At 37.2% G+C, this 144179-nt stretch overlaps 6 protein-coding genes, 1 long non-coding RNA gene and 2 pseudogenes across 7 annotated transcripts; 2 read left to right on the top strand and 7 right to left on the bottom strand.

The window, feature by feature from the left end:
* Nucleotides 1-72991: 72991 nt before the first annotated feature.
* LOC122140989 lies at nucleotides 72992-80130 on the bottom strand (annotated as a pseudogene).
* An 853-nt stretch (nucleotides 80131-80983) lies between these two features.
* On the top strand, nucleotides 80984-81968 carry LOC122141087. Its single transcript, XR_006157537.1, has 2 exons — nucleotides 80984-81181; nucleotides 81568-81968. It is a non-coding gene; the product is annotated as an uncharacterized LOC122141087 (long non-coding RNA).
* Nucleotides 81969-82860: 892 nt separating this feature from the next.
* tmem251 (transmembrane protein 251) lies at nucleotides 82861-84542 on the bottom strand. Its single transcript, XM_042747007.1, has 2 exons — nucleotides 84391-84542; nucleotides 82861-83938 (listed from the first exon to the last, which is right to left on the bottom strand). Exon 2 carries the CDS (start codon nucleotides 83921-83923, stop codon nucleotides 83495-83497), a length of 429 nt encoding a protein of 142 aa, XP_042602941.1. The 5' UTR covers nucleotides 83924-83938; nucleotides 84391-84542; the 3' UTR covers nucleotides 82861-83494.
* Nucleotides 84543-88226: 3684 nt separating this feature from the next.
* Nucleotides 88227-105688, top strand: itpk1a (inositol-tetrakisphosphate 1-kinase a). Its single transcript, XM_019121972.2, has 11 exons — nucleotides 88227-88555; nucleotides 88713-88809; nucleotides 91209-91233; nucleotides 95068-95193; nucleotides 95507-95624; nucleotides 99203-99301; nucleotides 99445-99485; nucleotides 100444-100609; nucleotides 102431-102498; nucleotides 102818-102980; nucleotides 104312-105688. The coding sequence occupies exons 2-11, from the start codon at nucleotides 88715-88717 to the stop codon at nucleotides 104611-104613; spliced, it is 1203 nt and encodes a 400-aa protein (XP_018977517.2). The 5' UTR covers nucleotides 88227-88555; nucleotides 88713-88714; the 3' UTR covers nucleotides 104614-105688.
* An 83-nt stretch (nucleotides 105689-105771) lies between these two features.
* On the bottom strand, nucleotides 105772-115394 carry LOC109108865 (chromogranin-A-like). The gene is made up of 8 exons (XM_042746350.1): nucleotides 115142-115394; nucleotides 114405-114454; nucleotides 113185-113278; nucleotides 111459-111527; nucleotides 111121-111207; nucleotides 109109-109405; nucleotides 106854-107218; nucleotides 105772-106346 (listed from the first exon to the last, which is right to left on the bottom strand). The coding sequence occupies exons 1-8, from the start codon at nucleotides 115185-115187 to the stop codon at nucleotides 106263-106265; spliced, it is 1092 nt and encodes a 363-aa protein (XP_042602284.1). The 5' UTR covers nucleotides 115188-115394; the 3' UTR covers nucleotides 105772-106262.
* A 1803-nt stretch (nucleotides 115395-117197) lies between these two features.
* On the bottom strand, nucleotides 117198-120941 carry LOC109108866 (phospholipase B1, membrane-associated-like). Its single transcript, XM_019121976.2, has 7 exons — nucleotides 120816-120941; nucleotides 120241-120332; nucleotides 119908-119989; nucleotides 119717-119818; nucleotides 119492-119587; nucleotides 119123-119194; nucleotides 117198-118990 (listed from the first exon to the last, which is right to left on the bottom strand). The coding sequence occupies exons 1-7, from the start codon at nucleotides 120846-120848 to the stop codon at nucleotides 118838-118840; spliced, it is 630 nt and encodes a 209-aa protein (XP_018977521.2). The 5' UTR covers nucleotides 120849-120941; the 3' UTR covers nucleotides 117198-118837.
* Nucleotides 120942-121091: 150 nt separating this feature from the next.
* On the bottom strand, nucleotides 121092-123945 carry LOC122140906 (phospholipase B1, membrane-associated-like). The gene is made up of 8 exons (XM_042746147.1): nucleotides 123840-123945; nucleotides 123535-123625; nucleotides 123173-123231; nucleotides 121998-122065; nucleotides 121840-121883; nucleotides 121601-121721; nucleotides 121419-121470; nucleotides 121092-121311 (listed from the first exon to the last, which is right to left on the bottom strand). Exons 1-8 carry the CDS (start codon nucleotides 123924-123926, stop codon nucleotides 121108-121110), a joined length of 726 nt encoding a protein of 241 aa, XP_042602081.1. The 5' UTR covers nucleotides 123927-123945; the 3' UTR covers nucleotides 121092-121107.
* Nucleotides 123946-127788: 3843 nt separating this feature from the next.
* On the bottom strand, nucleotides 127789-135618 carry LOC109101828 (protein sel-1 homolog 1-like). The gene is made up of 18 exons (XM_042746146.1): nucleotides 135575-135618; nucleotides 135395-135438; nucleotides 134864-135032; nucleotides 134358-134525; nucleotides 134078-134183; nucleotides 133035-133197; nucleotides 132755-132808; nucleotides 132604-132663; nucleotides 132191-132272; nucleotides 131696-131850; nucleotides 131487-131543; nucleotides 131323-131391; nucleotides 131132-131209; nucleotides 130982-131044; nucleotides 130816-130903; nucleotides 130040-130188; nucleotides 129791-129956; nucleotides 127789-127929 (listed from the first exon to the last, which is right to left on the bottom strand). The coding sequence occupies exons 3-18, from the start codon at nucleotides 135000-135002 to the stop codon at nucleotides 127850-127852; spliced, it is 1677 nt and encodes a 558-aa protein (XP_042602080.1). The 5' UTR covers nucleotides 135003-135032; nucleotides 135395-135438; nucleotides 135575-135618; the 3' UTR covers nucleotides 127789-127849.
* Nucleotides 135619-136466: 848 nt separating this feature from the next.
* LOC122140905 lies at nucleotides 136467-140503 on the bottom strand (annotated as a pseudogene).
* Between the last annotated feature and the right edge of the window lie 3676 nt (nucleotides 140504-144179).

Genomic DNA, 144179 nt, shown 5'->3' with positions numbered 1-144179 from the left:
TGTGCATTTTTTGACAAATATTTGTAGACAAATTGTATTGTAGCTAGATTTTGCTTGTCACTCAATCAATAATCCAATCATTTTATCAGAGTTTAGAAAAGCCCAAATTGACTTTCACAATGAAAAGTGATAATAGTTAAAGCCTTTGCTGCTGTCAGCGAGAAAAATGTTCATGTTTAATTCTAAGAAATAATGGGGTTCCATCCGTCTTCTGAAAAGTAATTAAAATGAGGACCATCTTGCAAAGCTACAGTCATTCATAAGTACATTTGCAATTATCTTCATTTTTAAATAGAATTGGTCACTCATGCCAAAAATACTATACTATGAAAAATTAAGCAATTCAAAAGTGTGCTTAAAAACATTATTGATGATAAGCCACATGATGATGTTCTTTCATTATTCTAACATTCAGAATGCTACAAAAATTCAGCATGTTATAATTTAGTCATTGACTTGCCATGAACCGCTAAAATCAGCCGCTTTATTCCCATTATACCACCCTTTGTGGTAATGCTAAGAATACAAACATATACTTGAGCTCTGAGAATGTTTTGGCCTATACTCGATTATTCTGTAAAACGTTAATTTATTTGTATCCATTATACATTGTCATTTTTCAGTGCCAGGCTTTAGGAACACTAAGGCGTTTTCACACCTGGCTCATTTGGAGAGTTTGTTTTACAACCTGGCATGTTTTCTCCCATAGTTCAGTTTGTCTGGCATACATGAATGCATACTTGCACTCGAATCCGCACTAAAATGCTCAGTGCGAGATTGCCTGAAGGAGGTGATCTCAACTCAGCCCGACTGAAAACAAACATCAAATGCTTGTGATGATGAGTAAGCAGACCGACCCAAAAGATCAACAAACCAACCTGTATCATAATTCATAATGGCAAATCCTTTTCGTCCAAAAAGCAGCATTGTCTGATTACTTACTGCTTCACAAAAAAAACAAATGATCTACAGGTCAGAATGATGTGACTTGGATCAAAGCACTGCACACTTCAATCATTTGTTTCATCACAATGTTTGATGTAAAAATCCATGTATATAGATAAATAAATTGTGTATAAAAGATTGTGGCCTTTAGATGAATCAAACAATAACAGCCTACCTCTTACTCTTGTCTTTGAGATAAGACTTCCACACCACTGCATTACTCCATGTCAGCTCTAATAACATGTTGCAGAGCATTTCTTTGTGCTTGCATGGTCTCTCCATGATGTAATGCTCTATCGAAGCCTGCAGAGAGCACTTGGATATAATGCAGCTGAAGCACAGTGCCAACCTTGCACGAGTCCTGGGGAGGTTGCATAGGTAGACTGTGTCCTGAGAAGGAGGGAGCAGTGGTGATAGATGATGTTGTGACAGCCGTTTGTTTCTTGCTGAGTTTTTTCCACCCTAAGTCAAGGAGTGAACTGGAGTGGAGTCAGCACAGCTATGGTGCTGTGATTTAAGGCCTGTGCTTCAACAGTAAATCGATCTGAGTGGAAGAGCCTGAGTGGCCAGCAGCAGAGGATCAAATCCAGCAAGGTATCCCTCAGTTCCCAGGGAGCACACTGCACTTTCTGACAGGATAGACGGTGCTACCAAAAGCCTCTGCAAGCTCATGCAATCCCGAAAGTAAATCGCTACAGAGCATGTCTACAGAAAAGTCTGTGCTGTGATATAATGGATAACAATTATTTGCTTTCCTGTGCAACACGTAACTGCCATTTTTTGGCAGTCATTTTTTTACTCAAGCATTTAAAATGGACAGCTGTTCCACCTAAGCCTTTTTAAAGCCTTTTTTTAAAGTATTTTTAAAATAAACTATGAATATTATATAACATTTTAAACAATATAAACTGCCTAAAGTAAATGTAAAGCAATCTATGTCTATTTTTTTATTTATTATTTTAATCATTGTTAGCAGCATAATTATGCAGTGCCTGTTCATGCAAGCAGTGCAAAGTAAATGTAAAGCAATCTATGTCTATTTTTTTATTTCAATGCAATACAAACCTATTGTGCTTTTTGTCGTATGGAATTCTTATTGTGCTTTGTGGATGATCGAGAGAGCTTCTAAGAGAGTAGTAACCTATATTTTCATTATGCTTATAACCACCGAATATTTAATGGTCTTTTACCTTTTTCATGAGCCAGTTCATCTCTCTTCTCACTGTCAATGTAACTTTTAAATCTTAAGCTGAGAAAAGCTTCAAGTGCCATTGCTGAAGGATGCTTCACTCTCTACTGGGATAGATAGCTAATGGCACTTTACAGATAGCAGGACACAAGTGATCTGCAAAAGCTTTTAGCATTAGCATTAGCATTAAGAGGTATTGCATCATATACGTCTTTGCATTCACCTCCGTTTATCTCTGTGTCTTGTCTGACAACAGAGTTGAAGTATTTTCCAAACATGGTGAAGTCCTGGTCTTGTAATTGCTATAAGTACTGTAGATGCCCATGAATTAGATCTTACGGGCAGCACGAGCAGAAATAAACCTGCAGGCATTCTGAGTTGAACTGACATGCAAATTACAGAGTCATTACTTTTACACAGTAATGAAATGCTTGACTGGACCATTAACACCTCATGACTTAAACTAAAGTCATGCCTTAATGTATGTACATTTCTATAGTGTTTTTCTATGTCTGGTACAACATGTATCATAATATCTTGAAATGTATCTATATATGTTCTGCTTGCAAGCAAATTATTGTGTCAGCAAACATGGTTCATTTTGAATGGTCGTCGACTTGGATCTAGGTGATGTAGTCATGGCATCTGCCAGCCTACTGAGCCATACTAAGCAAATAAACCTTGACCCCTTGGTCACAAAACTATTTTCTCATCTAATTACACAGCTGTAAAAAAGATATGTAGGTTTTATATACTTTGTACTGGCACATTAGTCCCTTTTGTACAGGAACATTACACTATGACATTTTTGTTTGCCTGAAAGATGGCTAATAATAACTGATTAATACTTTTATTAAACAAGGATGCATTAAATGTGTCCAAAGTGACAGTAAAACATTGTTTAAGCCATTTATTTAAAAATGATTGACTTTATTCTAATTAAACAGGTATCAAATGAATAAAACTAAGACATGATCTGGGAATATTGTTTTCGTTTTGTTAATAATTTAACTATTTTGGAGTAGCACGCCAGGGATGATGGAGTCTGGTGTGATGAATTGCTGACCTGACCTTTGTCCTTGCCATTCTGATGTATCATCATTGCCTGGCTCAACAGCACAGGTCAGTCCAGAGAACAAATGGAAAGATTATAGGGGAGTGAGGGAGGTGAGTTGTCAGTAAAATACAATGAGCTGATATGTCAGAATGTACAAAAATAACCCACTATAACGGACACACATACCAGGGGCCTCATTTCCATTTCTTTATGTTTCTTTTTTCTTTATTTTCATCTGGCTCTCCCAAAATAATGTGATTTCTATATAAAGAGATTGTTCACCCAAAAATAAAAATTCTGTTATCATTTGCTCACCCTACTGTCGTTTCAAACCTGTATGACTTTCCTGAAGATATTTTGAAAAGCATCTCTGTGCTTTTTGCATCAATACAATTAAAGTTAATGATGTCCAACATGAACAAATCCATTGAACAATTTCTTCAAAATGTGTTCTTTGGTAACACTTTAGTATAAGGACCAGTATCACTATTAACTAGTTGTTTATTAGCATGCATATTACTAGCATATTGGCTATTTAGTACTTCTAAAGCATATATATTCTACAGATCCGCTATTCCTACCCTATACCTACACTTAATAATACCCTTACTAAGTCATAGTTAATAGTTAATTCATAGTGAGAATTGGACCTTAAAATTAAGTGTTTCCTATACTTTTGTCTTTTGCAAGAGAAGGAAAATGCATATTGGTTTAAATGACATGAGGGTATGTGAATAATGACAGAACTTTCATTTTTGAGTGAATTATCCCTTTAAAGAGGTCTCAGTTTGGTTCTTTTAAAGAGGGCTCAAGTGTGACAATAGCCTTGGTCAAATCTATTTTTTCTTTGAAAAATGTCACAGTATCAAATGTCAGACCATGGCAAAAGATCAAACAGGGCTTTAGTCCAAAGACCTTCCAGAGATGGAAACGCTGTGTATGGTATCGCAAGTCTGCAGAGGGGAGATGTTTATTTTCCTGAAAACTAGCCGGCCAACATCAATAGTGTCGTCATGCAGTATGTTTCTGATACATCAATTAGGGCCAGAGATATCAGTCTGTGTCCTTGTGTTCCTTTGAATGGATTAATGACTTCTTTTCATTTATTATCTACAGGTAAGGCCCTTTGATGGATGCCATTGTTAGCTCAGCCATTATAAACGCCCAGGCTCCAGCTTGGCCTGCATGATGAAAGAGAGCAAAATGAATGTGAGGGTAATAGACATAGATCCACAGCTGTGGGACTGAGGGCCCCCTCTTTGTAACTGAGCTTCTATTTCAGTTTGAATAATTGAACTTCGATAGCCAAGAGCACCTCGTTTCACCTTTTGTCTGTCAGACATTAGCTAGGTATCGTTTAGACTGAAGTGATGATGGCACAGAATTGTGTTTCAAATGAAATTCCAGCACCAAGAAGTTTTAATGATTCAGAAGCAGTTCTTAAATGATATTCTCATTTCACATTTTCTTGGTTACCACCCTAAATACTAGAAAGTTTTCATTTAGGATGCTTTTTTTTCCCCTTCTTTTTGTGGAACACAAAAGAAGATATTTTGAAACATTTTTGTTTATACAATGAAAGTCAATGGGGTATAATGTTGTCCAACCATTGATTTTAATTGATTGGGCAAAAACAGCTGAAACATTCTTCAAAATATCTTCTACATAACAAAGATGCAAGTTGGGAACAGCATGAGGGTGATGATATGATGACAGACTGCAGATATATTATTAATATTGTGTTGTGTATGGTTATTTATAGAATGAGCCATACAATTATTTTTGACAGCATAGTGTGTATCACAGATCAACCCTTCTATTTTAAAGCCTTTATTATTTCCCTTGTGACTGGCAGGATGGATGTTACCAGCCCAAAGTCCTTGTATAAGGATCAGATGAGCATCTCAAGTGGATCATGGATTGTGACATGGATTGTGACCAGCTTTGATCATATATAGCAACATTTAATGTGAGGGATCAGTGGCAATAAAAGTGATTGAAAGTGATTGTATTTGGTAAAAAAATTAGACCATAGTTGATGGTAGCCATTGACATCCATAGTATTTTTTTTCATACTATGGAAGTCAATGGCTACCGTCAACTGTTTGTTTACCAACATTCTTCAAAATATCTACTTTTGTGCTCAACAGGAGAAAGACATTCATAAAGGTTTGGAACAACTTGAGGGTGAGTAAATAATAACAGATTTTTCATTTTTATCCCTTCAAAACTTTATAGTTACACTTATCATTCTAGTTAACATCTTTGATGTGAACAGGCCTTTAGCATGATCAAAGAAATTGTGGAGTTTTTCCCCAGCCATCTTCACATCGTACATTCTACAAATGCAACTATGTTTTAGTCTTGCATCATTCAGTCTAAGACTTGCTTTCACTGCACAATTATCAGTTAGTATCATTGATCTTTTTACTAGATGAGAGAAATTATTTTAAATGTCAACAAAACACCTTTTCCAAGAGTCATAATGTAATGGTTTCTGAGAAAACTCAGACCCAGCTGTGAGAGGAGTCGGGAAGCCTGGGGAGGACAGAGAGAACTCGTGATTGTGGTGCAAACAGCGGACAATGAGTGGGGGTTTCTACTGCCAGGTGCATCTGGCAGGGTAAATTATGTGACTGATTTACCTCATCACAGCGGCACAGTTGGTTGTGGATAACGGGGCATGAATCATGCAGTGTCCTCCAGAGGGGGTCACCACTTTCAACAATAATTCCTGTCCACTGTGCATCTTTCCAAGTTTGGGGTTTGTAAGATTTTTAAATGTTTTTGAAAGAAGTCTCTTATGTTCACCCTGACTGCATTTATTTGATTTGTGTGGGGGGAAATTACATACAATATTTTCTTATTTCCTGTGATCACAAAGCCATTCTTCAGTGCCACATAATTTTTTTTTATTATTATCAATGTTGAATAAAAAGGAAAAAAAAATAAAATAAAATAAAAAACTTCTTCTAAATCCTTTTCTAATTTTATAAATACATTTGCTTACATTTTTTTTACTGTCACATTTGAACAATTGAATGTGTTCTTGATCAATTAAAGAAATTAAACATATCCAAAATAATACAGTAATTGTGCAGCATCTCTAAAAAAAAAATATCCTACAGGTCAACAATGACTCACAGAGTCAGTGAACCAGAGCAGTGCTGATGTCTGGCAGATGCCACGGCAGATCTTTTGCATCCATCACATGGTGGTCTAGAATGGTGCTTGCCAACTCAGAGGTTTACATACTTGCTGTTAGCTTTGATTCATAGTATAAGATTAAGTAAATGTTCTAGCAGCACTTTCAGGTTTATTGTACACATTGTTCCCATACAAAATGAGGCACTAGACACAAGAACATGCTTTCCTTAAGTATGTGTATTGTTAGCTGCATTTTAAATAAATCCTTTGTGTAAGAAAATAAAAATTATATAAAATGTTTGAACAGCATGGACACATTAAATGTTGGACAGTGAGGCTTAATGTTTTTGCACTAAATTTGGCACTCAGTTACAAAGGAATACACAACACTAGATGTTTCAAATCTGAGCTTGAGTTAATGAGAAGCAGCTAAGCCTAGAATCCTTCAAAAAATAGTTTGAGTTACGCAGCTAATTGATTTGTACAAATAAGCAAACATGTTGGTAAACCACACATGAATGCTGACAGGCTAATTAAATATTCCAGTAATATGTAATCTGACCACAGATTTTATCCAGTCTAACTGAATCATTATAATGTTGTGTCTAATGGTAGGAGTCAGTTCCCCTTCATGAAGGGCACTTTGTCCTAGTCATGTTTTTTTTCTGGGTTCACTCACCATCAAGTCATCGCATTAAATCACTGATCATCTCAAGTGCTGTCACCAGCAGATGCTGCACATAAATGAGGTTGATCAATACTATACATTTAAATATATAAATATATGGGGGTTTCAAATGTCTTGAAATTGATGAAATAATGAAATATACACCTATAGAATGTCTATGATTTAACAACCAAAAGCTACAACTGAGATAAGTATATGACTGAAATATCAGATGTTTCCAACACGATAAGTGGATTCTGTCAGGCTTTTCTTCTAATTCAACAATGCAGCCACAACCCAGTTTTCACCTATTCAGCCTTTTCATAGTTACTTATGCATGCAGAAATCTGACATTTCCAAAAAGTAAAAATTGTGAATGCATAAAATCCCTAGCTGTCTTTGATCTAATTAAGCTGAGTTTTCATTCCTCATTTGTCATTTTGATTCAGTCTATAGCATCCCAGTCAGGCAGAGCCATTGACTGAACTTAGCCTTGGAATGTAATGTACCAAACGTGATTGCACACATGATGTGAATGCTTTTTGAACGTATGCCCATCAACAACACAGCATTATACAACTGTTACTTCCAGTCTTCAAATCTGATTCGTTAAGTAGCGCTCCACAGCACTTTTACTGTTTGTACCACTGTGTTTATTTGTGTGTTTGCGCATTCAAGGCATTAATGGTGGTCATATTTCAGTGACTCTTTATGTGGGATGCATTGTTACAGTAAAGGGTCTTTATCACTCAGTCATTCATTCATTCATTCATTCATTCATTCAAATGATTCATTCAGAAACACAGTTTTATGAGTCTTTCCAATTGGAGTCGTTGAATAAAACTGATTCAAAACGCATTCATCCAGGAATAAGATGTTGCATTTACATTTGTTAAATTAGCAAAGTAGCAAACAAAATTTGCACAACACAACAGAAACAAGCCACAACAAAACAAAATTAGCACAAGACAACAAAATTAGTCCTGTGCGTTGTGTTGTGGTGATTCCGTTTGTTGTGTTGTGCACTTCTCATAATAATGGGACTGAATGAGTGCACTTGAAAATGTCTACTATAATTTTGGACACCACTACAAATGGCCACCTCCTGAAATAGTGCACTTGATAATTTATGAACGAGACTCATTGTGAGTGAGTCATTGAATTATTCCCTCAACTGATTCTTTCTTGAATAATTAATTTTTTGACTTTAAAAATCATTCAAGTGAACCCTTGAATAATTAATTGATTCTTTCAAAAATTGATTCATTCAGGGATGAAACACCACTATTTCACAACTATAATGTTGCTCTTTTTGTAAACCTTGTTTTGGACTTTGCTTTCATTTGTGTAGCAAAATTACATTATAATGTTGTGTCTAAATGACTCAATTATTAACTTTTACTGTATTCAACTGTTGTAGAAAAGCAGTGTCACACTCACAGCGGTCCGTTCGTCTGAATATTAGTGAATATTAAATGCAAATGTTGCCATTTGCTTTTTTTAAGAATCACAATCTAAGCATTAACATTATCTTAAATCATAAATCTTTTTCTTAATTCATTCTCAGAAATAGGACAATAGTTTTGTTTCTGCAAGTCACAGGGTCACTGCATAAATGCAGCTCTGGCAAAATAGGTGCTCTTTAACAGATGTTCTGATTAAGCAGAAAGTAATTGCCAAACAAAAGCTGTTGATCCAAAAATAACATACCATCTTGTAGTGACATTGTGGTTAAGCCTTGAACAAGTTGGAGAAATGGCACTGCTGTCTTTTACACAAAGGCTCCATCTGCTGGGGGCATTGAAACTTCAAGTCATCTCTTAAATGCTAAAGATGATCTGTATACCCTTAAAATATCATACTTTGCCCCTTTATGCTGATTTATGTTGACCACCGAGGCTGTTTAACATTTCCAACATGAAGAACAGATAACTCTGTAATATTGAAGCCTCTTTGAACAGATTTGATTTGTCAGCTTTTTCATATCACAAAGCTACGTACAGCAAACCAAGGAATGAGTTCAGTTTTGATAATAGCATTTATCTCTCTTGTGAAGCTGGCAGTGATAATGGCAGTGCAGGTTCAGCAAGGTTTTTTTCTCCTTTTTTCATCTTCATGTTGACACTAAATTATAGAAACAAAAGTATGTAATGCACAGAAGAAGACAAAGATGGGAATAACACAAAAGGAGGAGATTGTGTTAAAAAAATACCCTGGGCTCACTTATTTTCGGTACTGGGTCATATCTTAGAATTGTGTCTATATTTATGAAAACTTTTAGATGACTATTTTTAGGTTTTATTTTGAAAGTAGAAGCCTACAGTAAAAACGATTTGATGCATTATTCATCTGGCTAAATTTAGAGGTGCTGTATTAAGACGGGGCACTCAGACTATGGTCTGATGGCGCTGTGTTTCTGGGTTGGACAGGGTTACATCTTATTTATTCTTTGCCCTCTGTGCTATTAATAATCTGCCACTCGGATGTGATAGTGACTTGTTTGGGGAAGACCCTAAATGCAGAATGCAGTTCATTTAGGGCTATGCCTGTCTCACTATGTGTGCATGATGGTTTTTTTTTTTTTTTTTTTTTTTTTAAAGGTGGTGCTTTTCAAGGCATGTAAAGGGAACAAAAGGAACCTATATTCTGTAAAACATTCTTCAAATGATCTTTTTAAAGGTGCTGTATGTAAGATTTTGACTCTACTAAAGCATAAAAACACCATGTTTGCAGATATTTAAGAAACATGAGTTAGCATACTTGTTTATCTGAAAAACAATGTTACAGTCTGTAACAAAGGAGGCGTTGTCGGATTGGGAATCCACTTGCAGGCTTTTTATTGTAGAGCGTAGTTAAACAGGTAGGGTCAAACACCAGCGAAACAGTACATACAAGGCAATCCAAAAGAGTAATTCACTAAACAGGCGAAGGTCAGGGCAGAGATAGGTGATTGCAATTGGTAAGTCCGGGCAAAGGATTATTGGAAATGGAGTCCGGGGTGAAGCTGCAAGAGTCTGGAATGGAGTGCCCTCTAGCGAAGCTCATGGGCACTCCAGCTAGAGATCATGACAGAGCCCCCCACCAAGGAGCAGCTTCCAGATGCTCCAAACAGACTAAAGTCCAGGAGGGAGGTGGAGCGGAGGCGGAACGGGGGAGGGATGGAGGGTCAGGTCGATGTGGAAGTGGAAGAAAAAAGAACTGAGGCAGAGCTGATGGAGCAGGGAGCCTGGGCAGAGCAGGCGGAGCTGAAGACCACCAGAGTGGAGCAGAAGACCACCAGAGCAGGGCTAAGGACCACCACGTTGGAGCAGGCGGAGTTGAAGACCAACAGAGCGAAGCAGAGAACCACCACGGCAGAGCAGGTGGAGCAGAAGACCACCAGGGTGGAGCTGGAGCCCACCAGGGCGGAGCAGAAAACCACCAGGGTGTAGCAGACGTGTCTGAAGATACCCATGGTGGAGAAGGTGACCACCACGGCAGAGCAGACCGATCAAGAACCCTTGGCAGAGATTGGGACCTAGGAAGAACTCAGACAAGAGACAGACAGTGCATTTACGGTCTCAAGCACCGAGGCAGGAAATGCAAAGAGTTCCTTAACAGTCTCCTTGGCCTTGACGGACTGGGCTGACAGTTCATAATTAGACTCACTGACTGGGATTGGCAAGACAGAACAGGCAGACAGTTCATGAATGGTTTCTATGGCAGTGACAGAGTTAACTGGACAAATGGGGCAGATAACAGGTTCCTTTGATTGGAACTGGGCAGACAGGGAAATCAAACTGACTCTGGGATACTGGACCAGATGACAGTTCATATACAGGCTTACAGACTAGGACTGACCAGGCAGACAGTTCATTGACAGATTCAACAGCTACATTTAGACCAGCAGACTGTTCAGGTTTAGAATCCTTGACTGAAACCGGTAAGACAGTTGCTTCTGAGCTAGACACACCTTGGAACACTGAAAAAACACAGACAATTTCCTCACAAGGATCACTAACTGACATTGGAAAAATAGATGATTCAAGCTAGGGTGCATAGACAGAGAGTGAACTAACAGGTAACTCAAAATCACCTGTATTGGCTGAAACTGTACAAATTGAATGTTCCGAGTCATTGGGGAAAATTGGACCAGGAGACAATTCAGAACTGGACTCATTAACTGGGACTGGTGGAGCAAATTCATTGACTGAACAGGACTGACAGTTCATTTATGGCTTTAGTAGCCGCGACAGGTTGGATTGAGAGTTCCAGAATGGGCCTTGCAGCCACACAACAGAACAGTTAGGAAATTCACAGGCAGCATCCCTGGCTTTGACAGGCAGGGCTGAGAGTTCATAAGCAGCCTCCTCGGCTGGATCGGGACAGGACAAAAGTCTATAATTGGCCTCCATAGCCCTATTAGGGGAAGCAAGGGGATTCACTAACTAGATGTGATGTGACGTGTCCTCTGGGTGATCAGCTGTGATGTGCCGTGACTCTGGATAATCAGCTGCAAAGCGATGTGACTCTGGACGGATATCTGAGACATGACATGACTCTGGAAGATCAGCTGAGACGTGACGAGACTCTGGAAGAACAGCTGAGACGTGATGAGGCTCTGGCACATCAGCTGAGACGTGACGAGGCTCTGGCAGATCAGCTGAGATGTGACGAGGCTCTGGCAGATCAGCTGAGACTTGACTTGACTCATGACGATCAACCGTGACTTGACTTGACTCATGAAAATCAGCTGTGTCTTGACTTGACCCATGAAGATCAATTGTGACTTGACTTGACTCAGGCTTGACGTGAGCAGGCTTTGGAACTGTGGCCATGATGGGATGAGACTCAGGAATGGCAGCCATCTTGCAAAAAGTCTCTGGTCTGGTGGCCATTTTATGATAAGTCTCTGTGGTTTTTTAAAGTCCTCTGCCTCTCCCACAGTGAACGGAGAACCACATAACAAAGAGAGCATAGTCCATAATGTCCCTTAAACTACAGTCAAATTTCCTTTCAGGTAACCATGATTTTGTTTGGTTCATTAAGACCTTAACAGAAAAAGGTCCTTTAACATGATCTCATCAAAAGGTACTTGATAGGACAACTCAAAAAAAAAAAATGATGAATGTAATCCTCAATAGACAAATCTCTTTGCCAAAGGTGTAGTAGCTGGTCCACTGTTTCCATGATTGGCCTTTAATGCTCTAAAAGCCGCTGGATCCGGGTGTGGCTGGTGATTCTGTAACAAAGGAGGTGTTGTCAGAGTGGGAATCCACTTGCAGGCTTTTATTGTAGAGCGTAGTCAAACAGGCAAGGTCAAACACCAGCGAAACAGTATATACAAGGCAATCCAAAAGAGTAATTCACTAAACAGGCGAAGGTCAGGGCAGGCAGCAAACAATCATAAACAGATAAATAGTCCAAGATCAAAATACTTGAAGACAAGGCAGGGCAAGAAAACACGGGAATAAACCTCAGGGAAAACAGGAGAACGTTACAGGCTAAGCATTCAATCACCAGCGATGTGAGACTGTGTGTGTGCTGTTCTTATAGTGTGAGGCTGATGAGGTGATGAGAGACGGGTGATTGCAATTGATAAGTCCGGGCAAAGGATTATGGCAAATGGAGTCCGGGGTGAAGCTGCAAGGGTCTGGAATGGAGTGCCCTCTAGCGAAGCTCATGGGCACTCTAGCTAGAGATCATGACACAGTCACTTATTCTCCTTTGAAAATGTGCTCAGGCCCAGAATGTCGATCTTTGTTTTGGTTTGTGAAATCCGCCCACTGTCAGTTTACCCAATTGTATTTCGGCATCCCGGGTTGCCAGTTGGTGGAAAACACAGCATATTTCATTTCATTCATCGTCAAGTGCGCTCGTTCCTGTTTGTGTCGTTAATCTGGCAACCTACATCTGCGTCAAGTCTGAGGTGGAAGGGCTGGGTGAAAAAAAAAAAAACCCCTCTCCAATATTTTTGAATTTGGACTGCAATACCTAGTTCCAACCACTCGGTGTCAATTCTACATAGGGCTACAGAACCTTATTTTATGAAATTTTGAAACTTTTTTTTTTTTAGAAAGATTCATTTTATCAAATTCTAGCTTAGACTTCCTATTTTTAGCCTGAGTAAGAAATTAAGAAAAAATACTAGTTTAGTACCCTTTTTTGAATGTTTGTATATTTATTTATTTACTTATTAATTTGCTGTCATCTTAAAATATTCTTATAAAACAGTCATTGTATTTTACTGAATTTATGTTTCATAAAATATATAAACATTGATTTATATATTTTAATATTTATATAAACATGTTTTTATATTTTTATATTGTTCACTATTAAAATAGCTGCAGATTTACTATAAAATCTTAGTTTAAAGTTGTGTGTGTTCACTACCAGTGTTACACCACAAGAGAGCACTGAATCAGTGCACTCAGTGTAATTGACTTCTGTGTGCCAGTTTTCAGTATACTTAAACTTATGTTGTGTTCCAGTCATTTTGACCCAGGAGAGATTTTCATTTTCTCTCGTTATGTTATAGCATTGGACTTAAACATGCTGACCTTGATCTCACAGGTTATAACCACTTCTCTGTTAAGAGAGAGAGAGAGAAAGAGAGAGAGAGAGAGAGAGAGAGATTTTTTTTTTTCTTCTTTTGGGATTTTTTCCCGCCTTGTTACAATTGTGGTGTTCGCATTCAAAAATAACAAGCCTACACGAACAAATTTGTTTATGAATTTCTCATTATGCTATTATTACCAAAAACTGAATTCAAACATTTTTGTTCCTTTTGGAACTGTTTGATCGTAGACCATATTGATCTGTTAATTATGCAACCCAGTTTTTGAGGAACACTGCCAAATTTATTAAATAATACTTTTGCATTAATGCGTTAATTAATTTTTTTTCTTTTCTGCTCATAAATACTACTTCAGCTTGTTAGGTGTTTATGTCATTTCAATTTCATTTTAAAATGTTGTTGTTTTCACTGATAAGTACAATATATAAACAAAAACAGGGTGAAAAGGGTCTCGCCAAGGCATAATAAATAAATAAATAAATAAATAGGAAAATTAAATTAAATCAAAATTTCCCACAGTGTGGGAAAGCGTGAGCCTTATGATACCTTAACTGTGTGTACATCCTCACAGCAAACAGATGCAAACACACACACACACCCCCAGAGACCAATTCACCCAGAGCTCACTTATTTATCATGCACACATACTGCACACACACACACACACAACTGTGGTCACATATCTTTTATCTTGCTTGTGCTCGCCTTAAGCACTGTGTGTGTTGTTAAGCTCTGTGGTAACATTTAAACCTAATCACTGTCCATTTACATGCTTGAGAACTCATTTCATGTTTTGTAATGCATGAATGCACAGAAATCAAATAAATCCAGTCCTTTTCACTCACAATTCTTCTTTTATTAAACCGATATGCTGAAGCAGAGCAGGAACCGGCACAGCGTCTTATTTTAGCTGTGAGCAGGAGGGAAAGAACATTTCTGTCCCAGTTGATGGACTATCAGGAAACAATGTTTGCTCTAGAGACAGTATTGCTGCTATTTTACATGTTAATCTTTGAGAGATCAGCTGCAGCATACCATACAGGGGAAGGAGCATAAATCTGTTTTATTTTCAGTATACAGATCAGGTGCACATTATTACATCTTTCTAAAATTAATTATATATAGCATCAGTTGTCAAATTTTGATTATTTGTACACTATCTGAAAAGCAACAGGAAACAGTGGGTTAACGATGGATAATCTGCTTTTGATAATGATAATAAAACTCTGCTTGACTTTCCATAATCACAGAGCCTAATAAAATAACCATTTAGGTTTCTCTGGAACAATTAGCTGCAGGTCTCACAGTACTTGGGGGGTCTGCTTGTTCCATTTCACTGTGGGTCGCTCATTTTTGAGTTTCACTATACTGGATTAACTGGAGACACTGATGGATGAGTGACGCACTATTGAATTTGACCCAGGGGAACAAGCTAATCATAATTGAAGTCAAGCTGCGGCTCTTGAAGAAGTAGTTAGTTGCATTACAAGTACTGACAAAAAGTAGCAAATGTACATCGAAGGGGTAATATTGTTCATAATTACTAAAACAATACAAGCTAAAAATTTATGCCTGTAAGTTTAATCAGAAGTATATTTTTGCTCATTTGACAACAATTAGTGTTTACAGTATTAAATTTGACAGGTCTATGCTTACCACAACAAAAAACATCTGGGACTTGAATTGGTGAATCATTTTGTCAGTCCATTCATTTAAATGAAATCATTGAATGGAACCAGACTTTTCAAAGCAATGTGAGTGAACTGGCTATTTAGGATGAACCGGATTCAATAGAATGAATTATACTTTCTATGGCTACATGTGGGAGAGAGGACCTTTTATCAGGAACCGATTCACTAGAGTAAATCAGACTTTCCAGGGCTGCACACTCATGAGATGAAAGGGCTGTTTAAGATGAACCAACTCAGTAGAATCAATCAGACATTGTAGACATATGAGAGGACCATTTAACTGCAGGCATTTGATTACTTCTTAAACTTAAACAGTAAAACCAACCATAAAGTGTTTCGCTGAATAAATACTCAGTTGATAAATTAGAGGAAAAGATACATTGTAACAACAACTTTCTGCTGTCATGCTGATATTAAATGTAAAAGCATCACTATAGTTTAGTTTATTCATTTCCAGTTCACGGCACAGAGTTATGATTTTTAAATGAGGGTGAAGAATGATAATATAACAGCAAAATGACCAGATGTTCAGGTTATTTTGGTTATACATTTCTTAAGACTAGGAATGCATCTTGTTTTCCTTTAGAAGATTTATTTAAACAATGTTAGAAACAGAAATAAATTCATGTTACCACAATGAGGCTGAATCTCAACATTCCTGCTGTTCTGGAAAAATAAACAAACAATGGGGATTCTAAAGTGCTTGAGACAGGGTCACTCTCTGCAGTCTTTGGAAAATGAATGTATCTGAATGTCCCTACACTTACAAGTTATTTTAGGGACTAATTGAGTCTCATGTCTAGATCTCCAAGCTTGTATATGCTACTATTCTGAAAAGAAGATACAGGGCATTTTATTTATATCCATTATATCCAAAAAATTTTTTTATTTTTTTTGCTCACCTATATATATGAAATGCAGATTAATATTCCCCTTAGCAGGCATGAGTAAACGAAATAAATTAAACACATATTTGGATAAGGTCCCATTAGTTAACTTTAGTTAATATATTAACAAACACTAGTATTTATTATTTTTTGTTAATGTTAATGTCATGTTGTTAATAAAAATTCAACTGTTCATGTTAGCTCAGGTCCATTAAATACTATTAACAAAGACACATTTTGATTTTAATAATGTATTAGTAAATGCTGAAATTAACATCAACCAATACTGAATTCACTGAATTGAATCTCTTTTCCTGGCATTTCAAATGGTTCAGCATTAAATTTTTGGAAAAAAATTACAAAGTGTACATGTGAACAGCATCATTATTACAGTGATACATTTTTGACCGCAATGACCTTAGCCGTTTCCTTTGCTCCAAGGAGGATTGAAACACTCATGGACAAACATTGACCATATCATGTTTTGTGTTTTTTGGATGTTATCAAGCACATCTGTGTTCTGTGTTTCCTCAAGTATACAGACCTTCCGAGATACTCCGTGTGGGTGGTAGCTTGCCATTTAGCCGGCAGCTATCACCTTGTAACTCTCCTAAAGCTAAGCAGAGCTGAATCGATACCTGGAAGAGAGACTCCTGGATAAAATAAGGGTAGCTGCTGTTGTTGTTTAGCCCAGCAGGGGGTGCCCCAAGAGGTGTCACTGCATGGGATGGGATACTATACTCTAAAAAGGCACTGTGCTTCAGATTAAATGTTCAACCAAAGTTCTGACTCTTTGTGGTCATGAAAAATCCCAGGGTAATGGTTTAATCTTGGTGTCATGGCAAACTTTGCCCACTGGCCTTCTAATAACCTTCACCTATGAATTGGCTGCATCAATCTGCTTCCTTATTTAGTATCTGCTCCAAATTATGAGACATTATTGAAGTGATTTTTCTTAAGAAATCTCATTTCTATGTATATTTCTAAGCAGTGCCCCCAAGGCCAGAACAATTAGCACAGTGAAAACACAAAGTTATCAACCAAAACTTTATTACAGGAGAAAGCATACAGTCATTTTGCATGTAATAAGGGCCACAGTCCTAAGGCATTAAACACCAAGGAATTAAATTTCTTGTCAGATTCAAATGGGGCCGATTTCTCCCTCCCAATTGGACAATTGTTATATTGGATAATTTTAATTTTTATTACAAACTTTATAATTGTTATTATTATTATTTTGTTACTTGTGATGTTGCTCATGTTTTAAAGATCTCCATTTTCACTGGAGGTGAATAATGCTTTAGAGGCAGCCAGGTCTGATCAGTGGTACACGACACCCTGTTAAGTTTGACCGTGACGGAGGTGTTCTTCAAGATGGTGGGGGGTTTGGCTCTCTGACGATATTCTGGGATGTGGTGCAGAATCCAACCGGCGTGGGCCAGGAGGGCAACGGCAAACACAGACATGATGAAGAAACTTTGCTGCGGGAATACATGTGAAATTTAAAACTTACAAAAATTTGCACTGCTATTTAATTTAAAAAACAGTAATATGTAAAATATTATTACATTTAAAATACTTACTATGTATATATAAACTTCAAATAGTACTTTATATATATATATAGATATATATATATATATATATATATAAACTTATAAAATATATACAAACTTATAAATATAAAATAAAATAAATATAAACATAAATATATGCATTATTCCAGTCTTTAGTGTCACATGATCCTTCAGAAATCATTATAATATGCTAATATGCTCAAGTAACATTTTTATTGTCAATGTTATTATAAGTGTTGAAAATGGTTGTGCTGCTTAACCATAATCCTTTTTTTAGTTTTTTTTTTTTTTTTTTTTTACGGAAATATTTTGTAAAATTATAAATCTCTTTACTGTCGCTTTTGATGAATTTAATACATCCTTGCTGAATTAAAGAATAAATTTCAGTCAAGAAATAAAAATCATACTGACCTGAAACCTTTAGAAAGTTATAAACTGTATATTAAAATGACTATATTTATACTACTAACTATATGAACTAATATGATGTTTGGATGGTTTTGCTTGATTTGTTATTCTGTTCTTGTCTAACCACAAGGATTATATTCTTCAATACAAGGAGTCATCCAAGTTAATCCCATTATCTCCACTGACCCCAGTTAAACTAATGTTGGCTGATCCAATGAATATTTGGAACCTTTTAAGATTTTGTAATTTTTTCAGCTCACCCCAGGTCCGATCTTGCTTTTGGGTGGTTTGCTGTAAATGCTGGAGTTGCGTTTCTGGACAATATCCCTCGCCCTGCTGACAGTCACCGGCTGCACAGCTCCCCTCAGAAAGGGCAGCATCCCCCAGCTGTATGGGTCAGCACCAGTAACTCTGGATTGTGTCTGAGAAAGAGAGAGGCTAAGGGAAAAGGAAAGGGGGGATGTTCACTGTGTGTAGCCCCTGGGTTTCCTGCCTCAGAACTGCTGAAGAGAAAATAGATGTATCCTGTCATATTATAGACTTTATCTCCCAAAACCAGCCCACTCTTTGGGAGGGGCCTAGACAGCTCGACCACCCACCCAGTCTATTAACTTTCCTTCAATGCCCCTTTTGACAAGATGATCATGAAACAGCAGAAAATAACATCATATTGTCCTAGATTGAGTGTAATTTAGATTTAAAGTTACATCGGTCTCAAGTTGGACCGCTAAACTTTCCTTAACTTTAGAGGTGATGGACAAAGCTCATTTTGGCTCATACTGTAACAGTCTTATAGATCGTAACTGTATTATCTTCTGTTATTAATGTCTTGTTTGATGTACAACCTGCTTTGCAGATGCTGTTTGACAGCACATGAGTTTCACAGGAACACAGGTACCAAAAACACCTGGCTCTCTGCTTAGTGTGCATTCAGGGCTGTGTCCAGTACAAAGAGGTACAAATTACAAGAGATCTGATTAGAGGAGCAGATTGAAGGGAGATAAAAGTGCAGAAAGTGGTGCAGCTGGCTGTGTGTTTCTGTCAGCTGTCAGTATGGCTTGCTTGTGGTACTGCACTTCATTCATGTTTGGTGATCACATTACAGAGGCTGGTCTTCATGTTAGAACACTGCTTGCCATTCAACACTTTCACAGTGTGTCCACTGTGGATACACCCCTACTCATTGTTTGGTTTATGTACTGGGTATGTAAGCAATTTTGTGTGTGTGTGTCCTGTTATTGTGCTATTTTGATATCTTTGGTGGCAAGAAGATATATTACCTGAGAAGTTTTTCTTAACACCACTAAATATGAAAGTAGGGCAAAAGCATCCTGAAACCAAGATACTGTAGTTTTTTTGTGCTTTATTTGAAATCATAAACCCCTTCCAGCCTTTGTTAGTGATAGTGAGGGATGTGTGAAGTTATTGAAATAAAAATTAAGTAATTTTCCTTATTTTTTTTTAGCAACTTCATCCAGATTTGCATAGATTATTAATGTGACGTCATAAAGATTTCTGAGAAATTGTAGGCCATCCATCTGAAGCTACCTAGTGGACAACAGTTCAATAATGTGGTGTTGTCGCCCTCCCTATGGAAAAATGGCCCCTCCTGATGACAAAAGAATTATATTATATTAATTCTATATATTATATTATATTAATATTATTATTATATTAATTATTTATGACGTTAATTAATATATTGACATATATGAATTCTCTAAAATTAGATATATATATATATAATATATAGATATATATATATATATACACACACACACACACACACACACACCCACACACGACACACACGAAATGTTAAAGCGAACAAGAGTAGTTGATGTTTACGCATTTCGTTACTTTGGTAACCAATATATTGGAGTCCATAGGGTCCCTTCGTACACAGAAGACTGATTGACCTTTTTGCTCTATATTGCCTCATCCGAGCTCGAGCAGATAGAATGGCGTAGCGACATTGCTAGCTACCAAATCCTGACGCTTAGCCCTCCCCTCATTGTGTTTTTGCTGAATAAGAGAGGAGATACAACACTACATGTAATATTGGCTCACGGCAAACTGAAAGCGAAGAGACCTCTATTGAACAGACTCTATTTGAACTGTTTTTGTTTGTTGAACAAGGTATTAAAAGCGACTAATGTTGACGGATTGTAAGCGTACAAGTACTAGCATCCCTGCTAGCGCTCATATATGTGTTTTTATGTGTGTATGTGATTGTGAACCCCGGACGTCGCAGAGGGCTTTTTTTTTTTTTTTTAACTCAGTAACAACTCTATACGAAAGAAAAAGTGAGAAAGATTTTTGCTCGGCTAATGCACATAATCAGGGGAGTCGCATGGCTTGGATTGTTGCCACGTTTTATTATGATCAGAAGAGACGATATACACTGTTAAGCTTGAACTCAGTAAGGTTTGAAGGCATTTTTTCTCCTTTTTTTGCTTTGCTTTCTAATCCTTCCACGGGGGGGGGGGGGGGGGGGGGGGGTGTGCGAGCTGCTGAAGTAGCTTAACATGTACGGTTGTGCCGTGTGTATTGAAAACCACAACAGCCTTTGAATATTTTATCCAAGATGTTGGTTGGTATCACAGAATAAACTTTAAATATAAACTCTATGGCACTCGAACATCCCCGCATACAACTAGTACGCAAAGCTTAGTTCTCCTGGTTAGCTTGCATGCTAGACCAAAAGAAACATTCACATCACGTAAGTTCGTAGGTTTTCTTGTCACAAGGAGGATTGAAACAACTAGATATGCCGCCTTTTGGTAACTTTTTTACCTCAAAGGAGCTGTTTAAGAGCCACCTGAAATGCCTGAGAATTCACATAACTAGGCTTAGCTGATTATTCGTAGTGTGGCGTTATTACAGAAACATGCCTTCATGGTATGTCGGCCACGGTCTTTAATAAAGAGGAAGTAGTCATCCTAGGAATAAGCATTGCATGTTTAAGATTGGAGCTGGTCAGTAGGCCACCACATGTTTATTAACAGGTTTTCAAATATGTGACTGACTTTGAGTTAAGAGATACGCTTCGAGTTGCCCAGCATAACACTTATAGGTAACGGTACTAACAAGTTCCAAAAGCATACAATTTGCATGTTCGCGAGGTTTGTGCGTGTAAAAAGCTATATAGTCCCACGAGAGAGCTAGTTTCCGTTCATCCGAACAGGTCCCCCTCCCGCACTGACCTACCTTTATATGTGTAATTTAAAACGAGACGTGTTGCTTAGGTTTCGGAACCTCTGTAATATACACAGGGTATTGTGTAGGGAAAATTATTGGACAGAACATATTCCCCGGTCTGTGTCTGACTGGTTATTTCCTTTGGTATTTCTTGGAAGTCGTCAGGGTCGAATTAAAGGCAAAGTTTTAACTGACGAACCAAATTGGTTTACATCAAGTCTCATCCGGTTTGGCCCCCTTGAGTTCAGTCAGCTCTAACAGTATCTTTCAGTTTTCCCACTGGAGCCTTTTGACCTTCAAATGTGTTGTGAGACTGTGCTAATGAATTGTTGTCGGCAAACAAATTGTTTTTCTTTTGTGATAATGTAGATGGGGTCACAGTGAGAATTATTTGGGTTGTAGGAAAATTTCAGGGATTTCAGGTGCATTGTTATCAGATGGTCCCCAAGCAAGACAAGATCCGGAATTACTGATAGCCTATCACCTACCTCATGAGGTAAAAGTTTTTGCTAACCAACCAATTCGTCCTGCTTTATCTGCTGCTGGTCTGTTGAGAAATGTCGCCCTTAATATAGCTCATCAGAACCATTGATGTTCATCAGCGTGGGTGAATCAAGAAACATCGAGTGAAGAGAGCAGTGTGCGGTTTGGGTCCTGCAGTATTTCCAACGTGTTGTGACGTGTTGATGTGTAGGGGTTTTCCCCCTCTTTTTTTCATCTTTCCTGTGATGTAGGCCATCCTTTCCCTTTGCTACTTGTGCTGCAATATGTGCCTGTCCACCACAGGGTAGTTCAGATTTATGTGTGGTGTGTGGCTCGCAGTGTTCTGTGTGTTAAAGGGCTAGGTTGAACCTGAAAATGTGAGGCTCTTGCAATCTTTTCCTCACTCTCATATCACTCCAAAACACTGTAAAGAATTTGGTAACCTGTTATAATTTGAAGAATAGATATTCATGCAAATCAGTGACACGTCGGCTGAAAAAAAATGTCCCGAAAAGTATTCCATATACTTGCTCTTTATCACAAGTCATAGTATAGTACTAGTGAGCGGAACTCGATTGAAATATTGAAGATATTAGTCACACTCTGAATGAGCTTGCCACTCTTCGATTAACTCCTATTTTTTGAACTGATTAACTGGCTTATCGGTTTCATCAATCTTTTATTCACTGATTCATTTCGTTAAATTCAACTAACTAACTGCAGGTCCTTGCTGCATGTTTGAGTCCTGCACCTCAATACATACATGACTCGCTTTTTGATTCGGGGGGGGGGGGGGGTAAGGGGGGGGAGGGGGGGGGTGGGGGGGGGGGGGGGGGGGGGGAGGGGGGGGGGGGCTTCCTCATAACTTTCCACATTGTGACTGGCATTTAGTGCAAGACTTTGCATTATGTCTGGGCAATATCGAATTCGATATGACGATTAACAAGCTGGAATTTTGCAATTTGTCACACTTATGAGAAATGTTTAAGTTGGGCAAGAAAACATTACAACACATGTCCATAATCAGCTGATACAAATTTAGTGACAGTGCAGCACTGGACCCGATAGGGACAATGGGACAGATCTTGGGCCAACTGTCCCAAAACTCACTCACACTGCGTACCATCAGGCCATCCTCAATATGTTGAGTCCTGTGTGTGATAAACTGCTTCACAGCTGACAGTATCAAGTCAGTCCATCAAGAAGTCGTATAGAAATCTTCTGCTGTTCCTGAATAAGTTCAACTGTCTCTCCGTTAGCGATGTGTCGGTTTTGCAGGACTGGAACTGTGTGCTACTTCGGTAGAATGTAACATGTAGTATCTTGGACAATTGTTTAACCGTGAAAACAATCAAAACAACTGCAAATCGTGGTTGTATCGTAATAACGAGCCCCAGGTATGCTATTAGAAAATAAGGGTTTATTGGGCCTTTTGTTGACTGTGCACATCATAATTCTTATAGTAATCTTATCGCAACAAAAGTATGATGAATTTTAGGAAACATTGCTTCCCTGCCTCATGTTCAGTGTACAATGAGGTTTTCATGCTCATTTGGCTTAATGTATTTCAGTCGAACAAGGAAAGGTTGCTGCATGATAAGGACTGCAGCCTTACTACATTTGGACGTTTGCTGCCGTAATTGCTATAATGGTTGATGCTATTTATTGGGGCAACATTAATCCAAAAAATTGTAGTCTTGCTGATGCACATGGATATAGAAATATGAATAACAATAATTTTTTTCAGTGTGCCAGTTTTTGAAGGTCCCTGTAAGTTCCACAATACAACTGGCTTGACCTCTGCTTGCCTGTCACTGGAGAGAGAAATTGGATGGGCGAAGGAAAGGGGACCTGTTTTGCTTTTCACACTCCCCCTTGTTGTTCCTTGGCAACCACGTTTTTTTTTTTTTCCCTGCTCCCTAAAGTGACAGGCTGACCTCTAGGTCCCAAGATTTCACCTTGTCCAATAGGATGGTTGAGTGTTCTTTCTTTTGCACACTCGCCCTCTCTTGCACACACACGTGGAATTAGGGCTCACTGGACTTCCTTTGTCTATGCCCTCAATCATCCATGCACTAATGACACCCATTGCTGTTAGACCCAGGACTGCAACATGTGGATTTATTTCCAGTGCTAAAAGAAGTGAGATTTAATGCTGTTTTTGCCAACTCATTTCTCATAGAACATGTCTTCCTCAAGGAGCTGCCATATTTTACAAGATAAATGTTGTAAAAGATCAGCCTAAAATTGTAATGGTAAATTGCAGTGCATAGGGGGTTTTACTATGAGACCACTTCCTGTGCCTGTTTACGTGGGCAGTTTTGACCATCACAGTTAGCTATAGGCATTGAGAATTGAAAAATTTTGACATTTCCGGTCAGAAACTTGAACTTCTGTGCTTCCACATTGGACTCAAACACAGAAGAGAGGATATTTTTACCCCACCCCGTCCTTGTTTATTTGAGACGATAATCTGAGTATCCCTCCCAGGCCCAAGTGTTTTTATGCAAATCATTCAGGACTATTGCATTGCAATCTAAATTCGCTCGAAGTTAACTCTCATTCCAGCATTCGTTCTGTGGCTTGACATTCACTCTTGAATGAGACCTCAGATTTCTGCAGGCTCTTATACTTCATTTTAAAGGCATGAAATAGGCAAAAGGGGTTTTTTGGAGTGTGGTGTTGCACAAACCACAACGGCAGCCTGTGCGCTGAAGGTGCCCTGTGCGTGGAGAGTGTGTGGTCAGGATCATTTGTTTTTTTTGTCCTCCTTTTGCCCATACAGAGGGTTATTTTGCAATTTACTCTGCTTTTGTTACTGCTGTGAATGGAGGTTGTAATATTAAGATTAAAAGTACTGTTGCAATAATTGAATCTCAACATTTTTTTTAATTTACATTCTGCTTTGTTGTAGCTGTTTGGGGTATCGGAGGTACAACCCTTCTCCATAAAGATAATGCACTGTAAAAAGCATCAACTGGGCTATAGAATGTTACCACCCTTAAAAAATAGAATGACATCTTTGACCAATTGGCATTGTATCTCACTTCATTTTTTTTTTTTTTTTTTTTGCATCTTTATATAACTGCTCCCATAAGAAACCCATCCATATTAGTTAAGCCCAAACCAGCCTAATATACAGGCTGATTAATGTGCCTATTCCATTCAGAGCCAATTTTGCAGACTCAAGTTGATTTTGAAAATGTTGATTTGCAAATCGCTAATGCCAATTGGTTTTTAAATAGCCTTTTTGCCTTGTTTGTTAGCTTGAGATGGGTTGCACACACATTCAATAGCTTTTCCAAGTGTTATAAGTAGACAACGCTCTATCCACATGACCATCTAAAAATGCCATTGCTAATTCTAGGCTATAGTCTCAGCAGGGATTTCAAGGCGCTTTTCCAAAAAAGCTTTAATTTTTGACTGACTGACTGCTTCTGATGGATTGACAGGAAGCTTTCAGTGACCCATTTAAGGTTTTTGATAATGCATTAGCAGTCCTGCCCTGCATCAGGCGTTTACTGAGACTACCCACGTGCTGCTGAGATGATAGTGAAGCCTTCACTCCGTCAGGGCATACTTTAGGCTCTGAGACACGCTGGGGCTCCCGGTCCCATCCTTCTCACCACAGGCCAGGCTTTGTTCTTTCCTGACGTCCAAACTTGTGATTATGATGAGTACATTATGAGGAACAGATCTTGTTCTTGTTTACAATTTTGGCATAATCACATTTATTACTATGCACAGCCGGTGACTAGACAATAGGAAAGAAGGCATAATGAATATCCTTCACACTTAGATTCACTTTGATTAAACACTAGATTTATAGATGATGGCTTCTATTACCCCCGAGTTGTTTTAGATGTTGTATTCCTGCATGTATCTGGCACCACAGACAGGTAGAGGCGAGAAGCAAAGCTCAGAGGTAGCTGGAGGTTGTAAACATGGGTTAAAGTGCTTCGTTCAAAGGTGCAAAGGGAGCAGTCCAAAAGTCCCCACCCCCCATACAGAGATCAAGTCCATAATGATTAGCCCATTTTCATGTCTCTAGAAGTCAGAAAGCCCCCCGGCATTCATCACATGCAGTATAATGAGGTATCATGGTCACAATGACTCATCTTAATGAGAAGAAAATCATACATGAACAAACCTTCGACTTGCCCAGTAAAGGCCTCCCTCGCTTCCGGGTCCTCTGTTCATCTAGGTCTAGGCGTTTGTCCTCAGAAAGTGAACGCCTACCTGTATCTGTGGACTGGCATATCAGTAGGTCACGCTCGGCACAGAAAAGTACTTACAAAAGTCACTCCACAGGGAGGAAGAAGATCCCAGAATTTCAACCTCATATTTTGGACACACTTTAGTTGTCCATTGTGGTTGGAGCCTTTTTTTTCCATAAAGTGCTTTGCTTCTGTAGCACAGAGACCAAAAAAAGCTGCCATCCCAATTTTCCCTCTCTTTGGATTCAAGCTCATAAACTGTGGACTTAGTGGACACAGATGTCAAATACATTATCACGCTTGTCAGTCCTGTGTTGTTCTAATTTTCTTTGTAGATGTTTAAGAATAGCCAAGGTCCTGCTCTATTTATACAGTCTTATGTACAACGGAACGGTCTTCAGAGCAGCATGCTGCACGGTCTAAGGTGCGTATTCGGATTTTTATTTATTTGTTTCTCTTGAGTCTTGTACAAAAGAATCGTTTTGCCAAGACTGATAGTCCAGTAATTACTTATTCATTTTGATAAGTGGTACTTTACAAGCTTTTTCAGCTGTCAGCGTCGGTTCACAACAACGGAGGACTAGGAGTGAAGTTTTAAAAATAAAATGAAAATAGGGATAAATTATCTAATAATTAATAGAACAGTTATTAAAGAAACAAATTAACAAGCATATTTAAAGCTCTTAAATGTCTATTTATGTATATGATATGTATACATATAAAAAGTTATTTCTTTATATTTTTATGTTTAAATTATTAAATCAATCAAATTTTTAAGCATCACTCCTAGTCTTCTATACACAACGGTCTGGAGTAATTTTATCAGAATCAATGGAGCTTCCAAAGAAATGTATGGAGGCCAAATCACTAAATTTTCATCCAGCTGATTGTGGAAACTGCAGCTGAAAGAGTATTTATCAAGGTAATTACATAGAAAGGACACCATTCATTTTAAGTAATTTGTCTCTATTGCTTGCGTTTCTCTCTGTCTTGGTTTTTTCTGGTGCAGAATGTGAGTTTGAAGGAGAAAAAGGGGGATTTCGATAGTTCAAATTGTGCATTTCACATTCTCGGGTTTAGATTTTAGCTAGTGCAGCAAAAGAATCCCACACAGGGTTCATTCAGCCCTGGTTTTGTTTTAACATTAAGTTTGTTTACATGCACTTCAGAAGTTTGATTTCAGACTAAAGCAATATTTTTTGTCTATTTAAAATGTCATGCGCACACTTTAAATCTGACTGAAATCACACCAGCCGGGTTTATGTGAAGCGGAACTATCTAGATAATGCAATTGTAGCTTGACTTCATCCAGTCATTTTAATCCTTTAAATATTAGATTTATGCATTGTGTCCATGTGTATTTCACAACAGTCCAAAAATGAAGACTGTATCTTAAACTATACAAAAACCAGCAGTAGCTTGATTTATAACTACACATGTAAATGTTGTGTTAATGAATAGTGAGTGTCATGTTTCATTAATCAAATATTTAAATTTAGGTAGAATACAAGTATATTCCTGAGTCTGTACCAGACAATACTGTAAACTGTTTGTATCATGTTGAAGGAAGCATGTCTGTCACACACAAGGCCTGACTGACGCATAGGACTAACAATGTTCTAACCGCAGACAAGCTATCCTCCACCACCGTCATATCATGTGGTTCATTCAAAACTGTGTGATCTGGGAATTCCACACTATTCTCCCCCTCCTTTTTTTTTTTCCTCCATCCTACATTCATTCATGCATCACTGAAAGGGTCATAGGCTGGGTCTACTGGGAGTGCGAGCTGATGAAGTCCTTTTAAAAATTTACAGTGATGGACTCTTGCCAAAGAAGGGACAGAAATCGTACAGTTTTTTCGGATTCCTGCTTTTACTTTAGAATTCATTCTATTCCAGTGGTTTAATCTTTGGAAATATTTAAACACAATGGAAACTGAATTATGTGACCCAGTGTGGTTTGCACACTGTTTACACACACAACAAATATTTAGACACTAATTAATATTGACGGTGATATTGCAGCAGACTCATTCATGTTGTTAGCTGAAATGGCAGGGGGTGGTTCTAAAAAAATAACTATGATGCTTGAGTCGGTGAGGTGGTAGATTGTGGTAATTGATCAGTTGGCCTCTCTTTCAGTCTCCGCGTCTCATCTGTCCAAAAGCGTGGCACTACCGTTTACCTCAATCACCATGATAAGATAATCCAACACCCTTCAGCTGGGGACCAGCACTCTTTCCTTGATGGCTCTGTAAAACAAATCGAAAAGAGTGAAAAGATGGAGAAAAACACCTAGGCTAAAACATACTAGAAGTTTTTATTTTTATCATTGAAAATCTCATACTGCATCATAGTGAAGTTTTTTGTTTTTGTAAGTATATAATTATTTTGGAAACTCAAATTTTGTATGTGGGAAATTCAGAAGCAATCTAGTTTTGAATTTGCTTAGGAGACATAAATGAGACTGACCATATTTCTGGCCTAAGTGCTTTATTCTGTTTTTATTTATAGTAAAGACATTTGTTTTGAGTGTCATACTGTCATGAGTTTGGAGAAATGAATGAAGATCATTGTGGCATTTCCCTTTTGCGGAGGAGAGAGGCCGATAAAGATGCTTAGATGAATAGAAAAATAAGCACAAACAGGAAGGAGGCCTATTTGCCAATGAAAGCACAAAACATGCATAATTGTCCTTCTGCCATGTGTGTGATACCAAGAGGTTGTTAGAGTACCTAGTGAACTGTTCTCATGTCATTGGCACTGCTCTTATGATGATACCATTGAGAAAAGTCTTTCTTTCTTTCTTTGTCATGCAGGCTGTAAAATTGTTTCAAGACAAAGGATTTTTAAATATTTTTTATGCCCATAAACCTGAAACTGTGCATGATCGGCCACTGAAACCTACCAAGTAATACCCAGATCAAGATTGAACCCAACACCGAAAAAACTTTTTTTTTTTTTTTTTTTTTTTTTTTTTTTTGCTGTAATACTCTTAAATGAAGTTTTTTCGGTTTAAAATAAAAAATATTTAAAAATTAGTATCACCAATTGCCTATTTATTAGTTTTTTCATTTGAGCAAAGGACTTTATAATTACAATAATAAGATGGAGGTAAAATAATTTTAATTATCCTGAAATCCTTAAGGGTTCTAATATTAGGTTTTTATTTAGGGCTGCACAATTAATCAAATGCAACTGTCATGCACATTTTGTTAGTAAAGCCAGTTCTGTAATCAAGCAGTAAATCATCATCACGTGCTTTCAGATGGAGCAGGATTTACTTCACAGAGCCGTAGTTCACTGACAAGTTACGCAAAAATATTGCAGATGATTTTATTGCGTGATTTTGAAATTGAAGAAATCGTTTGCAATAATGACAGCTGTTTTCATAGCTTCTCAGGTGAACTACATCTCTGTGTAGTAAATGCTGCTCCATCTGAAAGCTTGTGAAAATACCACATTTAATAACATATTTTTTTACTACAAACTCACTTCATGACGTCAATCGAGTGTTTGAAATAAATCCTTCTGTGAGATGATGTGGCTTCTTCTTACACAAAATAAGGCATGCAACATATTTCATAGTTTTCTAAACAGTGATAAAGGCATTGCATTATAAATACACTTTATTTTAATGAAAATTATAATAATAATAATAACTCAGATAAACCATATATTGTCATAATCGTGTGTTTATTAGTCATGTTGAATCAATGAAAGCAGTTAAATCTTATATTTATCCAGCTACCGCTATAGGCCATTTCCTGGCTTTCTTCTTCGGGGCGTATTTGGATTTTCAGCACGAGAGCGCCGTCTGGCCTTTGGATGGGAGATTTACTGCTGATCACAGAACCGTGCTTCAACTGAAAGATTTGCATGACAATCGCAGCTTCTGTCGAATCATGATTTTGAATTCTATTTCGTTTATCGTGCAGCCCTATTTTTTTAATACAGTATATAAATTTTTTTAATCTCTTATTTTATTTATTCTTTACTTTTTTGATTTGATTTTGGAATACAATGTGACATGCACACCCTCTTGTGAGATTTACCCAGTTAACGTCATCACATTTCCATCAAGGACTGACCAATAAACCCTTAACCTTCGTCTGCGAAACAGCGGGCTGCATTTATTTAGGACATGAATGAATGAATGCAAAAGTGATGACAGGGAAAAGGTTGGCCTTAGGTGTTTTTTTCATTCCTTTCTCTCCCGGACCCGCTGTGACCCAAGCATAATGAACATCATCATCAGTCAAGAGCAATTCCATATTGAATTACTTTGAAATTCATGCCTAGACAGTTCTCAGATACCCTGTTTTATTAACTTTTTTTGTTTTAAAGGGAAAAAAAAAAAACAATGTTCAAGATCATGTGTGCTTTTGCGTTTTAACTACATAGTGTCTGTTACTCTTTTATTATAAAGAGGAACGTCACCCCTCCCCCCTCCTTAGGCAACAAATCAGCCTCCTTAGAAAAATCTCTATTGTCTTGTGCCGGTCTGAACCTTTTAGGACCTACTTAGATGTTTTAACGAAATTGTATTTGCTGCATCGTACATTTTGAGGGCCGGGTTATGGGGGTCAATTGTTGTTTGAAGCAATTCCTCAAGCTCCCTCCGGAAAAGGGCGCGCCTTGTCTGTCCAAGGCAGCGTGTCCTCCTGATTGAAATGTCATAGCCTCCCTCATCATCACAAAGAAGCATTTTAGGGTTCTTGCTGTCCTTCAAGGGTACTGCTCTCCTTATGTTTCACTCAATGAATAGGTGTTGGAACGTGGACGGATTGAAAATTTATCGCCTTGCGTTTTTTCCTCCTTTAATTTTTTATTTTTTTTTTTTTCCCGTCTCTGATGCTCAAATCTCTGTGAATTCCCAGTAGAAAAAGCTGACATGGGTGGACCACAGAACGACCTGCAGCGGGCTGGTGTGGCTTGGCTCTGTCCACTCATTAGTTTCACACGAGTCAGACCGCCACTGCTCACAGGAAACTGCCACGGTGTTGCCCATATGACCCCTTCCCGCCCCCCCATCTCTGTCTCCCCACCTCAGAGAGAACTACAGACACCCTGGAACAGAGAGACCTTTATACCAGTGATTTTCAGATGGACATTGCTTAAGCTCAGTGGTCTGGTAACGTGTTGCACCCTAAACACATATAACTTTATCTCTCAAGCAGTCTTCTTACTTTTTATGCTACCGTGCAAACTGATGTCATTGGCGTTTCCGCATGGCAGCGAATTTGAGTGTATATTTATGTTGAAATCAGATGGGTTTAACTGGTCATGTCCAAATGCAAAAAGAATGAAAATGGCATGAAGGAAACTGTGAATACGCCCTACAATGTCTGTTTGTTGTTATTGGGTCGTGGATATGCAGCCATGTGATTTGAAGAATAATGTGACGTAAGCTCTTGTGCCAGCTTCGCTAAAGGAATATTCTGATTCAATAAAAATTTAAGTTAATCAACAGCATTTGTTTGTCAGCTTTTTGTAAATTTTTTAGGGGTATACACGATTCATACTGAAAATTTTCGCACAGGTCTTTTCGGTTCGGTAAGCACATGTACAGAACAAATTATTGAATTTTTTCCAGGAAATTCAGACAATAAATGCTGTTTTGCCACTCTTTAAGGCATGATGGCTCGCTGTGGAAACACTTCAGTTCAGCAAGTGTGCACGATACTTCTAGTTTTAACCTCGAAATAAACAAAAATTAACATCTCATGCCTTTGTGTAATTGCACAATCAGTGTTTTACTCGTGGAAATATGTGATTAAAATGGTTTGTAAACTAAATGTAACATACTGTAGCATTTCATTTAGCCTACCTCAGTCAAGCTTCACATCAGTGTCCACAGCTCGCCAGTTCACCAGTAGAGAAATGAAGTCTAGAGAAGAGCATTTCAGCGTAGTGCCATTTTGGCTGATCTGAGCAGGCAGGCAGCGTGACGCCTCTTCTATGTCAGCCGTAAAGCACAGGATGCGCTGTTTTTCTTTCAAATCAAAGTGTAAGTATACCGTAGAAATATATCATCATTGTGGTGCGGTCTGACACAGAAGAGTATAATGTTGCCTGCATACAGCTCAGTTTCGCCAAAATGGCACAACCCTTGATGTGGATTGAACACAGAGGAGACAATTTGTTGAATAAAGCCGGTTTTCGCTTATTCGCATAAAAAGTATTCCCTGATGCTTTTCTATACTTTTCTGGATCTTGACATCGTTATTTACTTTGCAGTCTATGGACAATCACAAGCCTCCTGCTTATCCAGCATATATCTTAAATTGTGTTCAAGACGAATGAAGCTTTTTAATGGGGTTAGGACGACATGTGGGTAATTGAGTAATGACAAAATTCTTCATTTTGGTGTGGAGTACCCTTTAAAGAGAGCACACGAGGCTTAATTGGGCGCACTTATTTTTATAGGTTTTATGACAGCTGTACCTTTTATAGATAGCAAACAGATTATAACAGTACAAGTAAACATTGCTCACCTTACAATAATATGAAATCTTTAAAAATTACAGCAGGGTAAAACCACAGACCAGCCATAAACTGTAAATTTATAATATTATGGATTTAAAAGTACAAGCCAGTAATGCCTGTGAAGTAATACATTAGCGTAGCACACAATCTTACACAGCTAGTCAGCTAACTGTTTTCTGTAGCATCTGCGCTGTGTTGCTAAAACTATCTTTTGGATCTAATTGTAATTATTTCCCACATCCAGGTTCCAGGTTATAATGAACATTAATCTCTTAATTTTACAGTAAGTAGTGAAACTTGCTCAAAATAAAGGCTTAAACCTCTTTAAAAATGCACATTTAAAGGTCTCCTCTTTTGGTGAAAGTTTTCAGACAGCTTTCAAAATGGCCCCCAGACAGTGTGAACACATGGAGACTAGGGATGTGCATCTCTTACTGAGGCCGATGCGATACGCATCTCGATGCATAGCCAACGATACGATACAATGAAGATACATATGACGCAGCTAGTGATGCAATGCGGTATGATTCACCCCATTAGAATGGAGTACGATCTGATTTCGATTTGATTCAACACAATAAAAATATGATCACTTTTATTTACTACTTTTGATCAGACAGACAGCAAATCATAAATTAACTCCTGTGTCTTCAGACTTCTAATGCGTCCAGGCCCGTTTCATAAAACAAGTTTACCAAATAGGCCAGGCTTATTTCAGCTAGTCTGACTCATTGTCAATTAATTTTTTTCCATAAAGCAAATTTAACATAAATCAACCTCAGCCACTGTGGCAATTTATGCTAGGAAACTAACCTGATCCAGGGCAGGCTAACCATCAGGCTAAGCTGAGCTCCTCTAACACTGAACAATAGGAATGCAACAATATTACCACTGACTCTCTCACATACTATAGCCATGCAGCCTTTCTCTCTGGTTTTATGACAGCTGTACCTTTTATAGATAGCAGAACAGATTAGAACATTACAATGTAACATTGCTCATTAAAGCATTAAAATCACTAAACTAAGTTAAATATTTTAACCCACCGTCCTGACAGCAAAATGGCTATATTTGCCATTACAGTAGTCCCTTCACGGTTACTGCTATCATAAAAATACACTTATATGTAGAATTAAAAATTCTACATAGGCAATAATAATTAATGTCCAACATCAAAATATTTTTAGCAAAATGGCTATTTGATAATTAATGCTTATGTCTGTTTAGTGGTATGCATGCAACAAAGCTTGTTTTCTCGCTGCATGCCTAGCTTCCACCCTGACAGCAAAAATGGATATATTTGCATGACTTTCTAGCATTTTTACAGATTAAAAAATATACCTGTAACATGTCAGTTATGCACACTGTGAGAACGCATAACATCTTCAAATGCATTAAACAGCACTGAAATATATTCTCGCTGTTTGCCATGGAGTGGATCGATTTGATCCATCATCGATTATAAGGCCTGTTTAGAGAAAAAGCGTCCACAGATTGTGTGAACTTAATTAGTCGATTTTATGGAACCGCTTTAGCCCTCGATTGATTTGATAGGTTATTTCAGGTCAGGTTTGGACTTTAATCCCGCTTTTCCTCAGGTCTCTCTGTAGTGTTGTTGTGATTCGCTCATATTCATGCCAGTGGTGATGAGAGAACTTGCTTGAGAAACAGTTTAGAGAGAGGGAGAAATCCACCCTACATATAAATTATTGGTCACAGATTATTGGTCACTTTCTAAACAATAAAAGTATAGCGCATCCACTAGTAAATATATATAAATCAATTTTTACTGATGCAAATATGTTAGAAACAATGCATAGCGATGCAAATGCTAACTTGTATCCGATGCAGACTTTTTTAAATCAATGCATCGCATCATTAACTTTTTGTGCAGATGAAGCGAGCAAATCAGTGAATCTTCGTTATCCTATCAATGGAGACATATCTCAGTGTGCAATGGTCTGGATTGACTTGAAATGACAGGAGGCATGTCTTAACCAACTGATGTTTGTTACTACATCAATAGGGATGCACGATAAATTTCGGCACAATATTAATGTGCATCTCGTCACAGTAAAGAAGCCGGTTCTGTAATCAGCGGTGAAATCTCTACACGTGCATGCTTTTTCACGTGGGCAGCATTGCTATACAGAGCCGTTGTTGACTGACAAGCTGTCTGAAACATGCGCAAAAAATATGATTGTGGTTTTGCGCAGCTTGTCAGTGAACAGTGGCTCTGTCTAGTAAATGCTGCTCCATGTGAAAGCATGCACGTGTAGAGATTTACCGCTGATTACCGAACCGGCTTTACTGATGAGATGCGCATTAATACCGTGCCGATATTTATCGTGAATCCCTAGACATCAAGTATGATAATACATAGGGCTGCGCTATAATTCGATAACGATAATTATCGCGATATAATTTTCCTCGATAAAACCATATAAAGAGTTTGATAAATATTCGATATAATGTTTATGCTCCAAAAGTGGAACGAAACCAAGCAATATGTTTAGTAACCTATAAATCTTAGTTTAGGCTATATAGATTTTTATAATTCATTATCTTTTTGTCGATCCAGCACTTCACATTTACAACTGCATGACATTGTTGTACCATTTAAGACTTTGTATGCCCTTAAATCTGAAACTGACCTCATGGAGGATCCCTTTAATGATCCCTTTAGAAGCCCTTTTTATGTTGTGCTAAGTTGTTTTGTGTAATGTTTTAGTGTGTATGAACGTCTTTTTATAAGCATTGCAGTGCTGCTGCGTTTCTAACCACAGGGCCCGATTTAGTCTGAGTCCACAAACACCCACCATATGAGGCACACCCAGCCGAAGTGATGATGGCAGGCTTTTCGGGAGGATCACATGGAAAGCCGCGTAAATACCGGTGTAAAGCTGAAAGAAAGAACAGCACAGATCCTCTTTTTCTCTGGTAGCATTTGAGGCATAGGCCAAGACGAAGCAAAATCACAGTGTTTTCAAAAAGGCGAAAGCGGCTGTTTCAGACATTGAGAGCCTGTTCAGACAGCCACATCTGGGGAAACAGGTGCTCACCATTAGCAGCTGACCTTTTCTTTATCAAAGCTGATTCTGATCCTTTCTAAACCAGAGAGGAAAAACATTGATCCGTCCAATTTCCCGATTTATTCCACTGAAGTCGTTGTAAGAATAGGAGCGAAGCTTGGTCAGAGAGGCGGCTTCAAAAGGAAGAAGCCACCTCTTGCAATTGATGAACGAGAGTATACAGGCGCTTTATGTGACCCAGTTTGAGGTTTGCAGACACACAGGGCACACATTTCTCCATGTTTCACTCTGCGGTCTCTTTTCTTTTGATTTGTAGTCCAAATAAAAGAAACGTTGGCTTTCTGAAGCTTTAAATGTCGTTTTGGGTGGAAGCAAACCTAGATGGTTTGAAAACCTTGAGGTGCATTATTGAAACTTTCCCCTGCAGCAACGGTGCAGAGGCTCCCTATTGATTTGCCTAATGTGGCAAAACTGCTCCACTCTCCTGCTTGCTTACATAACTGCTGTCTATGTCAGCGCCTGCTCTGGAGCTCTGCAGCATTAAAGAACTGTTCATTTATTCCCTCTCCATTCCTGTCACTCACATTGAGAGACAGTTGTTGCATCGGACACCATGATTATAATTTTTCACCGCCGAGTGTTTTTAATGAGCCGGCTGTCCCTCAATGTAGGCCTTATCTTTGACTAACGTTTTTTAAAAGTCACTTAAAGCAACCTTTATTAAACCACTGCACAATGCACCGCTACTTTCACTGATTGAGGATTCGGCTCACCAAGCTGGAGTGAATACAACTTCAACAATGCGTGTCAAGTTCGTGGTGGCAGTGAATTCACAAGTAATTGTAATGTAACTTTGATGTGTTTCCTCCAGTGCAGCGGCCATGCCTTTTACGCTTTGCTGGAATGATGAAATAATGTGAGAAACCATTGCTAAGCTTTGCACCATCATCTCTTAAAAGATTTTCTTTTGACTAGAACTTGTATTTCCTTTTTTTTTTTTTTTTAAGTTAAGGAGGTGACATTTAGAGTTCTGTTTTTTTGGGTTCTCCACTTACAGTACCAGTGAAATAAGCTGTTGGACAGATCAACACATCAAAAACATTTTTTCAAGAGCTTGTAAGTCTTCATTATTTAAGGCCCTTGGGATGTCAGAAACCACCCACATATAGGGTAAAATATGTGTTAAGTATAGCCTATATAAAATTTCCTTTTTTAATATTCCAGTTCATATTGAACCTCTGGTGTACTTTAGTTAGACTAATTACCTTATTTTTTGACGCTGTTTTTGTTTTTTGTTTGTTTGTTGTTCATAATTATACAATTGTTTTCTAGTTAATAATATTAGCTATTACTGATTATTATTAATAACAGTAATTATATTGAGTAATTATTAATCATGTAAATTTTTTTTGTTTATTTGAATTAACAACTGGTAGCATTTAATGATGATGATGATGAATGATGATTATTTATTATTCTTATTATTATGTATTATACCCAACTATTTATAACAGATTTTTTAATAATAAGCAACTAATAATAAAGCATTGCTGTTGTTGTTATTAGTACTATAATTATATGTTAAACCTAACACAATTGCACTGGGGCAATTATTAAAACACTGATTGTTGTAATATTGATTATAATAGTCTTCTGTCATTGCATGTCATTATTGTGAAAAAAGACAAATTTTTGAAACTAGGCATTTGAAATTGTAAAAATAAAGTGAACTTGCAGAGCTCTTTTTCCTCATGTTATAAATAATCCGCACTGTGGACATTAGGCTGAAACCTCTACAACGGCATTTCTTGTCCGTGTCAATTCAAGATGTTGTTCAAGTCTCCTGCCACAGTGGCTGGTAGATAAGCAATATTACCTGCCACTTTGCAAAACATACCTCATTGGATGGTGGCAGGTTTTAATTTCATACCCTGCACATCTGCAAAATTGGAATTGAGATGGAGAATTTGCTCATTTGATCAACATCATTTGATGTTGCGAACATTGCTCAATGCTGCAAACACGTGTTATAGCCTAAATAGAAACTCTGCATACGCATGCACCTGTTAATCGTTTATATTTTATATTCGTTCATGTTGCTTTTGTGCAATAGATGAATAACAATTTATTGTTTTAGATATTTTATGTTTAGATATTTCTATTTTTAGGGAGTCCTGTGAATCATTTTATTCTCCCATATCCCTCACACACACAAGTCTCTGCACTCACCCATCAAATCTTGTCCCGCGCTGCTTTCTGTTGCGTTGGGTCTCTCGGGAGCAGGTCTAATCCACTGCTACTTGACTCGACAGTGTATGTGCTACATCCTTTTTACAATCTCTAGATTATAAAACACTGAATTCTGTCAGCAATGTAATGCGGCAGTAACGTATAGATAGTGCTGGGCGGTATACCGGTTTACACCGAAAACCGGTGTATATTTTCGTTACGATGTTAATTTTTAATATACCGCCATACCGATGTATTTAATTACTCAACGTTCGGAACGTTATGCTGCGCCGCGGCCGCGGGACACTGTTTCAGACGGACCCTTTACAATGTTGCACTTCTAAGCAGCCACAGCGGTAAACACAGTAGTGCTCTGGTGTTACGTTATAACGCCTGTTTCATGGAACAGCATAATATCGCGTCCACAGAGCATATGCATGACTGCCAGCCTTGAGTAGCAGTCTTACTAACCAATAAAGTGGGCGCACCTCCGTTCTCCCCCAGTCAGCCCAGCTCTAGCCAACTGCATAAATGCCCAACATTTAAAAAAACAAACCAAAAAAAACCAAAAACAGAAAGCAGGAGAGAGACAGAGTGGGATTATGGTGTCTACAGGGTCAGATCAATAGTTAGGCAAATTAAAACTAAAGAAGAACGTTATGTAACTTAAGCTTCGAAAAGACAGACAACGAACAAAAAAGATAATTCTGTAAAGAGCTGTCACAATGCATATCAAGTGCATCCCTTTTATTGCATATTCGCTATTCTCACTTAGGAAGACCACACACACAGCCTATGTCTCTGAATGCTTCTCGCACTAGCTCCTTCCTTTCCCTCACGCGGTCGCGAATCCGCATCCACGGATGAGCCGTCCGCACTTTACTTACGATCACTCCAGCCTGTTTTGTAACGGAGGCGAACAGCAATCAAGATCATGCAACAGAAGTGCTCTCTCTCTCTCTCTCTGTCTCTGTATCTCTCTCTCCCTTCTACCGTCAAATAACTTTTTAGTAGCTTTTGCACCGTTTTGCTTGGTTTGGCTTGACACATCTGACCCGAACTAGAAACTTTCCAGGATGTCTATGCTGAGATATTCATTTGACAAGCTTCCTTGATCCATTCCTCATCGCTTCTGCTTATCAGCTTGCACACATCCGCTATACAGGCATTATCGATGAATGTTTAACATTATATTAATTACTTACATATACTTCTGTAGACGTCTTAATCTCTAATAACATGTATTTTACACTTGGTTGTGATGTCAGTGTGCCTTTTTCTGGTTACAGCTTTGTTCACATGCTGTGTCAGTATCGACACGATTGATATCGAACATATTGTGAATTTAATACCGTATACCAGCATCAGTGCATCCCTAGTATTTTAGCTAGTTTGCTTTTAGGTAATGTGGATTTCCATCAGCTGAATGCATATTGCAACTCATTTCCACTGTAGACTGCTTCGTTCACACCGTCAGAGGAGAACAGTCTTGATCACTCTGACCTCTGGGGATTTCACAAATAACTCCGGCTAGTGTTGAAGGAGCTGATGAGGGATCTGTGCTTTAGCGCACATACAGTGGACGTCTAATCGAAGTTTAGCAGTGTATGTAAAGCTAAACATGGCTTTGTCCGGTGTCCTTAGACTTAGGCTCAGCCTGGAAAATTCTTATTTTTTCAGTCACAAATGGGGGATGTAAAGCATTTATATTGAGGAGTTCCCAGCAGCGCAAGGTTGGAATGTAATGTGAAACATAAATATATGGATGGAGCAATAGCTCTTTATCTGGATACAGCAAAACCCAGTCTTCCACCTCCCCAAGAAAATACATATTTGGCAAAGAACTAAAAGCATTCAGTTTGTTGCCAGATCAGTTCAAAGGAAGATGTCTGGTTTTCTAGAAATTATACATTGCACTGATGGCGTGAACTTGCAGCCTTGAGCGCTGAAGGCCAAAGTAAGGTCACAGGCCAAAGTTAGGAGATTACAGAGAACTAAAAAGAGATGTGAAGTACTGTAGACATTGTTTAGCTTGAGTAAACAAGCCAGTTGTGTCTCTGTGTCAGATTGCATTAGCATGACATCAGTGGGAGGGTTTGAATAAGTCAGAATCCTCCAGCAGTATTGTAATGATCTTCAAGAGCAGAAGTAAACATCAAAGCTCTGCTTATGTAGTCTGTTTGGTTTGCTCATATTGTTCATTTCGTTTGCCTTCCTTTCAGATTAGAACCAGAACAATTCGGTGCCATTTTACACACTTGATTGCCTTTCCTATGTTAAGTAAAAGAAAAGAAAAAAGATTTTAAAAAAAAATATTAACTGCTGCTGAGATATAAAAAACTTTCTACTACTTTATCCTACTCATCTCAATTATCCTTTATGCATTTCCCTACTAAAAAATTGACCTACTTCAAAATAAAAAAAACGCTACATTCATACTAAAACCCTGCTCTACTCCCTACTAGCTCTGCTCTACACCAACCAATTCTAACTAAGCATCATCTCCTTCCAATTCAATCCCTTTCCCCCTTAAGCAAAAAAACTCATAAAGCCAAAAGCTGCTTGCCAACTCCCCCTACTTCCTTCACTTGCTCTTTCCCCCTACTCTATAAACATCCTAAACTGCCCTATTATACTGCTAAGTATAATGTAATTATGTATATGCTTTCACCCTTAATTCAGCCTCCCTAACAGCTTCTACTATGAAAAACAATATCCTCCCTTAAAAAACTTTCGCATTACATCTAAGCTTTAGCCAGTAATACATAATGCTTGTTTCCCCTCACTTTCACTTTGCTTTACTACTAAATATATTTATAGTATAACTCTGTGCTTTATCTGGTAGAAACACAATAAACCTAACAACCCTCGCCACCTCGCCATTAGGCTCTCCACTTTAATGTATTATACTCTTCTCTCAAAAGCCCTATGTGAAAATAGCCACACTGTATAATATATAACAATTATTTCCTCCTATTATTATTTTATTTGTCCGTCCTTGGCTTGCTCTGCAGCCAACATTTGCAAGCCTGTCCTCTCCCCACCTCTCTCTCTCTTTTCAGAGCAGCCAGACATCACTGCAAATGTGCCATTCACTACAGCAAGTCCTGTTGGCTTGCCAGCCATCCCATAGGCTTCCTGGGCCGTGCTCAGGCAGGGGAGGCAATCCCAGCAAGGAAAGAAAGAGAAAGAGATAAGTATGTTTCACCTCCCTTCTACTCTCACTCATGCTCCCCCCTCATTCAGGTATACAGACCCAGCTCAGACCACTTTATGGAGGTAGCTACATTTTTCAGTGCTTATGTAAAGAGACATTTTGTTATTCCTAGATTTGCTTAACTTTATTGTGATAAAATAACAACAAAAGTTAAAAAAAGAAAAAAAAGCAACATATATCAGACTATTTTTTCTGGCAATACAAAGAAAAGGAAATCTCTCTCAAAGACAGAAGTTTATCTTTGACTAGAATATAATACAATTCTATATTACATTGTTTATTGTTTAAAAAAACACAAACAAAGAACAATCTTCATGTTCAAAGGCAGTTCAACAGCACAGAGAAATAGAATCTCATTAAGTATTATTTACCAGCTTCAGGATTGATCTTCATGTTGGTCCCTGTAACATCTTGTCTGTATTCATTTTATTTAAAGGCTTGCAGTATACCAACTGTCAGCAGTGCTTCGTAATTTTTTTTTTTTTTTCTTCCGAGAGGTATCTTGAAAATCTGCTTGCCTGTGGCTACAGTAGAATGCTAACCTTTGCTGTGAGATCTGCAGTGAAAAGTAATGATGCTTTCAAGATATTTTCATATACTTGACAGTAGACCTACAATGATAAATGGAACATTGGGTTTGACATAAGGTGGTGACCAGGAGACAATGGCTGTGCTGGGGGAGGACATTGGAATGACTTTATGCTTCCCTTTTTTTTTTGGAAGGTGAAAAATTGAAATTTAGAGCTAGCAGAGGAAGTTAAAAAATTACATTAGGTAGTTTTAGGAATACCTTTTTCTTTTTTTGAGGGGTAGGTGTTTGCACAATGCCATCATTAATGTGCATTTATGTCACTCAATCATTTAAAAGCGTCTCATTCATAATATCACTTAAATTTCCTTGAGAAGCGTAATTCTTTATTCTCATAGAATGTTATCTTTATACTTACAATTTATGTAGAAGAAAAATTAATTTTAGTAACTCAAGTTTTAGAGTTCGAAAGTTTAATTTATAAATAAAACAGTTTTAAGAGGATGCATGTACTTCTGGTTTGATATTTGAATGTTTATTTGCAGTACTCCTTCAAAGAATGATCCAAGTATGAATATAAAAATGAGGAATTACATGTTACGATGTCATATTTTTAATTTATGAGCCAAAGTAGTCTGCATGCATCCGCTGAAAGGGTTGGATTCGCAAAATGGTATTCATGGCCGTCACTCTGCCAGTGTGGTTGACCATAAGACCTTTATGCGTGCAGGCAGTGGATGTTGCTTGGAAATCCAGGCTTTTTGACCCTGCATGGGCAGAAACCACTAGCTAATCATTTCCAATTTGAAAGAACATAACAAGGACATTGGTAAAATTTTTCCATCAGTGATTTGGCAAATGATTTTTCTGCAGGCTACAAGAATATTTGTGCACAAAGAAAGAAAAAACTATATTCAACAGCATTCTTCTCCTCAAATTTACAGCTAACTCTACTACCCCATTATCAGAGTGCCACTGATAATTACAAACGGCCTAATTTTAATGTGCTGTGTGCTGCAGGGTCAGAAAGGCATCTCGGATTTCTGCATCAAAATATCTGTGTTCGAAAAGACACCATGGAAAGAAAGATCTTTAAGGTTTGGAACAACATGGGGATGAGTAAACTTAATTTTCATTTTAAGGTAGACTGTCAAACTTAATTTGTCCATTCAATGAAGTGATTATTTTTTTGCCTGTATATTATAGAGACACATAATTATAGAAAAACAAAAATTTAAAATAGTGTAATATTTTGTACTCACGTTGCATTCAATTTACTCATCAGATCAATGTCCATTAAAAGTAAAGTGTATTTTCAGAGAATTGTTCTGAAGCTTGCTGCAAAAGAACACAGCCCTATATGGTGTTGCCAGCTGTTTGGAATAAACTTTAATTATAACGTCAGTAGATCTCACAATGCATATTTTCCTGCTGACAGCTTTTGAGAGGTCTCCAGATTCTTGCACGGTGCTGTTTCTCTTCTGTCTGTCAGGCACCCTCCTATGCCACACGGGGTTATGGCGTCCAGTCCAAGCTCTACAGCCTGGAAGCATGAAATGCCTGAAAAAACCTCAGGACAAGAAGAAAAAGAGCTCTGGTTTGGCCAACGCTCAGGGAAGATGTCATTAAGTGCGCGCTGAGTCTAGTCGATCTGCCGTCATGCACCACGACAGATTGCCAGCTCTTCTAAGGTTGGGGCGTGCTGCTGACGTCAATGCCCTGTTGATGGAGAATGAGCAGCACGGCAAGCACTCAAAGAGCTCAGTCACCGAGACCTGCCAACCCGACCTGAGGCTTCGCACCCTGCAGCGTGATTTAGCCACCCTTTTATCAGCACAAGTAACTGCACTGATGTGGACCTGATCTTCCAGGATTCCTGCTTCCCAGCACACCGTGCCATCTGGCCGCCGCCGCTGCTCCGTTCTTCAAGACCCTGGCTTTTCGTCATCACCCATTTTATGGGCCGAGGTGTTGTTTAGACTTTGGGAACGGCAGGCATGGATACTCCCATGTTCTCCTATTGCTGCTTACCTCTATACGGGTGAGCTGTGGCTCGATGACGCGAGGTTGCAAAATTTGGATGTGCTTGTCAGATTGAGCGAGAGTTCGGTACGCTCCAACTCCGTTAGAAGGCGACATGAGCGAAACCTCAGTGAGCACAATGCCGTATGTTGACTCGCTGCTGACTTTTCTTCCCACTCTGATCTGGTGGAGGCTTTTGAGCAGGTGGACCTACTCCTAGTGGCGCGGAGTTGAAATCAGGAGTGACCATAAGTTCACCTGATGAGAGCTAAGGGCCCACAGGCTGTCTCTCGGCGGCTTCACCCTTCTTCCGCACCTGCTGCAACGACGCATTCCGCGTCGGGTGATGAGATCACAGAGCGACTCTGCAGCCCCCTACCCGTATTAGCCTCGACGAAAAAATCCATCATTCCCCAAGAAATACGCCCGTGGGTCTTGCACTGCATGTAACAACCGTGCGGTGGACCTTTTCGCTGGTGCTGCGGCGGTAGCCCTTCTGAAGGCAGTTTGGGTGAAGTTCAGGCCACTGGTGGCTGGAAGAGGGTGCATGACTCGGCGCCGAAGAGGCCATGGAGCTCTACCACACATCGCCCTCTTCTTGGAGTTCAGCATGCTGCTCAGGGTAAGTCTTGGCATCTCTTTTATCCCTTTTTTTTCTAGTTGTTGTCTTAAACGCTCCCCTTCCATTGCTCCCCCCAGCTTTGTTTACTGCCTGATTAATTTACAGGCTGTCAAGGGGAAGACCAGAGGAACGGGTGGGGTTGCTGTAGTTTTAATCGCATCATGTTTGGAGTGCTGTTTGTGAAAGATTCCCATAAGGTGCCCAACAACCAAGCACACTGCAACCTCTGCAAATTCTCTTAATACCCTCATCCACTTTCCTGCCTGTATTCATTATATTTAGGAAGTTTCTAAGGGTTGCAGAAATTGGCCCTGTTGTTGTGTACTTAAGTGTGTACTTAATGACCAAAGTGACATGAATTCTGCTTCAGGGTCGACTTTCTCAGAAAGCAGCTCTACATTAAACAACTGGTAACTTTCCTTTGTGTATTTATGGCAGGAGGTAGAAGAATGAGGTCACCTCTCATCAAGTGGTAGTTTGTGTTCTTGGATTCAAATGTCTTTTTTTCTTTTTTCTACTGTTGATGTATGCTGCAGGGTAACAGCTATTGATTTGGTTTGTATGTAATGTCCTGAGTCTGTAGGTTTCTAAAAATGGCTGTTGATTGAGCCATTTCTTTTTCTTTTCTTTCTTTTAAGAAGGTATTATTACTTGTTGGTTTGGTTGTGTTGATACAGCTAAAGCATATCTTGATATTTTTATGCCTTTTAATGATAATTTGATATAGGGTTTTCTCTATTACATCATTTAAAAGGTTTATACAGCCATTTACCTGTACATTCAATGCCTTCATTGCCAGATTTTTACTACTTACGATACAATAATTTTTTCAGTAGATGAACAACAATATTTTGAAAGAATAATCACAAACAATTGTTTTTTTATCAATGCTCAAACATAACACAGGAATGTACTAGTGATAAACTTATCAATAAAGTTAGAGGCTAAAATATCATAAGGTTTACCTGCTAGGTACAGATATATGTATGGGGGTAAATAAATTGTAAATGTATGAATGTTACATTATTTAAAAGCATTTGTAAGTTGCTTTTGGATAACCAGCTTTCTGCTTAATTAATCAATTTAAATGTAAAATATCTACACTCCTGTTCAGACCTTTGAGATCAGCAATGTTATTCACTTTTTTTATCAATATTTGGTTTCCCTTTAAAATAACATGTTGTCGTTAAATTTCTATCATTGCAGAGCCCTGTTAAGATGTATCAGTTTATTTTTTTGTGGTTATTTATTACCACGAATATTTTTTTGATCGAATAAATGTAGCCTTACCAACTCGAAAACTTCGAATGGTAGTATGCACCAATATGATACTAATATGCATAAATATGACAATGCATTTTATTCTTAATAAACGAAAGTCCCACTCCAGAACAGTTTTTTGAACATTATGAGTGAATTGAAGTAAAGGAAAATGAGGAGAGATTAGGAATCTACTCAAATTACATGGGTCTTTGGAAAGCTTAATGATCAAATAAGAAGGCATTAAAATCATTGCGATATTCAGTGTTACTTGAATTTTATTTCGTCATCAAATTCTACTGCCGATATAAAATTAGCCCTACTCACTGGAGGAAGAAATAACATATTTGAGTGGTATCTAAAGTAGTTCCTCACAGTAATTTTACATCTAATTTATCTCTGCAGCCTTGCCAAAACCTGCCGGTAGAATCAGTTCTCAAAAAGGTTTTTTGTTTGCAGCCTTGGAATTTTTTTTTTTTTTTTTTTTTCGCATTACACATTTACTAGCTTGTACACCCCTTGCCTATGTGCTTTGTATCACCAGCCCCTATTGTGAATTGGCCGTTTTTATCTCTATTTACTGCACAAAGTGATGGGCTTCAGCTGTGCTGTGCCCAAGAGATGTTTTTCAGAGTGCCACCCCGCCCTTCTGATTACTTCATCTCAGATTTTTTCCTGGCTCAAAATGAGGCGGAGGTGGTACCATCCTGATCATGTGCACATGATGTAACCCATTCTTTAACTGGCTGAAACACTTTTTTTACACGCAACATCATTTATGTGCTATAATAATTAAATGATTGACAAAAAAATGACAATTCTAAAGTTACAATTTACAACAACAAACCTGGTTGACAATGAAATTAAATAAACATACCTGCTAAAAGGGGCCTTTTGTATAGGTGAACATGTAACATTAGGTTGTTAAACATTTCATGAAACCTTTATCCACTTCTCCTTAGTCTCCTGGTCCACATTTCATTTATCCAATATACATTTATCCATTTAAATTGTCTTTCTAGAAAACAAAATATTTTCTTTCAACCTTAGTTGAATTCTTCTGATACATCATGAAATGCAATCGCAGCAGGGTAACAGGTGCATTAGAGCTAACATTAGCATGAAATTAAGACTTTTTATAAAATGAATAGTAAATTTTTACATAAATCCTACTTCAATTCAGCATCGAGTGTTTGTAATAACTTATTTATAGGTTTTATACTAACCTACCAGCTTGGTATTTCTCATGAAATCTTTCTTTATGTTAAGAAAACAACCCAATCTCATTAAAATAACATACAAACCATATACTGTTGTAATTGTGTGTTAAATATAGGGCCCTATGAAATCTGTTTTATTTTTTCCCAAATTCTGTTCTAAATTTTTTTTTAATCCTTTTTAATGGTTAAATTACATTTTATTATCGAAAGCATGTCTAATTAATTAAAATCATGGAACTTATACAATATCACATCAGTTTATTAAAAGTTTGACAAAAATGACATTTTTAGGGCACAATGAAATATTTTCTTTTCTTTCACCATATGTTTTATTGATACAAAATTCTGTGTTGTAGCATGTCTAATTATTTTAATGCACGACAACAGCTTAATTTATAACACAATTATTCTTAAAAATTGTCTTATTAAATTTTGTATTTTTTCCTCAGAAATTCAGTGTTGTGTATCTGGTTATCAAATGAATTTATCTTTAAATTATTGAACATTTAAACTTTTTTGGGGCAAACAAATTGGATTCACTATTAAAATTAAAACATGGAAGCAAATGTTGTGTGATCATTCCTTAAAAATTTTTTTTAATAATTTTAGTATTAGTAGTATGTACATTCTGCTGAACAAAAGTCATATATTTCTGCTGCAATCTATTCAAGGTAAACCAGACTTTTATTTTGACGGGTTGCCGTGAATACCTTCTGTGTGTAAATCATATTACGCTAGTTTTACTCAACTAATATGAGTAATATGAGTTAATGCTCATCAGATCGCGTAAATCAGTGGAAAATTAATACAAATGATGATTCTGTGCAAAGAAATATAAAGTAAACTTGTATAAAATATCTGTATTTTTCCAAATATGAACTAAAAGCACTAATGGAATTAATTCAGTGATGCTTGCACGTGACTGCCTGCCTGAGTTTTGTCGACAACCAGAGGCAGCACAAAATTTGTCGGAGGCGGCCGCCTCATAATTCTCTATGCAGGAAAAACCCTGCATCTGAATGAAAGTATCAAACCCTGCGCTATACAGCACAGGTCTGCAGCGTCAATGTCAGCTGATCCTTATGATCCATTGGCCAGCTGTGGTTTGTAACAGATAGGGATCTCTGATTCAGTCCTGTCAGCATAGCCCGAGGATGAGCTCAGGAGGACTTGTTTTTCTTCCAGAACATGACTGTGCCACTTGCTACGTCACCCTTGTTTTTTCTCACCGATATGAAACATTTGGCAATTAATTACAACTTTGATTTGCTTTGACTTTATTTTTGACAAACTTAACTTACTGTTGTCAGAAACCTTGTCAGTTGCTCCTCCTGGTAGTTTTTTAACAGCTGTTTTTGTATGGTACAATGTAGTTACAATGTGTTGCATGAGATTTTCAAAACACAAGTCCACATTATTGACATCATTGTATTTGCTTGTTTGTTTTGTTAGGGCTAGTCAGGCACTCTGTCAGTCAAAAGAAAGCCCTAGATGGAGTACTCAGCACTTAAACCCAGGCAATCATTGAGGTCACTTCAGTACAATGTGCATGTGATAGACTCCAGTGGGAGACAAACATGTCAATGACCTTTAGGAAATGGAGGCACAGCAGTCATTTAACACCCAGTCAGCAGCCGGCCATTGGTTGGTACATGGCAAAGATAATTAATGTGCTGACCAGGCGGACTCACATTGATAAAAAGCCACCATTGGTCTGGAACCGACTCTGTTCCATAGAGGAAAATTACTCTTGTTCACACTAACTGCAGGGAAATCAGCTCCTGCAGCTGTGGATCTTGTTAACCTCTTTGTTAAACCTAAGCTGTGAACTTAAAGATGATGTATAGTTGGGATACACAGACACCAATAACTGTTGTGTATGAAGGAAACTAGAATGTACGAGTTTCCATGAATGTCCTTTCTTCACAAGTTTTGGTTTAATTGCGGTAAATTTTATTTGCCTGTTTGAAAGTTGGAAAAAAAATAGACACTTTCTGAGAGAAACGACAGACAGACTTTCCTTTGAGAATGAGGATGCATAAGGAGAGAGCTTGCCGTATGCTTGCTTGAATTAGCTTCTGAGTGTGCACGACTGCCGTATGTTTGCCCAGACTGTGTATGTGCCAGTCAAATAAAAGGAAGCACAATCCTTTTCATTACAACAAAATTACAGATTTATCCCAGCAATGACAAAACCAAATCATAATAACCTAATAACTTAGTGTCGTAGTAGCAAATTTTTTTTTAAGTAATTCGTGAGAAAATTTCTTATTGTTGTTTTTTTTTTGTGTTGTGGGAGGTTGTTGTCGTGAGGAGCTGTCAACAGATAACAGCAGTGAAAATAACAAGGTCTTCCCAGTGCATTGTTGACTTGGTTATCTGTATTTGTTAAACTAATTAGGCCAACTCATATGATTATCTGTTGCATCTCTTAGCCAATTCATTTGTAGAAAAAAGTAAATAATGTATTTTGTTTTATGATACCATAGTGATCATCAGCTATAGTTTAATATACCTGTGATTGATGTTATTAACAGTGGAATTGACAGTTCCTGAAAATATTACCTTAAATTAATAAAAATACAGGTATTGCTATTGGCGAGTACTAAAATGAAAGTGTTGCAAAGAAATTTTTCTAATATGCTGATTTTGGTTGGTGCTCAATAAACATTTTTTGCTGAGTAAAAGTATTAATTTCCTAAATAAAAAACAATCATTACTGACCATAAACTTTTGAATTGTCATCTCAACTACTTTTATTGTGATTTTATGGCAGTTGTTTGTAGGGATGCACCGATATGAAAATTTTGGCAGATACCGATAATTCTTTAAATATGAAAGCCGATAACCGATATGTTGGCCGATAAATCTAAATCCACATTTTTACATAATTTTTGAGAGCCTGATTAGCAAAAAAGTCTCATCATTAAAAGGCATTAAACACTTTAACATAAATCAAACATAAAGCACCCTTACAAATAAAATAAAATAAATGCTTAAAATAATGAAAACAAGTTACTGGACAAAATTTTTTTTTACTTCGTGTTAAAAAAAAATATTAAGACGATGGAGTGTGTTGAAAGAGGTCCAGCATGTAAGGAGCCAGAGATATTGTCAAAATCATTAAATATTGTCATTATTAAGAGTATTTGGCATTTCCAATAAATGTAGACCTGTTATTTTCTGGCTTTTATTATTAGGTTACTTTTATTATTAAATTAATATTACAATTAATTTGCTTCGCAACAATTTCATAGCGCATCACCGCGTAACCCACACGCTGTGACTCACAGCCCTGTGAAGAAAATAAAACATTGGGCAATGAAAATGTTTTCAATGAAAAAGGTTTTAAAAATGTCTTTTAAAAAACAGATTATTATAGCCTACAATGAATTATAGGCCTATAGCCTGAAATTAAGCTTGTTACACTTCAGTAACACTTTATCAATTTTATGCACCAACTTTCAAAATCAACCTGTTCAAACATGGAATAATGTTTCTTCTCATTGTTTTCACTATGTTTGGGGCCACAAGAGAAACATTAAAGAAATAAATTTAAAACGGTTAGATATACCACATATTAGGAGATTCGGCTCTCGTCGTCTCTGAATACGTGCTGTTAATGCGTCGTCAGATGCCGAAAGCGCAGTCAGTTTTTACTTTCACTATCATGTGAAAGACGTTCACCCGGCATAATTTTTGACTTTGCACAAAGTTTGCACGTTGCTTGTATGATATCCACTGGCTCGCCTTCACGGTTTTAAAACAGAAGTAGCCTATTTCCAATATTGCAATGCACCCGCGCTACAAACCGAATAGTCAGATGTGTTGTGGACATGCTCTGAATGCGCTGAAACACGGCAAACAAACTCAAATAATTCACAACTTTTTTTTATTACGGTAATATTCTCTTTATAAGATTATGTTTATGACATTCCCAATTATAGTTATTAATGTTGTGCATTGCTGTTGTGCACAAGCTGCATGTGCTGAAGCTGAAGAGCTGAATGAACACCGATAAACTGAAGTGCTGCCATCTTATTAACACAGGAAAACGCATCATATATTCAGATATTTAAACAACATAAATATAATTTTACAACTTATATACATACAAAAAGACACGTGAACTCGAATTAAGTTACGTGCTAATCAGAATGTTTTAACTTCTGTTGTGGATGCGCGGCTCTTCCCACAACAACGCGCTGAAACACACTGAAAACAAACCAAACAAATTCACCGTTTATTATAATAGTTGTTCTCATTATAATGTTATATATTATGACAATCTCAATCATAATTATTAATGTTGTAAGCTGCTGTTTGAGCTGCATGCGCTGAGCTAAAAGATGATCACCAGCAAACTGAAGCGCTATATTAACCCTCTATAGGCTATGGATTAACCAAACACATTCTATATGAGAAAAATCTGATTTATATGCATAAAATAAACACAATATTACAACGTACAATTGCACAAAAAACTGTAAATGCACTGTGCTAGTCGTGTGGATCCGTTGTGGATGCGCTCTTCCCTTAACAATGTGCTAAAACACTGGCGAACAAAGATTCTGTTACATTATTTTTACAGTAGCTAATAATCTCATTATAATATGGCAGTCTTGCCCTGCACATTTTGCAGTTCTTTGTATTTTCATTTTCGAAGTGTTCCAATGAGATTTCAAGCAATTAAAACCCATCATGGTGAAACAGTGGTGCACCTGAAGGTCTCTGCAGAAATAATGCATTTTTATCGGCTCTAAGCTATCGCGCTCCCGGGCCAAAATTCTCTTATTGGTTCGATAACGATAACAGAAAAATTAACATATATCGGCCAATATCAATATGGTGTGGCTGATATATCGTCGGCATCCCTAGTTGTTTTGTGTTTATATGATGCTCGTGCATTTAAACACTTCAGGGTGAATAAATTATGTCAGGAATTGTTTAAGTAAAACGATTCCTTTTAATGCAATATTCACAACACAAAGCTTCCTTCCTAGTTCAGCCAGACCGTTAAGGACAGTGAGTTGCAAAAAGAGCTCAGTTGCTCAGATTCAGCATGGTTATGTTGTCAGAAGCATGTGCAAATGAACATATTAGGTCACATTAACCTTAAGATTTTATTCAGATTATTAACTTGGCACTTGGCCCAACTTAATGAATGGCATTGGCTAACCTGTCATGAATCATTACTGTGATAAGTTACATATAGAATCTCTAAAGTGCATTAGCAAATTAAATAGCCTCCCTTTTAAGGTTCTAACGGGTCAGAGAGAGGATAGGTAATTGCTCCTGTAAAACTAAATGATGGCTTTTGGTGCAGGAAATCATGGCTAACTTTAACAGTGGGGCCTCAGGGGAAAAACTTTAACATCTAATCAGTAGATGAGAGGGTAGATGAGATGATGCTAAAAGTGGTGGTCCAGATTATCCGGCTTAGGCACGTGAGGAGACCGTTTTCAAACAGTGTGATGAAAATAGACTGACTTGGATTGAAGGAGACAGTTCTGGTGAGGATTCGTGCTGTGAATGAACTGACACAGGGCTGAGCGTGACACTGCACCGTGACGATAACATTACAACTGACAGCGTGGTGTAGCCTAGTGCTGTTCTGTAGTGCAAATAAATGCTGCATCGATGGGGCCTGGAGGCTGGAAGCTACAGAGAGCTGTGCACATTTTCTTTCAGTTCTCAGCACCTTTACAAAAAATTTCATTGATTCTCATTTGAGAAAGAGACATCTGGGGATATAGAGAGAAATTATTCACAAACTGAAAACCTTTGTGTGTTCCAGTATGTGTTAATTTGTATTTTTCCATTCTTTGTTCCACTTGCAGTTTTGTGTCACTGTTCATTAAGTCGAATGGTTTAAGTCTGTCTGTCTGTCTATCTATCGGTCGAATCTATCTACTATCTATCTATCTATCTAAATATCTATCTATCTATCTATCTATTATCTATCTATCTATCTATCTATCTATCTGTTTTTATTTATTTATTGTTACCTTTGTAAATACTTCATTTCTTGGGATGCACTGATATTAAACTTGATATTCTACATACCTATAAGCTCATTTTTTATAGCAATTAACTGGTATGTGGGCGATTATAAAAAAATAAAAATTCTATACTTTTGTCTAAATACATAAAAAAACACTGAACATAAAAATCAATAATGTTGTTAATTTAGGTAGTACAACATTATAATGTATAATATCAAAATTGTTTTGAGATTTGCTAAAAATTACATCTAACAGTATTATAAGATTATTGATATTTTTCAAGATTTATTTAATTTAAATGTTAAAAATACGTCGGCAAATGAGCATGTGAAGTTAAAAACATAATATCAGCTGGCACAAATAAAATTAAATCACTAATATCAAAATGCTACTGATATTTTGTGTATCCCTAACATTCTTCTTTTATCTTTATTCCTGATTTCATTAAGATTTAAAAGACTTCACCATTCAACTAATGCTTTGTAGCTGAATTTAAAGGCAGGCAAGTAACAACAGTCTTGTGGGTAACCAACACTGTCACCGATCATCACACGTGTTTCTAGAGAGAAAAGGTCTAATATTGATATCTTTGGAGAGAGAGTCCCTTTTGAAACAACGATCGCTTTGATGCTTGTGCAAGAGGTTGAGTCAGACGTCCCCTTTTAGAGTGTGTTTGCAAACTCGATACGGAACCCGCATTCCTGGCCCCCAAGGTGCCATTCTGAGTAGTATTAACAACAGATTGCTGGGTGGTGTTTCCATTAAGGCCTATGAGAGACTGTCCAGCTCTGTAATGATTTCTGTCTGTTTACAGCTTGTCTGAAAGGTCATGGAGAATTTAACTCAACACCTCTCTGGGCTCCTTCAACTATCCGCTCTCTTTTCAGCTCTGTGTTTCTTTCAGCAATTTCCATCTTCACACTTCAGTCATAAGTACCAGGCTAAGTTTCCACTATCTCTGTCCTTTTTGACATACCCTCCTAATCCTGTACTCCTTCTCCAATTTTCTTTTCTCGCAGAATGTCACCGTTTTATCTCTCTGACTGGCTCGCTCTATCTCTTTTCCTCTTCCTCGCGGTCTATTAGTCTGTCTACCCTTACATCAAGCTCCGGGGCCTGTGGCTTGATGATGGGGTTACTGCACTTGTTCAAGGCCAATAGATACCCTAATGATTTAGTCCCTTCACTGGTATCCGCTCAGCTTTCTGTATTGCTGTGTTCCTCCAAATATCAGGTGTACTCGAGCTGTGAAAATGAGCTCAAGTGACTACCGTTAGGTATTTGTCACATCACATGGCTTGTTGTTAGCTTTGAAGTCCCTTGACAAATGCGTTTCTTCAGAGGAAGCATAAATGGGGATGCTGAATCTGTTATAGAAAACGAGTGCCTTGCTTGCTTGTGGTTGTAGTTTTTAAATTAGTTTTTTATGAGTTTTCGAGTGAGATATGAGTTTTTTCAAATGACTCATTCGTTTAGCATTTCCACATGCTGGCCCACCATGGCCATTCCTTCCTCATGCATCCCTCATCCTCCTCCGTTTCTCACCATGCAGGGCTGTGACTTCTTTTTTTCACTCGTAAAAAGTTTCCTGTTACGTTTTTCACTCAACAGATCTTCATGGGTTTTACTCATTGATACATTGACTTAAGAGGGACTCCTCACCTCCTTAAGGAACTGTGATGTGGAGCTATTTTGTTTGTGAGATTAGGCCGATACATACAGCTGGATTCTAACAATAATTAATGTTTTATTATACCCTTTTATTGATTGCTTTAGGTATTAAAAAGTATAGCATAAATTAATACTTTGCGTCAGGAGTATGACTGGGATGTCTCAAAATGCTGCCCTCAATAGGGAAGCCCTCTAGGTTTTTGGAACACAGCAAATGTGGGGAATAAAAATCAATCGAACTAATAAGGAGGCCACACTAACTGCTGAGGAGTACATCTGGGCTTTCGGACAAGTGATCATCAGCAACAAGTAGTGACCAATCAGAGCACACAAATGCAGATGTCCACTTCCCACCAACATTTTTCTTGTTTTTTTTTTTTTTTTTTTTTTTGTGTAGAGCAGAGCCCACCCTGTAGGAGTTCTCACATTTCCTAAGATAACCCCCTTATAAAGTCCATTTAAAATTTTAGCAGCCTACTGTAAATGCAGAATTTTGTCTTGTTAATTTGAATAAGTGTTTTTATTCCCCATTTGAAAGTACCAAACATTAAATGTTTTTAAAAACTGATTTGAATTTTTTTGCGCCTTTCCCCATGTTATAGAATATGGTAACGGACGATCAGAAGTCCAACAAAACGAACATTTTGAGAAGTACTGAGATGAAATCTGATCTTGGTCGTTTGCTCGTGCTACTCAGCTAGCATGCCGGTACATCAATGTTTCACTGTTACGAGAATTGCAAATACACATCCAAAAAAGGCTTTTATCATGGTAACGCGTAGCATGACCATATGGAAATTAGGGCTGCACATAATTGAAGATGTGGCTTGTCATCGCACATCGGTGTCGAGTAAAGCAAGTTCGATCTGTGATTGAGAAGGTAAACTCAGCCCCTGCTTGTCAGTATGGAGCATCATTTATTTACAAATGGCAAACCGTAATTTCTCGCTGACAAGACTAGGCAAAAAAATTGCCGAGTAGTGCTAATTGGGTACAGATTATGCTACATCGCAAGAATAATCACTTTTGCGATAAGGAACAGCTGTTTGTTACCTTATCGCTCAGTGAACGTCCGTTCTCTGTGTAGTAAATGCCTGCCTCCATCCATGAAGCAAATTAAGAATGCCAGCATTAATAACATATATTTAACTTCGTCAAACTCACGTCATAACGGTCGAGCCGGGTGTTTTGCAAAATAAAAATCCCTTCTGTGAGATAATGATGTGCCTTCTTTACACAGCCAGTAGATAAGGAAGCATATTTTCTGTATTATTCGATGACAGTTGATCAAGGCTGTCAAAAAATTAGTCATTGCATAATAGATATGTATTTTATTTATAATGAAAATTTACTATATACCAAATCCCAGGACAATCCCCGGTTTCTCGGTACCTATGTTCAGGTACTCAAAGCAACCACACAAAACATGCTAATAAAAACATGTTAATATACTTTCAGGTTATTTCCAAACTGTGTACATATTTAATTTTAAAGTGGGATTGTTGGTTGGAATTTTAAAGCCAACGAATAACAACTAACGTTAGCTCAAAAAAAAATAAAAAATAAAACAAAAAAGCCCGTAACTGCTGTTCCCGACCTTGATGATGTTCACAACAATGTTATATTGGTACATTCTCTCTTCTCTTACATCAATCGACAAATTATAGGAGCATTAAATAGTAAAACCCGAAAAATTGATTTTAACGGCTCATTATAATAGTTGTTACCCCACGCGTTATGCTAAACGATTACTACTCTAATAACATTGTTCGTAATTGCAATCACTACACTTACAAATGTAAAGACTGTCACAGGTAATATCATAATAGAATCGATGATTTCATCACACAGCGGCATATGGCAAATTGCATTCGTCTGCACCGCAGTAAGGGTAGCTTGTAGCCACTGCTTGCTAGAGAGACGTTTTCCCCGGTGATAACGGCTGTAATCAACTAAGCGCTAGTACTGTTTGTGGGCTCACCTAGAACACCTTGCTCAGGCAGTACAGGCCAGGATTGAATGAAAATGCACATCCATAATTTTCTTGAAGACAGTTCGGATTTGTTCTTCAGAATACAGGGATATAGAAACACCCGCACCGGTTTTAGACTTGGAGAAGACAACCGTATGCGTGCTCGATGTTTATGCAACAGCCTTGTTGTCTTTGCGCCGGCAGGTGGGGATATGTCCCAATGTATGGTGAAAACTGTAAAACGTACCGGCGCTGAACGCTTGTAATGTAAGCTGGTGGTCCTGTCCCTTAAAAATTGGTGTGTTTAGTGTTGGGTGGATTTGGCCGCCTGTTGGAGGTCGCCTTCATCTCAGTGCTTTTGTATAAGAGAGCGCTCTCTGCGCAACTTGCGGGAGCGCCCACCAAGAACCTGGGGGACCGGGGGACTACTGTGCCCACCAGTACTTGACATAAAAAACTGGGTACGCGTAACATTTGTCGTTTTTTTTGGTATCCGACTGTGTACCGGGGGGGGGGGAAGTCCCTGGTCTTTTGTACATACACTACACAACAATTCATAGACAATAACACAGTCATACAGTTAAAGATTTTACAAAACAGATTACATGTGCAAATTGATTATAAACAACCAATAGGCTATCACTTTAAAACCAAGCCAGTTCATTAGTTAGCCTTAGTCTTTGGGCTGGTACTAGGTTGTTTCCACCGTTCAGGAACGCAGGTTCTAAATAAAGTTTCCGGGTAAGAAAACTGCCCCCTCAGAAAGATCCCTAGCTTGTGAGTTCAGTACGTTCTTGTACAAATGGTCCAGACAACTTTTCAGGGGGGTCGACTTGGGCGCTAAAGAAACCTCGATTCGGGGTTGATTTCACAGCAGCATCGTGATTTCAACCACCGAGTTTCTTTATTCCGATCATTTTGTCAAAATATTCACTGTTACTGTATTGGCATGACAAGGTATTGTAAAAAACACTCTAGTTCAAGGCGAGGAATGTAATTGTTTCAAACCTCAAAGCTGCGGTTTATTGTATAAAAGCACCAGCTCCCATGTATTAAAATGCTGTGTCGCCGATTACGAGAGACATGATAGTCCATGTGCACACTGCGTTATTTTTGCACTGTTGATGAACACCATAGCGAATACACCAAATCGGTATGGGGCTGTTTAAAAAATTAGTTGTCCGAAACAAGATGTAGTGCAGTCAGCTTTGTTTACGGGGTGTTTGCCGGGTAACTGCTGCATTTTCTGCAGTTGTAGCGCCTCTTGCTTGTCAAAGTGAGTCGGAGATGTTTTCATTCAGAGCCGTCCTTCTCCTCCCCACCAAGCCTTCTCATCCATGCTTAGGTTTCCATCATATCTGCACACAGACTACAGTGTGTTGTGCATTGTTACCAGTCTAATGGTGATAATATCCTTAATGCCTTCAAAATTCGGAATATTTTTGTGTAATATTATTCGGTGGTATTTTGAATTGCCCTATGATACCAATACTGTGAAATATGCAATTAGCATGATATTTCGCATTAAACCAACGTACCTTCACATGTCTAACAATTCCTGGACAGTCATTCCCCTATCAAATCTTCATCTATCTGCGCTTGGCGTTCCAAGTGGCGTTGTTAGTGGAAAACCTGCCAAGTTGTTTATGTTGCAAATGTCTTCGCTTCCATGTGTTGCCTTTTGTTACTTTGACCGGGCGTTTGTTGTGTGCTGGTCTCTTGGTACGTGTTGCACGTCGTCTCCTTTTTGAAGTATTATATTAACTGCCTTTGTGTAAGTTCTGCTGTCAATCATCCCTTAGTGGTTTTAAGATTCACATCATCGTCCCTAATCATTAGAGTTTAATTATACTTCACATTGATTTGTAGCTCGGCAGTGTTCATGTCCCCGAGCGTGAACAATCTACACATTTATTACAAAGTCAATAAAAAGAATGATGAGATTTTTGGATCCTGAGGTGACAAACTCCCTATGGGCTAAAATGATACTGTTTTTTTTTTTTTTTTTGTTTGTTTTGTTTTTGTGAAACATGTAGAGTTTATGGCTCTGCGGATCTGAAGATTGTAATTAACTAAGGGAATACTGCTCTGCTTTGCTCTCTGCATGCTAAATGGCTGCTCATCATTCAGTGAAATGGATGCAGTGCTACAGCTTAATCGTCGGTGTGCTCCATGCTTGAGACAATGTGAGCAGTCATCCTCAGAGCTGTCACGGTGCCCAGCAGAAAAGGCAAGAAGACTATTGTCATTTAAGATCGAGATCGACTTACGAAGGACACCCATAGCACTTTGCATGCAACGTATAGAGAAGCTATTTAAGGCAATATATCACATCTTGTGATGAATATCAGTATGGTGTATGATTTGGCTGCAGTGTTAGTCGCGAAAGCATTATTCATTAAAACATTCACAATTGTTGACCGACTTTTAGAAAATGCTTTTTAGAAAAAACACCTCCTCCGTTACTCTGAACCTTATATTTGCGAGACAGAATGTCCACAGTTCGGCGGTGTTTGGACTGGGCCGGGTGGTTGTTGGCATGAGAAACTACACAATGCTTGTTATTGTCTTGTTGGCGTTCACCTCAACTCCTTAACATCTTCAAAGTCCCACCCTTATGAGTCATGAAGAGCAGATTTATTTTACTTAGAAACTGTGTCGAACTCGACAACGTAATGTCTTTCTCCGGTGAGAGTTTCCAGGATGAGCACTAGCCTCTGTGGCGCAGGCTGCGTTCTAGTTGAATATTTTATGGTACTGATCCAAGACAGTGTGCCTGAACGCTTAAGGATAGTTCCCAAACACTCCCAAAATCTAAATCCTTTATCTTGAATATTTTTTCTCACGCCTCAAGTTGTTTCAAACCTTGTATGAGTTTTCTTGAATTTCTTTCTTCAAAAATAGGGTTGTGGCGGTGAGAAATTTTCCCCCCTACGGTTAATCGGATTTAGCGACCTTTGGGTGAGTACTGGTATCCACCTGTGATGGTGTAACTCCCATCTTTTCCCTTGTCCTCTCGCTTTTCCTCGTTTTTCCCCTTCGCTTTTAAATAGCTTTATGGCAATAGCATGCACATTTTACTTTCACTTTCAAATAGCGCAATTCGGCCGTGAAGCAATCGGTTTCGTTTTTTAAGTTGTTTGAAATTTCGCCTCTTTTTCCTTCCTCGCTTTCGCGTTGCTTTTACATAAGCTTAAAAAAAGCGATTCAATTAGCGTCAGATTCATGCGTCAATTTGCTTGAATTCAACAACAATGAATACAACTCAACGTACTTTAGCTATATAGCGACCACATGAACTTTTAGTAACAAAACAAATAATAAGCACCATGCTATAATTGGCAGGCTTATGTCTAATATAAATAACAAATAACTTACATAAAGTATTAAATATGTATCTAACTTGATCTGGGTTTTGTTTCGCTTTAATAGGGTTTTGTTAGTTTGGGGGCTCCCCTTAATCTCTTTTGAGGTCTCTCATATCAGTGCTTTTATGAAGCGAGAGCATATGCGCAACTTTCGGATAGCACCCAAAGAACCGGGTTGACGGGATCCTCGGTTACCCCAGTTACTTAAATAAAAAACTGGTACGAACATTTTCGGTTTTTCAGTACCGACACTGGTACGAATACGGGGGATTTTGGACACACTTGTCATAAAGTAAATCGACCAAAAAAGTTACAGTTAAAAATTTTACAATCCGATTTCCAGTGCAATAATTATTAAGGCCACTAGGTATCACTTTAAAATACGGCTCATTAGTTAGCCTTAAGCTTTGGGTGGTATAGGTGGTTTCCACCCGGAACCAGGTCTAAATAAAGTTAACCGGGTAATGAAAAATGCCCTCAGAGAAAGGCCTCTGGAGAGAGGTTAGTACTTTTTCAAAGGTCTTGGAACTTCAGGGGAGGGACTTGGGCGCGAAATTCATGCGATTGGTTGAGTTACGCGATTGTGATTTCAACCCAGCCTTTATCGGAGTTTTCAAATATTACTGTTATTGTTGCCAGCAAGTCGTTTCTCATAGTATGTCAGGGTTCGAATGTAATTGTTTTAAAGATCAAATCTGTCTGGCGGCTTATTATAAAAGACAGCGCCATTTAAAAATCGTTCGCGATGCCGGAGACGATAAGCTCCAGGGACAGCCCGGTAGTTGGCACTGTGTAGAACACCATAGCGAATACACAAATCTGTTTGGCGTTGTGATAAATAATCGTGTTTCAGAGAACAACGTAGGGGCCGCAGCTTTGTTTCTGGGGTTTCGGGGGGGTTAACGGCCATGCATTTCGGCGGCTTAGCGCCATCTGCTGTCAGAGAGTGGATGTGTTTTTACTCAGAGCCGTCTCTCCACCTCTCACCATGGCGGCTTCATCATCCAAGCTTGTTTACCTCAGAGCGCACACAGCATACAGTGGGTGTGTGCATTTGTGACCACGTTTCTGGGAATACCGTAATACTTTAAATGCATTCAAAATTCGGAATAAATTGGTAATAATTATTCTCGGGTATTTTGAAGTGCCACGATCACAATATTGTGCAATTCATTATCATGATATATTCGCATTACCGACTACCGGTCACGTCGACCACAGACTCATTATCATCGAAGATCTTCTGCCACGTTTGCATTCATAGTGACGTTTAGAGTGGAAAACACGGCCACGTTGTTGTTGCAAAAGTCTTCCTGCCATGTGTTGCTTTGTGTTTTGCAGACTTTTGTTTCTGGTCTCATGTTAGGGACACTGCGTCTCCTTTTTGCAGTAATTATTAATTCCTTGGTGTAAGTTCTGCAATCATTCTTATGGTCTGACTTCAAATCGCGAACCTAATCATTAAGTTTCATTAACTCACATTGATTGTGCTCTGCATTCTTCATTCCCCAACGTGAACAATTCTACCACATTGATTACAAAAGTCAATAAAGAATGATGAGATTTTTGGATGCTGGGTGACAAACTCCCTAGAGGCTAAAATGATACGGTTTATTATTATTTTTTTTTGGGAAAATGACAAGTTTATGGCTCTGCGACTAGAGATTATAATTAACTAGGGAATACCTGCTCTGCTTGAGCGTCTGCAGTGCTAAATGGCTTCTACTCATGCAGTGAAACAGATGCAGTGCTACTCCTTAATCTTCCGTGTGCTCCGCTCCAGGCTGGAGACATGTGAGCAGTCATAATTCAGGACTGGTACCGGTGCCATCATATAAAGCAAAAAAGACATGTCATAGATCTCAGACTGCCTTAAACAGTACCATCATAGCACTTTGCAGGCGGCAGTATAGAAAGGCTATTTTAAGCAATAGCCCACATTCCCCCCCCCCCATGCACTTCCTCCTCTCAGTATGTGAACTGGTTATGTATTTATGGCTGCAGGTAATATCAGTATTGGACTTATATTCATTAACTACAGCACAATTGTTGTACAAAAGTTTTGAAACTGCTTTTTTAACCAACACTCCAGTTACTCTGACCTTATAATTGCAGACAGAGATGTCCCAAGTTGTGGTTTTGGACTGGACGGGGTTGTGTGCATAGTGAGAGAAATAACGAATGCTGTTGTCTTTATTTGACTTCCTCCGATCCTTTTAACATCTCATCAAGGTCACCTTAGGATCATGAGAGAACAGATTATCTTTACTTAGAAAATAGTGTCATTCGACAACGTAATGTCTGTCTCCAGAGTTTTGAGGAAGCATCTGCTACGATAGCAGGCTGCGTCGTCTAGTTGAAATTTAAATCCCGGTACTGCATCCGCACAGTGTGCACTGAAACACTTAGGGATAGTTCATACCAAAAATTTAAATCCTTTTTATCTTCATTTTCTCACCCTCCGGGGTGTTTCAAACCAATGGTATGAGTTTCGTGATATTTCTTTCTTTCAAAATAGGGTTGTGCACGGTGAGGACAATTTTTCCCACCGGGTAATCGATTTGTGACACCAACACCGGTAATACTTTGTGTCACCGTGCGGTTCCCTCATTTTCACGCCCTCTCTTTTCCTTCGCTTTCCTTCACTTTTCAAAATAACTGTAAGCAGCGGCATACACATTTTACCTTTTCACTTTCAACTAGCGGCCCAATTCGGTGGTGAAGCAAATCGTTCGTTTTTAGTTTCTTTGAAATTTCCCTCTTTTCCTCGCTTTCCGCTTGCTTTTAATATAGCTTAAAAGCGAATTCAAAAATTAGCGGCAGTTCAGCGTCAATTGCTTTAATTGCAACAACAAGATACAACTCAAAAAATTACTTTAGCCTATATATAAAAAACACTGGAACTTTTTTCCACCACCACAACTTACCATAAGAAACAAAAGACAATAAGACACCATGTTTTTTTTATAGGAAGAGGCTTATGTCTAGATATAAAATAACAAATAACTACATAAAGTTTAAATATGTATTACAAAACTGGAAATCGGGCTAGGAAAAACATGTATAATATATAACCAATAAATAAGAAATGTAGACACGTTTTTGTTAGCAAAATGAGTAACAAAGCCCAGATAAAAGGCCACAAACAGGCGCTTTTGCGTTTTTGTTTGCGAAGTACTAAATTATCCGCCATCATCTTGTCATGTCTCGCCGTACTCTTGTCTGTCAGCTCGACTCACTCTCCTCACTGGTAATAAATGAAATCTGATTTGTGATGCGGACTGTCCGTCCGGCACGCTGCATTGAGGGGCCGCATTCAGTTTTTTTTAATTGTAGTTCAACAACTCTCGCATCCTCTGATCATTTACTGAACTAAATTATTCTTGCTTATTACTATAAAAAAATCAAAACGACGTTGGGGGTTCGGTGCCACGGTGGGCAAGTGACGTAACCGTATGTTTGCCGTCAGTCACAGTCTATCGCGGCAAGCCTACTTCAAAAGAAGATATTTTGGAGAAGTTGAAGTAGGCTGTAGTTGCTGGTCCCCATTCACTTCCATAGTGTAGAAAAAATTTTATGGAAGTCAAGTTTAAGGAGTAGATTTCACCCATTTATGGGAAATGTGTTCATTTATTCACCCTCATTCCATCAACATGTTTATTTTCTTTCTTTCTGGTTAGCTTGAAATTAATTATTAGACAGAATATCTGAGCTGCTTTTTTTTCCTAACCTTTAAGCTGAATAATGATTATAAAGCGTCCAAGGTATGATGAGTAGTGAGGAACACGTTATTATAATGTAAACTATTCACTGTGAGATATTTTTTAATATGCCCATCACCAAAGCTAACATTTATTTGATCAATTATTAAGTAACAAACTGTGATAGAGTGGAATAGTATTAGAATTAGAAAGCTGTTTTTCTGGTATTGAAAAAGTTATTCCTGTAGTGGCAAGCAATTTCAAAACGTTTTCAGTGTCACTGAGAATCCGTCTGTAAGCTTTCTAGCTACTTTTCCGTAGAAATAGTCTTTATGGTTTTGTATCAATTTAATGCATTTTGTTAGGTGTGATACAATACACTTTTACAGTTATGGATGCAAACTATTGTTGAAAAACTGAATTTCTATTAATGCATGTTAGAAAGGGAAAAAACCAATCGTTGCTCTCTAGAGATACTGCCTTGGATTGCTTTGAGGATGAAATTATCCACTGCTCCAGGGGTCGTTTGTATCAAAGCACAGGAAAGAAAAAACGGTGGCATTTCCTGATTAAAATGCACATCAATGGCTCTCTTTGGACATTGGGTCTTTGATGACTGGAACTAGGCGACCAAAAGATTACTGAAATAGAAAGAGAACACAACAGATCAAAATCAGTAATTTTCAAAGGCACAAGATTTGAAGCCAGGCATATAATTAAAGCAGTGTTTTCGTTGTGTGAATCATTGGTTAAATTATTCATCTTTCTTTTCCACAGTGACTTTAAATGCATTACATTTTCGATTAATATTTTAAGACATATCTGCATATTTGTGGTAGAATATTATTTCTGGTGTGTTGTTGAGGATTCTTTTATAACTTTTAAAGTGTTATATTAACAGTCACAGTGCAGAGAGGACATGATTTTCGAAATATATACTAGCAGCATAGCGGGCAGATGGAAGATGGAGGTTAGCCATTTCTACGAGCATCTGGACCACCCACGGTTTTCGTTTTAACAATCTTTGAGTGTAAACGACATTGGACACAGATGTTTGTATGTTTAAGAAGCAGCTGAAACCCTGATTATGCCTAAATAAAACTGTGATGTCATTGTTTTTTGGTCTTAGGCTGTGAAGACATTGTGGCAGACAGCATCTCTCTCTGACTCTGTGGTGGCCAGCCTGAAGTGGAGCTCACAGCCATACGGCTCCAAAGTGGGTTCATCGACCAGGCCATTCACTTCCTGTGTGAGGAGTTTCAGCCAGGTCTGACCTCGACTGTCCTCTACGAGCTTAGCACTGAGAGCACCTGCTGTGGCTATTCAGTCTGATTACCTGCAGGTGATGACCTACACCAATTCACCTTGAGTACTTTTTGGATTTCCCAGTGCAAGATTAGCTAGTTTTACTAGATATGCCAAAAATGAAAATTTTGTTAACTAAATGTGAACAATAAGGGGTTGTTCACATACGGCCCGTTATTGGATCCTCAGACAAAATATTGTTTATGTATGCAAAAAATCTGATTGAAAAACTTAATTTTCTAGCTCAGTAGTTCTAACAACCTACTTGTAAGGTCTTTTACACATGAGTTTTTTGGTGCTGTTACTTTCAAGGTCAAGCTTATTTTCTCTCTGGAAACATACAGGGGTACCTGAATCACATTGCCACTATTGGGAAATTTGTTTATTTCAGTCCCACAAATCATTGCAGGGGCTTCAGGCCTTCCATTTCAGACGCAGCGTGTCAGTATCAGTATCTATCGATCTCTGTTGATCAGGGCTCCCTTCTCTTAAAGGTCACCTGTTTGTGTTTTTAGACAAATGGTCAGCAGCTGTATCAGATGACCCCTTAAGTCTCCTCTTGAGCTTATATAGAGGCTAGAGCTGTAACCCCATCTGGATTTGGCCTGGCAAACAGAAGTCTGTTAGCACCTTCACACTCCTGTGTGCTAGCTGTTCAACATTTACAAGTCTCGGTAACTCTAGTCTGGGTCAAACCTGTTGAAATGATCTAATCCCTGTAGTGACTAAGAATTTTTAAACAAATATTAACAAAGACTAGCATTGTTTTTGACAATAAAAAATGTTGTTTTTATACTCTGCCTCAAAAAGGGGGCATTAACTGATTGATTCATTGGCATGGTCATTGAAAACCTGTAAATATCAGTGAATTTTGAGCTTGTTCATGTCTGAAAATGACTTGGAGTAGAGGTAAAGTTTGTTTATCGACATTGATTTTCTGTAATTAAAAACAATAGGTCAGATTTATTGATTTGAATACATTTTAAAGTGCTGTGGACTTGATCAAGACATACAAGAGCGTTGGTCATGACTAAAATCCTGTTCACTTTCTCTCGCCCGTTATTTCTGTTCTGCACTCTACTGCTGTAGTCTAAAAGGCAAAAAGCCCAAAAAATATTTAAGAAAGTGTGGCCACCTAGATATTAAAAATGTAATTTTGTTTGAGGGTTAAATCTATGTCCAGTTTAACCTGGATCAGTTTCTGACGATGAATGAAATGAGATTTTGGCTGTGCAATATTCTCATTAAGAGATAAGATTGGTAGGAAAATTCATTTTTCTCAGGATTTTTACCTTGTACCTGGTACCCGCAGGACCTGCTGCTATGAAAATACATTGGTTTTATATATCCTGTTTTTCCTTCAATATCGTCTCTGTTGTATACAGCAGTCTTCTTCAGCCTTGCAGCACTGACTAAATTCAGTAACATAAACTGGTACTGTTCTTCTCCCCTCTTCACAGGCCAGTGAACAGGACATCCTCAAGTATGTTGTAAAGTGGGGCGAACACCAGCTCATCAAGAGGATGGCCGATAGAGTATCACATGCAGACACTGATATATTACTAGATACACATTAAAGGAATAGTTCATCCAAAAAAGGAAGTCTGTCATTTATTTACACACCCTCATGTCGTTCCAAACTTATGTTGTTGTTGTTTTTCAAGAAACCAAGTATTTATAAACACTACATTTGAAAAATTTGGTTTCGATAATATAATTTGAATGTTTTTTAAAAGAAGACTTGTGCTTAACACAGCTTCATTTTATTTGATCAAAAATACAGTAAAAACAGTAATATTGTGAAATATTATTACAATTAAAAATAATGTTATTATATATATATATATAGATATATATATATAATATATATATATATATATATATATATATATATATATATATATATATAAAAAACATTATCCATTACTCCAGTCTTTGCCTTCAAAAATCATTCTAAAATATTGATTTGCTGCTCAAGAAAATCAATTTTGAAAACAGTTGTGCTGCTTATTTATGAATAAATGATACAATTTCTTCTAGAAAGTTCAAATGAACAACATTTATTTGAAATAGAAATCTTTGTATCGCTACAATGTTACTGTCACTTTTGATCAATTGAATACGTCATTGCTGAATTAAAGTATTCATTAAAAAAAAAATAATAATTTCAACGGTACTGTGTATTTCATTCCAAGAATCTTTACATGACTTATTTCATACAGTGACAGTGCATAATGGCCATGTCTGTCAGACTCCAAAAATTGGTGGAATATTTATGATAAAATATCATAACATCTTAACATGAATATCTTAAAATGTGGTCCGTTTGTCTTGTGCTGTATTTAACTTGAATTGTAGTGCACAAGTCATATTGACTACTTTATGATGCTTTTGGGAGCTTGATAGCCTGTGTCCCCATCCCACCTTCATTGTATGGAAAAGAAGCAGTTATCACATTCTGCTAAACTACTTCTTTTGTGTGTTCCACGGAATGAAAAGTTTTAGAATGACATGAAGGTGACAAAGTAATGTTAGGATTTTTTTTTTTTTCTTTTTTTGCCTGAACTATTCCTCCATCTCCTCCACACACACATTTCTATGGGCCGAACTTTTTTTTCTGTGCCTACTGAATTTGTTCCCTGTTTCCACCTCTTGCTATAGATGGTGGGTCTGAACTATGCCAGTCTAATGATTTATTCCCCAATCCTCCTAATGTCTAGTAATGAGTCTGACTGGCTCAGCTCTGAGAAAATCAGGCAAGTGCTCTGCAAATACAGAAGCGTAGCATATGGCTGGCGGCTGGCTCCAGAACCTGGGTCTGCAATTGCTCTGTGTAGCCCACAGAATCAAATACCCAGACCTAACACTATTCTGAACGTTTATAGCTGGTGCCAAACCGTACACCAAACACAAATCTCTGATTGCTTTCTCCCCGAACACATTCTAAAGGGAAACAGCAATGCAAACAGATTCACCTTCATTTTGTCGTTACGTAGTTTTATACATTATACTGCTTTGCTGTCCTGAGGTGTAGCTAGACATTTAAGGGTTCCAATGCAAGTGCAGCATCCTCAGTGCAGAGGAGCTTAAATTCCTCGCTCAAGGGGCACGTCTGCCAGTCCTTGGAGCTGCATGGCGATACCGCTAATCCTCTGGAAGCCACACACACCCTCCCACCCACACCATCTTTGTCTAATCTATATTGTGGGCTCGAAAAGGTTGGGCCACCGTTTCTCTCCAACTCAAATTCTTGTGTTGTTGTGTGTAATGTTTGAAACTGTGTGTTTCTGTGTGTTCCCCAGAGCCTAACCTGTTAAGTGGTACTGCACATAGTGTGAATAAACGTGGCGTGACAACGAAGGGATCTGGACCTGGAAGAGCTTAAAGAGATTCTCTCTCCACTGCTGGGCTGCTGCTTTCGTCAGAACTGAGCACATGTATTACCAACCACACAGTGGGGTTTTTTTCTTCTTTGACACTGTGAAAGTGTGATGTTTTGGGGGTGTCTTCTGTTAATGTGTATGATCTTTTTTGGTTTATACAGTTTAAACAGGAGCATTAAGGGGGCACGGTCACACTGAGGATTTTAAGCACACAGAATTGATTGTTTTTACCTCCATGCAAGCTTCGCTTTAAATTGCAGTTTACAAGTTCTTTTAAAATATTTCTGGGTCCAATAAGACTTTTTTTTTTTTAAATCTATAAATATTTTATCTTTAAAATATTTTATCAGCAAGGATATTTTAAATGGACAAGTGACAGTTAAACATGTATAATGTAACCCACGTTTTTAAATAAATGCTGTTCTTTTGACATTCAATGCATCAAAGAATTCGAAAATGGTCATGCTTTCAACACAAACAATGAGCAGCATCTTTTAAACTTTTTATAAAAAATATGCAAGTCAGGATCATGTGTAAACCACCAAAATCCGTTCTTTTCCCTACATGTCTTTTTTCAAAGAGATATAAGAAAAGAAGCATTTTAAAACCTATTATTGCCTCAAATTTTTTTTTTCCCACCAAACTTGAACTCAACATCCTTAAACTAAACTGTGAAGCATCATTCTGGGAAATATGCTTACATACCAAAAAACTATGAATGTAAGTGATGATCATAAAACATCAACTTTTGAGTGTACTTAGCCCAGTGTTGTACATCGTCGCAGTAATTTAATTTAATTACAAAATAAATGTAAAATGATAATCTGCTTACAGTTTACCGAGAAAAAAATTATGTAATTAAATTACGTAAACTTATGAAAATGTTATTATTACAAAGGGGGTTACATCTGAATTTTTAACACAGACACACACAGCTTTATTAATTTCTTTCCCCAAATTGCATTGACTCTCTAAGAATTCTAATAAGACACCAATGTTTTCAGGAGTATAGGACACATGCCTATTCAATAAAATGATTTATTTTCTATTTGGGTTTATGTTTATGCTTTATTTTTCAAATCAGTGTTTTAACCTTAGAACGATCTCAAAGTAAAAAGAGGTGCTAATATAAAGAATCAGTTGCATTACTTTAAGTAATTTAAGTCATTGAAAATAGTACACTACTCAGTACATTTTAAATAGGGTAACTTGTAATCTGTAACCTATTACATTTTCAGAGTTACCTTCCCAACACTCCTCTTAGTCTGTAAAATGCACAGAAATTTGTCATGGCTGCCACAAGCCAACTGGGTAGGCGTAACTTTTTGTTTTTCTGTACAGCTCACACTGATAAGAATGACAAAAAATTGTGATATTGATTGATGTATGAATGGGTACATACTCTGATTCTCAGTACTCGGCTCAGGATGTAATATTTGCTAGAGGAGTAAGAAAACAGATATCCCAATGTGCTAATGCTCCAGCCAAATTACATCAGCTTTCAATCCTTCTTCGGGGACCTGCTCTCCGCGCTCTCTCAAGTATTGGTAAAGGCTTTTTCTCTGCTTTTTAACAGATGAAGAGGGGTCCTGATCAGCACCCCTCCCTCTGACATGCTGCCCACAGCGGAGGGAGGCAAAGCCAACGCCTGGCTCCGGCGAAGAGTGCTGGCATTTATGTCCGCCCACGGTTATTCTCTCCTTAAGTGGAGGAGGCCAAGGTAAGGATACAGTCCTCACCTCACATACAGCAGGGTGGTTAACTGTAACATTACAATTGAACAGTGGAGTCAGAAGAGATGATTAAAAGATAAATTGCAATGAAATGATACCACCTATAAGTAAAGTAGCATTTCTTCAAAAATACAAACTTTAAATCATACCGATAAAACTTTTTTTTTTTTGAAGTACTTTAAAATTTTTTATAGAATGTAATTTTTTTATTGACATCAATTGGAGAACTGTGAAGTCAATCTTTTCAAAAAGGCAGTTAGTTTATAAGAAAACCTTATGCCTGTCCTCCTCCAAGGCGTTTTTGGAGGAGATGAATGGTTTGAGCAGACTGACCTGGTTAGGCTGCCGCATGGTTCGTATGTGCCAATGTAAACCCGACACACACTCTACAGTGGTAAACAATGCCGTCCCCCATGTGTTGTCACATGATCAACCACCAGCAAATGGCTGGCAGCCAGAACAGCTCCACCGTCCTGTGGTTGCTATAAATACCAGGTGGGTTAAACACTCATTCATGGCCTTGTAATGATGCACATTCTTCTTCAGCCGGTCTTCAAAACTAGCCTATTATATATCTGTATGAAATGCTCAGTTAGATACAATGATGGGCGGTGACATCCGTTTATCAAGTCATTTTTAGAGAGATTTGCGATTTAGTACAAAGGCCAAGTAGATCATGTCCCTAATCTAGATGTAGTCTCGAATCCCTAAATCAAACCATGAGAAGTTTGTTTTCTCAAGTTAATTTTGCTATTCTTTTGGCAAGAAGCTATTCAGTGTTTTTTTTAGGTATATATAATGTGAGTGGGGAACATTGGCTTTGTTATGTTGGCCAAGCTTTGTGATCCTGTGGGTGTTATATAAAACAATTCATTTTTTTTTTTTTTTTTTTTTGTTTTTCTTGTCATGCCCCATCTTAGTATTAATGTGTGTTTTATCTGCTGTGTAATGTTGTTAACTTCTGATGCTTCTTCATTTTGTATTTGGGCAACATTAATAAGTCATTCACTGTTTCCCTTTTATCACCCCTGTCTTTCAAGTGCCCAGGTTGGCAGGTAGTGAAGGGAAATGAATCCGTAGGCTTGCAGGAAGCTGCGTCCCACGGACCAGTTGCCAGCGATCGTATGCTCTGAATACTGTGGTGATGGGCGCCACAGGTCAGCTACGCAGCCTGCAGATCCGTGTGCTCAGAGAGTTTGGCCTACCTGATGGGGCTAGGCATACCTCTAGACAGTACCCCAGCACACATCCGTGGTTGCGTGGAGACTGACATGTGTTGCTATGGCTACGCGTGGAATAATCTCTGGACTTTTCCATTGCAGTTTAGTAATTAACCCCGGACTCTGCATTGCATTCAATTTATTTTCCAGTGACTGCGGCACTCAATACTGATTTTTGTTTCAAATAAAACGATTAAAACGGGAGAATTTTGTTATTCAGATTTGAACAATGTGTACAACAATGTGTTTATTATATATACTATCATACAAAAGTCAGGTATCTAATGCCTCAGCAAGGCTGCATTTATTTGATAAAATACAGTAAAAACAGTAATATTGTTAAATATTATTACAGTTAAAAATTTGATATAAAAATAGGTTTGTGTGTGTGTATACATATTATTTTTTATATATATTATATGATATGTTAATCTATATTTAACATTTTAATTAACATGCAAATAAAAAAAATTAAATACAAGTCTTATTAACAATATTGTTAACTATAGTTTACTGAGAATGCAATGTGTACTTGCAATCTGACAAATTTTGGATGGGAATAACTGCTTCATGTACTTCTTGCATCACTCATGTTGTTTTTTGACTAGCAAATTTCTCCAGTTACCTATGCTCTTGGTTTAGAAGTTCCCTGTAGCTCTTGAATTGCCTTGATAGCTTTTTATTCTCACCATTAAGTGGACCATTGAACCTACGCTTGTAGCTTGGGATAGGATTCGAAACCTCGTTACATACCAACAGTCTATTAAGTTTTTTCTTATTGTTGAAGCATGTATACACTAACCCATTGCCCTCATGGTTACATGTGCTGTGTTTCAGAATCCACACAATTCTTTCCCAGGAGCGTTTTGAGACGAGAGTCCCGTCCCTGGCCTGCGCCCTCCAGGTCGCTGCGGGTCAACATCACACCACTGTGGATATCATGTTCACGGACCTGGAGCTCTGGTGGCTTCCATCCCCCCTCTGCCCCTCCTCTCTCACCCTATCATCCCCCGCCACCCCGGGCCATTAGCCAGCAGCAGTATACAACGTGCTGGAGACCTCGGGTCCCCACCCACCCCCTCCAGATCTTTCGCCTACCATTGCAATCATGCACTCCTTCCAGGCATCCCTCTTCCAAGATGGGGCACTAATTCCACCGGGGGGGAGAAATCTTCATCCTGACAAGCAATGGTGATTAATACCAATATATATTCTAATATTAGGCTGAACGAATGACCTAAAATCACAATCTCAATTAATCTCAAAACATTTTACCTCTATTCCAATTAATGAACGATTATTTTATATTTATTATTATTTTTTTGCACTCGCTATTTATTAAAGGTTTTCTTATCTACGTTGTAACAATATACTTAACACGTAGTTAGGTGGGATTTTATTAGCTAATGACGGAGGGGGTGTGCGCTGGAATCTGTTGGGTGTGTAAATATTGACTAGAATAATGAAGTGCTCACAAGCTCTGTTGTGATGGGTGATATCATGCAATAGAGATGATACGATGTAGTAGTAGTACTTGTACCTATTATATAATTAAGATCGTATTATATAAGTTATATCTACTTGGTCATTGTTCTAGCAAAAGCACAAAAGGCTCTAACTAATATCTAATACGATATTATATAATATACAAGTACCTCTATAACGACCGATATACCATGTCAATAACCACTAAATAGTGCTTAATTACAGTCAAATGTAGCTGTGTCCATTAAAATCACCAACTGATGTACATGCACACCCTTGCATTAGTGTAACATAAAATCCAAAACGTATAATTAGTGACAGCTATGATCCGTACGTTCACACAACCTCTGAGGGACGTAGGCGTTCGTGCGATAGAACCAGTAGTAAAAAAGAAACAGATAATAAATTTACATCGCTCATGTACACCGGGTACGTCAGAGGGACAAGGGTCGGTGGGAGGAGGAATTGGAAGTGTGGATTCATTAGAGTCATGTTCGTTCAGTCCCTAAATTCGACATCAGGAATTGGTATTCAGCAGCCATTTAGCGGGTCAGATGAAAGAGTTCTCCCCCCCTTGCAAAAATATAGTGAGCCCACTTGGAAGAGGGCTGCCTGTGACGGATGCATGATTGCTGGGTCGGAGAAGACTGGACGGAGGTTGGGTGGGACCCAGGTCCCACCCTCTTTTCTACTGCTGCTTGACTAATGGCCCCTGGGTTATCGTGGAGTAGGGTGAGGAGAGGGCAGAGGGGGTGGAAGCCCACCAGAGCCTCCAGTCCGTGGGGAACATGCTCTCGCACAGCTGGTGTGCTGTTGACCCTGCTAGCGACCTGACGCGCAGGACGGACGGAAGCATAGTATCCAAACGACTCTCCCTCGAAAGAATTGTGTGGATCTGAAACACAGAAACAGGGCCCTGAGGCAATGTTAGGTGCATAACATCTTCAACCATGAGACGTATGACTGTCGTGGTATGCTGAGAGGTTTTGACTCCCTTCCAAGCTACCAGCGTAGGCTTCAGATGGTCCTTAATGGTGGAGAATAACAAGAGTACAAGCAATCAACACTCAGACGCTCGAGACTTCTAACCCAAGAGCTAGTAACTTTGGAACTTTGCTCTTCAAACCCCCTTGCGTGATTGCAGACGCACAATGACTGCAGTTCTTCCATCCAAAATTTGTCAGATGCACAGTCACACATTGCTTCTCAGTAAACTCTAGTTTAACCTATTTTAGTTATAAGACTTGATTGAATTTGTTTATTTGCATGGTATTACAAATGTTAAAGTTAGATTAACTATCATCTATAATATATATAAAAAATAAGAGGTATACACACGACACAAACCTCTTTTTATATCAAAGTTTTAACCTGTACTAATAGTTACATATTACCTGTTTGTAACTGGTATTTTATCAAATAACTGCAGCCTGGCTTGGCATGGATACCGGGTGGGGGGGACGGTTGTATGAGTAGTTATCATGAAACACATTGTTGGACATCATTTTCATCTGATAACAAATTCTCCCTTTGAATCTGTTTTTATTTGAACAAATCAGTATTATGCCCGCAGTCACTTGAAAATAATGCATGCGTCAGAGTCCGGGTAATACTAACTGACATGAAAGCATACAGAGTCATCGGTAGCCATAGCAACCATGTCCAGTCTCCACCAAACGGAGTGCTGTTTACCGTTAGAGTTCTGCACCACCATCCGGTTGCCAAACTCTCTCCACACGCCTCGCAGCTCGTATCTGCCTGTGGTCGCCCTCCCCTTACCACACGTTCCAAAGCATACTCTCGACTGCACCTGGTTCCGTGTGACGCAGCTCCTCAGCCTGACGGATCATTTCCTTCACTAGTTCCAACCTGGTCAGCTGAAACAGGACATGTGATAAAAGTACCGCCTCTTACTCTTTAATTGCAAATCAAATGAAGAAGCTCAGAACGTTTAACAACATATACACAGCAGATAAATCAACATAATACAAGATGGGCATCAATATAAAAAAAAAAAAAAAACAAAAATGATCTGTTTTATATAACCCCCACAGGATTCACAAAGCTTGACAGCAACATACAGCCAAGGGTTTCCCATCACTTAGTATGTACCTAAAAAAAAACGACTGACTAGCTGCTTGCAAAAGGAGTAGCAAAATTAAACGGTTGAAAAAACAACTTCCTCATGGATTTATTTATGGATGCGAGACTACATCTAGATTAGGAACCTGAATCTACTTGGGCGCTTTGTACGAAATCGCAATCATCGGGAGGTCTAAAATGGACTTTATAAATCTGAGTCACCGCAATCAAATTAGAGAATGAAACATTGAATACAGATAGATAAAGTCTAGGATTTTGGAAGTACCGCGGAGAATGCATCATTAACAAGGAAAGAAAAGAGATGAGTGTTAAAAAAACTCGGTAATGGTCATTTAGGCAACCAAAGACGGGGAGCTTCTGGCGCCGGAGCCATTTGCTGGTGTTGCATCATGTACCCACCCCTGGTTGGGAACGGCATTTGTCTTTACCTCCCTGTAGCGCCACGTGTGGGTCGCGTTCGTACCTCTGTTTACATCTCTACGATCCCCTGTCCTCATTGACGGCCCTCCTACCCGATGCCCTGGGGTGAACAGATTTGGGGGGGGGGGGGGGGGGGTGTAGCTGGTCTGCTTGAAGTGGCAGGGTGAAGGGCGTTTAAATGCCCCACAAGATCCGTACAGACAGAGAGACCCTGTGTTGGCTCTCCCTTAGTCGTCTTGCGGCTTGCTGCTGTGTCAAAGAAGTGACGGATTACCAGGTGCACCACCTAACAAGGAGAGGAGAAGACAATGAACACTAGACCACTTACAGCTTACATTCAACTATACCCAACATTAAGCAAAAAACCTACCTTTTCCTTCTGCTGCAAAATAATGCAGGTGGTCAACCTAAGCTCTGTCTTCATTGTCCATATATTCTGAGGAGGAAATTAAATGTTAACGTTACATTTGAAATTCAGGTCGAATAAGAAATCGGAAATTAGTTTGGTTTCACACACAGTAAAAGATGTTGGTACCATTTCACTATACTACCCATGGATAATCTCCAGCTGCTGAACCGATGTTAAGTTGTTTCGGGCCGACATCAAGAGGTCCGCGACCATCAGCCCCTCCGTGCTTGCTCAGCCTGCATTGTTAGACTTGCCCTTGTTTTCATACGCCAGCAGGACGGGTGTCCATCTCATCCATAAGGAAAAGACACTCCAGCATCTGTAAGAGGACCTAAGCAATAGAAGCAAAAACATAGACAGAGAACAAGTTGTGTTTTTTTCATGTTTATGTGTTGAATGATACAGAACACTCTGTTAAAGGAAAGTTTAGTCACCCCCATGCCATCCTGAATGTTCATGTCTTTCTTTCTTCAGTGTTAAAGAAATTATGGTGTTTTTTTTTTTTTTAGGACAAACATTCCTGGATTTTTATCCATCATAGTCGACTTTAATAGCAGCCAATGGGTGAAGGTCTAAATATGCCATCGTTCTCTCGAAACAAACGGCCACGAATTTTGTAACACGCCTGACCTTTTTCAGCGTTACTAATGTGACGCAGGTCAGTCGCGGTGTGTGCAAGATGAGCATTTGTGGGTTAAAAAAGTAGGGTGGGTAAAAAAAATATATGATTTAGTCGATATTAATTATGGGGATTTTTTATGGACACGATTTTGATGATCTTAAATACCAAGACATCAATTAGTGTTAGCCTACGTAACGACCAGTTAATGGCACGTTACACAACAAAGGGCACTGTCCGGCATCCAATGTATCACACATAAGCATGGTGCCTTTGGTTACTATGAAACAAAGGTAGTCTTAGATTTCAAATTCTCTCTATTGGTATCCCCCACACCCCCCCACACCCCACCCTGCCCCCACGTATTCAAACGATAAAAATTCCGTTTTTAGCTTCTGGTTAAATCTGGAGTGACGGATTACGGTAGCCGCCTCAAGATCAAACGTTTTGCGGCAGCGCGTGGCGCACGTGAACTAAATCATCTCTCCACATTAATACCAGCTTCAGCACAAAATAATCCTGAGTCATGGACGAAAATCCAAAAGGTAAATTTAAACGGAAAGAGTTCAACTTTACAATCTGTATCCTGTCTCATGTAATCACTCCATCTGTGTTTCAGCTGCGCAAAGATGTCAATATAACAGCTTGTAAACAATGTCACATAACGTCACATTTACCTCCGAAAAAAAATTTGGTGACCATAAACATATAAGTCAGAAAAATAAACTGTAAGAGAGAGGGCATCATTTTGCTAAATATATATGCACCAAATAAAACATATTTCATTATAATTTTAGTAGTTCTTCTGTTTAATTTATGTTTGAAAAATTTAAGTTTGAAGAAGTTTTAAGATAATAACCACTATGGTTTTATATTAAAAAAAACTAAAAAAATGAAGTAGAAATAAAGTAACTGTAACTTTATTATTTTAAAAACTTAAAGTGTAATTTTAAACAAATCAGTAAATTATTTAACCTTTAAACATGATAGTAATGTAGTAACAACAGACTTTTTTTCCCCCTTGAGAAAATTTGGCATTTACTTTACCTCAGATATATTCAAAAGAATCAATATCGAATCGAATCGCAAGATTGTGAATGAGAATCAAATCGAATTTGTGTCAAAACCCAGCCCTATTAAAAAGTATAATTTTAGAAAATGACTGATCTTTTCCCGCTAGATAAATTATTCCCTCGGCTGGGATAATGTTAGAGCCCTTTGAAGCTGCACTGAAACTGCAATTGTGGACCCTCTCACCAAATTGGCTCCATTGAAGTCCACTATATGAGAAATTCCTGGAAGTCAACTAATCCTGTTTAAGCAAGGGTACAAAAGCAGTATTATCTAGTAAATCTCCTCTGTAAGGTGTGTTTGAGCTGTACCTTGCGAGTCGGTGCAGGTGCAGAGTTTTTGTGCGCCAGGCAGACGGCCAGAGAACACCGCGCCCTGTAGAGTCCGGCTCCTCCCCTCGAGGCCTTATCTCTCTCAGCCTTGCAAACCTGAGCACGACACCCTCCTCTGAGGAGCCTTCAGCTTCTTCCTGGTGTTGGCCGTTTACAGGTGGATGTCCCGTTGACCTGCACCTGATGGCAGAGAGAAGGTCACCAAATCTTGATCACGGATTCCTCTCTTCCTGTGTAGATTGTTAAAAATCATTTCTCACAATTCATATACAACTGAGTTGGCATTCTCGCTAACAGCAACAAAACAATGTGGTGCAAATTCAGTTTAGCTCGATTTCTGCAAATTACAGCTTAACTGAGACAGATGAAGCATAAGAGATGAACCAATTCCCAATGAAAACCTCTTTCAGACATGCATCATCTAACAGAACTACTGCCACCTTGTGGTGAGACTTCAAAACAAAGGCATATCTAAGCTCTAAACAGCTAAGGCATTGAGCCTTAAAACACTTATTCATTGGACAAACAAGTAGATTTAGGCTTGGCTGTCCACAATAAAATGGACTGAACAGGGAATGAATAGAATTAAAAATGGCATGTCATGTTTCATCCTTTCTATTTAGCAAGACCAAACAGTACACATTACAGCAAACAGTGAGTACCTTCTCATCAACAGGGCTCTTCAGGTTCTCATTGTTAATTTTCTTCTCATCTCCATCATTTTCGACCTCACCTTCACATCCTCCTCTCCTTTGCATAGGACTTACTTTTTTGTAATGGGTGGCACTGATGCAAACAATTCAGAAAAGACCTTCACAAAATGTATAATTGTTGTAAACACTGTAAATGGCTTTACTGTCACTTTTGATCAGTTTAATGTGTCCTGGCTGATAAACTTTGCACTCATTTTCATACTAAATTATCTGTAATAATGCAAAAATCGAAGCAGAAAAATGTATACAACAACATTACCTGCAATATCTGCAGGCATATTCCAAAGGAAAGGTGTTTTATTCATGCACGACTCACAGATCATCTCTTGCGGCTCCACACAGTCTGGGACACTACGCAGCCTAAATGCTGAGAGAAACACACAGAGGTGTTCTCAAACATTTCAACCTGAATGCATTTATGCTCCTCATCTACACACACGGAGAACACTAAACCATGTCATGTCCTGCCGGACTGCAATCTGATTTGATACTAACCCGACCATGGAACCAGTCCTCACACACAATACACTGAATCATCTCATCTGGAGCCTGAAGAGAGAACAGGGTTCATATATGCATGTAATCTACTCAATGTAATATAATAAAAGCACTCACAACACAAAATCTGAATACGGGCTCATAATTAAAAAACGTTTATTTGCAATGCAACATACAATAACAGAATAACAGACAACATTATAGAATGCAAACTCATTACCTCATCCTCTGGATCTGGGTAGGGTCTGTCACATGTGCAATACAAGCCAAAAAAATTATGGCTGTATTTGTTCCCTGAATTCACTTTCTCTTATCCTGTACAACCAGAAATCCATCAGATTAGAAAAAATCGAATTAAAAAACGCAAAAGACACAAATTTAACTAACAGCAAAACGTATCTACCGCAAATAGCTTGCACTCCATTTCCCCAACTTGTCGTTTCCACAGTCACATCGAAAATTTCTGTATTAACAACAAAGTCTTGAGTGCAGCTTAACTCGTAACATATCACAATGCCTCAGCCGGCACAATTTGAAGTAATATCTGTGTGTAATTGAATCTAAACAATCTAAAAACAATGATGCCTATAATTTCTTCACATTAACGTTATGTTTTATGTGACGGTTCTCACTCAGGTCTTCACTCTCACTGCCTGTAAGGCAGCTAGTGCAAATGCATCAAGATAAACAGCTAAATAATCCCTCTGTCATACTGTCAAAAATATACTGATACAAATTAGGCAAAATAGTTTTAAAATGCACATGGAACCCCTTCAGCAAACTATCAAACAATAAATGTCAGATCCAATCAGGCTCTGCTTAAATGGGTTAAAGCGGCAGCAAATGTACCTTCTAACATAGTATCACGGCTTCAGTGGATATTATAGATGGACAGTGGGAATATTCACCTCTTGGTATATAGCTCAAAAAGGTCATGGCCTTCATGGCACTTGTAGGAGCATGCCAGACAGATGCCAGCGGGCTCTCCTCCCTTTGGTGTGCAGGTGTTGCAGGCATACAGCGCCTGGCGCTTCAAATATCCCTGGTCAGGACATATAACTTATTTTTCATTTGAGAACATTCATGTAAATACAGAGCATTTGCTGATAACTATTCTTAAAGGCATCTTGCTATTATTGTTATTGCAATAAGGTTTATCTCCAACAAATAGACGCAGCATCTACGATTCAATATAAATAATGTCTTGTGCTAAACCCAAATCAAAACATTTGCAAGAATTATGTTGAACACCAAGAGGCAATGGGCTGTGTCAAGGTATGACCCGCTTGCTGAAAACGGATTATTTGAAAAGTCTGCGTTCACATAAAGACGTCGAACCTCTGGATACGAGCATTTCTCTGAATCACTCCCTCCAAGAACAGCGGAGGCTTCATTCTCAAGTTCTTCAATCCTCCTCCAAGACGTACCACCAGAGATACAGTAGCCTCATCCTCTCCAACATTTGCCGCCATCCTTTGCAGAGATGAGCGCAAAAACAAAATTGGTTTCTAGTTCATGTTCCAGGGCACGCAACGAGACAACGAACTAACTGAACTGTCAGCGAGATCACGTTTTACTGGCGACGGTGGGTCCCCTGTAATAGAGCTAAAAGAAAGATGTAGGAAAAGTGATATGCAATTTGACATTACCGAACATATTTTCGGGATTAACTCTGACAATAACACAACCAATGCTGCTTCCGGTTTATGCAAATACAAGATGATTTTGGCGGGAGAGTTGTAAAATAGAATTTATTATTTTTAGGGGTCTCTTTTTCTGACTAATGTGTATTCATACATCACACCCACATTAACTCAATGATTCCGAATAAACAGAAAAAAAAAGGGAATTTTCGCAAAGCTAATTTGATAGATCAGAGTTCAAAGGTAGATCAGTGTTTTGCATGTCACTCATTATACCTGCTTATAAATAGTGTGTCACTTACTGGCACGATTATATATATATATATATATATATATATATATAATATATATATATATATTATATATATATATATATTTATTTAAAAATTCTTCAGTTGTCACATTTTTGCATGGTTATGTTCATGTTTATGCTTATGTTTGCATTTTGTTCATTGTTATATTGCTGCCTGTTGCAGTTATTTGTAAAATTATGTAATTAGTGATAATAATATTTCGAGGGATGTTGCAGTTCAGCATGTAATTGTAATCTATTCCTTCTATTTTATAAATAATTTTATTAGATACTCAATATTTTTTTTCTTCATTTTGTTTCATTAATACAGTCCATTTTGCGTGTTTTTTCCTAGTGAGATCTGGCAACCGAGTTACAGTGTGTACTGCAATATGGCGGCGTGCGAGCTGAAGGGAGAGCTGAAGTACCGAGATGGATTGACAAGCCAGTTTACAGTGCAAGCAGATGGCAGTTTGAAATCAATGATAACTGGCATCAAGAAATTAAATGCTGATATATCTGAAGTTTTGACGGCTCTTGTTGAACAAGAAAGGGGCTCAGTGGAAAACAGCACAGCAGGTGTAGATGGTAAGCTGCTAAAATGAAGACTGGCTTGCTTATGGAAAACCAACAGACTTAAATATATATATATATATATATATATATATATATATATATATATATATAGATATATATTATATATATATATATATAAAAAATACATACAATAAAGACTACGAAAGTGGCTAAAAGTCTCCCCTCATATGACAGCGAACTCCTGAGAACTTTAACGATACTGCCCTTCTGTCGTTTAAGTAGTTACCCAACTTTTATTTAAGTTACTTATTTAAAATACTTTTTTTACTTCAATAAGCCCTATAACTATTAAGTCAAACGTCATATATTGTCATAATTATTTTATTAAATTGTCTCATTTTGTAACTTCTTTCTATTTTTTGAAACCCATGTTGTAGATGAAGAGGAAAGAGGACAGTGATGAAGAGGATAGGAGTACAGAAATGGCCACCAAAAAGTCAAACTCAGAGCCTCCAAAAAAGCGGATAAAAACCTTACGTTCATGATCTTCAGAACTGTCATTGTTTTGTTATGGCCTTTATTACATAAAGATGTGGAAAAACCTTTTTGTCAGCCACAGTTTCAAGGCTATGTTGAGATTTTGCCTTAATTTGTTCCCATTTTTGTTGATGTATTTAAAGTATAACCGTGTAAAAGGAAAATTATTTTATCTATACATTTTTCCTTTTGTAAAATGTTACAAATTGGCAGGGATTTGTTCAGCTTGTTCAGGTTTCTTCAGCTAACAGGTGATAATAAACTACTGTGCAATAAACTGGAATCAAACTGTCCAGTAAAATGTCTGAGTTTCTGATTGAGAAATCAATGTAACAGTTACAAAAGAACACAGACTCCACGTTACATTTCTTTATTGAGTTGTTTCAAACCACAGTGTATTAAGATTGCAATGGAAAGTTTCTTAAACAAATACCCATTAAACATTATAAATTCACAGTCAAGCCCTTTTAGACAAAAATTGTTTGCCTTTTTATGAACATTCCAACAAATGAATAAAAGACACTGTTGACAAAAAGACATGATTTTAAAATCCAAAACACTTGGGTCTGTGGCACAGGCTGAAGTTGAGAAGTTTGAGACCCAATATTGTGTGCCAGACTTATCACAACCTAACACACCCAACAAGTCTAAATAACCTTTTGCATTTCTTATGCAAGATTAGATTACTCACACTGTAAAGTGATGCAGATATCCCTCAACAATAAGACACAAGATTGAGTTCACAACTATTCCACACAGACATGAATACGAACGATTTGCTTTCTGAAACACAGATGTCTTTTCTCTGAGGACACTTGATTATCACTATGATACGTGAAAATAGTATTTATCAAATAAACACAAATTAAAGAATTGGAGAAAATACTCTTGTCATGTCTAGAGCTGACAAGAAATCCTATTTGAACAAAATACTAATAATGAAATGTATTTTTAATACAAAACCTTCCTAATTACACAACTCTTTTTCTTTGTTCCTGCCTTGAGAGCATTTTTATATTTAAAACAAATAAAAGAAAGACTGTTATAAACAAAAGGAAAATACATATGTGGCACCACTGTCCATGGTTTTCTTATTTTCCACCAATAAAAAATCCACTGGAGTTGAAAACAAATCCCTGGAGCATTAAAGTGACACTACAATTTCATTGGCCTCATAGTACGGAAACAATTACAGTTGTCCACACTAACGAATCTTTATTCATCTTGATTTATACTAAATCTACCCGCCATTAGACGTGTAATTCAAGTAGTACACACAGTTCAACACACAAGCCCCATCAACATTCTCCACATCTTGGGACAATGGCTTAATTTGCCTCAATTTATGCTACTTAGATTTCATTTATCAAATTTAATTTCAATTATAAAAGTTTTTTTTTTCAGTGAAATCAAGACAAAGCTTCTAAAAAAAAAAAGTACCATAAGACTGAGCCAACATGGAAAATATTTCTGGATCCTGTTATAAATCTACTTTAATTAAATGTGGACCAATTTTTGCCATTCAGTTTGAAAGAGTACGAAACATCACCTACAGTCCAGTTTTTTTTTGCTAAAAAATACACAATTAAAACTGGTGGGGGAACTGCAAGTGACTCAAACAATTAGTTGATAAAGAAAAAAAAACATTACAAAGAAATTAATCCTAAACACATTCCCCTTTTAATTCCTACACCAAAAAAAAAAAACAATATTCAGAACTTAAGTCTTAAAAAAAGAATAATCTTATTTATGAATGCACTTTTGTATTGCCCAACCCCTAAGACACCCAAACTGTATGGCACCTCCTCCTCATCTTTAACAATCACTTCAAGTGTCAATCAGCTGCAGTCTGCTGATCTGATTGGAGGCCTTGGCGAAGGTTTGGTGACGGTTGCAGAGAACAGCAAGGCAGATGGGCAGAATACAGTATCCTACAGTCTTGGGGTCTGTCCTTGTGCAGGAGTAAAGAAAGAGGAACACCTGGAGGTAGGGAATGAGGAAAATGGTGGCCCACACCCAGAAGGGCAGGAGGAGAAGTCTCGTTTTCAGAGTCACGATCCATGAGGTTGAAGATGGGGAAGAGGAAGAAGCATCTCCTGACCTTTTTGTCTGCGCTCCAGCCGCCTTTTCTTCTTGTGCAAGTGCAAGCAGGTTGTATGTTTGGCTGATCTCAAATATATAATACACGGCAGCGACACTGGCCAACAAGTACAGTCCGACACCTATCCACCCCATCCGCTGGCGGAAATTCATCATTCTCCATGCTCTTCTCTGGAGAAACAAAGACAGATGCACAGGATGACAAGAAACCAAACACATGCTTGTGAAGTCACGTGATCAGTGCTGGGATCACTGCTGAATATTCAGGAAATAAAAATCAAATCAGCTCAGCTTAAACTGTCAATCATCACTGAAAAATATAGCAGTATTGTTATTAAATACTTATTAAATATACTAGTTAATATTTAATTATATATAATAAAAATATAACACTAAAGTATTTACTTTTCAACCAAAAACATTAACTTCCTTGATGTTGTACGAAACACATTTCTACACGAATTATTAAACTCTAGCTCGAAATATTAAATAAACAAAGAGGAAGTCCTTCAAACACAAGAAACCTCACCATCTGGAGATTTCTCAAAGCTGTTGTGTCATTATATAGCGACTCGCCCCCATCGTATTCACTAAACACATGATTACACGTGAGTGTTACTTACTCTGATCACACGATCAATCCATTTTGCGCGGTTTTCAGGACGATATGTTTCTCAAGTCAAAACACACACCGCTGTCACAGGATTGTTGTCATAGGACTCACTTCCTGGAATACCAACATCCGGGAAGTTTCCCGTGAATCTTCGCTGACTTTATTATTAACCGCGCAAACTGTGCTCTACTGCCCCCCAGAGCATCACTGTGTCATAACCACGCCAGAAATTATAATACGTGTACACAGGTGTGCTGTTAGTGTAACACCAACAGTTTTACCAAGCACAAATTCACTACACAGGACAAATCACTATCTTACATGACAGTTAGCAGTTGTAAAATTACAAGAGAGATTTAAAGGACCACAACAATTTTGAGATTAGAAAAGGATTTAAACTGTAGTCAAGTCTAGCTTTATTGTCATTCTGCTATGTGTGGACATACAGTGGAGCGAAATGTCATGTCTCACAGGACCACGGTGCTACATAAATAAACATAAATATAAACATACAACACTAGACATAAAAACTATTTTTAGACCTACATTGCTATCTTTCAGAAGTTGTAATCTAACTAGACATATAAATAGTTGACTATACATACACAAAACCTAAGACAGACTATACAAGTACTTTACATAATAACTGTACATGATATTGTGCAAAAGAGGTATTTAAGGTTAAGAAGCAAGTAGTGCAATATGATTTGTGGTGCATTCACAAGTAAACATTTGTGTTATCTTATTAAGTTTTTGTAACATGCAATGTTTATAAGAAAGTGTCTGGTGCATATAGAGAGAAAAGACTATGTTTCTCCAGGTGGTTTGTCCAGTCCACTCACTCAGAATTGCACAATGTTCTTGAGATGTGGTGGGATGTGGGGGAGAGAGGATCCTGGTTTCAGGAGCTAGGGTTGTGGATGCGGTTTCAGAGGGGGGTGAGGTGATTGGAATTAAGGGCTCTCACAGCCCCCAAAAAGGCTGTTGAGCACACTTGCAGAGTGGGCTCTGATGCTCCGGTACCGTCTTCCTGAGGGCAAGAGCTGGAAGAGACTGTGAGAGGGATGGGTCGGGTCCTTCACAATACTGGTAGCTTTACTGGAGCATCGTGCAAGGAAAATATCAAGAATGGAGGGGAGAGGGGCACCAGTGATCTTTGCAGCTGTGTTTATTGTCTGCTGTAGGGTCTTGCGGTCAGCAGCACTGCGGTTCCCGTACCAGACAGTGATGCAGCTGGTCAGCACACTCTCAGTGGTTCCCCTGTAGAACCACACACACACTCTCAATGGTTCCCCTGTAGAATGTGGTGAGGATGGGTGGAGGGAGACTTGCCCTTTTAACTCGGCGCAGGAAGTAGAGCAACTGTTGCGTCTTCTTGGAGCGTGATGTAGTGTTAGTGGTCCAGGTGAGGTCTTCTTAGGTTATGTGCACCCCCAGGAATTTAGTGCTGCTGACTCTCTCCACAGTCGAGTAGTTTATGGTCAGTGGGGGGTGATCAGCAGAGTTTCTACTGAAGTCCATCACGACCTCCTTTGTCTTACTCACATTGAAGGACAGGTTGTTTGCGCCACACCATTCAACCAGCTGTGTCACTTCCTTTTGTAGGGTGTTTCATCATTGTTGCTGATGAGACCCACCACAGTAGTGTCATCAGCAAACGTGATGATGTGGTTAGATCTGAACTTGGCAGTGCAGTCGTAGGTCAGCAGCGTGAAGAGTAGCGGGCTGTGCACACAGCCTTGTGGGGCACCTGTGCTCAGTGTGGTAGTGCTGGAGGTGTTGTGGCCAACACGGACTGACTGAGGTCTTCCGGTTAGAAAGTCCAGGATCCAATTACAGAGGGAGGTGTTTAGACCCAGCAGCTTTAGTTTGTTGATGAGCTGTTGTGGGATTATTGTGTTGAATGCTGAGCTGAAGTCGATGAACAGTATTCTAACATAAGAGTCTTTGTTTTCTAAGTGGGTAAGAGCCAGGTGGAGGGTGAAGGAAATGGCATCGTCCATGGAACGGTTTGGACGGTATGCAAACTGGAGCGGGTCAAGTGTTATGGGACGATACTCATTCAGTCCCCATACCCTACCCCTAAACTTCACAGAAAACATTCAGCATTTTTACATTTTATAAAATATATACAATTTTGTGATTTATAAGCTGTTTTCCTTAAGGGAATTTTTTTTTACTATACTTCAGGGGTTATATTTGTTATAATTTATGCAATTTTATATAATTTATTTTCTATAATATTTATAATATTTTGAAAGAATTAAAAGAGCCGTTTCATGCTATCCTTCCTTGTATAGTTTGTTCAACTGACTGAGGTTGATATAGTATTTAGAAAGTAATTAGTAATAAGCAGTGTTGGACAATAACTAGTTATAGTTACAGTTATACAGTAATATTACTTTGTGCAGTAACTAGTAGTGTAACTAATTACTAATAAAATTTCAGTAATAATAGTTACCATCCATAAAACAGCTAGTTACTTAGTTCTGATGCCTCAATGCCTACTGATTTGAAGTCCAACAATCCAATAATTCCTAGATTTATTTTCATAATTTTTATGACTCATGAACACATGATGTCACCAGAGCAGCAGGCAAGCTTGGAATATGGAAAAGCTTAAATTTGACGGATGGAAATATTGCCATTACATTGATTTTGTGAGAAGAAAAGATGATCTGAACACCAATGTGTTAGTTGTGGCATTATGGAAGTTGTGGCATTATACTTTACTCTGGCTTGCCTGCCCGCATCCCTCTGATCCGGATATAAATTGTATTACTATATTTAAAAATCTTTTTAGAAAATGAAACATTTTCTTACAAACTTATACTATTTCATTTGATTAAATACATTGTGAATATAATAATAAAAACAATACACATGACAATTAATGAGGTTAATACAACACTTAAAAGTCACTATCAATCAGTGTTTGTAATAACTTCTGACTGTGCTCCAATGTGGATTTTGGTCAAATGAAGAGGCAGACATATATTGTTAGTAACATTTCAGAATTGTATTTATTTCTTTTATTTTTTTGAGGGGGTATTAAACAATTAGGCCTACAACTTCCGTGGGGCATGAAGGAAAAGTAATAGTGTAACATATTACTGTTGCCAGAAAGTAGTAGCCTAAGTAAAGTAATAATATTACTTTTGAAAGGAGAAATTAATTAGTAAGTAGCCTAATGAATTAAATTTTTCCAACCCTGGTAAGTAATGCAGGCCTACTTTTAAGGGAGAGTATTTACAGTAGTAACCTAGAGTGATCTAATAATTACACTTTTAAAGATAATTAATTACCGTACTTTTTTAGAGTAAAGTGGCCAACATTTAGGCTTTTTTTTTTTTTTTTACACGTTTTTGGTATCAAGCAACAAGCTTTGCCAGTAGGGTACTGTCATTATTTTTCCTCTAAATCACATATTTAAATATTACAAATAGCCTGTGTAATAATAATAATAATAATAATAATAATAATAATAATAATAATAATTATAATAAAAACTTAAGTGTTTTATTTGAAAATATTTTATATGATTGAAATAGCTAACCTTGACGAAAAGTTTGTCTACTTTGCTTGACCTCGGTTAAAATCTACACTCTACGTCTCTACCTCTCCAACAAGCCACTGCACCTCTTTTTTATTTCCCTATTATTCCTTATTGTGAAAGATTTGAACTTTGGTACGACGAAATAGCAATGAATGAACGAATCCACGAATCCTCGCAAACACCACGCAAGTTTTAGCAGTGAAGTGAAGTGAACTAACGTTAAGCCCGCCTCTGAAAGAGGGTGTGCCAGGGCAAACAAGTTTCGTTGCTGTCCAAATGGCCAATCATCATTACATAGTTAATCGACAGCATTACCAAGTAATAGACAGACCACTTGGATAAAGACTGACGCTAGACAAGGGACACACACGCCGGTTTCACAGTGATGTGTCATGCTGTGTTTGTTATGTCGATATGTGTTGCTGTCATATAAATAATGTGACGAAGTTGTCATAAAGTTGAACAACTATTTAGAGGGACACGCATTCTGGTTTACACTAGCAATCCTGGATGGACTATTGACGACAGTCTAAACCTGTAACTCGAACTTTACGAGACGTAAAGGAGAGAGACTCGGAACTGATCAGAACGCATTTATTCAACACATTGATTCTGTCAGGTAAGTTTCATTCATGAAATCTTCTGTATCTTTTGACTTTAACCACACAGCTATTCTTCTTGTGTTAAGTTTAAAATAGGCTACTTAAACTAAATTGCTGGTCGATTTCTTAATTAATATTCTCTGCAATTGGACTGACATAGCAATCTCTCTCCAGAGATGCAGACGTTCGTGAAAGGAAAGAGAGTTGGATACTGGCTCAGCGAAAAGAAGATTAAAAAACTCAGTTTCCAGACCTTCGTGGATATGTGCAGGTGCGTAAAAGCGCATCTCAGCGCTAGACAAGAGCCGATCCTATACTTTTGCTATAGCAAGTTATTTAATATTTGTTACTAGTACCTTTTAGTATTTTTTTTTTTACTTGTCATATTTAAATGTCAATAAGAATAGTTAATAGTTGTTAAAAGTGTTATTTTAATATTAGGATTGTATTTTATGTTTGGGATATAGCTTATATAGTATATTTTCTATTGTAATTGTCATCTTCTTCACATACAGACAAAAAGTACTTATAAAAATGGAATCATTGTTATTTGACACAATTGGAGTGTTGCATTGTAATAGTTATGACTAGTAGCAAAGAAAAAGGTACTAGTGTCTGTGTAATAAACAGTTACTAGTGGCAATGAAAAAGAGTCACTGTTTGGATTGCCAAATACTAATTAAAAAAAATGCTATTAATGTAAAATATATACTAGTTCATTTTAAGGAATTAATGTTAAAACTACTTGCCATTTAATATTAGGAAAACAGTATATTTATTTTTGAGGGGTGCTGATGTGTCAAAGCATGAATGTGTAATTCAGATGAGTTGTAGAGATTTAAAACAAGTGGGGCTTATAGGATAAAGGAAACATGATTCATCACAACTAGTCATGTCGTCTTGTTGTCCTCTCGTCGACACAGTTTCACTTACTTTATTGTATCCAGTAAATGTAAAAAAATATATATATTTCTTCACTATTTCTCACCGTCATCTCTGCAGTTTGTGTTCTCCATACAGTCTTGTCTAAAAAATGTGAAACTAACTCTCTTCCTGTGCCCACCACCCACATAAACCACTACTCTTATGCAATACACTCTTGCATCCATCATATGAAGCTTCAGTCATGAAACCATGGATATCTTTCATCAGCATAGTCAGTCTTCCTGTCAATTATCTAAGCTTTTGCTATTCGAGGGAGTCCTTTCTGAACTGTCCAAGATTTCTTATAAAACTATGTAACTTGTAACACTGTCCTGGGATTCTCATAATTAGATGGCCATAAAATAATCTGCAGAATTTTTCACCATAAAAAAGACAAAGGCCTGGACAAAGTTCACCGGTTACCTGGATAAGCACCAGGCAGGCAGGCAGTCTTCGATTTCACAAAATTAGGAGTAACATTGCTGGCATATCTCTTCAGACTCCATGCATTCCTAAGAGTTTGCAGGAAGACTGTGCCTGTTACTTAACTGATTCAAAGCCAAATTGTGTTACTTACGTTATTTAAGTTTACATTGTATTGTAATCAATATGGCTATAAAGCTATAAATGTTGTGTTTGCACAGGGAGGCACTGAACATGCCTTAGATATGTATCTATGCGGATGACGTAAAGTGCGTGGGCTACATGACATTTCTGAGTTAATGTAACGTGTCTTCTGTCTTCTGGCTTCTGTCACAAGTATGTTCCAGTCTAAAGATAACCGGTTTTCAAAGGGATTTTACCTAAGCTTGTTCAAAAAGCTCAGTGATTTGTTATTCTGCTGTCGGGCATATTTGTCTTGGGACATTTGATGAAAGGCTAAGATATTTTAACCTAGTTCTGAGGTGCAGCACTGCTGATAAACTGCCAAACAGTGCTACATTCATTAAATCACAACAGGATCGTCAGCTGTTTAAAAAGATGTGAGCTTGTTGTTTTTTTTCAAGGACTTTTAAAGACTTAAAGTTGCCCAAATACAGACATTCTCATAGCACAAGAACTTATCAGACACACTGTTCATTATATGAACTGCGTTATCATTTAAAGAGTGTTTTGTTTTGCTTTATCAATCGCATAAATGTGACCCTGCCTGTGAAAACCCAGCTAAAGTCCTTTTTTTTTGAGATTTACATATTATGTTTTCTACATGAAATCATCCTTCAGAAAGATGTAGAACATTCTGTGAAAATATAACCTTTATATCTTTAATATTGACTGGGTAAGGCCATGTCAAGGATTGAAATCATAGTGAAATTAATGGTTGAAATCAAACTTTGATGCTTGTTGTCTCATAATTAGATTTTGAGACTTAAGGACTTCACAGACAGGGTCACAAATGTGTTGTTTGAAAATGGGGAGGGATGATACTTGATTTTAAGCACATGTGTTTGTTGCTTTTTTGTGCCTGTGTTTGCGAGAGGGAATTAGGAGAATTCTGTCCTATTTATGTGAGAGACAGCAGTCTAAAGATAAACAGGGATTGCTGTAGGTGACAAAGCCCCCTTTTTATCACCAGTTCTATTTGAATTTCTGTCTTCCTAATAATTTGTCTCATTGTAAAGTTCTCATTATTTCAAGTTCAAGTCAATGTTGATCATTATTTGAGTCAACAGTACTTTAGTTGCATGTCACATGGAATCAATATAAAATATTCATAGTTTGTTTTTCCACTTTTTTGTTTTCCAGGAAACAAGGCATAGAGATGATCCAGGTAAGATACCCTTATGGCGTTTTTCTTTCTTTTTTATGGCTTTTCCATGACACAAAACCTGTTCATTAATGTGAGGCTGCTTCCACAATATCATCGCAATATACTTGTCAGCATCTGCTCGAAACATTACAAACATGCCTTTCATTAAATGAAAATGCAGCTAGTATGCCTGGGGACACTTAAATTCAAAATATCACCATCAGAGTATTACATACTATTAATGCATTACTACACAGTTAATCACTTTTGCATGCAGTTGGAATTGTGCATTTTGAGGTTTGTATTGCATGATAATAAATGCATTGTTTAATTGGCTGGTGTTGCTTACTGTTATGCCATATTAATAATGTTCATACTGTTATTGCATGAACATTCTTGTGGCTTTTTTTTCTTTTCCATTGAATCAATGCCAGTAAAAACAGTTTATATACTTTTTTTGCTTCAAAACTGTTTTCAGCCAGGCCTAATATAGCCTAACATAACAAAACATAAGTTTGCTTCTACAATATTGCATGGAAATTGCACTGATTAGCCTTCTTCATATCAAGCTGATATGAGCTGCATTTATAGTCTAAGCTGAGGCATTGTCTTATCAAGTAACTCTACAAGGTTGTGCTGAGGACATTAGTGCAATGGGACAGCATGGTAAACATAGGTGTTTAAGTCTTCCATTTGTCCCTGCTTAATCTAGCATCCTTGGCTTCACTCAAGTAAACCCAACCTGTCCTCACTGATAATGATGGCACTGGAAATAGATTCACCTACAATGTGTGCATTTTGTGCTAGTAAGGAACACCTGGCTTTGTCAGGGCCAAGAGTTGTATTTTTGTCTTCTACAGATGTCTTATTTCTACAAAAACAGTTGATGCCCCATTTTAGAGTTGATGAACAGAGCATGGACTGTTCTTGCATTACTTTTTTTCAAGTTAGGCCATCACCATCATGCTATGTTTGCTCAAGGATGGCGAGTTATTGAATGATTCTGTTGCACTTGTGGCACCTTCCCTTTGTTTCACCTTGGCACTGATAAATCGTTGATCACATGACTCACAAAGATTAGAATGTACTGTGAGATGTTTAAGACATTTTTATTATTATTTTGTGTGGGGGTGTTTTTTTTCTATTTTAAAAAAATCTATTTAAACCTTCAGGATTTTGAAATATAGAAAAAAGACATAATTTTGAACAAATATTGAAAATATGTTAATTTTTAATTTAATATATATATATTTTTTGATAAAATAATATTTTTTAAAACAATATAATATATATATTTTTTTATTAACTTTGAAAATAGAAAAAAATCACTAGTGGTATGAGTGACTTGGAGAAATCCTTTATTTTGGGGAAAATTACTTTTTGTTGCAATGTTATCAGTGGACATATGAAGACAGTATTTGCGCATTCCAGCAGGACATGCCCTTGTCAAGCATGTTAATATTGTGTTAAGTTAAAGAGGAATTGAGGTGGCCCTGAGATACATAAAGGGCTGCCTATAACAAACCAAGCAGCTTGCAGTGGAAATGAGGTGTGGATTTGCTTGTAGCCTTGGGACTCAAAGCATATCTTTAGTTAAAAAATAAATAAATCAATAAATGTATATGCTTATGGACAAACATTGTTCTTCAATGTTTTACCGTGGAAAGTACATGAGTGATGGCGGAACAGAGTCACCTTGTTTTGTTTTGGGACATGCATGTGAAGGCTGGTAGACTAAACCAAGGTCCTTGTTCCCTCATTCTGGGCGTTTATTGTGAGTCAGACATTTATCAGTGAAGCTGTCTGGATGAGTGAAACACTGAGGGCTTTTTTCCACTCCCAAGATGTACACCTCTTTGATATCCACAGCATGTAGGGCGTGGAAACTGAAGAGAGTAAAGGATGGACTTTGATCTGTTTACACCTCTACCCAGCTGCACCCAGTCATAGATTTTATATGGTCTCTAAAGTACTTAACTATCTAGCAGTCAGTCCATGGGCTGATCACTTTAGACAGGGGGAGTGTCATTCATTTGTTTTAGATAATGAGACTATTTAATCATTAAGTTACTAGAAGCAATCAAGGGGAAAAGGCTTAATCTAATCACTTTTTTTTTTTTTAATGAAGTCTTTGAATATTTACCTGAGTGTATTTTCTGTGGGTACATACTGTTAAAAAGTTTTTGTTGGTCATCATACTCTGCCTTCCCTTCTCAGCCTGTCCTACTTTAATTATTAAATTATTTTATTAGTTCATAGTACATTTACATATAATTTAAAAACTGCAATTTCAGCATGTCACCACCATAGAGATAAGATATTTACACTTTCTCAAGTACTTACCAATGCTCATTTCAAAAGTATAATAACCCAAGGGTCATGGGAGTGAACACGTATCCGTATAAGCTTTTGGTTTAATTTATCCTTATAAATTTTCATTTTTTTATCAAATGTTTGAGGTCGTTAAGTTGTTTTAACAATTGTGAATCAAAGTCTTTTTTGAAGTCCATTAAGCTCATTTTATCAAAATTACAGTAAAAACACTAATATTGTAAAAATTTTATGTTTTCTATTTTAAAATATTTTTAAAATGTAATTTAAAGAAGGACTAGAAGGACATTTGTTTGCCATTACTTCCTTGGTTTGCATTTAACTTTGTGTAATGATGTCATGTCCCTCACTGTTCAGTCTTTTTAGCAGCAAGTTAGAGATTAAGTTCTTTTTTTCAGGAAAAAGTGCGCTAGATGGAAGAACAATAATCTAGCAAAGCAAATAAGGCCTTATTATATCCAGGAAGCAGTGAAGCTCTGATTGTTATTTAAAAAGCTACTTTAAATGACTAAAATGCTACAGCAACATTAATGTGATGTAAAGGATGGCTGTCTCATGCTTTTATCAGATGATGTGTGTATCAGCTGAATATCCTCTACAAAAAGGAAGTGGAGGGCTCTTTTCTCTAAAGTGTCATGAGGTGGAATCTGTGTGTCATCTTCATTCTTTATGTCTGTTTTCGCAAATTGTTTGTCACACATCTGTGCTGGCAATGAGAATATTTCCAAACATTGTAAGCTGAAACAGAGCCATTTAGGGAATAAGATAATAAGCCCCTTAGGATTACCTCTGGTAGGCCACGCTGTCCAAGTTCTTTATTTGGTGCTATTTTAAAAGAGAGAGTCTGGACTGGGTCTAAGCGTTTCAAATAAAAGTGCACTTAGGGATGCCCCTATCCCCTATTAACTGCCCAGGCCATGTTCAAATGCCTCTGATGTTTGCCAAGAACCTTTGTGGTCTGATCCAAAAGAAATATGCTCTCATCCCCAAAGGTTAAACCCAAAGGGACCACATGTTCTGTGTACCTCAAGCAGACATTTTGGCAGGACAGAACACATTGTGCTGTCATACACAAAATAGTCGACTGCTTCTTTTCTATTACCACTATATATATGGAAAAATACTGTAATTATGCAGGGGTTTTTTTTTATCTCTATTTGCTCCAGATCTGAGCTTTAGGACATACAAAATAGTTTGTTTTCAGAGTTGAGCAGTACAAGGTCTGAGTGAATGCACAGATCACACCTATCAATTAACATCCTGTCATAAACATCTGTTCTTCAAATATCCCCCTTGAGCAAACAGAACTTGTGGCAAAACTGGAATTTCAAAATGTAGGCATGCTGTTTATTTTTTGTCATTATAATAGATCATGTCTGACAAATAATACACACAGGTGCATTTTTGAGAAAAAGACATCCTCTGCCTATTCATATATTGACATTAGAATTCTCCCCGAGGGGTATTGTTAAAAAATGTCTCATGGATGTTTACTGAGCTCTTTACCTTGTTCTCCCGGTCTAGCTGGATCTGAGCCAGCCAATTGAGAAGCAGGGTCCATTTGATGTCATCATCCACAAGCTGACTGACCACATTGTTGATGCTGACCAAAATGTCACAGAGTCTCTGCTACTTGTTCAGAGTGTTCAGGTAAATAGATAAATCAGCTCAAGTGGCCCTACATTTATCAGCTCTTTTCTCCTTGTATTTTAATTAAAAAAAAAAGAATAGTATATATTTTTAATATTTTGTTAAATTAACATATTAATAATAATATTTTAATAATAATAAAAATAATATATTATTAGAAAGATTTTTTTAAATAATATTGTAGCATTTTATATATGTACCATTTTATTATATATAATTGTTTTATATCTTTTTTTTAACTGCTGACGTTGTTCTTTCATTTTGATCTTTCATTTCAATTCATCATGAATTGTATGTTTTGAACTTTTTCTAGGACTACATAGGTGCTCATCCTGAAACGGTGATTCTTGACCCTCTTCCAGCCATTCGTACCCTGCTGGACCGCTGCAAGTCATACAAGCTAATCCATAAACTTGAAGAATCCATGCAAGGTCTGTCTACAGAACTAATATACAGTTATACATGTGTGTGATTTAATCACACAAAATACAGCTGTGTTAAATACAGTTATTGATAATGGGAAACCCAGCTATATATTTCAGATAAGCTCACCCCTAAATGGCACGCAACCAATGTGGTTGGTTGCTTTTTGTGTCAGACATGCTAAGCTGTAATGTAGATCAGACCATTTACAGCATTTCCACTAATTCTAAATGTTGCAGATGGTTCTGTAAACCAGGCCTTTAGAACCTCCTTTGTTCTTCAGGGGTGAACTAACACGAGGAGGGCAGGTTTTGCCTTTCCAAAGGGGAAGTGTGAGGCTTATGGAGGGCTTATGTCCTAAAGCTGCTGAGTCGTTCATTCTTTGTTCTGCTTGCACACTGCATTCACTGGCCACAGAAATAACAGGAGGCCCGTAGGATCACTACAAGCCAACAGAATCACCAACTGTGTGAATGGCGTAGTGCCTAAGGAATTCCATCTAAATCTGCACTCTTATTCAAAATATTCGCCCTAAACATTTCCACACATAAGTATCTACACATACACTATCCTTCAAAAGTTTGAGGTTGGTAAGAGTTTTTAATGTTTTTGAAAGTCTTTTATGCTTAAAATACAGCAAGAACAATACTGTGAAATATAATTACAATTTAAAATAACCGTTTTCTATTTTATTAATTTTAAAATCGAATTTATTTCTAAAAAAGCTACATTTTGGTGAAACTGCGCTACATTGCTTCCTTGCTGAATAAAGGGTTAGTTCACACAAAAATAAAATTAATTACTCACCCTCATATCGTTCCAAAACCGTAAGACCTTCGTTCATCTTTGTAACACAAATTGAGATATTTTTGTTGAAATCTGAGAGCTTTCTGACCCTGCATAGACAGTAATACAACTGACATGTTCAAGGCCCAGAAAGGTAGTAAGGACATTGTTAAAATAGTCTATGTGACATCAGTGGTTAAACTTTGATTTTATGAAGCTATTAGAACACTTTTTGTGCAAAGAAAATAAAAACAATGACTTTATTCAACAATTTCTTCCCGTCCGTGTCAGTCTTTGATGTACATTCAGGAGAGTAGCACGATGAATGCCGACATCACATGCATGCATCATGCTACTCTCCTGTATGTGCATCTAAGACTGAAACTGTTGAATAAAGTCATTGTTTTTGTTTTCTCTGTGCACAAGATGTAATTTTATAGCTTCATAACATTACAGTTGAACCACTGATTTCACATAGACTATTTTAACAATGTCTACTACCTTTCTAAGCCTTGAAAGTGTCAGTTGCATTGCTGTCTATGCAGGGTCAAAAAGCTCTCGGATTTCATCAAAAATATCTTAATTTGTGTTACAAAGATAAACGAAGGTCTTATGGGTTTGGAACAACATGAGGGTGAGTAATTGATGACAGAATTTTTGCTGTACATTTTTGGGTGAAGTATCCCTTTAAAGTCTGGGACTGTTTCAATTTGCATTATTTTATAATTTAGTACAAACTACCATTTTATTACCATTTTTATGTCAGGATACAAGCTTGAGTAAAGCAGTTACTTAAATAAAAAATAATTTGAATTATATAATATCTTATTTGGTTTGTCCCTGTTTTGCTTTAATGACAGACACATTCAAGCTGTATAAACTCCACAAGTTTGAGTACAGCCTGATGAGGTTTTTGAGAATTATCCAAAGAGCATCTTGTGTGGTCAGTGTGACAGTGTGGCTTTTTGCCCCTCTTTGGTATATGAAGGCCATATTATAAAGGATCTTTAAATGCAAAAATTAGCATGCTTTCCAAATTGTTCACAGAGAAACCAATGTTGTCCAATCAAAATCATATCAGAACGTCAATGTTCTCCAGAGGGACGTGTGGGTACAGGAGTGGCAGCTGAGGGTTAGTGTGAAGTTAACCATGTGCCTTGGTGCTTCCCCAGTCTCTAAGAAAGAGACGACTCTGTTTAGGATACAAAGGGAGTGACTGTTTTCTTGGGTCTGCTCACCAAGGCAACTGCCTCTATGGCTATTAGCTTATGAAAAAACACTGCAATGGATTCTGGGAAAGAAAGATAACACAGCTCATATACCCTCTGTATTACACAAGATCCTTTTTAAAATAACTCACTTGCCCAATGCATGCATGTTTGGCTCTATCAGCAAGTGCCATCAATGACTGATTTTGTTAAATGAGACACATTTTTCCATGAGCTAATCGACCAATTATATCAAGTCCATGTGAACTGATGACAACAAGCTGTCATGGGCCAAGTGTTTGAATGTAAAGCAAGGACTGTATTATGTGACTTACATTTATGTTCTTACTCATGGGATTTGCAGTAAAGTTCAGGGCTATTTTTTGTTAATTTAATCTTGAGTCATTTGACTTGGTTGTGTAAACTGATTGCTCATCCTATGGTTTCATAATGAATCATAATCAACCCATATCCCACAAAATGCACACTTTAGTTTATTTCATACATCACTGTTACACATCACATTGCGGTATTCAGCATTTGTAGCTGCTTTAAAGGTTACTGCTTGTTTGATCAAATGGATTCATGTTCCTTGTCTAATGTAAAATGCGATGCTTTAATACGCTGAGCTGTGTTGAGCTGTCTAACATAGAAAAAGATTGTTTTTGAGCGGCTATAAATAGCCTGCACTTTCAATCTTGGAATAGAAGCTGTTTATAAGATTTAATTGATGTTTTCAGATCAAAAGCAAGCTGAAAAATCACAGATACCTCAGCGGTTTAGTTTTAAATGTTTCCATGGATCCAGTAGTAATATTATTCTGTATAAAGTGTGGTCATCACTTAAAATGTGTGCAGGCTACACATCATTAAGACCCCCATCCAAACTTGGTGTCTATGAAGAGTTATGCTCAGGGTGTGCTGGTTCATCTTGTCAAGATGTTGCTGTCTGGTTACATTTTCATTTGTGTGTGTAGCTAAAAGAAAGAAAGAAATGTTACTACGGAAATATTATTATTATTATTATTATTATTATTATTATGAAAAAGATTAAAGCTGGTTGCTAAACATCTAAACAAGATGAACAAGAAAACATTGACAACTGTTGACAAATATTTATTTTCCATTCAGTCAAATATCATCAAGCATTAATTCCTAAATATTTTAGAAAATGTTAAATATTTAGACTTTTTTAGAGAATCACAAGTCTCAGAATCAGAATCTAGTTTTTAGAAGATCGCTCCATGGGACATTTTATAACCAAAACCAACCTTGCTTTGTCAAATTATCTGATCTGAAGAGGTTTTTCAAATATTAAGCAGTGAAGTGTGTATTTTTTTAAACAAATAATAATAAAAAAATTTTTTTCAAGAATTTCAACCTTTTAATTTGTATTTTTTTCTTCATTATATAATATCAGTGCAGTTACATTATTAAACTACATTTTTAACCAGAAATCAAAAACATTCCCAACACAAAATAAGTATATTCAAGTCATTATATATATGAAATGTATATTGAAATAATATATTATTAAATAATTTCATAGATCTAGACAAAACCGTAGCATGTGCTCATGTGTGTTTTCTGTAGATGACAGAATCTGCTCACCTCCATTCATTGTCCTCAAGAGTGAATGTGGCACTGAGACTCTGGAGCAGCTTCAGAAACATGGAATCACGTTCCCCTTTAGTAAGTTTAAGACATTTAAAATAAGCAGTAATCTTCAGGACCATTTACATACATAGACTTAAAGACTTCAAAAAAGCTGCTTATTAAATATTTCCTTGTGTACTTGAGCGACACATTTTCACACTATTTTTGTTTGATTGCAGTCTGCAAAACCCAAGTAGCTCATGGCATCAACTCCCATGAGGTAAGAGTCTTTACTCTACTGTAACCTGCACTATTTTTCATATCTTACATAATAAGCAGTAGATAAGTACAGTAGAGTACAGTGCTATTCAGATCCATTACATAAGAGGTGCTGCATGATGTTAGTTAATCATTTTTAACACTGAGTGGTGTCTCATTAAAATAATTAATTCTGGGCTTTTTGTATCACAAATTTTCATGCAGGATTTCTATTCTCGTAAAGCTAGAGAACTGAGAGGTCTAATTATTATCATTATTAATAGTAGTACTAATAAAAAACACACATTATAATTTCGGTGATATTTCAACAACATTGTGGCCACTTCAGTGATTCATTTCAGTTGCCTTGAACGTGTGATACTAAAAAAAAGCTAAAAATAAAAAACACAAAAATCATAAAGTATTTTGACACATATGCCACTATAAAGAGAGAGTAAACCTGAATCTCTCACTGCTCTGAATCACACATAACCCTGCTGTCCTCGTGAATGATTAACAGGGGTGCAGCCTCTGTTGCTATGGTGACCATATCTTTGATTCTCAGTGACTAATGTACAGCAAAGTCTCTAATCACTCACATTCCTTCAGAATACTGCTTGAAGACACTAGTAACTCTGTTTTACAGTGTTGACAGTGAGGGGCGTACTAGATTAATGTGTCACTACTTACTGCTGAACAATTGTGTTTGTGCAAACAGGTTGATGGTCATGTGTTTTATGACTGTGAGCACATGGGTTTACTTAGCTAAAGGAAAAACAAGAAACATACATGGATTGAGGGGGTTTTGGTGTGGCAGTCTTAGTGTCGTGAGAGTACAGTACATACATTATATTTGACCTTTCTTGTTTGCTCCTTTACATTTCAAGATAACATCAGGAGCTGGTGTATTTTATCATGGTAATTTATAACCTACCTGCTCTGGAATGTATTAAGATGTTGATTTGGTTCCTGCTCAATAGATGGCCATCATCTTCAGTGAGGAAGATCTGAAGGACATCAAGCCTCCATGTGTCATCCAGAGCTTCATCAACCATAATGCAGTGCTCTATAAGGTGTTTGTTGTAGGAGAGGCCTACAATGTGGTTCAGCGGCCCTCCATTCGAAATTTCCCATCTGGACCCACAGGTCAGTTTAGTCACACAACATCCCTATAATGGATGGTGCAAAGTATTTAATGAATGTAATTTGTTTAGAAATATTTTGCTCTATAATTGAATCATAAATCAAACTCTTTATAGATAAGCAAATTATAAGCAAATCAAGCTTATTAAAATGATTTCTGAAGGATCATGTCACACAAAAGACTGGGGTAATCAAGTTTTGCCTTCAAAGGAATAAATAATTTTTTTAAATATATTATTTCACAAATATTACTCTTTTCATTGTATCAAATAAACACAGCCTTGGTGAGCGTAAGAGACTTTTGAACAAATTTTTGAATGATTGTGTATAGTTTTTTGATATATGTGACCCTAGATAACAAAACTCGTCATAAGGGTGATTTAAAATTTAAAAAATATAATCTGAAAGCAGAAGAAATAAGCTTTTCATTGATGCATGGTTTGTTAGGATAAAACAATATTTGGCCAAGATACAATCAAAAGGAAAATCTAGAATCTGAGGGTGAAAAAAAATCAAAATACCTTTAAAATTGCCTTTAAAGTTGTCCAAATGAAGGTCTTAGCAATGCTTAATCAAAACTTGTTCATAAATTTGCCGTAGGGAATTTACAAAGTATCTTCATGGATTATGAGCTTTACTTAATATCCTAATGATTTTTGGCATAAAAGAAAAGTCTTATTTTTGACCCATACAATGTATTGTTGGCTATTGCTACAAATATACCTGTGCTACTTAAGACTGCTTTTGTGGTCCAGGGTCACATATTACTTTGTATTAAATCAAGGTTTGAGCACATAGATATAAAGACAAATCTGTAAATTGCACTCTGTGTGTGTCACACTTGGGACACAAGTTCACCAGGCAGCATTAAAGCCCGTAAAAACACTTTATAGGGTGCCAGGTCCAGAAATTTAGACATCCGGTCTCTTTCAACTAGTTTTAACCATCCACACAAGCATATCCTAACAAACCCACTTAGTCTGGAACTTTTTATAAGGTTACCTTATGTTTGAAAGCTTTATCAGAAACAAAGTGAGATTGACATTAATGGCACTCGTGAGCAACTCTGTGTGATGGCGAGGGCACTCGGCCTGTCTAGACCATTCTGTCAGCATATGTTGCTGATGTTTAGACCCTTTCTTCTCTTACAGAGAAGTGGTTTATTTTGTCTTTGACATGGTATGTATTAAATAAGCAGCTCAAAGATTTTGGTCTCAGATGGCAATGTGGTTTGGGGAATTATGCACCGATGGCCAATCAAATATTCTTTTGCCAAGATTTTGTCATTTTTGTTGCATAAACTTTACAATGAGACAGTGAAGGCTATTGGGATTTTTTCTTTGCTGAATAAATGTTGCTGAAAGGGACAAAAACAATTGAAATATTTACTGTGTATACAACACTGTTCAACAGTTTTTTTTTAGCTGGGTTTAAACTTTAAATTTAAAAATAAAAAAATACAGGAAAAACACTGATACTGTGAAATCTTATTACAATTTAAAATAGCAGTTTTTTGTTTTAATATATTTTAACGTAATATATTTCTGGGATGGCAAAGGTAAATTGTCAGCAGCCATTATTCTAGTATTCAGTGTCACATGATCCATCAGAAAATCAATCTAATATGCTGATATGGTGCTCAAGAAACATTTCCTACTATTATCAATCTTGAAAACAGTTGTGCTGCTTAACATTTTGATAAATGTAATGTGTATTTGCTGAATAAAAGTATTAATTCCTTTAAAAAAACTTGCTATCCCCAACCTTTGGAAAAGTAGTGTAAATATTTCTTACACAACTGAAGTTGTGTTGTTTATCTTCTAGACAGGAGAGCAATATCCTTCAACAGTCATCATGTGTCCAAACCAGAGTCCTCTTCTGACCTGACCTGCGTAAGTCAACATGCCTCACATTTATAACTCAAGCAATGCTTTAACCCCTTCAAGTCAAGAAAAACTACACTTTTCTTCAACTGTAATATTCTGTAAACATTTTAAGTGGTTTAAAGACCTGGAAACAATCAGCAAAATCCATTCATTTTAGACATTTTTTATTTTGAATCTAAAAAAAAAAATCAAAACATCTAAATGAATGCTAATACATAACTAAATACATAGCTAATACATAACTAAAAAAGCATATTTGAAGTACTTTTGGAATTCACAATGAATAATAACCATACATGTTCAACCCTTTTCTGGTTTCCTCTAGAGGGACAACATGGAGGGCCAGTACGGGGAACCCAACAAAGATGTCATTCAGAAAATTTCCAGAAGGTTACGACAGGCCCTTGGCATTTCTCTGTTTGGGATCGACATCATCATCAACAACCAGACCGGCCAGCACGCCGTCATCGACATCAACGCTTTCCCAGGTACGTGCAGGTCCTCACAGTCCAACGACTGAATCCAGTCCAACAATGACTGGGTAATATATGTTATCTTTATGCACTGACCTCTATTCCCACTTTCAAAACCAGAACTGCAGTCATGCAAACAGACCACATGGTGTCAGTGCCGAATAATAAAGAGGCCTTTTAGTGCTTTGTAATGCTAAAATAGGTCATATTTCTTTAATAAGGAGTTTACCTCTATTTACACAACTTCATACAACTTTTGAATTACTATTTGCTTTTAAGATGTTGGAGAAAATCTTTGACGGTCAGTCACTTTGGGTTTTAACACACTATTCTTGCCATGCTTTGTATATATATATATATATATATATATATATATAGCTGTTTAGTAACTGATTCAGGTTTAAGAATTGTTTCAACATTACATCAGCTGCTGATGCATCAACACTTTATGTTTTATTTGAATTATCACTCCGTGTGTTATTTAACCGTGCAGCCTATCGCTATGTCTTTGGAAGGCTTTTAAAACATTAAAATGCACAAATTCACATTATTTCTTATTTATGTGTAATCCAATTACAGAAATTAATACTTTTATTTAGCAAGGATTGCTTTAAATTGATCAGAAGTGATGCTAAAGACATTTATAATGTTACATAATGTTTTTTTTTCAGATAAATGCTGTTCTTCTGAACTTTCTATTCATCAAAGAAACCTTAAAAAATTCTACTCAGCTGTTTTCAACATAATAATAAATGTTTTTTGAGCAGCAAATCGGAATATCAAAATGATTTCTGAAGGATCATGTGACGTAATGATGCTGAAAAAATCAGCTTTGAAATCACAGGAATAAATAACATTAAAATATATTCAAATAGAGAACAGTTATTTTACTGTTTTTGCTGTATTTTGGCTCAAATAAATGCAAGCTTGGTGAGCAGAAGAGACTTCTTTAAAAAACATTAAAAATCTTACTGTTCAAAAACTTTTGACTGGTAGTTTATATATTATTGTGGAAGGATAGAGAAAAGTACATTCGAAGCTCCTGATTTAAAGTCTCTAGTAGTATCTGCAGGCACAGCTGTGTTTGTCAGCTTACAGTATGTTCAAAAGCCACCTGGCCTTCTCTCCGCTTGTTGCCATGGTGATCTTGTGTATCTAGCAGGGAACGGCCCTTTCATATCTCTCAGTGGTATATCCAAAGAGTCCCATGATACCACAGGAGTAAGACAGCAGATGATATCTGCCTTTTATTAATCTGCCTCTTAGAGCGCTTACAATGCTTTCAGCACCGTCACAAGAAACCCATTAACTACCGTTATCTAAAACCCCCTTCATTTTTTACCCAGGTTACGAAGGAGTCCCAAAGTTTTTCGATGACCTGTTGAGTCACATCACCAGCGTCCTGCAAGGTCAGGTGTCTAATGGAGCAGCGAGTGGTCATCTGAGACTGAACGGGATAGCTCAGAGCCCATCTGTGGCCTGCGGGATGCACTGTGGCATGCTGGGAAATGAAAGCAGCTGGTTGATGGACAGCGAGGGGATAAAGAAGGGTCCCCATCAGGGACTGAGCTGCGGTGGTGCTTGCATGGCTCCAAACTTTCACCAGCATGGCAGGTCGAGTTTAGCAGCGGAGACATCCTCGCAGTGATGCCACGAGCCAACGCTGTAGAATATTTCCTAACTGTTCACAAACCCAATGAACCCTCACCAAAGGGTAGGTGTATAGAAGATTCCTTTGTGCCAAATGTGAATTGTGTAGGAAATGATTGAATGTGTCTTCTCATTTATTTAATTTCATGTTTGGAATGGTCAACCTGATCTTGGAGATGTATATGATTAGATTTTTTATGAATTTTGCACTGAACTTAATTTGCAGAAAAAGGGCTTTGTGGAGAAACTACACATTTTAATGATGTTAATATATTAATGAAATACTTGAAAGGACAATTGGTGTCATAATTTAAAGAAGTGTCCAGCTGGCACTAAGGCTTCTCTTTTTGCATGTATCATAAATTCTGGCCAAATAAGAGAGATTTAGTGCTGTCTGAAGCAAGCTGCTGGTAATTAATCAATTAAAACAAGGCAACAGCAGCTCTGCTTGCTTTTTTAAAAAAGACTGAAGAGTAAGATTTATTTAAGGCTGAATCATTTCATATCTGAAGGGCACGTAAAAACCTCCCATACTGGCAGGTGCTATTAGATTGTATAGGGGTTATGCATTGATTGCAAATAGAAAATTAACCCAAAAAATGTAATTCAGTCATCATGATTTTCTTTCTTCGTTAGAACACAAACAAAGATATTTTGAAAAATGTTCCAACTGATTTTGTTGACACAATGAAAGTCACTGGGGTTAAAACAACACTAAACCTTTCACTTAGCACTTTCATTGTATTGACAAAAAAAAAAAAAAAACAAAAAAAAAAAAAAAAACCTTTTTTTCCTTCACAGACAAACTAAATTCATACAGGTTTGGAATGACATGAGGGAGAGTAAATGATGACAGAATTTGCATTTTTGGGTTAACTTTCCCAGAAATATGATTGACAAATGTATTAAATTTGCTATTTTTACAATGTATAAATTTGTTAGTCTGTTTTATCCCCATCACGTTATACTTGTACATGATGTATAGTTTGTAAATATGGTAATTTTTTTCTTTTGAGACTCTAAAATAACAAAAGAATGAAAAGGACAATAAAATCAAACTTTATCACTGAGAATTCATTGACTGATTGTTTGTCTGCTGTATTGAGATCAGTTTTGGGTCACTTTGAGGTATAGTTCAGACTCACACTTTGTGGAATCATTTTGAAACACTTCTTTCTTTATTTGTTTTCTTGAAACCCAAAAAGCATTTAATTACAGTCATCACTGTATCTAAGAAAAACATTATTGCCTATGGATCATAAGATTCCATAATATCAGGTACAGTCTATCAGATATATATCCTTACGTATATTAAAATTTCAACCCAGTGTGATAATTCTGGGTAGCAAATATTTTACATTAAATGTACTCAATGCCCAAATTTCTTCAGGAAGCAAGCACAATAAAGCAAAGCGGAGGAGCTGGGAGAAAAAAGTGAAGGGACCTCTGAATGTCTGACACCAGAGAAGTTTCCAAGGTTTCATTTTACACATGGAGGGAATAAGCAGAAAATCTGCGGCGCTGAGATAAGAGCTTGCGCTGCTGTAGACTGAGCAAGAAGGTGAGAGCCTCATCTCCAGTTAACATGCCGTTCTACTGAAGGAGAGATGAAGGGCAAAGTGGAAAGAGAAGAAGAGCTGGAGCAGCTCAGCCTCGTCTCAGATCATGGAGCTTCTGAGCCACACTCTCCAGTTCAGACTCGATGGCAGCCAGACTTTCGATCTCAGCATCCTGATAACAGAAGAGAGAAAATCAGGTCATTAGTTCAATTTAAAATGCTTCATGAACATTTACTTGTACACTATCATTTAAAAGTTCGTGGTCAGTATTTTTTTTAATAAGTCTCTTATGCACACCAATACAGTATTTATTTGTAATTCATATTTTTTTAATTAATAATTTAGGATAACTTTTCAGCAGTCATTACTCCAGTCTTTAGTGTCACACGATCTTTCAGAAATCTGATTACATAGTTTTCATATATATATATATATATATATATATATATATATATTTTTTTTTTTTTTTTTAATTTATTAAAAAAAAAACTATAAAATATCTATACAGAACTGTAGTATGACTCCAGATGATTTGGAATTAGTCACGTGGATTATTTTACTGTTGTTTTTGTCATTTTTGAAGCTTGATCAACAAGGTCACTATGAATCATGGATTCACTGACTTTTCGACTTTTGTGTTCCTCAGAAGAAAAATACTGTTTGTGTTTTGGTGTCCTACCCCTGTCTTTCTGCTGCCACTGCCCTCTTCATCTCGTTTGTCCTGTGGTTGAGTTTGTGCCATGAGCTGCAGCTCCTGCTCCTCAGGGCTCCTCCACAGCTCCCCCTCTTGATCTTCTCTCTCCTTAGAGTGGTGTGGTGCTTCCCAGTGCTCATCCACCTTTGGGCTTGCCTCTGCTCTCTTGTGGGACAGTTTGCTCACACTCCAGCGCTTCACTCCAACCTCTCTTTTCTTCTCCTCCTCTTCTTCCAGCTCTTCTTTTGAATGTGTTCTCTCTGTTTCAGATCCCTTGTGCTCCTCACTGTCCTCCATGACGGATTGTTTTACGTCAGGATTTGCTTCATGATTATCTGTGGCTGTTTCCTCTTCAGATAAAAAGGGAACAAAGTTATAATTATTATATTATCTCAGTCTCTTCTCTCTATTCTACACACACACAGACACATTTACTTTAGTGCAGCATCAGCAAACCCAGCACTCTTCTAAATGAATTGCTCTCTCTTGCCAGCTCACAGCTCACTGCTTGACGCCTCTTATCCTGAAATATAAGCCCTCATCCTGTCCTTCTATCTGTACTCATGTACACAGATTCCCAAATCATTGTTTCTATTAACAGACACACTAAAGCAAAGTCACCTGAAATGTCTGGCATTTTTCATCAAGTTCCTCTGAGATCCGAGGGCTACTTTTAACAAGCTACAGGCAGCTTTCTGATCTGGTTGGCCTCCAAGTTCCAACATCAATTATTGAATCGATTCAACGGGCCACAGCACAGCGTGGATTTCATTTCATAGATGGAGGCACTGTCACACCGGCCTGTTCGTGGAGCACTGAACTAAATTCCCCTATCAATCTTCATTCCCCATCCCTCCCTGCTGTCCCATTTGAACCTTGCTGTGTCTTAGACACAATCTCCTGCTGTTATTCCTAACCTCTCCAATGAAATAAACAAGTGTCTGTCAAATGAATTCTCCTTGGACATCCCTGTTACTCACAGTCACAATTTCAAAGAGTATGTTGCTATTGATCGAATGTTGGAGGGGTGACATTTTGTTAATAGGAGCACTATGGCTATTTGTTCATCTGCTGGGCATAAAGCTGTACACAACTGATCATGGATGGATTATGATACTTTGAGGCCATTCATGTTACAAATGTATGATGTAATGACCAAATAACAATTGTAAATATGCTTAATAATACCTCAGTTTCGATATAAAAAGCCACAAAGAGGAGAAAAAAAACACTATATAATTAAAATAAAAAGAAAAGACAATGTTGCGTGATGAGCTAAGTAAAAATATTGATGTTCTGTTGTTATAAATCACTAATTAGAATTTACAATGTTTTGTCAAAACAAAACATTACATAGCAATTTTTTTAATTAATATTTACCTAACATACAGTATCAAGAAATCATATTTTACTTGAGTTATGTAACTCGTATCAAATGAATGGCACCAGTGTCCATGTCACGATTGTTACGAGTCTGTTATTTTTAGTGAATCTAAAACCTATATTGGTTCCCAGTGTTATCTGATTCACAAACAAATGACCCTTATGAGCCGGTTCTTTTTAATGAATCAAAACCATGCAGTGCAACCAGTATAGTCCAATTCACAAACAATTGACTCTTTTGAGCTTGTGTTCGTAGTGAATCAAAAACATACAGCACGAGCTGTGTAGCCTGATTCCTGAAATGAATGACTCTTATAAATCAGTTCTTTTAATATATATGTATTATATATAAAACAGTTATCAGTTTGAAACACTGCCTTATGTTATTTACAGCAATAACAGAGAGAGATTTTTTTAGATTTAAGCAAAGTGGACATTATAGCTGAAATACACCCAAATGAATCAAACTGGAATTAAATCAGAACTGAATTGAAATCTAACTGAATCGAGAGTTTCGGAATCGTAAAAAATCAAGAACGCCTGGAGCCTGGAACAAGTGACATATTTCATTTGTTTGTGAATTTCACATTGTGGCAGTAGTTTCTGGCACACATTCAAGCACTATTCATCTATCAATTGGAAATCTGCAGTGGCTTGTTTCCAGGTATCAAGCCATAAGCTTCTCAGCAGGAGGTCCCTGCATTTGAGAGGTCCCAGGGCATAGGACCCATCCTTACCCCTCATCTACAGTCAGAATATTGCTTGTTATATCATATCATACTAAATATAGCTTTCAACTCAAAGATAAACTCAGAAAGTAGCGCATATGGCATCCCACACATCGCATTCATCATTACCATCTTTATGGTGAGCCGGATCATTTTCCTTCTCCTTTTCCAAGCTGGAGTGTTTCTTCTCCTCTTGTTTATCCTCTTCTCTTTTTGTGGCCTCCTCCTGTGACTCTCTCTCCTGGTCTGGGTTTATGGAGCTGGAAATGTGATTGCTAGGATTCTCATGTTCTTCACGCTTCTCTTCCTCAGCAATCTGGTTGTGTTTTTGAGACTCCTGCTCTGTCTCCTCACTCTCCTCTCCTGCTCCTCTCTTCTCTACATCTTCTTCTGGTTTATCCAAGGCAATCAACATTGACTGATCATCTGTAGGATGGTAAAGGGTTACACTGAGGTTAGGTGCTCATTTTTGTATTATTTAAATAAATAAAGAAATTATAATTATATAGTGTTATTCTTTTGTTCAGATGTTTTCATGTTCATTCATATATGATACTAAATTAATATATTCATATATCAAAATAAATAAATGGTTTGTGTGATATTATTTTATGCAGACCGGGTTTCTTTAGGTCAGTGCCTTAGGGTTTGATTTATATGCTGTATGATAGACAGATCTGTTTTTGTCTCTCAGGTCTTCAGGTTCTAAGCCTTTAGATTTGATTTGTCTTTGATGAATTCTGCTACAGTGGCTTTTAATGAAAGTGCAAGGCTGTGGAACAGACTGTTTACAAGGTTTTTCTTTGGATCAATCTGTCTGACCTCAGCAGTGCAGTACTTGCAAAAGAACATATAAATGGTGTGTTCAAAGCACGTTAACCTTGGGAAAAACTTAAGGAGACTGACTATAAGTAGACTGACATGGCTCAATATGTGTAATTGCAATGCAAGCAGATCATAGAAATAGCACTTTTGAATGAGGTCAAATGAAATGCACAGCAAAGTACACTGACAACCCACTCACAAATTATGGGGTAGTTTAAAACACAATCAGTGTTTTACTTGACTCTCATGCTGTATGAACAGAATGATATTTAGCACCCACACACTTGTGCCCAAAGACTTGAGATATGACATATCCAAGACAAAAGTCCAGGGTGGTGGGAATAAGAAATTTTACAAGCTCAATATAGTAAAACTGGTGCTGTGCATTTGCACCAACAAGAAACGATGCACACTAGAAGAGACAGATGCCATCTGCCCTTATTCTGTCAGAATGCTGCTAAATGCAGCACTATAGAGCAGAACACAGTGGTTCACACTAAAATGTGCTTTGAGAGCATTGAATGACTTTGAAGAGTGACAAGCAATGCTTACTCAAAGCAGTGTTTGTTTTTGTATGTTTTTTACCCTGGAATTTATTCTAAAATTAAAACAATCTCTCATCTTTCTTCTCTTATATGTAAAGTGTATAAGCAATATAAAAATATAATAAAACAACCCACACACAAATGAAATATATATTAAATTGTGATATACTGTCATATGAAGTAAAAACAAAAATGAAACCTATTAGAAATTGGAACAATATATTAACATAAATATCTAGACGACATAAATATGAACATTTTTGGACATATATCCATCCTAAAACTCATCAATAGAGGTTGATATTATATGAGTAAATATAAAAGACACACATGCTATAGTAGTAAACGTACTATACAGATTTACACAGCTTAACTTAATATACAGATTCTTGTATATATGTTGTTTTAATAAAGTTACACATAAATAAAATATATTGTTGACTTATGGTTGCTACAAATTACACCATATAAAAAAAAAATCATCATACAGATATAATTAACATACAGTATGTACACAAACAACATTTTCTACAGAAATGTTCTATATGCTATACTTTTCATCTATTCAGAGTATGTAAATATGTAAAAATATGTGTATATATATATATATATATATGTGTGTGTGTGTGTGTGTGTGCAACATATATACATATATGGCAATAACACTCTCATATATATAACATTTCCGTATGGGAATGTACAGAAATAAATAAAGATGTAGCAGACTAGCATGTCATGTACCGTGGCAAATAAGAAGTGGATAAATCTCACCTGCAGTTTTCATTGTGTCTCTAGGGAGGCTAGTCACGTGTTCAGGTGCATCTCCTGGGTGTGGGTCCTGTGCTCTTTCATTGGCTCCTAAGAAGCAGTTTGGTGGGGAAATGGTCACAAGCAGACATAGCAGCTTCTTGGCAATAAAACAGAATGAATGGATTCTCTTTCATATTTCATCAGCAGTGTTATACAATTCTCTGCTCTACATTTCAAATGACCTACTGCTGCCAAAAAAGCCATTAGCACCCAACTGTCATTCTGCTGCCATTAGTGTTTCTCCATAGGAAACAGAGTTAGTTCATGCTGTCCCAATCAAATCTGGAGCTGCGTCTTACCCTCCACAGCGATATCTTGCATCTCTCGGAGAAAGTTACGGTGGCGCAGGATGCTCACAAGCCTGTCATCTGGAAAATACAAGGTACACCTCACACACAGCTCCAAACACTATTTTTAGCAGTCAGCACTTTACTTTATTTTTACATTATTTGCATTAATTGCCCTGAAATTTACTGCCTTCTCCTGAGCAGCACTATTAATCATCAGGCCCGCTGAGAGAGAAGAGAGAACATGAAAGCAATAAAGAGGGGGAGAGGAGAGATTTGCGTTAAATTAACGTTGAGTCAAGCTTTTTTTTTCTGCTGACTGACAAAGGAGTGCACGAAGAGTCGGCTGCACACTCGATGGCATTGCTATTCACTCTACTCCATACTTTCTCTCTAAAAAAAAAATCTGTCTTATTTCTCTGCCAAGCTTCTACGCAATCTGTTAAAGTTATGGTACAAAACGGACAGCTGTAGTTGCCAGAATATTGCTGTACAGAATTAACATATAATGGACAAGCATTAGGGAACGACATTTTGGTGTCTGTATATCAGTCTTATTTTATCTTTAAAGAGACATTATTACAGTTTTTATCAGTTTTTATTTTATACTGTCCATTTTCATTTTATTTTAGTACAAATTTTAGTAATTTTGATGTATTTTGTCGTTTTTAGTAGTTTTTTACATTTTTTTTTTGTTTTTTTTTTTTTTTATTTTTGTTTTTGTTTTTTTTATTTTAGTTTATTAGGTTACACAATTAAACAGACATATTTTTGAATATATTTTATTTCATTTCAGTTAACATTTATTCTATTTCAACTAATGATTTTGTGGTTTTATTTTTAGATTCAGTTATAGATGTAGTTTACTGTGATAAACCTACTGTATATTTTACAGCTACCATCTGTATGTCTTTTTAATACACTTTAATACACAAACTTATTTGAGCTGTTAAATTATTTTTCTTACTGAAAAAGGTGGATTTAAACAGACAATCTTGAGAATGTCCATTTCGCTATGAATTATAAGGTGGTTTACACTACATAAGATGATTTATATGATTTATTTTTAAATAATTGTACCAATATTTTGTTAAAAATTAAACAACATTTTATTCAGAATTAATTTTATAATAATAATTTTATTATTAGCATTATCATTATTATTACTTATATTATCTATAATATTATATAATATAATATTTTTACTATATTTTGGTAAGGTAACTAACATTTAAATTTTTAAGTATAGCCCTTTTCCTGTTAAAAATATTAATGCTTTTACAGTGTCTTTATGAAATTCTGCTTTTCTCAACTTATCGGTCCTCCTCTCTACTTCTATCAGTCTCTGTCCTTCACTGTTTCTTTGTCCTAGACTCATTGTGTAAGCCTCTCACAGAGTGTTTAATTTCACTGTCGTAAGCGTTATCGCAGTAACAATACCTGCCTTGCTAATAGAATGATTGATTTTCCAACTATTAAAGTATCAAGGAAAAAAAGACCCTGCGATGTAACTGAACAGTGCACGGCAAAACTTCACACTATGACTCCTGTGCTAATGTCATTCATTACTTTGCTCCATTAACTTTCAACTATCAGAAACATGCAGTCACAGCAGCAATGATAGCATATATTGATCATATCGGGAAGGTCACTGCTGATGATAGGAAGAAAGTGCAACCAAGTGCAGCAAAAATATGGAAATAATAGCAGTCCAGGTGACACTAATGCAGGCACTCACCAGCGCTGAGGGATTCAAGGCAGTCCTGGGAGACTGGGATGGGATGAGGCTTGGACAAGGCATCTGCAATTACTTCCACAATACACTTCATCACCTATACAAAGACAGAGAAGATTGGGTTAGGAAATCGTGTGACATTTTTCAGCTATTTTGTAAATTTAAGGATGGTAAGATATTTTTATGTTTTTGAAAGACATCTCTTATGTTCACCAAGGCTGCATATATATTTTTTAAAATACTGTAAAAAATATTGTGTAATATTGTGAAAGATTTTAGTAATATTGTAAAAGATTACCATTTAAAATAATATTTCTATTTAATTTATTCCTGATTGAAAAGCTGAATTTTCAGTAACCATTACTCCAGTCTTCAGCATAACATGATCCTTTAGAAATCTTTAAAATATGCATTTAATAAACGTAATGCATCCTTGTTTTTAAATGGTAGTGTGTGTGTATATATAGACTCCATGCACTCATGAGATCAATGTGACAGAGGACACAGATGCAGCATGCCAACAATATCTCAAACCCCCCATATCTAGCCATCCTTACTGTCTTACATCTCACTTTCAATCAAAGTCATTTCCTCCTCAGTGCTTTCATCCCTCTCACCTGTCTCTGTGATTTGTCTGGCTCCACATTCCCCCAAAGTCAAACATTTCTCTGTTGTCAGGGAAAAACAGCCTCCCTCAGTAAGGCCAAAGTGTTGCTGAAATGGCATTATCATTTTACCGAGAAGAGCTGTATCTGTCTGCAGTTTGACATCGCCAATGTCTTTCGCCTCAAAACTTCAGATTTACACACATTTCAGAAGTGTCCTCTATCAAAACATAGCCTCTCTTAAGGTGTTTTTCATTGGCAAGGACGGGAAAGAATCATGTGACAATCTCAACTAAGTTAAATGAGCACAACCCAACTTCAATTTAAGTTTAAATTCAGTTTAAAGGCACAGTTTGCAGTCATCTGTAGTTGGTAGCCTCCTCTGAGTAAGCACACATGGCACCAGCTGTCACTAGGCTGAAATCGTGTTGTTGAGTCACTGTCTCACTTATGCTGCTTTCCTCCACACTTCCTGACAACATGGACTATGGCTGCTGCCATTCTGTGCATCCTTATGTTCCAAAAGGCTGCTCCAAATACACATTAAATTAATACTGAACAGTAGTGAAGCCGAACACGAATATTTTCTTTGTTAAACAATGATTTATCAACTCATACCTTCACATCCTTATCGTCCATGTGACCTGGAGAGACAGGTACGGAGAAGACTGGAAAAAGAGAGAGAGTTTTGATAAGCAAAAACGAACGACTCTGTGAAAGCTAGGTTTAATCTTTTGGTTACGACGGCACGCGAGTGATTTAGCAACAGACAACCAATCATAAACTGCTTCAGTGCTCAGCTTATTAAATATTCATGTTATTTGCAGGTTGCAGAAACTTTCACTCGCCGTTTGTATCTGAGGGAAACCGATAAAATGTCGAGTAACGACGGGAAACGCATTACCGGACGCATTATTAGTTTTGTTCGTGTCTTCTAGTTATTATAAAACAACCAGAGTGGATCTACGTCGGGAGATTTACGTAGATACAGTAGACAAGTGGTTATTGCTGTATTTGTCTAATTAATGTTAATGACTTTATAAACATGTAAATAAGAATGTTAACCCTAGGTTTACAATGCGAAATCTCGAAGAGGATTAATTACTAAAAGACTAAGTATTATCACTGTAAAGCGTGTAAAGAGACTACGTTTGCAAATGTCAAATGTGAAAAGCCTTTTGTGCGCCTCACAAGTGTTTTATCCGCTGTCCTTGGTGCTGACAGAGACATGGCACAGCTCACAGGTAAAACATGTACTTTCAACACAACAGAGCAATTCATCATCCAAATAACACTAAGTATTCCCACAATAACTTAACACGTTACGTGTTTATTTGTACGTCTTGCACACTTACCAAAATTCACCAGCACCACGAGAGCAGCGCATCCTCGTGCAATCATTTTCGTAATGCGAAGCGCAGGCAACCGTTCTGTTTAAAAGTGACGAACCGTCAGAGGAAAGCGACTGAACGCTACTTTCCTTTCCTTAGAGTGAATGAAAACACTCACTGATTTATGGATGCATTATGCGCATAAGGCGCCTGCTGTTATTTCTTTCGCTGGATCACAATGCCTCAATAATGTCACTACTCACCACCGCAGCGAAGGCGCCTTTATATAGAAGACTTGATGAAGAGGAAATGACATCAGTATTAAGTACAGCTGCTTAGTTCACTATCTACTAAATGATGAAGAAAAAAGTTAATAATTATTATTATTATGTTACTATATGCATATAGGGATGTAAACAACTGCTTTAATTTCTTTCATTTGCTGAATTATTTAAATGTATTTATACTAGTAAAAATACACATAATATGTATAGCCTACTCAGGCTATTATAGGCTATAAGCAGAATTCTGTTCGAAAACTGGGGTCCAATATTTTGTAGAAGGGTGTGTTGGATCGTCTAAAGAAATTTATTTATTTTCCTAATTTTAAAATGTATCATATCATTAAGCCTATTAGTCTGATGGTGGTTTGCGTGATTTTCTATCTATTAATATTCTGCTTGAGACCAAAGGCAAGCAAAAGCATAGCATCACCCTTTTCTAAAGGCATTTCAGTTTAGTCATCTAGGCATTTCAAAACAAGGCTGTAGCTCATTTTTATATTTAATTCAAAAGTTGGACTTGCCTAAAATATAATACTCAAATAAAATTGCTTTGAGATCAAGTAGATCATGATTTCCACTAAAATGTCTTTAGTTAAATATTAAAGTAAAAAACATCAAATTGTAGTCATTTAGTCCCCAATGAAGCAAAATGAATGGAAGACTGTTTGGCATGAATCTTTGTGTTGAATACCAAACAGAAGTCCGTCAGTAGTGCCTGCTATTCAAAACAGAAAATAATTCAATTAGAAAGGGACTGCATTAAACATTGGCATAGACAGTAAATGATGGACCTCAGGGGAACCATATGTGATTATCCCACCAACTAATTTATTGAGCACAGTAAAGATGCATTAGAAAGAGAGTGGCAGGGGATGAAAGAGAGTGAACGTGAGCAGGAAGCAGATTATTAGATGTGGGAGAGCATCATGCAATTACGCACTATACAGCATTTACTACAGCTCTTCTACATGTTGTGTATTTTTTCAATTCACATGCAAATTTGATCATATGTTTCTGCTTAATTATTTGTTCACCACTTATTCTTTTATGTTTTAATAGGTTGTTTTGATATGCTAATTTCAAAAATATGCAAATATGCTCTCTTTGTTAATTGCAATACGTGAATAAATGTCCTTGTAGCTCATGAAAACAATATATCAGCCACTCATTGTGCATCTCAACAAGCCATTCAGACTTCATTTATCATTTTATTCGTAGGTGACACAGAAAGCAAGGCTCTACCCTTGTGGGCTTTGGTAATGTGCACATTAAAGGCAGCTGTTTACACATTTTACCCCTGTTGGGAAAAATGATATTGAGTTAAACAGATACATTGCAGAAAAGCAAGAAATTAGAGGCAGCAGGCATGTTGACCATTGATTTGTAATGAGAAGATAATGCTATTTCTCTATTCTGGACACACTAAAACTGAATGAAAATCGAACAGTCAGTAGGAGTATGAGTACGTGCTTGTGATGTATTGCATCTAATTTCCTTCAGAGAGGAAACAATGTATAGTTTCCTGTTTTTTATCAGTTTGAAATGGACACACACACACACACACACACGAGGAAACAATGTAGTCACATTTGCTCATGAGTTTTGAAAAAAAAAAAAAAGGAATTTATATATATATATATATATATATATATTCCAAGTAATTAATTTATATTTATATAAAATGTTATATAAAATGTATATAATATATATAAAATGTGTAAATTCCAAAAAGTTTTTTCCTTTGGAAATATATGCAAAACTGTACAGTGCTGTTTTATTCAGTCATGCATGGAAATCAGATTTATTTTATTCAATGTACATGGTTGAACAAAATGAGCAATTTGCTTAACAATTTTCCCAGAAATGGCCAGAGGACAAAATACTTATGTGGAACTAAAATGTTCCACTCATCTACCAAAACCCTATAAGAAAGATAATTTTGAAAAGTTCTCATTTTTTAAATAAATGCTTGTTTTTGTGACTGAGTTCAATTATTTCGGATCATGATAATAAATCAGCCATGAAAAACAGTTTCTCAGAACGGAGTTAAGCAATTACTTTTTTAAATGTAAAAAAAACTCCAATCAAAAGAACTCCCAGTGTGCAAAAAATAAATAAATAACCTCATATTCATTATTGATATTAAACAAGGCAATAGCTCTGTATTAGCTGTCGATACAGGAAAGTAAATAAATCTATTATAGTATATGTACAACACAAAGCCCCAAAAATATTAGTCTTCCTAAACAACTGTGAATTGGTTCAAGGTAAACTGTTAAGGAAACATGGTATTTACAAATAAGCTTTCAATTCACTCTTGTGATCTCAGGAACAGAAAAACAACAACCTAGTGGATTAATGATAGACATTACATCCTGTGGCAAAATATAAAAACCTACATGTTGTGTAAAACAGAAGAACAGGCTAATATTAGCAATTCACTGACAGTTCTGAGGTATAAAGTGGGTCACATCCACTTTTAATAATAATACTAATGAATATTCAGCACTCAGCTAAGTTTGGACAAATGCAGACAGATTCAAACAGACTGACAAAACATGAACATATTTATTACATAAATGTGAAGAAACCACCAATATAACTGCATTGCTGTAATTCATTTAAATTATTCATGTTTATTTGTTTGTTTGTTTTCAAGAACCTTTAGGAGCTGCTAATTACAACTATCAAGATGGGTTCTTTGATTGGTAATAGAAGAATTCATTCAAAAAACCATGGAGAACCTTCAGCTGTATAGAAAAAGCATATCTTAAATAAAATTACTTTCAAAGAAAAAAAAAATGGAAGGAAAACAGGTAAGTACCCCTTAAGCACTTCTCATGTTGCAGCATCCAAAGCGATTATCTTATAATTGTGGGTATTAAGAAGCTCTCAAACAGTTTACTTTCCACCATGTTCTCAGAAGCAAAACAGCTGTTCTCAGTCAACATTCAATTCTAGGCTTAATGAGTTTATGTTATAACCTCTGGCCATTTTTATTCAAACCATCCGGAATTAGCTTACACAGTTACCTTTCATGCCTAAATGAATTATAGCAGCATTATGCCGAGCCAAAAGTGGTTTTGCCCCTGCTCTTGTGCTATTTTGGTTGGGTATATCAGAAAAGGTCATCACATTAGCATATATTTTTCTATTCTGAGGTTTCAACATTCCCATTTCCATTACATAAACTCTACAGAGCAATTAAATATGATATTGACTGTAACCAAGTCTTCATATTTTGCCAAACCCAATTTCCTGTTCATTTTTGATAACTTGTTTATCTTTTACTCCATCATTATCGTTTCATCATAGACCATCCTGCAGTGGCTCGAGTCTTAGAATAGATCCTCAATGGTTCAAAGCAACGATATTAAGCCCAAGCAGAACATTGGGTGGGCAGACATGATGTACCATGATACTCCATATGGATGTCCTACAAGGAGGCCAGATTAACAGCCAACCACATTTGAAGGAAAGCCAAGACGAGGTGGAGAAAAGTTAGTCTGATGCCAGCTGACTGGGGCATCTCAGGAAGTGATGTGCCTGACTTTGCAGCACTGTGTCTGGTATAAATGTATGGATGACTCTGGGATTTGTCCGTTTGAGCATGAAAGACATTTAAAGCACATAATAATGGAATTAGCAAGAGAATCCAACACATCATGTTATTATAGTGACATAATGGCATAATTAAATTACACTAATAATCATTTCTTACCACAGGGGGGCAAATGAGCTCAATAGGGTTTGAAAAACTCTCCACCATGAACTTCTCCCCCTCAGGTTGAAACTTGCCACACAAGAAATGAGAGAAAATATTTGATTTTAAAATGATATACTGTGCCTGTATGACAGGAACATATAATCATAGAGCACTGCACATCAAAATTCTATATTATTATTTTTTTTTAATCTTTATTATTTTATTTAATTATTCAGTTTTCTTTTCTATTTTTTTATTATTTTTTATTTTATTTTTTATTTATATTCTAAATATTTAATTTTAATTCATTTATATTCTAAATTGTATTTATTTTATTTTATTTTTTTAGCGCTTTGTGAATTTGTTTAGAGTTAAAGTTGTTACCATGTTGTTCCACAGTCCCTTGGCTAACTCCTCATGTCCTTTCATGGTGAAGTGGAAACAGTCAGGTGTAAAAAAGCTCATATCAATCTTCCCATTCTAATCAGAGAAAAATATAAAGGCACAAATTATGAACACCACATTCATGTTTTAACAGATTAATGCAAAACTAGCAGCAAGGTGCCCTAAATTATAGTCATTAATAAACAGTCAGTGGTCACTACTCACAGGGAGTCTTGGAGGATCTGCGTGTTTCAGGAATGGCTGCAAAACTACAGCGAAGTCATTCTTGAAGAAGCGGTCAGTGTGCAAGAGCTGCTCCAGTGCTTTCTGAGACAAAAGCAATGCCATTCAGCATCATATCAGCAAATTACAGATTCATAATATAACTGTGCAGATAATTGTGAAACCAAACTCACCTGGAATTCGAGGTTGACTCCAACCAGCTCCTTCAGATCAGCAGATCCCGCAGCTGGTCTTACCAGACAGGAGCAGAATGACCTGGAGAGATCAGAGCACAGGATACGAGATAAATAATCCTGTAGCACTGAAAGAATAAAGATGACATGCCAATCATCTTGAGCAAAACAGGCTGAATGTTGTTACACTTTAACATTTAAAGAAAGTTTTGATTTAATGATTCTAAAAAAAGTGACTAGATAAGCATCGCATATGCAGTTTCCATGTGCAATCATCATCGATGACACCACTTTCTCTCTTTGCTCAATTAAGCTTGATTTCATTTCCTGTACCTTTGGAGCAGACATCCTGGCGTGGGTTTCTGTACTTCCCTCAAGGTCTCCATCGGCAGTATCTGGACCACGTTCACTATCATTCGAGGAACCTGCAAAGGTAAATTAAAAGAAAATGTTCAAAAATATACTACCCAGGCTTTAATAATTTGATCAAAAATACAGTGCAAACAGCAATAACTTTTTTCCTTGTTAATATATTTTAAAATGCAATTAATTCCTGTGATGGTGAAGATGTTTTTTCAACAGCCATTATTCCAGTTTTCAGTGTCACATGGTTCTTTGGAAGTTATAATATGCTAATTTGGTGCTCAGGAAACATTTCTTATTATTATCATCACTAATGATAAAAAAATTTGTACGGCTTAACTTAAATATATATATTTTTTCAGGATTCGTCAATTAATAGAAAGTTAAAAAGAACAGCATTTATTTGAAACTAAATTTTCACTTTTGACCAGTTTAATATATGGTACAGTAACATTCAGTTCAGTGATTTTAAAAGGAAACTGACATTGATGAGAAAATAAACTATATTTCAAAAATAATTTTTTGGACCGATTCTCAGAAATTACCTCATTCATCAGCATTTCCAAGGACACAGTCATGTAATGGACAAAGTTCTCCACCGAAAACAGGGACTGTATATATAAATAGAGAACATAAATTTAGAGGCTCCAAAAACACACTCCTACTGGACAATATGTCTGAATACAGAACACACACTCTTTAAAGGTCACTTGGCCGCTTTGACTAGCCTAGAACTGCTGTTTCTTAAAAGCAAACACATTTCAAAGCACTACAACAACTACTCATGAGAACAATGAAACATGCTGTTAATGATCATCTTCACAAGCATCTATACGTTCACAATTTAACATTTATTTTAAGCCTCCTCTTTCTGCTTTGACATTGCGAACAAAATGTGTCAATACTGTAGAAGAATCTTCTGTCTGTAGTTTGCCAAAGAAACAGCTTTGTAAGCAATGCCTTGTCTTTGCAGTAATCACAGATGTCATTCATCCCAATTAGAATAGTCAACAGTTTCCAGTCCTCATCAAAGTCAACATCCTACAGCAAAACACGGGGAGAAAAATCACAACAATGCCAAGATTTCACAATCTGTATTTGTAGGAAAAAGCATATTCAAAAGCACTGTAACAAAATAATACACTTACCTCATATCTTTTTAGAGTATCAATCAAATGTCTGACTTGTTCAGGAAGATTACTAGGAAGACAACAAAATTCATATCGTCAGCTGATAAAATACCACAGCAAAATTAAAAATATCTTGATGGCATATTTTCAAATGTTTTATCTCATTTATGATTAATGACTATTGATGTACTGGCATTTACAAGGTGTTGTGTCCCGTTACAGCCAGGTTAAATCCAGTCTCGCAGAGGGGAGCCGGGGTCCCATGGACCGTCTTAGTTGGGGCGGGTCCCACTAAATGGGGGTTGAAGAGTCGAATGATGTCTAAATCATAAACACAGAACAGTCTGGGTCACAAATGCTGTATGCTTTTTAAGTATTTTGCAACAGATTTCGGTTTGTAAATGCAGAATAGGACTGACATTAAGGCAAAACTACGTACTTGCAAGGGTAATGACATCTTGAAAGGTTCCGTAGCCACCAATGCTGTTAAAATAAGAAATAAATCACAAATTTATTGACAAATAAAAGTCACTTTATTTCTAAAAGTAGCAGTTATAAAGAAATCAAAAGCAATGTTAATATTAGTAATACTCTTACCTCCAAGACACGTGACGAAATTCAATAGGTATGCCAAGAACTGTGGTTGCATTTGCACCAATTGCTGTCTACAAGTGAGAGAATTACAATTATTAGAGATTATTATGATTATAACTTTATTCGCCAAACACCAGTATTATCAGTAACTGTACTAGTTATAAATGTGTTCTTATTTTGCTATCTGCTTAAAAGGATCATGAACTGCTTTTGTTTTTTTTTATTTTGTACTGTTCTCTGAGGTCCACTTATAATGTTATCAAGATTTTTGCATCAAAAACATCATAATTTAGAAGTAATAGGCTATTTTCTGTCCACCCTCATCAGAACGCTCCGTTTGAGTAGGAGTGGAGGATTGTAGACTCGGAAGTAAACTCCCACTGCTATAATTTGGCTAATAGTTGTGCATGTTTGACAGCTTCCGTCCTTCACAGATGGATCTTGTGCCTTGTTTGTAAACGAATCCACGGTAAAATTAAGTGAACAAAGGACCAAGTTCTTACTGACGTGGTCTGGTACTTCATTAAAAACAAAGTTCATCCACTCTTTACTAATGTCGGGATCAGAAGGAAGGCAATGAAAAGTTTTTTTCCCCACAGCTTGGCACTTCACAGAGTCTTTTTGTCTTCGGAGCCATCTTTATCATTTGGTTTCTGTGTAGACCTGCATTTGCCTCTTGTCATTTTCCCACTATGTGCGATAATCGGTGGGCGGGGCTACACAGGCAATGATGTAGAATCAGTGGGCGGGGCAAAACAGGGAGCGCTGTAAAAGCAGGCATTGATCATCTTCTGCAGAGGCGGTGTTTAGCCACATTATTACATAATAGAGTGGTAAATTCCACAAGCTGTCATTTTGGCAGACTGGCTTCAATACAAACTGTTTTTAGAATAATGAGAAAGTTTTGAGTTCTGAAACTTACAGGATGTTAACAATGAAAGTCAATGGTAACCAAAAGTGCTTTTGTATTCCACAGAAGCAAGCAAGTCATAAAGGTTTGGAAAGACATGAAATTATGACAGAATTTACATTTTTGGGTGAACTATCCCTAATGTTAACTTGATTTTGCCTCATGAGTGAATGTGATTAAAGGTAGTGTATAATTCATTCTGTTGTCAGCTAACTAATGAACAGTGGTCTTTAAAACTGAAAAGGAAAGAGTCAATAATCACACTCACCGTCAATGAATCCCCAAGGGCAGTGATCACTTTAATATCCGCAGCCTTCACCAGCTCAACTACAATAGAGATACAGCGAATCAGAAGATCAGATACCAAAACATGATCTAAAGATTCTGCTGTAATGAAGTTTGCCTGTGGTACAACAATAGCTAACATTCATCACCAATGATACACATCAGCATCTAGGTAAAAATGCCCTCACAGCCTCAAAGAAAATGTGAAAAATCTCATTAAAAACCTGTCCCAATCCTGACTAGTACTGGCAGCTTGAATAATCAGGTTTGACCGTATTGACTTGAGATCAGAAGTCTGCATTCATCACACTATGTGGGCAAAACACTGACTCTAGACCAGCCTACCTGAGGTGGGCACAGAAGAGGAGGGGCTCATGTCAGGACACATGAAAGGTGGGTGTTTGAAACTGATTGGCCTGGTCTTCTCAGGAAACTCCTGTAACAAAATAACATGCTGGTTAAGGTGAGGTCACAACTAAGACATCATTCAGGCCACGGACTACACTATAGACCAACCAGATACATTGTTTACATTATGATTTAATACAGATAAACCCATCAGAAGGTTGTATTTATGGCCTCATGTGACATTCCAACACAAAAACATCCTTGATGGTCAAAACATTTCCATTACAAATACACAAACGCACCTTTCTAAGTGCTTCCTGACTATAGTGACTGAGTCCTTCTTCATATTCCAGCCTCCACTCATCACCTGAAAACATATTAAGATCCATAAGCTCTTTAGGCTCAATAAAGGTCAAAATATAACAGTCCAACTTCCACGAACTAGCACTTAAGCCTTCAACATTGGTCCACGCAAGCATCTCATTCCTTCATCCCAGATCAATCTCACACATGTAACATGGGCCCTGTGCTCCAGCTTATCTTCCCAGCTCTGGATGCTTCTAGCACTTACCTTTGACAGGACAGAGGGCTAGCAAGCAGGTTGCCACGGCAATGAAAAGCCACTCCATGGTGGAGCGTTTCCAAGCGGTTAGCACAATGGATGTGTGTGCAGAGAGAACGGGGCCATTATATCGGTGCCCCTTTATCTCCCCCACCCAAAACAGCTGAGTGACAAAGTTCAGGCCCACCGACATAAAGCATGATCCAGGCACACATGCAACTGCCTGAGGACTGGTGGCCATTCACAACTTTAGACAGCTTTAATAGAAACTGTGTCGGACTGGGGCCTGGGAGCTCAATGCAGATCTGGACCAGGCGTGATGTTGTGCACACTGGATGTGTGTTTGGACCGAATAGCATCTGTAGGTCTAATTATAAGATAGGAAATTACATTCAGCTGTGAACCCATTGATTTTTATTAGTTATTTAGAAACATTGCCATTTGAAAATGTAATTACTTTCTTTTTAAGTCTCATCCATTGTTATCTCAGTATTATGAGTGGTTTGATTACATGGAACATAGAGGAATCTGTTATATTACTTTCAAAGCTTCAAACCATTGCTGAATTGTGAGAACTCTGCAAAAACAAACTAATGCTCGGGTGAATCTTCACAAGAAAAACAGTTCTTTACATCCTATTCACATACATATGCTTACATTACAGATTTTTTTTTTTACACACCAAAAAGTTGCGGTATTGCTATATTACTTGCAATGACAGACACCATTGCCAAATAATCAATAGATATTCTAGACATGCTCACAACTGAAATTATCTGAAATATTTTTCATCTGAAAAAGAACCTATAACTGAGATTTAACTCACAAACAGCCACATCCCAAAACAAATGGATCAGCTTCAGGTTCTCACACCGAGCTACAGATCTTACACGCGTGTCATCAAAAACATTTCTGAGAGCATTCAATGTACTGATCCTAAAATAAAAATGCAAGAAGGCGTCTTATAATACCAAAAACCGAGTATTAAAGTCATTCAGCAACCCATTCGTCAATTCAAATATTTTATGCAGAGGAATTTAAATCTCATTTTGAAAAGTTTTGGAAAGGCTGAATGACTAATGATGAATAAGGTTTGAGGTTACTAGAGCTTCAAAAATCTGAAACATACTGGACACCAGCCATAATTGCACTAAATTAGTATCATAAACACCCTACAGAGACACTTTTGTAACAATGAAAGGAAGTCAAGGGCAGTAATCATCTGAATGATTCAATATTTGGCAAGGTGAGCATTTATGGCAATAAAAAGCCTTATGAAAAACTGCTAACCTTAGATTACTAACTGTGTAGTTTATTCATATGTTTCTGTGCACATTTGAATCGAGAGAGTGAAATCTATGTCAATGTGCTGCTGAAAACTACTTTTTTCCAAATACTTGTTATAAATAATTTCAGGACATCTGGAAAAAAAAATCTGCTAGCAAGCCACTTAAATCATGCTGAGAGTATGAACTTTTTACATATCGAATTCAGAGCGCAGTCCACCTCGCACTCTGCATTCCAAAGAGGCATGGTGTCCAAGTTTGAATTTGTACCAAACTTAATACAAAAAAAAAAAAAAAATGTGAATGGGTTGCACAAAATAGGTTCGATTCTTGGCTTTTAGCACAGTGGCAAGCAAAAGCAGAAACAACTAATGGAGTTCATTCAGCTATGTTGTCTTCCCCCCCCACATAGTGAGTGTTGATTTGCACAAATGTTATTTCACCTGGCAAAACCCTGAGGCGAACATTTAAGATATTGTAGAAGTTCATCTAGTTTTTCCCCAAGCCACAGTTAAAAGACAAAGGAGGGGGTGGACAGGGCAACAAGAGTCCTGAAAGCTCTTTTGGGGTTAACAGGATTAAAGACCACAGCAGGTACAGGTGTCAGCGGCTGTCCCGGGGGAGAGATGCTATTGGGCCTCAATTCGTTCTCCAATAATCCTTGTCCAATTTGGTCACCTCCAGTCTGATCCCTGCTCTCTCATTGTTCTTCAGGCTCTCCGGCTGGCTGCTCAGGCTGGGCTGGAGGTCTAGGGGGTGCTGGAGGGGCTCTGGGTACAGCTTGGTGCTGTCTCTGCCGATACGCGATTACTGTGCCCAAGAGCAGAGCAATGACAGTCATGAGGTAGAGATCCCACTCCGGACCCAGTAACTGGTCAAGATCCACCTGAGATAGAAGATCCTTCAGCAAGGAAAAAAAAAAAGATTAATGTTATTGGTTAGTCCTTGACTTGAGGCAAATCAGATTTCAGGTGGATTCTCACTGAAAAATTTGACTTACATTAAGATCTTGCAGGTACTCTAGTGCATAAATAAGGCCCAGCTTGCACAGGGCCAGGAACACAGGAACTTGGGCGTCAGGACTGGCTTCTGCAGCCATGTCATAGAAACGTTTAGCCAGATGAATGTCCTGTGGAGGAACAATCCAAAAAATTAGTGCACTGTATACACTACAGATTAAATGTGGTCAGTTAAGAACGTTTTTAGAAAGAAATTATTACTTTTATTCAGCAAGGATGCATTAAAATCAAAAGTGACAGGGAAGACATTTATGATGTTACAAACGTTTTCTTGATTTAAATAAATGCTGTTCTTTTGAACTTTCTTTTTACAAAGAATCCTAAAAAAATGCATCTCAGTTTCTACAAAAATTCTATAAAGTAAAACAAGTTTCAACATTGATAATACGTTTCTTGAGCACCAAATCAGCATATTGGAAATAGGAATGATTTCTGAAGGATTTGCAATCACAGGAATATATATATATATATATATATATATATATATATATATATATATATATACATTTGCATTAAGATTTTTTTTATATATTTTTATTTATTATTTTTTTTTTTTTGAGATAGGGGGCGGGGGCGGGAAAGGTCCACGAGCCGGGATTCGAATTCAAGACGCTCTTAGCAAAATAGTGCTGTAAAAAAAATTTTTTTTATATTGTAATAATAGGTTACAATTTTACTGCAGACTTGGGGTGCATAAAACATGTTTTACAAAACATCTCACAGACCCCAATCTTTTGAATGGTAATGTACATGGTTGCTTATATGTAAATATGCATAGATATTTCACCTGTTTAATACCAAGGCCCTTCTCATGCATATAGCCTAGGTTGAACATGGCCTGTGCACTGTGCTGTTGCTCAGAGGCCAGACGATAATGAATGACTGCAGTCTGTTATTATAGTTCAGTTCAGTGGCATTGGCGTATGATTGTTAGTCAGCTTGATTGTGGTTATTGCTGTTGTGTGATATGATATGATAAGAGAATATAAAACAGATACTGATACAGAGGTCCTGTGTTTTCAATAGCTTGATAGAGCCTCAAACCATTTTTAATAACATGTTATTAAAAAATATGTTTTTATTTTACAACAATGATTGTCTGACTTTACATTGTCCTGCTTATTACGTAGCTGTGTACCAAGTAAGTAAATAAATGGGCATGGTATAGTGAAATTGCGTATTTTATCAATATGTAATCATTTTTTTTAAAGAGTAATATGAAAGTAATATGAGTATGACAAAGATCTGTTGCCAGGGACAATAGTAAAATAGCAGCAATGATACTGAAATGTAAGACAGCAGGATGCTGCGAATGACCAATCAGAATCAAGTATTTGAGCGTGCCATGTAGTATGCAGTTATATTTGTCTCACTATAATGGTTGTAAGGTCATCAAAGCACTTAGGCATTTTGCTAGAGTGACTGAGTGGGTTGAAGAGAACAGTCTAACCTTGAGCAGCTGCTCTGGTCCAGTGGAGCAAAGCCCGTGGGTACGTTTCATTCTCATTGAAAATCTGTGATCCCTCTGAAAGACACATACACAGAGTCAGATTTATTATTACAATGTGAAATGGCTTAATTTAGCTGGGTTTTAATTTACCAAGGGACAATAAACATGAAGGGAACATCTTTATACGTCGTCTCTCAGGCTTTTAATTTTACAAGGGGTAATATTTATGAAGGGGCCAAGGGACAATAAACATGAAGGGAACATCTTTATACGTCGTCTCTCAGGCTTTCTGTGCAGAATGCTCTACCTTCACAAAGATTCTGTGACCTTCTTTGGGTTTTAAGATCACTAATAATTATGCTTTAAAGAGGCCATGAACTGAGAAATGAAAATTCCCTTGATCTTTTGACATATATAAAACATTCTGTAAGTTTCAGAACTCAGAAGACTTTCTTGACGGTGTAGAAACAGCTTATATTGACGCCAGTCTGCCAAAACAGCAGGCTGTTGAATGTGCCACTTTATGATGTAATAATGTGGCTAAACACCACCTCTGCGGAAGATGATCAACGCCTGTTTCTACATCGCTGCCTGTTTGGCCCCGACTACCGATTCATGCACGTAGTGTAAAAAGCAAGAGGTGAACGCAGGTCTACGCAGAAGTTAAACAATAATGATGGCTCTGAAGGCAACAAGACGCTGGGCAGTGCCAAAAACACAGCCTGCGTCCCAGTGTGCATACTATCCATCCTAAACTCTGAGATATTAGCAATTTTCAATACTATTTAGGGCAAATAGGGTGGACAGTATGCACACTGGGATGCAGGGAAAGTCTTTGCAGTGCCTTCCTTCTGATCCCAACATTAGGAAAGAGTAAATTAAATATATTCTTAATAAAGATACAGACCGCGTCAATAAGAACTTGGTCCTTTGTTCACTTATTTTTACCACGGATTCATTTACAAACAAGGCACAATTCGACACAGGATTTTCAGAATCCCTGAAACTAAAAGACAATGCTGTGCCGACAGTAATGTCGCACCACACAAGTGTGAGTAACTGTTTTTTATTACATGGTCACTACTGCTTTGTCTGTTGTTACAGATCGTTTGATATGTTCTGAGTATTTATGCATTTTTAACCTAAAATACAGCAGCGTCCATCGATGAAGGATGTGTGCTGTCAAACATACACAACTATTAGCCAATCACAGCAGTGGCCGTTTACTTCAGAGTCTACAATCCGCCATGCCTATTCAAACAGAGCGTTCTGATGAGGAGATTAAAAACAGGAGAGAAAACAGCCTAATTCTTCTGAATTATGTAATTTGATGTAAAAACCTTGAGAACATCATAAGGGGACCTCAGAGAACAGTACAAAATAATATAAAAAGGAAGCTCATGACCACTTTAAAAAAATAACTCATAATATACAGATTTCCATGGCAGTTTTCATTAGCATATCAGTGACAAAACATTAATTTTAATTGTAATCATTTCTTAAAAGTAACATCTTGATTAACTAGCAAAAGCATTTGTATATTTTAGAGCAGAACATGAAATAATAATAATTATATTCCCTTAAGAAATGCATACTCTCCATAAAATATAAGTCATACATCCAAGACTTTTCCAGGCCTAAAAATAACAATTTTAAAATTTCCAGCTTTTAATGACTATGGGTGGGAAATCTGTTCTCTATTTCAAATTTCAGCTTATTGTCAGGGCAGAATGTGAAGGTAAAGTATACATAAACTGTTTTTTTTGTTATTCATATTTTTTTAAATAAAGACATGGTTTAAAAAAAAATTATGGTTAAATGGCAGATGCTGACCAACTATTATTAGACCAACTTTTGACCTAATACCAAAATTAATTTGCATGTAGGTGTTGGGAGTTTAGCGCCCTCTGGTGGTAGTGGCAAATCACTGACTCACTTTGATCAAGGATGAAGGCCACATTGCTCTGGGCGACCTCGTAGCCCTGTTCGGACAGCAGTAGATACTGTACTAGAGCAGAGTCCATGTCGCCCTCCTTAAAGCTTCCGTATGCTGCCATGAGTCTCTCAGACCAGCGGCCGCGCTCACACACGTTCTTGAAGAGCTGTTCTCACACACATACATTCATGGTAAACTATCAGAGAAGTTTTTTGAAACATGGCTATGCATGATGAAATTGCGTCTCACCTCCACTGCAGTGTGGCAGGAGCGCATGACCCCAGTCCCCGTGGCATGCATCTGAGCTAGATTGTAGAAGGCTAGGATGTGACCCGCTTGAGATGCCAGGTTAAAGAATTTAAGAGCCTGCTTATAATCACGCTTCACCCCGATTCCATCTAAAATATGAAGAAAGTGAAAGTCATAAATGTACTTTTCATACTCTCAACACCCACCAGCTGAAATGACTAACACGCTTCTCAGTCCTCAATGTTTGTCAAGATCCTGCCAAAGCAGAATGCAGGTGGGAGTTTGTCAGGGCAACAATCACCTAGGCAACCAAACCAAAAGGAGTTAGCTGTGATTTAAGATAAAAATAAGATAAATGGCTATTGAAGTGGTGGAAGAGTGAGCTAGACAGGCAGGTAGAAAAAAGGGAAAAGAAAAACAGAAATATATCCTGAAACAATATTTTTAGAACAGAGCAAAGCTTGAAAAATTCACAATGTACATTTTCATGGTTTTTCCATAATTGTTTAAAATGTTATTTTACAAAAGTCTATTAAATAAATACATAAAATATCAGTATCAGTTCTTGTTATTATTATATTTTGGAATTTGGAATTTGAATATTGAAAATGTTCCATGGCCTTTGCTGGCTCAATAAAACCTGTTCCTTTGTTTCATAAATGGCTGACTATTTTTCTTTTTGCAGTAACAGCAGGAAAAGTAAAGAAACAGAAGTGAAGGGAAAAAACTGAAAGCAAATTATTCACATGCAATTTCTCTGACTGACACACACTTACTGTAGTACATGGTTCCCAGCTGCAACTGTCCGTCCACCCAGCCTTGCTCTGCAGCCTTCTGAAAATACTTCAGTGCCAGGTCATAGTTCTGCAGGATCGAGAAGAAACAATGACTCAAAAGATCTTTGAGTAATTGCATAATGTTCATCTCATCTAGGAAACTCACCACAGGAACACCCCTTCCATACAGGTAAGCCATACCGAGGCCACTCTGGCCAACCGGATTTCCCTAAAAAGATGCCAACAAAAATTACAGATTAGAGAAAATTAGAAAATTAACAGTTTCTGAATCTTGACAGGGAAAAATTATTCTCACCAAATCTGCAGCCTTTTTGAAATAATGCAGGGCCGTGTCATTGTTCTGAGCCACATACTCACTGCCTTCAGAGTACATCTGAGACAACAGAATGAGAGTTAAAGAAAGAAAAATGCACACAGAGGTTGAACAACAGTGAGATCATCTAAAGTCCAGGAAAACTAAAAATAAGGGACTTGTTAAGTCTATACCTTTCCAAGGAAGGCCATTGCATGCGTGTTCCCTGCATTTGCTGCTTGGTTGAAGTACTCATATGCTCGCTAAAAATAATGACAAATAGAAAGTAACTATAAAATCATTATTTCAAATTATTAGAACAATTGCACATAAAATGGCAGAGCCAAAAAAAAAATACCTGATGATTCTGTTCCACACCTCGTCCTCCATGTAAGTGTAACTGGCCCAGGCCCACCTAGACAAGAAAATTTAAATGTGATAGTAACAGTCAAAAATACAAGTACATAAGCCCATTAGCTTTTGTAGTGGTAAAGTATGTGTTGGTTTTGAGGTTATTGCACAGGGTGAAATTCTTCTTACAGATGAATCAGAATGGTTTTATTTTACCTGTGCCTGCACATCTCCTTTCTCAGCCAAGAACTGGTAGTACTGGATTAAATCCTCCTCTAGCATTCCACTGCTAGAACCAGGACTTTCCACTTCATCTAAGAGCCGGATCCGCTGTACTGCACTGCCCCCTGTCAGGGATACATCGCTGGCCACTAATCAAAAAACAAAAGTCTTAGGTTACTTTGATATTACAAGACTTAATCATCACTGAACTCAAATATGGACAGAGTGAGAACAACTGAGCAGTACCAGTGATTATTCATGAGCAGTATGAGTGTAATTCAAATTAAAAACAAATTTCTACAGAGATTTTAGTTTTATGGTCCCACTGCACTGCTCACATGCAGTATTTAAGTCACTAAACGTTTCCTTAGACTGGGGAAAAAGGGGAGTGGTGACCAAGGATCCAGATAACATCTTTTAAAAGATGCTGTTCTGAAATTCGGTATGTTTAGACATATGAGGACTGCATATAAATGTGACAAGATTTACCATGATTGGCCACTAGTCTGTAGTGAGTGAGAGCAGATTCACAGCTCTGAGGAACCCCAACACCTCCCCAATATCTGTAGCCCTGGGAAAAAAAATAAAAATGATGGCATTTAGCAGAGGGCACAGCCAGGAATTGCAGGATAAACACAAGCCTACACAGCACCAATGCATTAAGAAAGTAGTCATGGATAAATTATGGTGCCACATGATCTGAGGTTTCAACTTTGTTGCATGTAACTGAGCCAACATGTTGGTCAGAACTTCAATAGATCCAAAGGTTTGTTTAGACACTGAACTTGATATATGCAAAGTCAAATAAAGACTTGACGCATACGATAAGCATGATAATTTCCTCAGTGGAACAGGATCCTCCCTTGTTTAAAATACAGGACACAGAGAATCATTCTTCTTACCAGAATCATATGAGCTACTAGGTTTCCACCCAAAGCTCCAAAAGTGTAGTACACCAATGCCTGCAATTAGATGAAAAACAGCATTTTCATTAAACATTCACATTTAAAATAAGCAGGGTGTGCTTTCTAGATAAATATCATTAGGGAATACCTTTGCTTGACTTGAGTTCACCCCTAATCCTGCAGCATATAGGAAACCAAGTGCCTGTGTGAACACAAATTGAAAATTGCTTTCTCAATGTAAAAAGAAAAAAAAAATAGTAATGATATAAAATGGAATAAACTTTTCCTGATGCAATAGTACAGCAGTGATACAACCCCACACACAGCTGCTATTCTTAAGAAACAGCTTGAAATGAGTCACAGGACAAAAAAAGCATCAGCAACGTAGAAAGAAAGATGACATTTAGTTAATAAACAGTTGCTATTACAGTCTGGGCTTTAGGGGAGCCCTCCAGTGCCAGTTTCTCAAAGATCTCCTTTGCCTGAGGAATGCTCTGGGGTAAGTAGTCTCCAAACAGCATGGCATATGCCACCTTCTCCATGGCCTTGGCATGACCCATCTCTGCAACTTTCAGGAGTCTGTCATATAACCTGTAATGCAGAAGTAAATATAAATATGAATATACACTACTGTTTAATATTCTGTGCTTGGTAAGTCTCTTATGCTCACCAAGAAAGCATGTATTTTATTAAAATACTTAAAAACATAATATTGTAAAATATTGTTACAACTTATATTTTGTATTTTAAAGAATTTAAAAAATTAATTTTCACTCAATGACAAAGCTGAATACATTTTCAGCAGCCATTACTCCCGTGTCACAATTAAGAAACCATTCTAATATGCAGATTTGGTGCTCAAGAAAATCTTCTAGTCATTATTAATTTTGAATACAGTACTTTTAATATTTATAATAGTTTTTTTCAAGTTCAAAAGAATTTATTTGACACAGAAATCTTTTTTGACATTAGAAATGTCCCTTTTGATCTGTTTTAAGCATCCTTGATCAATAAAATTTCATTAAAAAAAAAAAAAAAAGTATACCTTAGTTCAATTATACATGTTAATACTTTTGACTCCAATACAGAAACCAAAACTATCATACACGGCAAAGTAAAACTAAATAAAAAATTTGCAAAAACTGTACCTTCAATCCCATTAACATCAATAACTACAATGATAACTATATAGGTACAGTTTTAATCTCATTCAATTTTAATATCATTCTAAATGTAAAAGAGTAGCAGAGCTACAACAATAGCACAGAGGAACAATACTGTTGGAATTACTTTTCACAACAATTTTTTTTTCAGCTGATGAATAGCCAACCACAATCAGAATCAGCCAGAGTATTTAAAGTACAGTTTTTGCACAATTCTTCAGATAGTGTATAGGTTCAAGACATAAAAATAATAAGAAAACTGTTAAAACAGCACTGCAAGAACAAATACATGGCTCCACACCACTCACTCGTTCTTCTGGCTCCTTCTGTTGGTGCTGTTAATCATCTTTATTGCATCCTGGTACTGTTCTTCAGCCTCTTCCACCAACCGCCTCTGCTCTGCTTGCTCTTCCGCTGTGAGGACAGATAATTACACATGCATTTGGTGTAACAACCGAAAGTGCTAAAAATCACAATTAATTTATAGTGCAGGTTAAGTTGGCATTGAACTTTTCATATCTAGGCTACTATTGCAGAAGAGTAAGAGTAGCAAAAACTACACTACGCTACCATTAACAGCTCACTCACTTTCACAGAAGCCCCATTTCTTATCAGTGTTGTAGTTGTATGTTGTGGCACACCACAGCCTCCCATCTCCTCTGCCTTCAGTAGTGCACTCCGAATACTCTTTCTCTTGGAAAAGAAAAGGAAAGATGCAGGGCTCTCCAGAGGCTGTTCCACCAATCGCCACCGGAACTTTGATAAACACCAATGAGAAAATGACACAATAACCAGATACTTTCACAGGAAACAAACGACACACTTGTGAATGCATGGGTGAGCAGGCTTCTTTTCTCAATAAAAACTGCAAGCTGTGATGCGGAGAGCAGCAAAGAAAGATCAAAGAAAACCCTAAACTAAGCGACATAGGACTCGAACGGTATCAAAAACTTGAATATGTGAGCAAAAGATTAGCTACGTAGTAAAGAGAGATTAGTAAAATTATTCTAAATGTAAAGAGAAACCTACAGACGAAACCTGAATACTGTATGTTATTCAGGAAGCACCTGCAGACCCCATCTGGATCTACTCACCTTCTTTATGACGCTCCTCTGGTGGAGGAGGTTGACTCGGAAGGTCTTCCTGTTCAACCCCCTCAACCTCACTCTCTACTCCAGTGTCAGTTGTACTGCTCTCGGTCTGGGCATCTGGGACATACGCATGCCCCGCCATAATTTTGGAGCCATCATTATCATCTGTGCTCTGACCATAGACAGAAAACATGGAATAATTAGTAAATAAATAAAAATAGTTTTAAATAAATAAATAAATAAATAAATGTGTGTGTGTGTGTGTATGCATGTATGTATTTGTGTGTCAGAGAGAGATCTTTTTGTACATGAATGTATACACACAATTAGTCAAAATAATATATATCACTATTTTCACTATTTGTGTATATTTTAAGAAAAAAAATACATTTTAAATTTTACACTGAGAACATGAAAACCTAATTTATTTTTCTCAAAATGCAATACCAGGAATCACTAAACACAAAACACTTCTACCCAACTGCATATTAACTGGCTCTGATAATATATGATTATGTTTAAATGCTGTATTACCTGAGACTCACCACCCTCTGCAACTCCATCATCTTGAAGTACTTCTGCAATCAAAATGCACAACTCATATACACTTCATATAGAACACGTTAAGATATTAAATGTAAATGCTAAATAGCTTACTTCACGTCTAAATGAACACACATTTTCCTAATAATTGAAAAATAGCCTCTGACTCACCAGCTGTCACTTCCAAAGTCCACAGCTAAAGCCACAAGAAGGACCAGACAAGACTTCTTAGTGGGGATTCATGTTGCCAGAGTGTGCAAAACGCAGTGGACTAAAAATCTGACTTAATTAAACCTGCACACTAACTGAACTGTCTGTTGTCCTAGCTAGACATTTAGCTGTATAAATCTGTCAGTGAACTGCACCTGACTGCATAACCGACTAGCTAAAGAACTTGACCAGCGAGCCGGTCAACCAGAAACTTCTCCCAAGAGCAAAAATGGGTTATAATAAAACAACCCATTCGCAAAAACAGGACATTAACACCCTTACCAAAGCATTTTGAGCTAGCAACTCAATGTAACTAACTCAGTGACAGCCTGTCTGCACAGCTAGCACAGCTAAACACACAACACTCCCCAGAGACGAATGCCGTGTCGGTCGCGGACCATGAAAACATTCCAAGACGATTTCCGGAATAATGTTTCCAAGGCACCTGCAATGTTTATCAAATTCAACAACACAAGACTGTAGCAGCTTTGCCGTCGTTAGGGTTTCTCGTGTTACAGTATATTTCTGTTCACTGACCGACCCCCTATTTCCTAATCCGCTGCGGCTTCACCAATCAGGAGACGGGTTCGTAGATAATAGCCAATCGCTACGCTCCATGAGTCAGTTGACCAATCAGATGCGCACACACAAGAGTATTTTCCTGAGATACGCGAATGGAGCAGACGTGTACACCACAGTTTGCAGGAAGTGAGAACGCCTTTGAACAGCTGACTCTCTTTCAGCCGAGTGTGAAGTAAACAGTATGGGAGTTATCAAATATTATATTCTTATTAGAAATAAATATTTTAATTAGTCTACAAATATTTTAAAAGTCCACACTCATAAGCGATAATGGTTCTTAAAAGTTAAAACATTTATTTCTTGTTTTATTACAACACAGATTTGACAATGTATTTAAGTGGTATCATGATTATACAATCAATTCGACTTTTGCATCTTCACAGACAAACATATTTTCACTTATAAAATACTTAGTTTTAAATAGTTCATTATATCTGGAATGCCCAGACATAATATTCAAACACACATATTACATTCAAACACGAGAAGCACTAATGCAAATGCAATAGCAAATACAAAAAAAAAAAAAAAAAAATCCAGGCACCTATTTTTCACTGTAAAGGCACAGATGTTTGTTGGAATCCAGCAATTATCTAGCGCATGCAGTAAATACAACAAGTGTTTCATCTTTGCAGGTGTTTTTTTTAATCTATTTGTATTATGTCCCGATTTTCTGGCATGGCACAACATGAGCTTTGGCTTAACAGAGTCTTGCTCCGTAACCAAACGTCTGTTTAATGGCATCAAAGTAGTATCTCTGCCAGCCCTCTTTCATTCTTTCCTCCTCATTGCTGGGAACTCCTCTGGCCTCCAGAATCAGCTCTGTCTCACTGCCTTGATTTACGAAGTTTAAAATGACAGTTGCTGCGTGTCCTGAAAGAGAGTTAGAAAGAACTCAGATTTAAGCAAACAGATCCAACAATAGTGATGAACGCTGGCCATAAACAATCAACGAGCAAAACATTTCATAGACTTTCCTTAATATATACAACACAAATAATATAGAAAAATAAAAAACAAATAATATTGAAAATGATTATGATTACTAATATTAAAGGAGCATGTGGATTCATTAAAAAACACTACATTAATATATACAATAATAAACCATACCAGCTGGCCAACTTGAAAACCTCCATTTCATGACAATTTTCTGGTCTGGAATCTGAAAGAGAAATGGGCAATTTTACAAAATCTATATTGAAAATTATGCGTCAATTGAGAAATGCATGAAAAAAGTGAAATTCTCACCAGATAAATCAATTAAACCAAATTAGTTGATTTAACAGTTAAAAATCATTATAAGAGATTCATTCTCACCAGTTCTGCAAACTGCCCATTAACATTTCCTTCCAGCAGCCGGAATTTGCCACCTGAGCACCCATCCACAAAGGCAGCCAGGTGTGTAAATGCTTGTACCATCTACACACAGAAAAACAAGGAGCTAGTGAGTTCAGCATCAAATAATCTATGTATAAAGGATACATATACATTTATTGTTTCAACTGCGTATGTATGGGACTGACAGGGCAAGAGAGGAGTTTATTCTGACCTCTTGGTTTAGGAAAACCCTGTACAACTCTTCTGGTGAGGTGAGAAAGGTATCTTTATAGTCAAAGATACTGTTGAAATTTTAACTCCAGTGTTGGGAGTGCTTTTTGTTGTGGAGGATCCCATCTGTGGTGGGACCAAAACATTTATACTCAATTTTGATACAGAGCTGAAATATTAATGTGCACACATATCACTTGAATCCAAAAACAAACAATAAAATGCAACTGACAATAAAATACAGAGTGGATGTATGACCAGCATACTGTCTAGTATATATTTGCGTTACCAGAAAAATTAACAAGAACTTACTTGGGTTTTGTCTAGTTTGACCTTGGCTTGTGTCTCCTGATTCTGTCCGTTAATTGCATTTTCTGTTGGTAAAATCATACCCTGAGAGAACTCTGTATAAACAAGTTATGAGAATGTGATGAGCTGCACAAATAAAACAAGGCGGAAATTACTAATAGATGACGTTTTAGATCCATCACCTGTTTTGAGATGTTTGACATAGTTGCCCAGTGCCATTCTGATTTTCTTGACTCCCTCCTTCCTCATGAGGTCAGTCAGAGGTGTGTTTGGCTGGTCTTTACAAAGTCTAACACAAATCTGTACAAACAAACAAAAGTTAGATTTGCATTCAACATGCTCGCTCGCTCGTCGTGGCCTAATGGTTAGAGAGTCGGACTCCCAATCGAAGGGTTGTGAGTTCGAGTCTCGGGCCGGCAGGAATTGTGGGTGGGGGGAGTGCATGTACAGTTCTCTCTCCACCTTCAATACCACGACTTAGGTGCCCTTGAGCAAGGCATCGAACCCCCCAACTGCTCCCCGGGCGCCGCAGCATAAAATGGCTGCCCACTGCTCCGGGTGTGTGTTCACAGTGTGTGTGTGTGTTCACTGCTCTGTGTGTGTGTGCACTTCGGATGGGTTAAATGCAGAGCACTAATTCTGAGTATGGGTCACCATACTTGGCTGAATGTCACGTCACTTTTTTTTTTAGAAAGAGTCTTTAATTGGGAGAGAGGTTCACTTACATCTAAGTCATCCATGTCATTTTCATCAGAGAGATTCAGTATTTCCACAGTGCCTTTATATTTGATTCCTATTTTATTTGTACCTACAGTGAAGAAAAAAACATGTCTTTTATTTCACCACAACATTCAATTATTATGTTGTGTGTGCAAACAGAACTTTGACTCACCAGTCCATGAGGCTTTAACAACCCACTCATAGAAGTAGATGAGTTTCCCTTTGCGGTTGTTGATAGAGGCCTCGCCATCTATATTGCTGATGTCTGTGATCTCGCATGAGCCTTCTTCACCCTCTACACGAAGCCCAAGAAGAAGGCTATTTATTGTATCTTGAGACCAGCTTGTGACGTCTCTCTCTGTCCTGTGGTTTACGATTAAGAAAAATAAACATTTATAAACAGTTTATTTGATAGAATTAGCATATATATTCACATTTCAAAAGAGAACTATGCAACTACTAATAATTGCAGTTTCTCCAAATTGTATAGGGGAGTAAATGTGTGTGTGTGTGTGTGTGTGTATTAGTGCTGTCAAATGATTAATTGCGATTAATTACATCCCAAATAAAAGGTTTTTTTGTTTACATAATGTGTACTGTGAATATATTCATAAAATCACACACATGCATGTATATATTTAAGAAAAATATGTTATTTATATATTAAATATATTGACATATAATATAATATATACTGTATGTGTGTGTATTTATATATGCATGATACATATAAATAGTACACATATGGCATATTATGTAAACAAAACTTTTATTTTGGATGTGATTAATCGTGATTAATCATTGGACAGCACTATATATATATATATATATATATATATATATATATATATATATATATATATATATATAAATAAATATATATATATATATATATATATATATATATATATATATATATATATATATATATATATATATATATATAATAGTTATCTATATTAACACTCTCTCTCACACATGTGTGTGCATTTGAGAGCGCAAGGGATAATATAGATAATTATATAATATAGATTACTTATTCAGATAAGTAACATTTTAAGTGGTACATTTCAAAAGACATACTCAGTTTGCTTTTCATCAGAACACCCAGAGTCTAATTCTGTCTCACATTCATGTATTTCCAAAAATAGACTGTGCCAACCACTCACATTCAACTACTGGACATTCCAGAGGCTTCCTCGAACACTGGAAAAACTAAGCTAATGGCTGTAAGAATCAGATGTAGGCAGTATTTGTAAAATATTAAAGAGTTTTTTACGTTTTCTGTGAGGTGATATGCCATTCTCCATTCAAACATTTCTTAATCTGTTTTTTATATACAGTGTTTGGCCGCACGTTGAGAGAGTATATTAGTTTAAAATGATCATTTAAAATGATCAAGTTAAAGTATAGAATGGTCATAATTCTGAAGTCTGTAATAAATAACATGATCTATATACTTTCCCCCACACATTTATGCAGTTTAACTCAACATCTAGATGAATACAAGTGAAGTTTTAAAATAGAATTTCATCTATTAAGAGACACTCCATACAGCTATTTAAACACAAAGGGCGAAAAAACTTGTGGTTTACACGCTGTTGCCGACATGCACGTGTTACATACCAGTGCCAGTTATTGACATTTGTCGCATCTGCTCTTTCTTCCACAATCCAGCGCGGGTCTCCTTCTCCCCATTTGGCCATGACAGAATTTTAAAAGAACTGAGATGTTCCGATAAACTGCGGTTGCGGGATAGTACCTCAGGGATTGACAGATGTAAATTTGTGAATTACACAATAAACGTATGCAGAAGGAGCTCAGCTGATTTGCTGCGTCGATGGAGTAGCATAAATATTCATGAGAATATACAGGACCAGTGAAGGACCGAACGAGAATGCCTATATAAGACTAACAAAACAAATCTCTTAAGGAAATCCGAAGGAGGCAGGGAGGAAATATTCAAGGAGCATTCGAGAGGTTAGTTGTCCGCTTAACTAGCTCGCAGCTGTCCCCCTAGACCTTTATTAAGCCCCCATAGAAAGTCCTAGAACCGGAACTGAGTGAAGAAGCTTCCTTTAGAAACCAGAAACTTGCGGACCTTCTTGGCCAGAGATCTTCATTACCTAAGTTTAAAAAAGAAGGAAAAAGAAGAAAAACCCTCCTTAAAACTCAACTTTCGACTGTATACCAGCCATAAATATAATTTCTCAACTGTACTGAGCTCCCTTTGTGAAAAAGAAGAGCGCTTACTTGTTTTAAATGTGTATATCTTAAATGTGTATATAATCTTAGTGTATTTTATATTACACTGTTCTTCAACTGAACTTTATTATACTTATAATTGAGTACTTGGTCATAATTAAAAAAATGTTTTAATGTTTTTTGATATTTGCACATTACAGTTAAAATATTTAAAAATGCTGGCCTACTAAATTGTAGCTTCATTACAAATCCGTAATTATAAATATATTCAAATACATGACATAAAAGTTTTAAAAGAAATGAGATGACTAGACTTAGTCTGCTTTATATATATATATATAGAGAGAGAGAGAGAGAGAGAGAGAGAGAGAGAGAGAGCAACATTGTACAAGCTTACCATTGTAATGAAGACCTGCCAATGGTTTTATATATAATTGCTTTTGTTTAATACAAATACGACTGTTAAACTTGTTATTATGCACAATGGTAAATTTTCCAAGGGGAATGAAACACAGAAACAATATCCATATTACCTTACTTCAGAATGAATCTGTTATATTTTTATTTTTTTATTTTTTTTCGGTATTAGATGACCCCAATACAAGTGTGAAAATGAGATGTGTGGGAAGAGCACAGTCTGTATGAAATTGACAGGTTTTCTTTTACTCGTCAGTACATAAGTATGTCCAGCAGGTGGAGCTCATGTAAAGAGCGCTGGCCTTCAATAAGACCTGCTGTTATATTAGAAAATGTATTGATTATTGGCATTTGACTGTCATTAACTCACACTGTAATAAAATTAGAGATCTTGCTTTTGATGCTTTCAAAGGAACATGCCTGATCACCCTTTGGAGTAACATAAATCTGGCCTACACCTACCTACAAGTAAAACCAACTGAACTAACAAGTTTGACATATCAGAAATAGTTTAGTCATGCGTTTAGGCTACTATGGTTATATGATTATTTTATAACCCTAACACTCCTGTTCTGATACTTGAGGTGTATATCTAAAATATCTTTAAATGTCTTGACATTATATGTTATTTAAGGGTTTGCCATATTTTTTCTATATATTGTCTTGCCAGGAAATGTATTATGTAAATTAAAAGTACAAGACAAAATGCCTACCTTATGAATTGTTTAAATTAATATAAACAGAGTATAAACCATACAGACAAAGACTATTCTTGATTCCTTTTCAACCTTCTGGAAGTAAATAGCCAACACAGGAAATCAAATGAATTATTCAGAGCAAACTGACAGGTGAGCATCTCATGCACTTCATCAGATCAGATAAACAGGAAAAAAGTGTCTCGTTCTGCTTTGTGTGCTACATTGTTATGTTATGTCAAATTAATACATGAAAAAACATAGCCTTGACATAGCATTAAAAACATAATTGTTCAAATGAATAGAATTATTAAAATGTGCATTTTAGAGTATTTTTTTAATCAAACCAGACAAAAAATGTTATGTTACCTAATAACATAACATCCAATAAAAAATACTATACAATACAGATGTGCATTACATTTATCTGAGAACCACAATCTTGTTGCCATATCACAACAAGGAAGAATTTGAGAGCCATATTGGTGTTTTCCTGTGTCAGTCAAATTTGTCTTCTACCCCTATGCTGACTTTGTTGTTCTTGGCAGTTGCTATCATGCATAGCAAACTACAGTGCTATCCCAGGAGGAGTGCAGCTCTGTACCCACCAAACAGACTGACGGAGGGCCACACAGTGGTGTATGAAGAAGAACCTGACAATTGAAGTACTTTTATAATGTTGCATTATTGCTTAAAACTCATCTTTAATGCAAAGTTGCTTGTTTATATGAGACTTAAGTGATAACCTTTGTATCACGATTTTATATATCATTTACGTTTGTGCAGTATCTGAAAGATATTGTACAGCATATAATTCCGAGAAAAATGAGTCGAGCTCCCTTCATATGCATTAATTGGTTTTGCCTGTAGGTGGCGTTATATGTCCATTTTTTTTTTATTTTTTTTTTTAACTGCCTTCTTTACTCCATATTGTCTGTCCGTTGTTTATCACTTAAAAGGTGTGCTTGACTGGTTGTAGATCTTGAGTAAATACATAACACGTTTCCATTTCCATTTTTTATTTGACATACTGACCTGCTACAATGTATTGCATAGAATATGACTGCAAAAGAAAATGCTTTATTATTTACATTACCTTACAAAAATCTGAGGTCAAACCAGATCAAAGGACAGTTTCTGGGTAAAGAAGAAAATGTAGGGTGTAAAGTCATCATTAGAAAAAAAAAAAACATAGCCATTTATTCATTCAAAGGTATATAGGCCTACTACATTGTGTAATTTGCAATTAGGCAAGACAGCGCTTATGTTCATATTTTCATATTGCACTTGGGACAAAGTGACATTTTGAGGTTTTCTGATATTACAATTTCATTAGGATAATTAAAATAAAAAAAAGGTTCTCTTAAAAAATAAATAACTGCCAAATTAACAAGATGAGGTGATGTTTAAAACTTGCTGTTTTGTGCCTCACAACCAAGCAAATTTGAGAATGACCATGATGATACAAACTCTTGCTGCTTTTTGTATTCTCTGTGCAACTGGTACATCAAACGTACCATACATTATTTGAGTAAGCCGTTCACAAGTTTACAACAGTGTAAACCACTTTTTACTGCTTCTCTATGCATTACTGCAATGCATGCTCCTAGACTAAAGCATAATGAACACTAGTTTTAAAACCACAGGCTCCTGGGGCTGACTGTGAAACAAATGTCCTTCAAGAGACTGAAACTCAAGCAGCAGGAGACATTACATTTAAATGAGGCAGACAACTGAAAGCTCTCCCCCTTAACCACTTTAGCATTAAAAACTGTTAAAAAGCTGCCTAAATAACAGCCTGGTCCAAAGAGAAGTGAACACGCCATAAAGAAGATCCCATCATGGTCAGCACAGATCAAAACCTTTACAAATAATTCCAATGATAAATCTCTCTCATAATTCTGCATTATATATGTACACATTAATTATTACTAAGAGGAGGTGAAGTACAAATCACACTTCAAAAAACAAATAAATCCTCCTGAAGACCGAAGTCTATTGATCATATCTCACTCTTAAATAAAAGCAATATATTATCTCATGATCTTCAGTCAACAAAAAAAACATCAAAACACAAGTAAAATATA

The sequence above is a fragment of the Cyprinus carpio genome, chromosome B20, assembly GCF_018340385.1.
Source record: "Cyprinus carpio isolate SPL01 chromosome B20, ASM1834038v1, whole genome shotgun sequence".
NCBI lineage: Eukaryota > Metazoa > Chordata > Actinopteri > Cypriniformes > Cyprinidae > Cyprinus > Cyprinus carpio.
The sequence above is the reverse complement of the archived record's forward strand: the minus strand, read 5'-3'. Positions and strand labels throughout refer to the sequence as shown.

Coding starts and splice junctions, on each gene's coding strand:
- tmem251 (XM_042747007.1), bottom strand. CDS start 83,923: ATGATGAATTTCCGCCAGCGGATGGGGTGGATAGGTGTCGGACTGTAC.
- itpk1a (XM_019121972.2), top strand. CDS start 88,715: ATGCAGACGTTCGTGAAAGGAAAGAGAGTTGGATACTGGCTCAGCGAA. Junction 95,194..95,506: donor TACTTGTTCAGAGTGTTCAG/GTAAATAGATAA, acceptor AACTTTTTCTAG/GACTACATAGGTGCTCATCC. Junction 99,486..100,443: donor ATGGCATCAACTCCCATGAG/GTAAGAGTCTTT, acceptor CCTGCTCAATAG/ATGGCCATCATCTTCAGTGA.
- LOC109108865 (XM_042746350.1), bottom strand. CDS start 115,187: ATGATTGCACGAGGATGCGCTGCTCTCGTGGTGCTGGTGAATTTTG. Junction 111,208..111,458: donor GCAAGATATCGCTGTGGAGG/GTAAGACGCAGC, acceptor ACTGCTTCTTAG/GAGCCAATGAAAGAGCACAG. Junction 107,219..109,108: donor TCCGGCTCACCATAAAGATG/GTAATGATGAAT, acceptor TTTTATCTGAAG/AGGAAACAGCCACAGATAAT.
- LOC109108866 (XM_019121976.2), bottom strand. CDS start 120,848: ATGACTGTGTCCTTGGAAATGCTGATGAATGAG. Junction 119,195..119,491: donor AGGGACTGTGGAACAACATG/GTAACAACTTTA, acceptor TTGTGTGGCAAG/TTTCAACCTGAGGGGGAGAA. Junction 118,991..119,122: donor AGCTCATTTGCCCCCCTGTG/GTAAGAAATGAT, acceptor GACAAATCCCAG/AGTCATCCATACATTTATAC.
- LOC122140906 (XM_042746147.1), bottom strand. CDS start 123,926: ATGGATCTTAATATGTTTTCAGGTGATGAGTGGAGGCTGGAATATGAA. Junction 123,626..123,839: donor GTCAGGAAGCACTTAGAAAG/GTGCGTTTGTGT, acceptor ATTTTGTTACAG/GAGTTTCCTGAGAAGACCAG. Junction 121,312..121,418: donor ATACTCTAAAAAGATATGAG/GTAAGTGTATTA, acceptor GTTTTGCTGTAG/GATGTTGACTTTGATGAGGA.
- LOC109101828 (XM_042746146.1), bottom strand. CDS start 135,002: ATGGCGGGGCATGCGTATGTCCCAGATGCCCAGACCGAGAGCAGTACA. Junction 134,526..134,863: donor AGAGGAGCGTCATAAAGAAG/GTGAGTAGATCC, acceptor TGTTTATCAAAG/TTCCGGTGGCGATTGGTGGA. Junction 133,198..134,077: donor AGAAGGAGCCAGAAGAACGA/GTGAGTGGTGTG, acceptor TCTGCATTACAG/GTTATATGACAGACTCCTGA.